Genomic DNA, 136,376 nt, shown 5'->3' on the forward strand with positions numbered 1-136,376 from the left:
AAACGCAGTGCTGGCAGCACATGTAAGCCTTTCACTGAACCACTGTGTGTCATTCTCAGGTCACACATTTATTTTGGCTGAGACCAAACTTGGTCACTTCCTCCCTCACACTGGAGGAAGAACCTAACAGCATGTAATTAAGTACCTAACAGTATTTACTGAAGATTCTTGTGTTTTTGCCTATGAACAGCAAACATTTGGATCTGTTGAGTTATGCTGAGAATAAAATAGTGTGTGTCTTTTGTTGTGTACTCTGTGAGCCACACTAGCACAGGTACAGTTCGGGCGTGCGCATTCCTTTCTGCATGTGTGAAATGCCAATAACTATGTTAACTTACTGAGACTTTGTTCATATCTTCACACTTCTGAGCTGTTGCTAGAAAGGTGTAAAAAAAGAAAGTTGTCTAATTTTTCCTGGGCCACTAGGCCACAAAAGTATACTAAAACTCTGTCAAAACTTCCTTTTTTTTTTTTTTTTTTTTTTGCAATTCATGACCTCCAAGCAACAGGAAATACACCCAAAAATTTCACATCAGTGCTACAGTGCTACATTTTGTACCAAGTACCGCAAAGCATTAGCGCCTCTTCTGGGATCCTCTCACAGTGAGTGTTTATTTTAAGCTTTTAAATTGTAAAATACAGCCAGTTTGACTTTAGAACTTCATGGTATGTGGCTACCATGCTGTAAAACTGAGTTATCTCCAAGATTGTGTCAGTTAACCTCAGAATGTCTTTCCTGGATCAGATGAAGCTTCTGGGTCTGATTCCTCTTTGTCTCACACTGATCCTGGCCTCTCCTGGTGGGTGACATCCTATGTTTAAGTTTTTGTTTTGAATTTTGTCTCAGAAAGTATTCACTTTTATAAATATATTAAAATCATTCTGATAATAATATAATGGTTTGGTTTGGTTTTAACACAGGTCAGCTGTGGAAGATTAATGTCCCTCGCCACATTAATGCAACATTGGGCTCCAACGTGACCATATTATGCAACTTTTCCTATCCAGAAATGTACCACACTGATAAGCTTCAAGTTTACTGGAAAAGGCGTGTGAAAAGTAGCTTCAACACTTATGACAATGACCAATATCAATATGTTTTTCACACTAATGACACATATGTGTTCGAGTGGTACAGAGGAAAGACCATGCTCATCGGAAATAAAGCGGAGGGTAACTGCTCCCTCAGGATCCTAAACATCACGCATAGCGATATGGGACTCTATGTGAGACTTATTGAAAAGGAACAAAAGTTCAGTTTCTATGACAAGTCTGTCTGCATTGATGTGTCTGGTACATCTGGTAAGAATTTCAGCAAAACATTTTAAATATGATCAAAATTATATTCATCTGCTTGAGTAAAGAGAAAATTAATTCAACACCTCATGTTCCTCATCTGGTGTACCACCGGTAAACTTAAAGGTATAACCTTTAAGTTTCTATCATCTCATTTACACTTCTCAAATGTGTATTCCTCAGTTTGCTAACAGGCTAAGTAATATTTCAGTTCAAACAGTTATGACAAAATAGTACCACGGGGTAAAATATAATCCTAATGAAAATTGTTACAAATTATTTAGATATTGTGAATATCACGAGTGGGCCAATTCTCAACCCTACAGACGCAAGCGGTAGGTTTTTACATTTATTTTACATTTATCTGTTTGTTTTTGGTTAAATCACAGTCTGATATTCGATTTCCTTTACTGAAAAGATAATTTTTCACAGAATTTGTAATTTTCCTCACAGTGGAGAGGACCCAGGACACTCAAATATATGTGTCCATCTGTGTTCCACTTTCTGCACTTCTGATCATTTTTCTTATCATTGGAATTTCCTGTGGCATTAAGCACAAAAGGTAACTTTACTTTCAGAACGTGTGAATTGAACGTGAGAATTTATGTTTCATGGCCATGATCCTGGTGTTATCCTTACGTAAACCATGTGCAGTCCCTCTTTACTCTTAAACGTTAGATTGTTACTTCACTTGTTACTGTACAGAATGATGTACATGCAGAATATGGCAGTAGAAGACATATTCATCTGCAAGAGGAAAAGTGTGTGTTATTATTATTCAAAGCAGGGTCTTTTCATACGTCATAAAATAATAACATATACTATAGAAATGTAAAATAGGCAGGCTCTCTTTTTTCAAAATTTAGCATGTTATTCACACTTACGTCCAGTGACTTGCCATGAAAATTCTTTTTTTTGTTTTACAGGAAACAGTCTTTCAGAAACGAGGAATCTGGATATTATGCAAACTTTAGCAGCGCATCATCAAATCAGACCCAAAGGTTTGTTATATGATACAATTTTTAAATCACATTAGAAGTGAAATGTTATTTTCTCTCACTGTGTATATGCATGTAAGCAATACAAGAACCAGAGCTTAGTCGTAGACACATTAAGGCTGTACTTGTAGATACTTTTGACTGCAGATTCGGAGCCTACATGTGAACTGACACATTGTTAATGACACATTTCTGATCCCCTGTTTCTCAAATTAGAATCCAAGCAAGTGCATGTGGCAAAAATCATGAAAATAAGAAACTTCCTGAGCTGAAGGTTATTGACGAACCTGTCTACATCAACACTGAGGTACAATACCCCATCTCATTTTGGTTTTAGTATCCAGAGAAAATGGTAGCTAAGACAAAAAAAAAACTGACAAGTCAGGGTACTCTAAACTACTTTATAACTAACCTTACTGTAACACTTCTGTTTTTGCAGGCCATTACAGATCAGATGGGTCAAAGTATGGATCGCATGGACAATGTATATGCAAATGTGGATTTTTCAAAATAGTACAAAAGCTGCATCTCACAAATACATTTGGACTTAAACTTTGTCTTAAATGCAATATTTGAATTTTGGATTGTTTTGTTGACATATCCATGTCCATGTGACAACATGTGGCATGGTGAGTAGGACGGATGACCACGTCACGTCTGTTTGTCCAGGGGCTGTTGCAAGCTATTTATTTATATTAATTCATATAAAGTGGTTTGGAATTCATTCATTACACTGAGTAAACATTGGAACTATTAATAATGTAGAGCTTATTATTGCTTTCACTTCAGTTTTGCAAGCTGTTTGTTACATTGCATGACTGTTCGTTTTTTTTTATGTGAGATTTATTCATAAAATCTTCTATACTAAAGTACTGCAGAGAGTGGGTTTGTGTAGTACTGAATAGCTGTGTAGCTTCACTTGACATTTTGTGTTCTGCAAATTACTAAGGTGTGTCTTTTCTAGTCTTTCTCAAGATGTTTTTTCTACTTAACTTCCTGTGTCATCTGTGCTGGGACTGAAACTTCTGTTTTTTCTTTTAATTCAGTCATCGATCCAGAGATCAAATTATTACTTGTACTATGATGTTTCATTTAAGGACATTATCAAAAATAAAGGGTTAAAAGTGGTTGTCTTGTGTTGCTGCCTGTCCTGTGATCTAAGGAGTCCAGTACTCTTCCACTGCACTGCAACTGGTGTATCAAACTGAACTAAACGAATGTTGCTACTCTGTAAATAAAGCCTGAATGCCTGTGGTAAATAAAGCGTAAGTGTGAACCCTGTTACTGTGGCCACTGTTGCTTTCATTTTGCTCAGCAGTAGCTGCAGAGTCCTTGAACTTTGATTCACTCCCTCTGCTAAACTGTGACAGATACTTTGACTGTTACATAAAGTACTGGACAGTGTCACTTTGTGTTAATATAACTGAATGTCCTGTTAATGGCTTTGTTAAACAATCTAATGGTTGTACGCATTTTACTTCCCATGCACATGCCCAACTAAATGTGACAGTGTATGTTGTCATATTGAAAGGACCTTTTTTTCTTTGTGAGGTTTTTTGATCTAATTTCATTGACCATGACATGGCAAAATTTAGGAATGAATACTTCCCCTATGTTGGTTTCCTCAAAAGGAAATGTGGTTAACTGCGGTATTTCCCTCAACAACCAAAACAGCTTAAACTTAAAATATCTGAAATGTCCATGCAGTATTTTTTTTTTTTTATTGACAAAGAATTAATTACCTTGTCTTTCACCTCATCTACACTCTGCCCACAAGTTGTATCGTAGACAATCCAATTCCCTCAATGGTAGATGGCCTTTAAAGGCCCTGTTTTTTTTCATCAGTATTGAGGCAAACTGTAGCTTCTGTGCATGACTGGACCTCTGTGTTCTTTGGCCTTGCTTTTTCTGTTCATGTGTTTGTGATCAAAGTATCAAAACAGAAACATGTTACATGGTGGACAAATAGGAGAAAGTCATCACTTACAGTATTGCAAAAGCTTCTGTTTCCAAGGCCTCTGTTGTAGCTGTATAAACACCAAATACTGCCTCTATGAGCTCAATGCATTTGGCAACACTTGCAATTTTAAAGGGTGAAGCCTGACTATAAATATAACACCCAAAGACAGGGAATAAATCTCACAAGCACTGAAAGTGCAGGCATATCCACTGAGCTGTTAAGAGGATTTAGAGGTGAGTGACATGTGCAGAAATACAATAGAAATGAAAGTGTCTTCACTGACTTTATGCTGTTTCACACTTTTTTTTTTCATCAGTGATGTCGCTGAAGGTGCTGCTGTCCTTTCTGCTGTTACAAGGTGAGTCTCAAATTAAAACGCTGCTGCATTAAATACATCATCTTATACTCAAAGATAAATCAATGTTCTTTCTTGTTCCTAGTGACCCATGGTATCCAGTCCCATACTGGCCAATGGACCGCAAATGTACCAGCAAATATTCCTGCCCTGCTGGGCTCCTGTGTGGTTATTCCCTGCACCTACACTTACCCCAAGCCCACCTCAAAAATGAACCTGAACAGGCGGACTGGATTCTGGAAGAAAGAGAATACGATTGTCTCGACCAATCTCCCCAAATGGAAACTGAGTAACGAGTACGCAAAACGAACCCAGTTTTTGGGAGATCTGCGGTCACACAACTGCACCATGCTGCTGGATGGTGTGAGGAAGACTGATGTTGGCCCTTTCTACTTCAGGATAGAAATGCCACAATACAAAAGCTTCTCCTACACAAAAAATGCAGTGTCCATCGATGTCATTAGTGAGTATTGTATAGATTGTTTGAGGGATTTTTGAGACGGCACACTTGATAATGATTGATTCATTCATTGTGTTAAGAGCCATGTTGATATGATGTTTAATCTCCACAGGTGATCCACAGCCTCCCTCTCTGTCTGTGAGGGTGTACGATAAAGTAACTGCCTCCTGCTCTGTGTCTCACTCCTGCCCATCCATCCCCCCTCAGTTCACCTGGAGTCGCTCTGGAATCGTCAAGCACCAATCAAAGATGCTGAATAAATGGAACTGGGAAACGGTGTCGAAGCTGACCTTCAAACCTCTGCCCGCTGATTTCAGCAAGCCTTTAAACTGCACAGTGCAATACAGAGGAGGCCAGCAGGCAATGAGCTCCACAAGAATATGACGTGAGCCCAGTTCATGACCCAAATTTCTCCTTTCATTCTGCATGTTAAATGAATTCATATCACATATTGTTCATCTTACAGTTGTTGCATTCGCTCGCTGTTCACGCAGATGTTGACTGTTGAGCTGATTCTGTCCACTGCGAAAGAGAGGTTTTACTCTGCTATCTGGTGTGATAACAGATATACTGTTGGACCAGAATTTGATCATTAACACTGTGAATTAAGAACACAATCTATCAATTAAGACATACGCAACATTTCCTATTGGGCAGAAAATACTGCCTGGTCTCTGCGATCAGCAACACTTTAATCGTTATTTGCCACCTCTTATCTGCTGTGCTATTGTATTGTTTGGAAGAGTTTCAATCCAGTGTTTACTGTGTCTGATTGACATTAAATGCTTTTTAAATGCAACTTTATTCATGTGTTTACTGTGTTTGACATGTACAATTGTGATAGGAAAAGATGTTCCTTATTAAAATTGGTGTGATAAATATAGAATGGGCATCTTACCCCACTAGGTATTTCCAGGTTGTATGATTTACAAAAACAACATAAGTGCATGTGTTTTTTTTAGTTGTTTATGATGTATACTAAAGTAAAATAGTTTTAAAAGACCAGTTAATCTAAATATGAGAACACTTCAATGAGGTCTAATTTTCAAAGGCTAAAACAAAACAACTTGTCAGACAATATTTGAAAAAAAGTCTATGAATAATAATTGTGGGTAATTCTTCCCTAACCTTTTCTGTTAATATGAACAGTCAATAAGCAGTCAGCAAATTGATTTTTTTTTTTTCAGATTTAATGCTGTTTGTGTCATTTAATGTATGTAGTTTTTACACAGCCACATAAATTAGACCACATAAAAAATACAGATGTGGGTGGAAGATTTCTCTGAGGCATTTTGTTCCAGGTGGCGGGGGTCTCTCTCTTTCACTCAACAAAAACAGAAATGTGTAGGTGTTGTCAAAACAAACAGATCTATTGGTTGAGTTACTTCAAAATCTGCTGTTGTGCATAATGTCAAAATAGATGAAAGCCCTCATGTGTGTAAGCAACACAAAGACATAACCGACCTTCCTTTGGCTGTCACAAGCTTTGTTCTTTGTGTTCCTGTCTCTGTCAGCCAGAGTGTCACTTTGTGCTGTTTATGTGGTGGACTCACTTGGGCGGGCATCTTCCCCTCATTTTACCTTACATGTAAAATCAATAGTGAGAAGGTGTTTTTGCGTTTGCCATCACTTCAGTATTTTTAGTCAAGACGGTTACCTGCTTCCTCTTTTCCTTCCTGTCATTTTACAGTAAAACTCTTTCTCTACATGAAGAGGTGCTGCCACACAAGCAGATATGTTTGTAAAACAGACATTCTTAGAATCAAATAGTTAATATGGCCTCTGGATTTTTATGTCAAGGTACTACACCTCTTTTTTGAAAATGCTGTGTTGCTGTGATGGAAAAAAGCCCAGTGAGGCTTTTGCTTTTGCAGCAGTGCACAAAAAGGGTGACACGAGCCGCATAGCAGCAGGAAACAGGCCTTTCAAAACTTAAGCAGAACTTTAGCAGCTATGTTCTTATCTAACACTATGATAAAGAAAAGAGGAAGTTCAAAAGGCACACTTGTAGTGTAACCCGTATGTGTTCTTATTGGACGGCTGATACTGTATAACAAAAAAAGTTCTCAAACATGTTTACGAGCAAACGATTACAGGAATTTAATGATAATTAATCACAACACATGATATATTATTGTTATAAAAAGTCAGGAAAAGTTCAAAAGCATAACTGCAAACACAAGTGCATTTAAAGTCATTTTAAGACATGAGCAACTTTCTTTGGAAAAAGTAGTATGTGAACTGCAGCATGCACAAAAATAACACTTGTGTCATAACAGAATACAGGAAATAGCAGGTACAGCCGTATTTATTTATTTATTTTTTCACCACTGTCTTGACCCACATCATCTGGACAACATGAAGATCTGCAGCTGCACCAGTGGATTCAACGATGTTACATATTGGCATATATAGCATCATCCAAGTCAGTCTGTGTAGGAAATAAAATTAACTCAGTCTCTTCTTTCACACATGGAAATAATGAATGACTGCAGAAAACTTCACATACCTCCATGTTGCCGTATATGTGATCAGTGGTATGATACTGATACTTTTCATCATCGCAGTCCATCTGTTTTCTGAGAAATCAATGCAGAAAGCAAACATTTTACACCCAGCATACGGCAGCATATACACAGACAATGCAAGATTAGCTTCCTCATTTCATTTTAAATCATGAGGAAATATTCACCTAAGTTTGGAATATTATTATTATTATTTGGAATATTATTCCAAACTCGGGTGAACAACAGTAACCTTTTCATCGTAGCACACTGGGAGCGCTCTTCAGCTTTGGTTGCCTCCATAGCACTCATGTGAGGTGTTGCCGTGTTTCCAGGTGTCCGCCTACTGGAAAAATAACTGTTTTGAATTTATGAGCCTGAAAACAAAACACTTCTTACACCACCACTGAAGCTAGAGATGCAGAGTGCAAGTAAACCCACTGCTCCAACCGTGGTCCAAGTGGTGTGGATAAGACAGATTTCCACTCTATATTAACATGCACATAAAACATAATACAAACAGGGCTGGCAGTGCACAAAGTTAGAGGGCCAGCATTCAGATTACAGAACAGTTTACAGTACTGATTACAGTTATGATAGGAAACAGAGCACAGAAGCAAAAAGCTGTCATGACTGGTAATTATTTACATTACAGTTGGCAGAGAATATTAATCCAAAATATATCTGAAGCAGAGTGGAACATTACACATAGTAATGTGTTAGAAAGAGATAATTGTAGACAATAAATAATTTTTAAAAACTACTGGAAGAAAACACAGTAACTTTACTTTTTCTTGCTTTCAGTGAGAGGAAACATTTTCCATACCAACTTACCATTTTATAACAAATCCCACTGTTATTAAAAGTATCACCAAACCCACACCTGCTCCGACGGCGATGTACAGATTCTGCATCTTACCTGTCCAAACAGAAACCATGTGTAGTCATATTTCTCTACAATTCATGCTAACATATTAGACGTTATGTGTTTGACACATAAACGCTCATTTACCATTGACAGGTAAAGAGAGTGAGATGCTGGCATTGCCCACTGTGTTGTTTGCCAGACAGCGGACAAACTCAGAAGATCCAAAGTCCACCTGGACTGTCCCAATGGTAACCGTGCCGTGTCCCTTTATCGTGGTGACAGGCAGGACTTTGTCAGAAAGCACAAAATAGACCATGCTGGGAGGCCAGGACGTCACAAAGCACATACACTTTACCACATCCCCATGTAAGGAGCAGGAGGAGACATCCTGAATCTCAGGGGCATCTGTAAGGACAAGTAATGCAGTTCTGAGTTAGCCATACTCCTATTTCATGTGTTTAAATTGAAAATGATAGTTGCTGTTAGGAGGGTGAGCATTGCTGGAGCAATTGAGCTGCACAGCTTCTTTACATCAGACTTGTACTCAAACTTCACATTCACTGGGACGCCTGCATGTAAACATACAAGTGTTCATGATGTGATTACTGAGGCCAACACACATACAAAAATGAGATGATAAGAATCTACAGCCATGCCAGCAAACAAATTAATAAATAAATAAAAACAAACCCTGAATCCAGCATTTAATGTATCATCACCCTAAAACTGGTGAAGTTCAAGTCAGGATGTCTGAAGCATCGGCTTTTACTGTCACCACTGTTGTATATACTTACAATTTACTTTGAGGACTTTGGATATTTCCTGCTGCCCTCCCTTGTATCTCACAGTGCATAGTAAAGGCTTGTTGTGATCAGGTCTGGTAGGGTGAAAGGTCAGAGTAGCTGTTGACACCCACTGACCATCTCCAAGCTGCTGTGAATGTGAATGCTGCTTTCCAGAGTGACTCCAGCTGAAGACAGGGGGAGAGGTGGGACAGATGGGAGACACAGAGCAGGACGCCTGAACAGTTTGACCCTCCACTACTTCCTCTTGCATAGAAATATCGATTTCTAGTTTACCTGTAACAACAAGAAAGGTTATGATAAGCAATAGCAAACATCCTAAGTCCACTGTTATGTATATAAGGTAGAGCACTTAATGTACCAGGCTGTTTGAAGCAATGCTGCGTGTTTTGAAGTTTTGTTTTCTGGCATCACTTGTTTCAATTAAAAAAAAAATAGAAGCATTTTATTTGATGATCACAAATCATAAGCCTTCTCAAATTAAATAAGATAATTAAAACAAACTGGAACTGAGTGCTAAAACATGTTACAGAGGAATGTGGGGTAAAGGTATAGAAAGAACAATGCTTCCTGTTTTTGAGTGGAGGCCCCCCAGATGAGAACTCAGTTCTGGTTTAAAAAAAAAAAAACACTGCACTAGAATGGAAACTTCATTTTGGTATTTACTTTATGTTTCCACAAAATTAGCTCTCACTATTCACACTCTAAACATCCAGGTCACAACAGTCCAAAGGTTTTCAAAGTCTGATTTCAAGCTTTAGGACAGATAAATATGTTGATAGAACTGCTGTGAGCACGACGCTTAACATGTAGGAAATCTTAACACGGTACTGCATCTGTCTGTAGAAATGAAACTTAAGTTGTTTGAATAAGAATGCTTTTGATGTCAAGACAATGAAATGAACCATAGACATAAACACAGTTGAAAGAATCATTCAATAACGTAAGGAAAGTAAACAAATTATTTCAAAATGTTCCGTCTGTGCTCTGTTCCCACTGATCAGTGTAACGACTGGTGACTAGGGCTGATTAACTACAAAAAAAAATGCTCAGATATGCAAAAGGAAAACATTACGAGAACACCAAAGTTAGACTCATGGTAAAATTAAGGCATTAACTGTAATGTTAATTCCTTAATTAACTACGATATAAAGACGTTCTTTGAAAGTTGTTTATATTACTTACTAATCATTGTAATGGTGACTGTCTTTTCTTTGTAAGAAAACTTGTCATAGTTTTCCAAATCAATCCTGAAAAAAAAAGGCCCTTGGTCACTTTGTTTGAGGGGATCGATCTTCAGTGAACAGTTCTTCTGTGTGACGTCTCCCAGCAGCTCTGTCCGACTCCGATAGTCCTGCAGAATTTCTGACTCAACTGGGTGATAGATGGCATGACTTGTTTGCTCCATCCAAATCCCAGTGTATTTAGTGATATTCCTCTCGAGGTCTGGGTAGTTAAATGAGCAGGGAATCACCACACAGTATCCGGGGAGACCTTTTACTGAGGAAGGCAGGTTGATGGTCCAAGACGAGCCTTCAGTCTGATGAACAACTGCAGAGTAAAATGTGATGAAATGAAAACAAAAGAGTGAAAGAGAGCCCACATAAAAACAAATTCACCTGAAAATTCATTTCTTTGACTGAACAAAGGAGATAATAACACACCAAAAAAAGACAAAAAACAACTGTACTTCTAGTGAACGCAGAATGGTTACTGGTGGATATACAGTATAGAGAAATATAATATACCTTTAACGCAGAACCACAGAAAGAACAGAGGCCATTTCAAAGCATCCATCTTGTCTTCTCAGGGTCTGACCTGCAAATAAAGTGACAAATATTTCCACTGTCACCTCCTTCTGATGGGAGATGACTTGTCTAGTTTCCATTCCACTTTTATTATACCACGCATCCACTGTGTTACACACAAATCTAACTTTTGTCTCATCAGACACATATTAGGGAAGCTTATTGTACACTGTTGCCCATAAAGTTAGAATAATTTTGTTTTCAGACACATTCCTCTTTTTACTCCTATTTATACACATCAGTAATCACATTAGAAGAGATTGATCAATAAAATTTTGCGAAGATATACACTTCCCCTATTTTATTTTTTGTGAGACACATGAACCACTTCATGAACTCTAGACTCCTTAAGCCCTATTACCACCGATCAAGAACACCACTTGCACATGGAGTTAACCAAAAACCTATAAACCTCTAAAAATGTGGCCTCTTTAATTATTCATTTGATACATATTTCATATAAAGCCTTATATCCTCCAATGACTTACTGTACGTACTTTAAATATATTAATCTGTGAGTAGGACCCTTTCTGCAGAAGCTCAAGCATTAATGATTGAAACACAGAGGGTGTGAGACCATTTAATTTTTTTAACAGTGTCACTTAAAAAAAGTTATTGTCAGTTGTTAAGTTAAAAGTTGTCAGTGTTGCTGTCATTTGCTGTATAACAATTTGTTATTTGCACAGGCCATGTGTGAATTTGATTGTTCTTTTAGACAACAAAGAAAACAGTGACCAAACTATAGACGACACCACAAACAAGTGAGTACGAAGACCTGTTTTTGAGCAAAACATTTAATCAAGAGGCCAAAACAGTATCATTAGTAGTTGTCCAACAAGCTTGATTACACCTGAGGTACAAGCGCGACTCGACTGCACTGTTAAGATCTAATGCAGTGATACAAGATCCATGTTGTACAAAGATGAAACACTTTCCTGTACAGCACATACTGATTGAAAGCAGTAACATGCAAACTCATAAAAAGTCAGTAGAAGTTCAGCTAGTGAGAATAAAATATAAACAACTATTACTGTACCTCACTCTGTCTGTATCAAAGATGTAGAGTTGCACAGACAGGATTTCCTTGTCTCAGGTGATTTTTTTTAAGTCAATGCCACAGGATATGTGCTGTCATGTGTGAGCTCAACTTTTTTGTTACCAATATTGAAACATCTCTTTGCCTTTGACTGGAAATTATAATAAATGTTTTAACACGTCTTTGACAAAAAAAGAAAAAGAAAAGGAAGCTTTTTTACTTTGTTATATTTAATGTAAAAACAAGAACAAAAGCAAAGGTTCCTGTCACATGGTCACACTCTCTGTTCAGTTCACACCTTCAGTGTTGTGGTGTGAGAGTCCTCTGTGACAGACCTCCACTGTTGCAGCAGCACCACAAGGGCTGTTTGCAGTAAACCCCCTTCAAATACCCCACCTCTGGCACAATGGCTAGAGCCGGCTCTGATGAAGCCGGTGGATGCTGAGTTACTCTTGACAGAAAATGTGATGATCTAAAAGTTTGGGATGTGCAAAGAGCAAATCTGTGGATTCAAAACAAAAAACGAAACACAGAATTAATAGCAATTACACAATACCTGAAAAATACAACTGTACTTAACTAAAAAAAAATTCTTTACCTGTTTACCAAAAGAAACCTCCGTGATGTCCCTCCGTGCTGCTGGTTTGTCTGTTGAAGTTCCAGCACTGATTTAGAAGTGTCAGGCTCCTCCATTTTAAAGACCCTGTCCCTGCAGGACAGACCGAGGGCCTGACCTTGTCTCGCATCAAAGGAACCATCCACGTTTGAGTGTGTGTTTAGGCAAAGATTAGCCTGCCTGCTGCCTCCGACGCTGCCACAGCCTTTGTCAACTATGTGGTTTAATCATGTGTGGACCGTCCTGTCTTGTGTTCATCATGCATCAGTAGCTCTGCTCCGCTTACATCTGCCTCGACGGGAATACATCCACCGTGGCTCCCGTCGGAACTTTCCCTACAACAAATACAACTCCATCAAGTCATTCTGGTCCACTACTCCACGGCCACCGATGAACACCGGTCGCCCAGCTGATCACAGTGTGTTAGCCCGCCTAGCTAGGTACGGCTAACACGGCTGACAAACTCAGCACCACTACTGCCAGCTTTGGTCTTTTCAACATCCGCTCACTCACGCGTAAGGGACATTTTTTTTTTTTTTTTTGCGGGATCTCCTCGTTGACCGTAAGCTTGACTTTCTGTGTCTAACTGAAACATGGCTGCAGCCTCACTCGATGCTACTCCTCAGGGGTTTGTTTACATTTCTCAACCTCTTGACTCCGGCCGAGGAGGAGGTCTCGCGAAAATTTACCGCGAGAAGTGGAGGATAGCACCTGTGAATGACCTATTCCCGCTATTGTTTCCACTCTGTATCGCCCACCAAAGCCTAACGTGGAAGTTATCACTGACGTTGCTGCGTTCCTGACACCTCTCCACACTCTCACCAAACTTAATACTTATGGGGGATTTAATCTACTGCTCAGGTGTTACACCTGTTGACTGCAAAGCAGATTTCCTCCCTCTTTACAGACTATTGTATTTCTGAAGCCAAATCCATGTGCTATTCTGGTTTAATCAGTTCTAATGAAGGAAACTCTAAGGCCCTCTTCTCCCTCCTTACAAACATTGCAAAAAAAACCCTGGAATCACTTCCTCCTCACCTGTACTCCTCTGATTTCTGTAATTCTATGGTGTCATTTTTCTCTTCCAAAATCAAACATATTCACCAGCATCTTATACCCACCTCTGCTCCAAATTCACCAGTCCCAGTTCCATTTGCCCCCACCCATTCAACTGAACTTTGAACTGTGGGTCAAATTCAGACTTCAGAGGTCATAGCCTGAAAATATTTATAGTATAACCAAGCAACATGCTCTTCAGAATATTATTTTATGTGTTTGTTGACTGCAGTCTTCACTAAACCTGTACTATGTATCTGTACTATGTTTTTATATTGGTCACTATGCAAATTATGGTTGCCATTGTTTTATTTGTTAATAATAAAATGGTCTGTTCTTTGTTTTTTCAATGGGCGTTTGGCTGGATGGTTTTGAAGTTAGGAACTGTGACTATGGAAAACATGTTGTAACCAAATGATGCATCCTGTCCATTCTTCATTTTTGAACCAAAAACTGTCACTGTCATTTTCCATAACACATTTATCCCCACTTAACTACTACATTGCTGTAGTTCTGCTTTCCCCTGGAATGCAAAGGAACATCTACAAGAACATTCAGTCACTAACAAAGATCCACATCTGTTCTGTTTCTCAAAACGAACACACTGATCACATTAGTGCCTAGTATATTTTTAATGAAGAGAATGAAACCTCATCTCCCAAACTTCCCAGCTGGTCAGACAAAAAGTCAGAAAAAGTTCAAAAGCATAACTGCAAACACAGGTGCAGTGATCACAAAGTCATTTTAAGACACAAGCAACTTTCTTTGGAAAAAGTAGCATGTGAACTGCAGCATACACAAAAATAACACTTGTGTCATAACAGAATACAGGAAATAGCAGATACAGCAGTATTTATTTATTTATTTATCCATCATTGTCTTGACCCACATCATCTGGACAACATGAAGACCTGCAGCTGCACCAGTGGATTCAACGATGTTACATATTGGCATATATAGCATCATCCAAGTCAGTCTGTGTAGGAAATAAAATTAACTCAGTCTCTTCTTTCACGCATGGAAATAATGAATGACTGCAGAAAACTTCACATACCTCCATGTTGCCGTATATGTGATCAGTGGTATGATACTGATACTTTTCATCATCGCAGTCCATCTGTTTTCTGAGAAATCAATGCAGAAAGCAAACATTTTACACCCAGCACACAGCAGCATATACACAGACAATGCAAGATTAGCTTCCTCATTTCATTTTAAATCATGAGGAAATATTCACCTAAGTTTGGAATATTATTATTATTATTTGGAATATTATTCCAAACTCGGGTGAACAACAGTAACCTTTTCATCGTAGCACACTGGGAGCGCTCTTCAGTTTTGGTTGCCTCCATAGCACTCATGTGAGGTGTTGCCGTGTTTCCAGGTGTCCGCCTACTGGAAAAATTACTGTTTTGAATTTACAAGCCTGAAAACAAAACACTTCTTACACCACCACTGAAGCTAGAGATGCAAACTGCAAGTAAACCCACTGCTCCAACTGTGGTCCAAGTGGTGTGGATAAGATAGATTTCCACTCTGTATTAACACGCACCTCTATGTGCATGACTCAAGTATTTAACTTTCTCTCTGATGTCTGTTTACAGCTGAATTTCTTATGTTTAACACACACATCATGAAAATAGCATTCAGATTAAAATGCTTCAGCTAAAATAATTTCCATACCAACTTACCATTTTATAACAAATCCCACTGTTATTAAAAGTATCACCAAACCCACACCTGCTCCGATGGCGATGTACAGATTCTGCATCTTACCTGTCCAAACAGAAACCACGTGCAGTCATATTTCTCTACAATTCATGCTAACATATTAGACGTTATGTGTTTGACACATTCTAAAGACTCATTTACCTTTGACAGGTAAAGAGAGTGAGATGCTGGCATTGCCCACGGTGTTGTTTGCCAGACAGCGGACAAACTCAGAAGATCCAAAGTCCATCTGCACTGTCCCAGTGGTAATAGCTCCATGTCTCTTTATCGTGGTGACAGGCAGGACTCTGTCAGAAAGCACAAAACTGACCATGCTGGGAGGCCAGGACGTCACAAAGCACATACACTTTACCACATCCCCATGTAAGGAGCAGGAGGAGACATCCTCAATCTCAGGGGCATCTGTAAGGACAAGTAATGCAGTTTACTCCTATTACATATGTTTAAATTGAAAATTCTGAACGTTCTCATTACATTTTGTGGATTGCTTACTTACATAACACTCTGAGCTGCACAAGGCTTGACTTGCCTTGTCCTCGTTTGTTGGTGGCAGTACAGTACAATGCACCTGTGTGCCTGGACACATTTCGCAACGTGTAGAGGTTTCCCCGATGAAGCTGAGTACCAGTTTCATTGTACCACTCATAGCTGCTGGCAGGAGGGTGAGCATTGCTGGAGCAATTGAGCTGCACAGCTTCTCCCTCCTTTACATCAGACTTGTACGTAACCTTCACATTCACTGGGGCGTCTGCATGTAAACATACAAGTGTTCTTGATGTGATTACTGGGGCCAACACACATACAAAAATGAGATGATAAGAATCTACAGCCATGCCAGCAAACAAATTAATAAATAAATAAATACAAAAAACAAACCCTGAATCCAGCATTTAATGTATCATCACCCTAAAACTGGTGAAGTTCAAGTCAGGGTGTCTGAAGCATCGGCTTTTACTGTCACCACTGTTGTATATACTTACAATTTACTTTGAGGACTTTGGATATTTCCTGCTGCCCTCCCTTGTATCTCACAGTGCATAGTAAAGGCTTGTTGTGATCAGGTCTGGTAGGGTGAAAGGTCAGAGTAGCTGTTGACACCCACTGACCATCTCCAAGCTGCTGTGAATGTGAATGCTGCTTTCCAGAGTGACTCCAGCTGAAGACAGGGGGAGAGGTGGGACAGATGGGAGACACAGAGCAGGACGCCTGAACAGTTTGACCCTCCACTACTTCCTCTTGCATAGAAATATTGATGTCAAGTCCACCTGTAACAACAAGAAAGGTTATGATAAGCAATAGCAAACATCCTAAGTCCACTGTTATGCATATAAGGCAGAGCACTTAATGTACCAGGCTGTTTGAAGCAATGCTGCGTGTTTTGAAGCTTTGTTTTCTGGCATCACTTGTTTCAATTAAAAAAAAAAAATGGAAGCATTTTATTTGATGATCACAAATCACAAGCCTTCTCAAATTAAATAAGATAATTAAAACACAAACTGGAACTGATTGCTAAAACATGTTACAGAGGAATGTGGGGTAAAGGTATAGAAAGAACAATGCTTCCTGTTTTTGAGTGGAGGCCCCCCAGATGAGAACTCAGTTCTGGTTAAAAAAAAGACACTGCACTAGAATGGAAACTTCATTTTGGTATTTACTTTATGTTTCCACAAAATTAGCTCTCACTATTCACACTCTAAACATCCAGGTCATAAAAGTCCAAAGGTTTTCAAAGTCCGATTTCAAGCTTTAGGACAGATAAATATGTTGATAGAACTGCTGTGAGCACGATACTTAACATGTAGGAAATCTTAACACGGTACTGCATCTGTCTGTAGAAATGAAACTTAAGTTCAGCTGTTTTACCATCAGTTACTAAAAACGAGAAGAGGGCAACTAGTAATAAATAAGGAACTGAGAGTCCCTTTGTTGTTTGAATACAAATGCTTTTGATGCTTTACTTTAGTTAAAACTTGAACTTTCCAATTCAAGACAACTGAAATGAATCATAGTTACCTATAATTCTCATGCAGAGCACTTTCTCTTGTTTTCTACAAATGTAATATCACATCTGAAGCTGAAAGAATCATCCAATGACGTAAGGAAAGTAACCAAATTATTGTAAAATGTTCTGATTGTGCTCTGCTCTCACTGATCAGTGCAAATGACTATTAATTAACTGCTAAAAAAAAAAGCTCAAAAATAAAAAATGTCAAAAGGAAAAAGGTTGTGAGAACACCAGAATTAAAGAGAGAATCATGGTAAAATTAAGGCAACTGTAATGTTAAAAGACGTTCTTTGAAAGTTGTTTATATTACTTACTAATCATTGTAATGGTGACTGTCTTTTCTTTGTAAGAAAACTTGTCATAGTTTTCCAAATCAATCCTGAAAAAAAAAGGCCCTTGGTCACTTTGTTTGAGGGAATCGATCTTCAGTGAACAGTTCTTCTGTGTGACGTCTCCCAGCAGCTCTGTCCGACTCCGATACTCCTGCAGAATTTCTGACTCAACTGGGTGATAGATGGCATGACCTGCTTGCTCCATCCAAATCCCAGTGTATTTATTGATCCTCCTCTCGGGGTCTGGGTAGTTAAATGAGCAGGGAATCACCACACAGTATCCGGGGAGACCTTTTACTGAGGAAGGCAGGTTGATGGTCCAAGACGAGCCTTCAGTCTGATGAACAACTGCAGAGTAAAATGTGATGAAATGAAAACAAAAGAGTGAAAGAGAGCCCACATAAAAACAAATTCACCTGAAAATTCTTTTCTTTGACTGAACAAAGGAGATAATGACACACCAAAAAAAAAACAACTGTACTTCTAGTGAGCGCAGAAAGGTTATTGGTGGATATACAGTATAGAGAAATATACTATACCTTTAACGCAGAACCACAGAAAGAACAGAGGCCATTTCAAAGCATCCATCTCGTCTTCTCAGGGTCTGACCTGCAAATAAAGTGTCAAATGTTTCCGTCTCATCTCCCATCAGTCTCCTTCTGATGGGAGATGAGTTGTCTAGTTTCCATTCCACTTTTATTATACCACGCACCCACTGTGTTACACACAAATCTAACTTTTGTCTCATCAGACACATATTAGGGAAGCTTATTGTATTAATCATCATTTGAGAATTCCTTTTTTTTTCTTACCATGTCTTGTGGCATCAGCAATTCTCACCTAAGCTGTATGTTGCTGTGTGTCAAAGGGTCTAAATAAACAAAACATTATCGTAGTCATGCATTTGCGATCACACTAACTTTATATCACAACTGTGCCATCCAGCTGCTCTCACTTCCTTCTTTGGACACAGAGGAATTTGATTTATTTTAGTTATCATGACTTCCCCTATTTTATTTTTTGTGAGACACATGAACCACTTCATGAACTCTAGACTCCTTAAGCCCTATTACCACCAATCAAGAACACCACTTGCACATGGAGTTAACGAAAAACCTATAAACCTCTAAAAATGTGGCCTTTCATTATTCATTTGAAATTCAGATCATATAAAGCCTTATATCCTCCAATGGCTTACTGTACGTACTTTATTTGAATCTGTGAGTAGGACCCTTTCTGCAGAAGCTCAAGCATTAATGATTGAAACACAGAGGGTGTGAGACCATTTAATTTTTTTAACAGTGTCACTTTAAAAAAAATGTCAGTGTTGCTGTCATTTGCTGTATAACAGTTTATTATTTGCACAGGCCATGTGTGAATTTGATTGTTCTGTTAGACAACAAAGAAAACAGTGACCAAACTGTAGACGACACCACAAACCTGAGTACGATGACCTGTTTTTGAGCAAAAAATTTAATCAAGAGGCCTAAAGAGTATCAACTGTCATGACTGGGTAGCCAGGAACACGAGGGAAGTGAGGGCCCAAATGTAGAAACCCCAAGACAGGTGATGAGAAAACTAAAAATCTTTTAATTAAACTCAAAATCACTGGAAGTCCAGGGCCAGAGAACAAAACTTAGACAACTAAAGACAAAAAATGCAAGGCACGGGTACACAAACAAACACGAGGAAACAATACAGGTAAAGACAAAGGCAGACTCAGGTACGGACAAAGACAAACTGACAAGGACACAGGGAAACAACAAGGTAATGGGCAACAGGCGACACCAATTAGGACCGGGCAGACAAATGGAGGGAAACTAGACAAAGACAGTAAGTAGAACAAGACCAGATGCTGGTCCAGACGCTAGGGACAAGACTTCACAATAAAACAGGAAACTACTAACAAAACTCAAGAAACTAAAGAGATGACAGTCAAACAGTCAATGAGTTCAAATAACAAACCAAAGGTGTTCAGAAAAACCGCCCTCTTAGGGGCTGATCATGACATCATCAGTATTGGTCCAACAAGCTTGATTACACCTGAAGCACAAACGTCATTTGCTTCAGTGAAAGGACTCGACCGCATTAAGATCTAATGCAGTAACACAAGATCCATGTTGTACAAAGATGAAACACTTGTACAGCACATACTGACTGAAAGCAGTAACATGCAAACTCATAAAAAGTCAATAGAAGTTCAGCTAGTGAGAATAAAATATACTTTTTTGATATCAAACTTATATCAACAAGAAAAATGACTATTACTGTACCTCACTCTGTCTGTATCAAAGATGTAGAGTTGCAAAGACAGGATTTCCTTGTCTCAGGTGATTCTTAAAGTTAATGACACAGAATATGTGCTGTCATGTGCGATCTTAACTTTTGACACGTCTGAGAAAAAAAGAAAAAGAAAAGGAAGCGTTTTTACTTTCCTAGATTTAATATAAAAACACGAACAAAAGCAAAGGTTCCTGTCACATGGTCACCTCCTCCTCCTCCTCTGTTCAGTTCACACCTTCAGTGTTGTGGGGAGAGAGTCCTCTGTGACAGACCTCCACTGTTGCAGCAGCACCGCAAGGGCTGTTTGCAGTAAACCCCCTTCGAACACCACAGCTGAGAGGATCCTCTGGCTGAGTTGCTGAGTAGATTTAATTGTCCAATGTGAATTCAGTCAGTCATGGACACTGATCTCCAACAAAAGCAGGATTCAGCATTGCACCCCTGTTTGGATAAAAACTGTCACACTCTTGGACAGCTAGGTCAACGTAACCGATGCTGCGAGTGAGCTGGACCTTTTTCACAGACAGACTTTGCTTTCTTTCAACTCTCCAGAGATCCTCTTCACATTGTGTCAAGAAGTCCTCCAGCTTGACTGTGTCTTCTTTCTGGCGCCCCCGGGACAGTTTCCTGGGAGTGGGAGTGATGAAGCCGGTGGATGCTGAGTTACCCATGAAAGAAAACGTGCTTGATCTAAAAGTTTGGGATGTGCAAGGAGCAAATATGTGGATAAAAAAAACAACAACATAGAATTAATGCATTAGTAATTACACAGTACCTGAAAAATGCAACAGTGCTAAACTAAAAAAAATTTTTTTTGTTACCTCTTTACCAAAAGAAACCTCTGCGATGTCCCTCTGTGCTGTTGGTTTGTCTGCTGAAGTTCCAGCACTGATTGAGAAGTGTCAGGCTCCTCCATTTTAAAGACCCTGTCCCTGCAGGACAGACCGAGGGCCCGACCTTGTCTCGCCTCAAAGGAACAATTAATCAAATCTCTCCAGATGAGATTAAGCGCAGCAGTAACAATACAGTTTAAACACTGCTGATTAATGGATCTCATAGTCAGTCGTTTATATTAATCAACGTGCCAATCAGTCAATAAAGCCATCAATCACTGGGGAATTCCTTTAATCAAAAACACACAATCAAACATCCATTTTCATTATATTAAAAAAAATGTAATTGTATATATTGTAAACTGTGTCATCATGGTTTTAGTTTGATTTCTTTAGTTTCAGGTATCATCTCTGTACTGTCAGTGTAATGAAAACAAACACAGCTAATTTATAATCACAGCTTTTAGGCTTTTTGACATGTAAGTTCTGTGTCCATGAAACACCCACAGGAATGAGTTAAACAGTGAAACTTCTGTTTCAGAATTACGGTCATTGCTCTGAAGGTGTTTGAAACCATGATGAAAGTAACCAATAGAAAGTTTTTTTTTTTGGTTTTTCTTCTTTTTTTTCTTTTTTTCTTTCTTTTTTTTTTTTTTTTACCTCAAAGCCTTTTAGTCAATGAACCCTCCCCTCTCCCTTCCTCCTCAGTGACTTATGACTGATTTCGACACTGAGAACTGTGGGTCAAATTTAGACTTCAGAGGTCATAGCCTGAAAATATTTATGGTATAACCAAGCAAAATGCTCTGCAGAATATTATTCCATATGTTGTTGACTGCAGTCTTCATTCAACCTGTACTATGTATCTGTACTATGTTTTTATATTGGTCACTATGTAAATTGTGGTTGCCATTGTTTTATTTGTTAAAATAGTAGCAGTAATAAAATGTTCTGTACTTTGTTTTTTCAAACTTATTTTAAAATGTATCTTTCATAAATAAAATTATTTTTCTACTTGCAAGCATTTGTGAATTAAGATGTAATGTCACGGTTGACTGAAAGACAAATTCTTGCGCAGAAATCCTTTATGTGGCACAGTTACAACTTGGAATTCACTTTAGTTATTTGAAATTTGCATCACAAAACCAAGCTGGCTGCATCAGATGATACCATAGGTGACATTTAATGATGATTTTATCTCAGAGTCGTACACTTTAAGATGCAAAACCATAGTTTAGCTCAGTTTGTTTGCACTCCTTGTTTCACTGTCACCCTTTGAGTACTTCTGCACTTAAACAGTTACAAAGCACCACCATCTGGCCGAAATGAGTGAATGAGCACTGAGAGTGGTGCCAGTCTGTGAAACACATCTGTGCCAGTGAATAACCTACTGTCCACAAAAAAGGTCTCTCTGACTTGTCTGGGTTAGGAGTTCCAGACTTTGCACCAGTAAAATGTAGCTGAATGAAAAAAAAAACCCAACTAGGTGCCAAATATCTCAGACTGTTACTTTCACATGAAACTGAAGCGTAGCCCTCGCCCAGAGAATAAAGAATGAGGAAGGCTTGTACATACAGTGCTCTCCCCTGTGGATGGCAAGGGCATTACAGCAGTAATGAAACACTACACATTGCATACAAACCAAGATTTAATGTATAAAAAAAAAATGTTTACATTACTGATACATGTGTTCAGAGAACAGGGAAGGGTGTGTGTTAGTAAATGTAAATGAGTAACTGATTGAATTGTTAACATTATTGGCAGAAATAAAACATAAAACAGCATATCATATATTTATCAACTGAAAAAAACAAACACTGTGTGGCACATACCAGGACGACGGTTAAGAGCACAAAAGAAGCAAAACTTTGCTTTTCAGGAAACTAGGCTGCTAAAAATTCAAGCTGTTTACAGAAATTTTATACCTTGTTTTATGTGTTGTTGTTTTTTTTGTTACTATTAAAGTAATGTAATTTTTCTGATGCCAGTATGTGAATAAGATGAAAGCAAGCGTCAACTCTCCAGCAAATGATTTGCCTCTTGACTTCCTTTCTGTAAATTAACAAAAAAGAAATAAACATTAAAAAAAATTGTATCATTTTAGTCAAACTTCAAACATACACAATTCATTCCTTGATTTTGTGAAAGATAATACACGTTTGATAGATTTGACAGTATTCGCCTAACTTAGCCCCTTTTACATCAAGAAAGTTATAGACTTTAGAAACAAAAGACAATAATATCTTTATCAACAGTAAATGAAGAATTACACCTCATTTACACTTGAGACGAGAGACTAGTTAGGATCCGATCACAACTACTTAACCATTAATACTACGTGTAAATGCAAAAGTTTGTCAACACTGCTCCATATTTTCCCTCTTTTGTGACAAAAAATCAGCATTAATGCAGCTTTAAATAGGGTTTAAATTCATTTTCACTTCTCACCTTCAGCTTCTGTTCCTGATCAGGTCCCAGAAAAACAGAAAATAAAAAGGAGAACAGAAAATAAATTAACATCATGTATAAATACAAGCATGTCTTGTCAAAAACAGCATCAAAACTAAACATGTCACTTCTGCTGCAGAGATATGTGAAATTATTGTAAATGGGAAACTTTGAAACAGCTTCCATAAACTATAATATCCAAGAACTGAACACCCCCTAAAATGACTCTCACCAACAGTAAATCCTGCTGTTTATTTATTTTTATGAATTGAATCTCTGAAAACTTTCTACTCTCAGAGAGTCCAGACATTACAGGGGACAAAATGTACATCTGTTTTATCTCAATCTCCCCAATAACAAACAAATTCACCTATTTTCCTCACCTGCGAGACATTCTGGAAAGCCGGTGCCACATGCTAAACATGACCAAAAATTAAATAAACGCATGAATAACATTCACATAAAACTGAAAGAATCAAAGAATCAATGTGTCGCGACAAACTGGATCTAAAATGTTTTTGTACTCACCTGCCTTCCTGATTTTGGAGCTCTATAATACGTTTCCTTACGCAGACAGAAAAAAAGGAGTTAGGAATGTGGAACATAAAACAGGGTGAGAAACTGAAAGTTTTGTGCTCAAAGTAAAGTAATGTAATGAACACACTTGTATTTTTTCACCATGAAAATGCAGAGGACTCCAAAGATCACAGCGGTACCAATTCCCACCGCAACAGGAATGATGATGTGGTTATAGTTTTCTGCGCCTGCAAATAGGATTTATATCAGAATCATTTGTCGTTCGTCCTTTATATTGTACAAATGGAAAGAGGACAAAATCCAGTATATGAACATCTACTAGTTTGGATCTGAGAGGCAGACGCCCTCTTCATATTTAAGAGTAGGCAAAAACTTTTCCTTTATGACAAAGTTTATAGATGCACCTGGATCAGGCCTGCTCTAAACGAAAAGTGCCTGATATATGTGAGAAAACTTCTGTTATGATTTGGCACTATATTAATAAATATGACTTGACTTCAAAATAAAAGACATTCACAAAAGTCAACAATTAAGTGAAAAGATCTTACGTTTTAAAAAGAGTTTCAGTGTTGCAGAGGTTGTCTTCTGTCCATTAAACACAGCTGTGCAGGTGAGCTCACTGTGATCATCCATCGCCTGAGGAATGAACGTCAGGATGGACTGTGCCTCCCAAAGGCCATTATGAATTAATCTGTGGACCTCAGTGGGTCTATCTGTGTTGCTCCTACTCCATGTGAATTTAGGTACATGGGAGGGACAGGTGTGGGTGACTGTACATGTCACAACATAGGGACGTCCTTCAGTGGCTGTCGGTGAGTGAACCAGTGAAGGCTTTGCAGGTTCAGCTATTTAAGAAAAAAGGCAGAGGTAAAATGAGAGGCAAATCATTGTAACACAGAAAACTGCTGTAGATTTATGAAATCTTGGAAAGTTGGTGACATACAGAGCATATCCAACTCCACACAATCCTCAACAAAGGAGAACTTGTCTTTAGTGGCTTTATCAGTCTCTGTTCGGGCTAGTTCAATCCGGAAACAGAAAGCACCATTGTCATGATTTTTAACATCAGTGATTTCTAAGGTGCAGTTGTCTTGACCCAAATTTCCTAACATTTGTGTGCGGTCCTTAAAGCTGTCTAAGACCGTCGTGTCATCACTGGCATAGATTAATTGATTCCATTGAGATTTCCGATGCCAGATCCCTCTAAGTCTGGAGGCGGGCAGTTTTTCTTTAGGATGGCTGAATGAACAAGGCACCACAACACAGGATGTAACCAAGGCATCAAGTCTTTTCACAACAGTGGCCTTCCAGTCCTCACTAACCACAGGGCTGCAAATAGCTGAAAGAGAAAAATGGAAGTGAAATAGAAAGAAGTTAAGTTCAAGAGGTCTGTTTGTTTGAGTTTTTTTTTCAAAGAGTTGAATAATTGAGTTACCTGATAAAAGCAGACACAATATCACTGTCTTTCTGTCTTTGTCCATACTTCTCTGAGGTTTTGTTTCTGCAGTGTTTAAATGCAAGGAAAGAAAATAAAAAACAATCAAGAGAATGTGAAAGACTGCATGCAAACGACAATACAACTGCAAAAGTGAAACTACTATAAAGTGTATCCACCTGTAAATGACAAATAATGACATTATTCAGGTCCTCATAAGATTTTTTTATTTTAACAAATGGCAAGGATAGAAAGACAAAATTAAACTAATGGAATTAGGTGGACAAACAATTATAACAGTACTTGTACATCAGCAGTACATCAAACCACTAATACAAAAGTCACCGTCTACACATGGATTTTCTGATTTTATTTAAATGTGATTTGGTGTGATCAGAGTCTTAAAATCTCCCCTCAGTTTTGTGCTGTCTGGCATAACCACTTAGTGGTCACACTTTATATCTGTGACCTATGATGTGTGCTGCTAAACATGGCTTGTTACTCAGTTCATTTCTTACACATACGTCCTGTGTTTTTAAGAATTTCTCTGTGAAATAGCCATCAACCAAAAAAAAAAAAAAAAGAAAAAAGAAAGAAAAAAAGGGGGAAAGGCTTTAAACCATTTTGCCATAAGAGTGGCTTGGATGTTTGTTCTTTTTCTAAGAATATTTATATGACAAATATTTGCAATATTCATGTCCTCATATGCAATTTATACATCTTAACAAATTATAATAGAAAAACAAAATTAAGCTATCGGAATTACAGTACAGACAATTACAGTGCAGCAAACAAGGGAAAAAAACCCAGTGGTAGGGCTATTAACAAACCAAAATATCAGAAACTACCAATATAAAAAACATCAGTCTACATATTTTGTATGTTTTGATCTATTTTATTTAAGTAAGATTTAGTGTAAGAAGAATCTTAAAATCTCACCTGAGTTTACTGCTGTCTGGGTAATCTCAACTGATTGTAACTGCAAGCGTGGAGTTCAGAATATAAAGACATGAACTGGAGGGGCAATGGGAGATGATACTCTGAGCAACTACCAAAAAAAAAAAACCAACAACTTTTTTTTGTGGTGTGAGGGGTAGAGCAGCACTAGATGAGTCAGTGACAGTAAAGTGCGTGATGCAGAAAGCAGGGTGTGGGTGGGCCTGTTTTACATGTGTATATTAAGTAACACTGTTAAACCTCAGTAGAGCTCAGAGTTTGGACCAGTGAAACTAGTGTTGGTCTCACGCTTTACAGACAGAATGTGGTGTGATTCAAAAGAAATCTGAAGTTCGAGAATTCATCTTAAAACAAAGCAGAAAAAGGAAACATTTAAAGCAAATATTCCTGCAGTTCTGCTTTCCCAGAATGCGAAAGAAGATCTACAAGAACATGCAGTCACTAACAAACATCGTCTGTTCTGTTTCTCAAAACTAACACACTGACCACATCAGTACATCAGTACAAATTCTTGCGCAGAAATCCTTTATGTAGCACAGTTACAACTTGGAATTCACTTTAGTTATTTGAAATTTGCATCACAAAACCAAGCTGGCTGCATCAGATGATACCATAGGTGACATTTAATGATGATTTTATCTCAGAGTCGTACACTTGAAGATGCAAAACCATAGTTTAGCTCAGTTTGTTTGCACTCCTTGTTTCACTGTCACCCTTTGATGACTTCTGCACTTAAACAGTTACAAAGCACCACCATCTGGCTGAAATGAGTGAATGAGCACTGAGAGTGGTGCCAGTCTGTGAAACACATCTGTGCCAGTGAGTCTTAAATAACCTACTGTCCAAAAAAAAAAGGTCTCTCTAACTTGTCTGGGTTAGGAGTTCCAGACTTTGCACCAGTAAAATGTAGCTGAATAAAAAAAAAAGAAAAGAAAAAAACTAGGTGCCAAATATCTCAGACTGTTACTTTCACATGAAACTGAAGCGTAGTTCTCGCCCAGAGAATAAAGAATGAGGAAGGCTTGTACATACAGTGCTCTCCCCTGTGGATGTCAAGGGCATTACAGCAGTAATAAAACACTACACATTGCATACAAACCAAGATTTAATGTATAAAGAAAAATGTTTACATTACTGATACATGTGTTCAGAGAACAGGGAAGGGTGTGTGTTAGTAAATGTAAATGAGTAACTGATTGAATTGTTAACATTATTGGCAGAAATAAAACATAAAACAGCATATCATATATTTATCAACTGAAAAAAGCAAACACTGTGTGGCACATACCAGGACGACGGTAGTTTAACAGCTAAAAAGTGCATTTCCTCCTCATAATCTGAATTTATGTGATGACAAAACAAACCAGATTAAACACTAAGGAAGGATAATATACCTTGTTTTATGTGTTGTTGTTTTTTTTTGTTACTATTAAAGTAATGTCATTTTTCTGATGCCAGTATGTGAATAAGATGAAAGCAAGCGTCAACTCTCCAGCAAATGATTTGCCTCTTGACTTCCTTTCTGTAAATGAACAATAAAAGCAAAACAAAAAAGAAATAAACATAAACAAATTGTAGCATTATAGTCAAACTTCAAACATACACAATTCATTCTTTGGTTTTATGAAAGAACAAGAAAATAAACGTTTGATCATTAATCACTGAAATATCATTCAAATCAAATGATGAGATGCCATGTGAAAGCAGTTAACTGTAGCACCAAACCCACAGTATTCGCCTAACTTAGCCCGTTTTAGAGCAAGAAAGTTAAAGACTTTAGAAACAAAAGAAAATAATATCTTTATCAACAGTAAATAAAGAATTACACCTGATGTAAACTTTAGACGAGAGACAAGTTAAGATTCGATCACAACTACTTAACCATTAATACCACGTGTAAATGCAAAAATTTGTTGATCACATTTTCAAAAAAAAAATAAACAAAAAAAGAAAAAAAAAGAAAAAAACAATCAAAACAATAAAGTTTACAATAAAGTTAGTCTGTGTCTGCTAGACACTGCTCCATATTTTTCCCCTTTAGTGACAAAAAACCGGCATTAATGCAGCTTTAAATAGGGTTTAAGTACATTTTCACTTCTCACCTTCAGCTTCTGTTCCTGATCAGGCCCAGAAAAAAATAAAATAAAAAAGAGAACAGAAAATAAGATAACATCATGTATAAATACAAGCATGTCTTGTCAAAAGCAGCATCAAAACTAAACATGTCACTTCTGCTGCAGAGATATGTGAAATTATTGTGAATGGGAAAGTTTGAAACAGCTTCCATAAACTATAATATCCAAGAACTGAACACCCCCTAAAATGACTCTCACCTACAGTAAATCCTGATATTAATTTTTTTGTTATGAATCAAGAAGAAAGAAGTGAAAAAGAAAGAAGTTCAAGAGGTCTGAGTTTTATTTTTTCAAAGAATTGAATAATTGAGTTACCTGATAAAAGCAGACACAATATCATCGTCTTTCTGTCTTTGTCCATACTTCTCTGAGCTTTTTTTCCTGCAGTGTTTAAATGCAAAGAAAGAAACAAAAAAACAATCAACAAAATGTGAAAGACCGCATACAAACTACAATTGTATTTTGGATGTTCTTATCTATTTTATTTAAGTAAGATTTAGTGTAATGAGAATCTTAAAATCTCACCTGAGTTTGCTTTACAGAACGTTAGTGTAAAAGATCATGTTGTGATTCAAGCAGTATGTGGGTGGGTCTGTTTTACATGTGTATATTAAATAACCTCAGTAGAGCTCAGAGTTTGGACCAGTGAAACTAGTGTTGGTCTCATGCTTTACAGACAGAACGTGGTGTGATTCAAAAAAAAAATCTGAAATTAGAGAATTCATCTTAAAACAAAGCAGAAAAAGGAAACATTTAAAGCAAACATTGGTGTTGTTCTGCTTTCTCTTAGGATGCAAAAGAAGATCTACAAGAACATTCAGTCACTAACAAACATCAATGTCTGTTGTTTCTCAAAACTAATAGATCACATCAGTGAATCAATACCTAGTTTATTTTGATGAAGGGAATCAAATCTCATCTCTGAAACTTAAGCTATAAAACTTATGTTTAGAATTTAATATCCAACATACAAAAAAAAGTCAGACAATGTCACATTGGTAGTTTGGCCCAAGGACATAGTTCAAATTTCAAGTACCAACTGCAAGGCACTCAGGTCTGTTATACTACGAAGCAGGAAACATGCTTCCAGGGTAAAATAAAATAATATACTTTATTAAACAAATCTCTTTAAAACATCATAAAACACCATACATACAGGGACATGAAGGAAAAGGAAACCTTATCAGGGCTGAGGCTTACTGGTGGAGAACCGGGTCAAGGAGGGGTGTGAGGGATCCCAAAATAAATATATAACAATACGGTCACCGCTGCCACACTTGACAGTCACACAAACGCACACTTAGTGAGGAGAAACCAAGACCAGGGAATGCACAGCACAAAAGAAGGAAGGGGAAACCACCACTCCACGACATCAGATCAGTGGCTGACAGGAGGGACGCAGCTGAGACCAAATAAACAATTTCCAACAACAAAAAAAAAAAAGAAAAAAATATTAATCAAAGGACTAAACAAAGAAAAAAAAATTCCCTTTTAACAGGAAGAAACCTTGAGCAGAACCGGGCTCATCTGGGAAGACCCTCCTGCTGATGGCCAGGCTGGGTGAAAGGAGGAAAAGGAGGACAATAGTACATGCAGCATATAAAACATGATACAGGGCTGGCAGTGGACAAAGATAGAGGGCCAGCATTCAGATTACAGCACAGTTAGTGGATACTGTGTGCTCAGCAAATTACAGTTATGATAGGAAACAGAGCACAGAAGCAAAAAGCTGTCATGGTAATTATGTGATTGGTAATTATTTACATTACAGTCGGCAGAGAATATTAATCCAAAATGTATCTTAAACAGAGTGGAAAATGAAGCACAGTAATGTCTTGGAGATTTACAGCTGTAGACAATAAGCAGTGGGCAGGTCGGTGGAGCCGGGACCACAGACAGAGAACATGCAGCTCCGGAGCCAGAGATACCTGCAGAAAGGTACAGAGAAAGAGAGAAAAGAGAGAAACAAGACTACAGGAGAGAGAAAGAGAGAGAGAGAGGACACAGAGTTAATGACATGTCACAATGGCTAATAAATGTGAGAGAGGGTCTGAGGAGAGAAAGAGAGGAGAGGTGTGCAGAGGATCATGGGAGGTCCCCACGCAGCCTAGGCCTATAGCAGCATAACTTCCAGAGGGTTCAGTTGCCTGAGCCAGCCCTACGATGGGCTTTATCTGTAACTGTAACACGGTCTATGGTTATTAAATGACTAACTATAGGTTTAGTCGTGATAACTAAAACTATAAGTATAACTAATTATGCGTTTTGTTAAACAAAAACGTTTTAAGCCTAATTCTGAGATGGCAGAGTGTGTCTGCTCCCCGAACCGAAACTGTCAGTTGATTCCAAAGGACAGTGGCCTGATAGCTAAAGCCTGAGCCTCCCATCCTACTTTCAGAGACTCTGGGAACTGAGTCACCACGGAGCCCGACGGCGGCAACGCCGAAGACGCTCCCAAGCAAGCAATCCCTTGTGTCAAACAACAGGAACCTAAATTAATTACAAAAAAAAACTTTATTAACAGCGACCTAAATAGATAAATCGCCCTGTGGCGTATATACTCACCAGGCCGCGTCCGACCGCCTGAGGAAGAGGAGGAGGGCTCGTGCTCGCTCGGCAGCCAACTGATTGGAGACACCGTGGAATGAACCCACGCACCGTGCGCCACAGCGGAGGGTCCCCAGGTCAGGCGTCTGCACTGGCGACGACAGGAAGGAAGGAAGGAGGCCGGAGCAACTAGGACGTGGGGGGATCTCGGAACCAGGAGCAAGAGGTCGTCGAGATGGTCACCGCATTCTTTTATAGAGCGCCCTCATGTGGCGATAGGCTGATAAGAACTGAGATTAATTACGAGACTGCGCTCTCCCGCATTGAAAGCGGGGATAAGGCGCGTCCTTCTGCTGCGCACAGAAGTATCAGGGGCGGGGAAGCAACCAGGTACAAACACGGGGATGTCCACAGGTACTGATGCTCAGGCATAATCAACATGAATGAAGTGAGGAAAGAGCAGGGATGAACTTAGGCAGAACAATGGCAATGACTAGGGCGCGACAGAGTAGATTCCAGGACACAGACAAACTGACAAAGGGCCAGGGGCAGCAACACGGCTTATATACACAGACAACAGGTGAATCACATTCAACAAAAGTTCAAACAGTCCAGACAGGTGTTGCCCTGCAAGGGTGGAAGTCTAGTCACAAAGTTTAGGGCGATGTGCAATCAGGAGCAAACAGGAGAACTAGCGTAACAAAAATAGTTGATCTATGCCTCATGATTCATGACTTACTGAGTAAAAAACAGTATATTTCATAACTGGGAACATGTTGGCGCTGTTAACACCGCATTTCAGTGTGTTGAACACACTCTCTGGGGGAGGTGTGCTCTTTATGCCATGCACATGCCTATGGAGAGTGTTCCAAGTTTCATTTTATTAAAGTAGAAATATCACGTTACACTTACCCAAAGTTGGATGCACTCCAATTGTGTGTGTGAAACGCGAAATGCATCAGGCCAAGCCTTCAAAATCTTGATAATCAATTACAGACAAACTGTGACTGAAATAAAAAACAAACGTATATATATTTAGTTTGGGGTCATCTAAATATGGTATGTTAACCAAAAGATACAAAATGCACAAAATATTTTTAGAGGCTGAAATAGCTGTTGCCTATATCAGTCTAATCAGCTTCCTCCAAGGAACCCACTGTTCAAAAATAATAATTCTACTTCATGAGTTATTATTATGACCAAAATGTAACTTTCTTAATAACCGTGCTATCAAATACATGCATTCCTATGTTGAGCATATCTCCGTGAGGCACTTGTGTACCAGGCCTGATGACTTCAGCATGTATGGTATTTGACACAGAGATCTTCTGAACCTCCTCGTCAGTTTAGTGGGCCTACAAGAAGGTTACACATTTGGGAGAGGTGTGATGCTAAAAAATATGTGATATATATATATATGTCCACAAAACAAATGGAAGAAGAAAAAGTATAAAATAAATGAAAGAGCGAAGATTGCTAAAAAAAAAAAAAAAACTTTCATCACGTAGTGTAACACAAATGACAACAGCAAAAATTTAGGGGGACCTTAGCCATTTTATTTTTTTATTTCATATTATTTAAGGTTAATGTTTTATTTTTGGAAGTAGGAAAGTGACCTAAAACCAGCCAGTAGTTCTGCATCTTATGACCCAGGATTCGCACATTTGTGGTAGGAACTCTGAAAATATGGAAGCTGTCTGAGGAAGTCAAGTCAGCAGAATCACAGACCTCATTTAAATCTCTTCTCAGAACATACTTTCATCCAAGAGCTTTTTTAAAATCTCTACATATATTCTTGGAAGCAAGACAGTTCCACTTCCTTTCCATCTCTCAATCTCTTTCAGGAACTTTTTTCTATCTTACCTCATAATAAGCATCACCCATTTGTCCTTCTGACTCCAGGCAGAGGAACTTGCACCTTGTAGCGACAGAAATGACTGGGGTGAGGAAAGTGATTGGGGAGTTGGAAAAGCGGGTGGGTATTGCAGTTTTAAATTGCTGAAAGAAGTGCAGCCACTGAGTGCAGGGTGGGTCTCCAATTTTTTTTGTAACCCCTGTCTTTATATTTAATTTCAGCCTTATATTAAAAGACCTGTGGAAATGGCTGATCTAAAATAGTTTTCAAGATGTTGGGCCCACCTATCTCCAGGGCATTTTTATTTAACATCATATGCTCAGGTTAACATGGTGCGATTTACTCTGATGCTTCTGGATCCTCAAGCTAAGAACTAAATACTTGACAAAAATAATGTTCAGTATTGATCAAGGGTGAAGACTATAATTTGTTTGGGCCAAAGTCTGATGTGTCCTCTTCCTTTTCAGGTCTATTTGTAGTATATTTACAGTATACATCAAACATTTTTGGTGGCTTCACAATAAATCCCTCAAGTTTAAAGGCATTTTGGTGGACCACTTTCTTTTTATCTGGATTATCTCTGTGCTGATATCAGGCTGTTGTGTATATCACCAACTTGTGCTAATATGAATTTGCTCTTGACTGCTAACTGTGCAAAGAGACACTGACACACAAACATGGTTTGAGGCTAAAGGAAACTGCACTTCATTAATGTTGAATCACTTAACTCACATTATGGAAACACATTAAAATGATATGAAAACTTGTCCATTTACTTTCTGTTTCTTATTCCTTATTCATTTGGTCTGGACTTAAAGCTTAAAGTCAGTATTTTAACCCTCATAGCTATACCAATGCAACAAAATGTGTCACTGGGCTCACACTTTGTGACTGAACGGTGAGATTACTGATACTTTCAACAATGTGATTGCATGCTCATAATAATTCCTCCATGCAAACATGGAAGAAGTCTGTAACTCTGATATACTCTGATATCATACACGTATTTAAGACACAAATTCATGCTTTCTGTGCTATTAACTCTACTACTAGTGCAATATACTGCAGGTAGTTAGTTGCAGTAGTCCAAATTAGTTTTCTAATTTGGCCTGCAGTTTTTTCTTCTGCCTCTAGAGTTCATATCCTTTTAAACTTAACTACATAATAGCACACCACGCCTCATCATTCTCAAAGAGGTGTTTATAGAAGACACAGACATCTCTGATCAGCCAGACGGCTTCTTTTCAGGTAAGATTCTGGTAGTGCTACATTACACTTAAATAATAAGCTGACAGCAGCATACAATGCAACAAATGTTGGTTGATGACATTTCCTTTAGTTTCTGAAATACTGCTGGGCTCAGAACTGATGCAGCTTAGAAAGCTACATTTCTTTGGTTGATTTCGTTCTTTTTTTCTCTGTTGCTTATTATTATTGTTGACTGATTAGATTTATGTATTATGTATGTATTTATGTGAGGCTGTTCAGCTTGTGGAAACAGTCATGTACAGAAATAGGAACAGAAAGAGCGCGCAGTCAAATCGCATATTCAATGTATTAAACATTTTTTGCTTTTGGGGAAAAGATTATGGTTAATTTTGTATGTGTTATTTCAGATGTGTACATCCTTATTAGGACGTTAAAACAGCAGCTTTGTATAAATAAATGGCTTAGCGTAGTCTTATTTGAAGAAGTTCCACTTTCACTGCTGTGTTGTACTTTTGCATGTAGCAGTAGTAGGTACAGCATCTAAACTGGTTTTTATTTTTTTTGCTTTCATTTAATTTAAAAGTCCTACATTGCACCACCAAAACCCCAGAGAAGTATGGACAAAGAGAGGAATATGGGGATATTCTGTCTGCTTCTGGCAGGTAACATAACTTGTTACCAGTTTCATTCTTACAGACCCTGGTTAATGAAAAAAAAAGGCTTAACTTCTTTCTTTTTCACTTCCATTTTTCTCTTTCAGCTATTTGCAGCCCTGTGTTAAGTGAGGAGTGGAGGGCCACTGTTGTGAAAAGACTTGACGCCTTGGTTACATCCTGTGTTGTCGTGCCTTGTTCATTCAGCCATCCTAAAGAAAAACTGCCCACCTCCAGACTTAGAGGGCTCTGGCATCGGAAATCTAAATGGAATGAATTAATCTTTGCCAGTGATCAGACGACGGTCTTAGACAGCTTTAAGGGCCGCACAAAAATGTTGGGAGATTTGGGTCAAGACAACTGCACCTTAGAAATCACTGATGTTAAAAATCATGACAATGGTGCTTTCTGTTTCCGGATTGAACTAGCCCGAACAGAGACTGATAAAGCCACTAAAGACAAGTTCTCCTTTGTTGAGGATTGTGTGGAGTTGGATATGCTCTGTATGTCACCAACTTTCCAAGATTTCATAAATCTATACCAGTTTTCTGTGTTACAATGATTTGCCTCTCATTTTACCTCTGCCTTTTTTCTTAAATAGCTGAACCTGCAAAGCCTTCGCTGGTTCACTCACCGACAGCCACTGCAGGACGTCCCTATGTTGTGACATGTACAGTCACCCACACCTGTCCCTCCCATGTACCTAAATTCACATGGAGTAGGAGCAACACAGATAGACCCACTGAGGTCCACAGATTAATTCATAATGGCCTTTGGGAGGCACAGTCCATCCTGACGTTCATTCTTCAGGAGAAGGATGATCACAGTGAGCTCACCTGCACAGCTGTGTTTAATGGACAGAAGACAACCTCTGCAACACTGAAACTCTTTTTAAAACGTAAGATCTTTTTACTTAAGTGTTGACTTTTGTGAATGTCCTTTATTTTGAAGTTTATATAATGGATTTTGCCTTCTTCTCATTTGTATATATATATATATATATATATATATATATATATATTCTGTCCATTTGCAGGTACAGAAAACTATAACCACATCATCATTCCCACTGTAGTGGCACTTTGTACTGCTGTGATCTTTGGAGTCCTCTGCATTTTCATGGTGAAAAAATACAAGTGAGTAGTGTTGTACACTTACATTAACAGAGAACATCAGATAAGAGCAAAAAAAAAAAAAATCATATTTTCTTGCACATTTCCCTGTTTTTAACTTGTTCTCTCTGCTCAAGGAGACGCATCGCAGAGCTCCAAAGTCAGGACGGCAGGTAAAAATGGTGGAAAGCAGATTTAGATCATCGTGTTACTCTGATACCACATGATTTCAGTTATTTTCCATCTTTATCATAATGTATTTTTTCCATAATGTTTAGCATGTGGAACCGTCTGTCCAGGCTGTCTCGCAGGTAAGAAGTAACAGCAGTTTGTGAAGAACATTGTAATCTTAGTAACTTTTCATTTTAAAAATGTCTAATTGGATCTGTGAAATTTTCAGAATTCGTCCTCCTTCTGGCCCAGGACCATCTCGTTCAGATCAAAGGCAAGAGGCATTTTTAGGGTCTTTATTATATATTATGCTGTATGTAGTTTTAGTGATTAGTTATGTAATTATATATTTATAAATTTTATATATATTTGTAAGTATATTATATAATAGTCCTGTACTGCGTGGACTACAGCTGTGTATAGATCACAGAATGATTCACTGTAATTTGCATGCGTAGTGTGTTGCATTTTTATAAAGTTGCTTTTTTTGATGAGATCTGTGATTTTATTTATATGCCTCACAACATTTGAATAGTTTCTGTTCCTCTTTGTTTTGTGCAGAAGATCTATTTGGAGCAGATTTTCTAGGTAAGATGTGAAAAACATTGATGATAGCGTGCCACCCTCTGCTGATTAATTTCACAAGTCTTTTTTTTTTGTAATCACATGGTTGTTCTCAAAATACAAACACAATTTGGTTTTCGCAGTTAAACCTACCTTAATGTTTGAGAAGTAACTTTTGTTTTGAGTACATCTCTGTGTTTCGTTTACTGCATTAAAATGTTAATAATTTACATCACATTATGAGCTTCTTTTCCTTTTACAGGAGGCCTAAGGGGGGCATGGCGGATTTTGGTCATAAGTTAGTGTGTTAAACATACATAAGACAAGTCAAATAGCTAAATGTTGTTTTCCCAACTGTGTAGTGACATAACTTCTAATTCACAGTTCCAATAATGTAAATTCACGATCCTGCCCCGACCAGAAAATCTCCAAGCCTCGTTTCCCGTCTCCCAAAAGGTACCTGGCTTACTCCTCTCGAACACGACCAGTTGTTAAAATAAAGATACCACACACAGTATTGTAGTAAAACAATGTCTTACATCATTCTTTTTCTCTGTCTTCTCATTATTGCTGTTGTTTTTCAGCCAACCAAAATCCTGCAATTACAAAGAGGTACTATTAATTTGCCAATGATTTATTTACAAAAATTGCACCAGCTCTACCAATACCTGGAACAATAATGACCTCAATCTCTTACAGGACCTTGATGACTGTGATGATTACATTAACACTGCAGACCTCAACATCTATGGCAACGTCTGAAAAAAGAAAATCCATTTCCAGGCACAGTTTGTTATAAATGCAAGCAACAAATCTTGATAACAATCATTTGTATTACGCGCATCTGATGATTCCAGTTTTGCTATGCATGACCGCTGGATTTAATCTCTTCTGTCAAGCAAGACACATTTAAATAATCAGATCACATTCTTTAGGGAAAATAAAATGCACATTTTATATTATTCATAAACTATATGTTTGAATGTCATTATAATTAATTCTGCATAGCTGTAGGTATTCACCATTGTTCTGTCAGTGGGTATTTGTTTAGGCACAGTGTCTACATTGCTGAGCCTGAAACATGCTTTAGAGAGATCAGTGGATACCAAAGGCAGTGAATAAAGAAAACAAGGAGGGGTGGGAAGTCAAAAGGGACACCACTCTGGTATTTGTCTGTTAAACATAAGACCACAGCCAGAAACTTAGCTTAGCTTAGCATAAAACCTGGAAACAGAGGCAACAGCTAACTCTCTGCTACCTCTGTTGCCATATTTACCTTATATCTTTATCTTTATATCTCTCTCCAGCATATATTCCATATATCCCATATATAACCCATATATAGCATATATCCCAAAATGTCAAATGTTTTCTTTTTGGAATTTAAATACATACGCACATATCTAGACATATCTAGCTCTCATATGTGGTGCTGGTTAGATTTTTCACCTCCAGTAGCAAAAATACAGATCTGGGATTCACATTTTGCTCATACAGAGAGAAACTATATGGTTCATGGGAAAAGCTGTATGGATGAAAAACCAAAGTGTATACATGATTCACTGCTAATGACATCTACATACTCATCAGGGAAAATTATTTTTCAGCATCTCAATTTGAGGAGGTCAGGAGGAGGTTTCTTAAAATAAGTTTAGGGATTTATGTTAAAGGTGGTAAAACTTTTTGTTAACATTCACCTCTGTGGGTAAGTCATCCTGATCTTTAAGAAAAAGTTTACAACAAAATCTTTTCATTTTCTAACATTTGTTTATCAAAAAAGATTTTGTCTATTGTGATGTGGCTTTTTAAATCGTAATTGAATTGAATTGAATCTGAAACAGTTTAGACATTATTAAAGCACAGATAACAGCAGAAGAGTTTTCTTCAAAACAAGTAGAATTATCTCCATTGACAAAGTTGCTTTCTACCAGGGATGTGTTTCATTTTCATGTATGGTATTTCTGTGATGTATTATGTATATGTAATCTTCATGTATTCTATGTATTATTTGTTTCCAACTCTCAGTACATTGGACATTAGATTTCTCTGTTTACTTAAAAAAAATAAAATACGTAAAAGACTAAATGTGACATTTTTTCAGTGCATGTACACGATGCTACAAACATACACTACGTTATTATTTTATATTATTTTTCAGGCAACATATACATTAATCATGTGATAATTGGACTTCAATGACTTTCATTATTCCCAAACAACAGTTCTGGTTGAATAGTCTAAACTTGGCAGAAAATATGTGTGAGGCCTTAAAGATAATACTCCCAAACACCCAAACAGTTGTTCAACTGCCAGCTGGATGTGGTTTTATACTTTCAAAACAGGAAATCCTACCAAAGGTGGACACCCCCGAGTTTGAATGCACCCAACTCACATCAAAGTAACATAGTGATCTGAGCGCCACATTCTTTTAGCAGTGTGAACGCTAATGTGTTCTGGGCCACACTGAAGGACCTACTCGACTGTGTGAGCAAGCGTGAGTGGGTAAGTGTGACAGGGAACGACAAATGCATTTTGTTAATCTGCCCAATATGAGTACTCAAACTTCATGGATTTGTGGATTGTACTAAATTGATTGAGTACTCCCTTAACATCAGGAGAAATCTTTCTTTTTTTTTTTTTAACTTTTTTTTTAACAAGTTTATAGAGGAGGTGCCTTTGTTAACTATGAAAAGTGAGCAACAGAGATGTATTCTGTTAAATCTTTTTTACATTTCTGGGAGTACATTTCAGTGGATCAAACTAGGATGTTTGTTTCATATATATTTTAGTTGTATGGAAAGATTTTACCTTGAGCTATATGATAGGTACTATAATTTTGTACTATTTAGTTTTAAAAAATTTTTTAAAATTAAATTTTAATTTTCCTTTTGCACTATGGTCCCCTTGCAGGATACATTTTCTGCAGTTCCAGGGCTTAGTATGTAAAGATGCCACGCAATTTTAAAGGATTGATGGGTTCCTGCATTATCATCCCTTGCAGTTTTGACTATTATCAGTGCCTCACAAACCAGATCATGTGGTTTGGTACCAGAAAGTGAGGTATGGATGTCCTTTGGTTTATGCAAGTAACATCACTGACATATGGAAAGGAAGACATGTGGTTTAATGATCAACCCAGTGAACTTTCTGACCACAGACAGAAGATTTACCCCTGGGTTGATTTAGAGAATGTCAGAGGAAGCACCTACCAATTCTTTGATACAGCTTATAAAAAGTTTATTGTTAAGTGGATGTATATTTATTCTCATCAATTATTCCCCACATTTTCTTGTCTAAAAACATTGCAGAGAATTATGATAGCTGAAGACATATGTGCCAGTGGAATACATTGTTTATTGCACTTGTCCCACTGAGCAACTCACTCTGAGGTTCAACATCCCAACACAAAGCACCTGCCTTACTCACAGCTTCACATCTGATAGCATATCCAGAACCACTGTGACGACCACCAAACTGTGAAGTGCTCCATCTGGCACCCTGGCAGTGTAAGTGCAAGCACCTCTAAAACCTTAAATGCAGAATGTATGTGATGGACTCTACAAAATATTTATTTCTTGCAGGACGTGCAAGCAAAGTAATCCGCACTGCTTCATGCACATGCCTTGAGCATAAACCAACTGTCATACAGTTGCCAGCCTCAACTGACTCTAGTAACAACGTAAATGCTCAGTGGAGGAAATGTCTCCACGCTCACATTCACCGCATCCGCCAACGACCATGGAAGATCTCTGATATGCTATGAAATATTCAGTGGCTTATTTCTTCTCACTCTTTACCAGTTGGGTAAAGAGTAAGAAGAAATAATCTTCTTTTAACAACAAAACCATATTAACCTTATAGCCTTTGTAACATTTATGTGCCAAAACTGTCTGGTATTACTAACAAACAGAGGTGTGGACTCGAGTCACATGACTTGGACTCGAGTCAGACTCGAGTCATGAATTTGATGACTTTAGACTCGACTTGACAAAATGTAAAGAGACTTGCAACTCGACTTGGACTTTAACATCAATGACTTGTGACTTCACTTGGACTTGAGCCTTTTGACTCGACAAGACTTGCTACTTTCCTCAAAAACCCAAAGATTAAAAAGGATGTTATTAAGGAACGCTCTGTATCTTTCTTTGTATGTGTGCGTCTGTGTATGTGCTGTCGGCACAACATCCAATCAAATTAGATCAACGTTGTTTTGATCCGACAGCATCCATCCAATCAAATTGCAGGACAACCAATGAAGACGGACTGTCAAACAGCGCGCTAGCTGGAAAAAATGATACCAAAGATAGTTTCGTTCGGGTATAAAAACTACGAGGTGGTCAATAAAAAACGAATTGCAGTATGCAAAACATGTGGCTCGAAGATTACAGATGGAGACGCAACAACTTCGAACTTCGTTCGACATCTGAAGTTGCACAAAGAAAGGTAAGTTCTGAATGAAAGCTTGCATTTATTGGCTAAGTAGCTAATTTTTCTTTGCTGTGTAGCTAAATCATTGCAAACACGGTAATTTGTTGCGTCTACTGCGAGTTCACTCCCTTATTCATACCTTTGTTAAGTATTTTTTTAACAGGGCTATGGTTGAGGTACATAACATTAGTCAAGGTATCACACAGTAGACGGCGGTTAGCAGCAACGCATATTTTAGCCACCTACAAAGAGGCAAACCTAATAAAATCAAGGTCACTTTAAATGTGCGCTATATTAAGAATATGTGTACCGTTTTAGCTTGCTGTCAGACGGATTTTTCCGACAGGAAAACAAAGTTATACTGCTCGTTGTTCTTACTCTCCAGCAGTCCATTGACGAAAAAACAAGTTAGCTTGCACACGTGAGTTGCTGGTCTACGTGCTGCAACGTAACACACTAAAATACAAAATATATTATCACACAATGTTAAGATTGATATTAATAATATGAGTAATTAAGAGTAGTTTCAATACAGTTCATGTGTGGCTATAAGGGATGTTCTGACATCTGTTTAATATGCTTTCCTCTTACATAATATATTATTGCTGTGTGGTTAAAAGGACTCGAAAGGACTTGCAACTCAAAGTGTAGGACTTTGGACTTGACTTGAGACTTGTCAATCTTGACTTTGGACTTGACTCGGGACTTGCCTGTCTTGACTTGGGACTTGACTCGGGACTTGAGGGCCAAGACTTGAGACTTACTTGGGACTTGCAAAACAATGACTTGGTCCCACCTCTGCTAACAAATAATGCAATATAACTGAGATGTAGTTTGACAAAATGTAATCTAAAATGTAATCTACCCATGATATTTTGCAGGCTTTGTCATTTCGGTTTTTTTCCCTCTCCCTCCACATCAGCTGACAACGTGTTGACAGTGATATGTTTACCTTTTGTTTCTGCTGGCCCCAAGTGGCCAAAATCAGTTATTGCAAATTTAAAGAAAAAAAAAAAAAGAATGGAAACTTTACTTCAGATGTTGACCAAACACAGTGTTAGTAGTGGGTTTAAGGGGATAACCAGCTTAGTTAGTTCTGTGAGGGAGAGGAATTACAGTTGTAAGATCAAGTCGCTGGAGATCTCATGCAACCAGGATAGATTTTACCCAAAAGTAAATATAATAACCCCATTACCTCCGTGGGTCATGTGTTTTATGATAAAACCACTCAACCTTTTATTTCTAGTAAGTATTTGGAAGAAAAACCCTGATAACCCCAGCATGGGAGAGCAGAGCACAATGTTCCACAGTGTGTGCCATACATGTTTCTCTAATTCCCTCATCCTGACCCAAAATGGTAAACCCGGAACCAACCTCCCCACAGACACTCTGGTATCTGTTGGGGCTTGGGAAAGGACAGTCGAGCTAACTTGGACTGTGCAAGAGGGGAATTAGAATTAAAATGCTCCAGTATCAGATTTGTGTGCCACTTGATCTGTTTCCTACAAGCACAAGAAAAATTGTCTGGAACTTTAAAGACACGCAGAGTTAATCACTGATCAAACTGATGCTGAGAAATACCTATAACACAGTGTCAAATCTAACCTTTATTGGCTGCCTGAGCGATGACAATAAATCTTTGACCTGCACTCTTGAGGTTTTGACTAGGGAGAGCTCAGACTCTGCAACCCTTCATGTAAAAAGAGAGCTCCTGCCTGACATGCTTGTTACTAACTTCTTAGTATGACATTTTAGGAAATATGCTCAAGAAGAATGACACTACACTTATATCTGTCTGTAAAAGCGGCAGGAACACAGTGCATGAGGAAAACTGCTCACTGGAGACTGATGACATCAAGCCTTTTGACAATGGACCTTTCCACGCAGAGAAAGGTAATGAGACATATAGACCGAGCAGCTGTGTATTTACTGTTGTGAATGGTCAGAACTAACTCTTTAGCTTGCTAAAATCTTCATCTGTTTGTTTTCTAATCTCCACTTTGTGTTTTATTTGCTCAGCTTCCCTGGAAAAACCAGTGATGACCCCAGGTCCTGCAGAAGTCAACACTGGTTGGACCATAAATGTCTCGTGCTCTGCGACGCACACGCGTCCCTCACATCCCCCAGCGTTCTCATGGAGTGTCCCTAACCTCACCTGTGAAATCAAGAACACCTGGACCACACAAGGCATCTGGCAGACAACCAGCCCACCCTGATCACTTCCATGGCTGTTATAATAAATTATAATATTGTTTTTCACATGCTTTTAGAAGTGAACGATGGGAGCCGCTTTGTTTTAGTTCTTCTTCTTCTTTTTTTTCTGTTCAAGCCACACGTGATTGGTCAACTACATGATGTGTGATGTATCCGCACTGAGTAGGAAGGGGAGGGGAGGGGGTTAGAGAGGCAGCACCATAGACTGCATAAGACAGCACGCACCACAGAGAGAGGGAGAGAAACCGGAGGGAAGGAGACGCAAGAGAAAGAGAGGGAGAGAGAGAGAGAGAGAGAGAGAGAGAGAGAGAGAGAGAGAGAGAGAGAGAGAGAGAGAGAGAGCAGCCCCTACAGAGACAACAGGCTGGAAAGGTGAGAAAATAAGTGACCGCAGGAAACGCCGTAAAATTTGGATGCATTTCAATTACATTGATAATACAAAGGCAGAGTGTGCAAGATTGTGCTAGGTTAAAATCTCATATCGAGCAGGCTCTACAAATAACCTGCACAGCATGTACAATAAGCCATATAAATAATAAATATTTGATATAATGTATGTTTTGTACATTAGTAATTCATTTTACACAATTTTACCTTATTTTGGTAACAAATTAATTTAAGCAACAAAAAAATCTCAGGAGCTGCTTGGGAGCCGAAAGAGCCGTCTCTTTTTAGTGAGCTGAGCCAGAAGAACCGGCTCGCTTAAAAGAGCTGGAATTCCCATCACTAGTGAGAACTGTTCTAAAAACTCTGTCCACTAGATGGAGGTACACTGTTTATAGTTGTTTCCCCACAAAATTTCACACTGCTCTCTTCACATTTCCTGCCCCATTATGCATGACTAACAAAGACAGTTGAACAGTTGAGGGAGATCGAGACTCTGGGAACAGACTTCAGCTGCTAATAACAATCAGTGAGGAGTTGTTGGCTTTAGAAAAAAAAAAAAACTATATTACAGCAAACATTCCCTAAGAGACCAAATCCCTGCACTAAGAACATATAGAAATACATCTCCTCTGAGTCATCCAGTTTTATATATCTTATAACTTTGATGTCAGTGTAATTTTTCCCCATACCACAAACAAACCCTAAACAAAACAAAAAATTGTCAGTGTTTGATTTTATCTGTTCAGTCTCAGTGTCTGTTGCGTTCACACTGGATGATATTTAGAGCCCATCATCACATCTTGTCCTTGTTTTTACAGATTAAAAAAAATGGGTAAATACAGGTTCCTAGGTTAAGATAAATAAATCATCTCGCTACCATTTCTGAAGGCTAAATATCAAAACAGGGAATAAACATTAAACCAAATGACTAGTGGCATTTAGTTGGTATCACAGCGTTTACTTGTGTAGTTCTGGCCCCTTGTGCATGCATAGTTTAAAAGTGATTATTGGCTCAGTAACTCAACGGTCACTTAATTTCTGATTTCTGAGTTTGGTAAAAAGGTGTGTTTAGGCTTACATAGTATTCCAAACATACCTCAATATGAGTCTTGCTGTTGAGTCCAAGCACCTTTGCAGAACAATAACTCAAGTGAGTTCAGTGTCACCTCGTCTTGTACGTCTCTAGCCGCCACGTGCACCTCAAAACCCCTGGAGGGCAGCTGTAGGTTGCAAGCTTGCAAGCAGGAATACACTTGCAAGGTAACAAGATAGAAGCTCAAGTTTCTTTTGTTTTTTTTTCAGAAAATAGTGAAGGATTCATGTTTTCATGCTGCTTGTGATGTGGTGGTTTATGTAAACTGCCATTTGTGGCCAACTAGTTTATGGCAGAATCACACTTTTTGGTGGCCCTCTCAGTATTTATTATATTGATATGTGTTGGGACCCTGATCTGAAGTGCTTACACATAAAAAAAAAACTGTAACACTCCTCAGGGATGCCTTGAGCCTTAAATGAGTCTGGAATCAGCAAATACAGACTGTAGGCCTGAATCAGACCCGTACCTCTGTGGCCACGGTGTAGTGATGAAGCAACATGTCATATTGTTTCATCATAGTTCATCAAATGAGAATTTATGCTAATAGAATTTTGGGGGCAGGAGTTTACCTATCATCAATCTTATGAATCTTACTTACTGGGAACTGCATGTACCAGTTTTATATCTGATCTCTTAGTGATGATATGACACAAATGTCAAAGGTAAATTTGCATTTTAAACTTTGAAATGAGACGGAGAAAACAAACACTCTTCCAACACACAGCAAAAATGTGTTTATTCAGATTTTTTATTAATAGCGTAAAATGTTTTATATATGTCTAATTAAAATTGGTTGACATAGCTTTCAGGCTAAGAATAACAGTCGGAATAATAACTCATAGTCATTACTTTATCAAATGAAAGGATAAGCAAAGGGGGTGTGAACGCAATGAAGCTAAGATGCAAAGATGAGAAGAAAAACTGAGAAGTGATACTGTTGTATTCATCAGTTAAAAGAACATGACCAAAGAGATCAGCGGTGCCACCAGGAGCAGAAGGCCAGCAGTTGTGCTGCTGGCGCTGTTGCAGTAGTTGCCCTGACAGCAGTTAATTTCTGCTCCAATGGATCCAAGGGAGGGTACCTGTGCAATTTGGTCCTTTGAGCACACCTGCTTGGAAGCACAGCCCTTCATGGTCGTCTTTTGACCTTCTACAGTCACTGAGAGAATGAAAATAGTGTTAGTGTGTGAGCTTCAAGTCATACAGCTACTAGAATTATTTTAAAAAATCCTGTGAGCAGAGCACATATGTTAGACAGAGTTAGATCCTGTGGGTCTCTTACCTGTTGTTGAGATGCAGTGGTCCTCATTTCCCTCACAGTTCAGAGTAGTAGTGCACTTTTGTCCATCACAGCGGAAACACTTTCTACCATTGGGAATGGATTTGCTGGGGCCTGTAGCATATAATGCACATTGGTCTTGCTTTGTTTTACAGTATTTGGAAATGAAAAGTCGAGACAAATTGCTATGTGCAGCTCCACTGTGCAGCTGGGGTTATTGTGCCCTTGGGCTCCTCTACGGCAGATGTTGACAGAGAAGTAATTTTCCTCATACTGGCTTGTCTTGGAGTTTGAGACTAACATATAATCTCTAATCTAATTATAATATCTATTCATCTAATCTCATACATAACGTCTGATACTGATTTCAAAAATATTGTGTAAGTCTAATACTTGTACTGGCGTCATCAATCTGAAACACCTGCATTCACAGAACTTAATGATATACACAGTATGTTAAAAAATATCTTGAACAGCTTGGTGTTTTGTTTGTTTTTGTTTTTTTACTGTGAGAAGTTGTCGGAGGAAAGTAGTTTTTACATTTTTTCACAGTTCTTACATCTGCAACAAAATGCCAACAAAAGCAGCTCTTAGTCCAACAAAGCATCTAAACACCAGTAGATCATAAAAGAAAGTTACCAGGGGCTGGTTGATTGTTGCAGAGCTCGGAGGTGCAGCACTTGCTGGTAATCACCGTTCTGGCGACTCCAAAGTTGACTGAACCCTCAACACAGTATTCAGGCAAAATACAAGATTTCACGTTGCTGTGGGTGATTTCTGAGCCCCCTGCAACAACACAGCAACCTTCATGAAGTGGGCAAGTGCAAAGCAGTTTTACAAAAAGAACAATTCACCACAAAATGCCACACCTGCATATGCAGTGACTCTTAGGGCACCACAGTGATAACCCTGTGATGGGCACTCCTTTGGCGTGTCTGTGCACTGTCCGGAGATTCCCGGTACACACTCATAACATCTCAGAGTGTATACTGAAACACAAAATTCAGATCAGTTTAAAATTCAGTTTCAAGTTTAGAGTCAAAATTATAAGCACTTCTACTGAAAGCAAGTGTCAGAAGGAATTATGGCATTTTTTTTAAGGATAGAGAACAGAATAGAAAAGAAGCTTGTTGAATTTGCATGTAACCTTTAATGACCAAAGTCTTTAGCAGCATTTGTCCAGGCAAATTTGTTAACTAAAAGTAACAGATAACAGAACAAAAACTTGCCTTTAGGGAGAAGCACAATCCCAAAGATCAGGAGGAGATGCATTTTGTGATGCTTGGATATGACTGACTACTATTTTGATCAGTTATGATTACAAGTTGCCCTCCTGAGGAGGAGTGGTCTTCACCGTCAAACCACTCCTTAAAAAAACTGTTCTAAATTCCAGCTTTGGCTGGTGTTGAGAAACTGCATTGGCTCTTGAACTGCCACAGTATAACTATGAAGGTGTTTTTTTGAAAACAAAACCTGTCTAACTACTCTACTTACACTAAAAGTAGAGGTTTTTTTTTTTTTAAACAAAGCATTTTCCTGTTAGTGTGATCAGTTTTTAAATCGATGCCTTGTCCAATCCCCAAGTAATTTAAATACAACTTCTGTACAACAAAGCTCCAACTAACACTTGTCAAGCTCGGTCACCAGATTCAAAACCAACATAAAGTTAGTTAGTACTCTGCACTCAGTGTAGCTCACCATCTGTTTTTCCACTGCCATCATCTAACATCATCAACATCAACATCATCTGTTCTGTCAGAGCTGTAGTTTTAAATCGGTCTTAACGCTGCGTTTGTGTCATGCATCCATGGGTGGACACACAAGCACATGAATAAGGAAGCAATGCCATACACACACCAGCTGCTGGTTTCACACAAATCTGCTGATCTACAGATGACAGTAACCTGCATAGACGTGTAGCAATGTGCCAGCAGGCAAAACGGTGAGCTAGTAAACATGGATGTCAAAAAAAAAATCCTAACCCTTTGCTTTACCAAAATACAAAAACAATTTTAAAAAAATCAATCAGACAGCTAATTCAGAGCACTGTTGTTCGAGTCTTTTACACTGGCTGCTGTTGGTTAATAACTGATTAATAATGCACTGAATGGTTTAAGGCCAAAACACATTTCTGATCTGCTGCTACGTTAAATGTCATCTGAGACAAGTTTCTGTCACCAGAGTCAAAACTAACATAAAGTTAGTTAGTACTCTGCGCTCAGTGTAGCTCTCCATCTATTAGCTGTTGTGGTTTGCTCAAGTGTTTTTCCACTGCCAACATCTAACTTTCATTTCTGAGTCTGTGCTGTCATGAAATCGAAACTCAGGCCAAGCATGTTTAAACACAGAGTGAGAGTACTTGCCAGAAAAATGTGGCTGATGTATAATGCTCAATAATTGCTTAAATATTAAAATGTTGATATATCATAATGTAATGCTACACCCTGTGTTGTAAAAGGGTTTAACGGCAACAAAAACTGAAACCTCCCTTGTCCGGTAAGAGAAGACTGCAACAAATGTGTGCAATGAAAAGCAATCTTTTCACTGGAGTCTCCTTTTTATTTATGAGTAATTTGACAATTACTCCTTTCAATGATGTTATAAAGAAAATACAAAATAACTTACAGAAGGCTAAGTCTTCATCTCAAAGAGCGTGCGCACCAAACATTGGTACACCATCAGTACACTGAAACTGCAGTTGTTGTCTGCACATGATTTGTGCAGACAAACCCCTTTTCATTGTTCATCACCACTGCTGAACAGAGTGCAGCTGTGTCTCTTGAACATTTTCCGAGGGCAGGGAAAGGCAACTTTCTAACTTTCTCTTCATGAAGAGTTAGCAGGTTTTGTTTCTCTCCAAAGTCTACAGACGTTGGTGTCATCCAGTGTTATCTCCGACTCTTCAACACTGACCGAGCTTCCAGTCTCACTTGTCCTTCCTGTAGGGTGTGAATAACGGTCTCCACTGTCAGGGCCATAATTCTCTTTATGTGACCTGATAACTGGACATTAGAGGTTGGACAGCTGTTGTATGCAACTGCAGTTCAACCAAGCTCTTAGCAGAGCAGACGGCTGTATTCTGACAGGGCTGAGGACTTTTTCACCCCATCCCAGATACGAGCGGCATAGTGAAACCTGCAAAAGCAGAACAAACTTTGTTGGATTTTTGAACACCTGCAGAGGAAGCGGGTTTATTTTTCTGGGTCTGAATAGTGTCTGCAAGTTTTCTTTTCATTATAAAAAAAATAGCAAACTACCACCGAAACCAAATAAATACATTCTAATTACATGTAGCCACTGAGGTGAAAACCACAATAAAAAAATTAAGTCTGCAAAGCACACGCTGTGGGTCAGATCTTCCCTCCACTGAAATATGGGGGCTGCGCAACAAGTGAACAATACTTAAAGAGGTTTTAGTGAGAAAATCCACTTGAAACTATTTGTGAGGGGTATAGAAAAAGTATTTTGAAATGTTTTGGGTGATGTGTCCCTCCACCCCCAGAGGAAATGATGCCTATGCTGTTACAACATTTTGCTGTTCTTTAAAGTGCTATGCTATCGATTAGTGGCACCTGAATGAAGTTAATATCACAAATGGAAAGTGTGCAAAGTAGAACGTGATGTTTACCAGTTCTTCTCAGTGAGGATAGTGTGCGACAGCTGACAGCGGGGCATGGTCAGTATTTGGCTGCGAAGTTTCGAAACCATGGTGGAGAAGGAAGGGTGTCCTCTGTACCCCGGGAGCAGGGAGAAGAGCGGGTATGTTCCCGACCCTAAACATGGTACCGTGATTAATTCACACCTGACACAACATACAGGAGGATAACAGAGTTTTGCCTTACGTGAAGATAAATTCTCTGTCACCTGCTTTGGTCAGACTATCCTCCCCATCATTCTCCTGCACAGGAAGCAGGAACATGTTGACTTCAGGTGACAGATAGTCCTGTCCCAGGCCAGGGAAGATATTGCAGTCTAGCATGGACAATGTACCTAAAACAAACCACATATTATGCAATGAGTGCAGGTGTGGCATGTTTATTGAAGCAATTTGGCAAAGTATTGGAAAATGAATATATCAAAGTGAGGAGATTATTCTTATAGTTTTGCACCTTTGTATTTGAGATGAGAGTGGGCCATTAATTTGTCCACCACCATGTGCATGTTCTTCAGATTCCTTGGGCAGAAATCATCCTGTCTGGCCTTATTCTGGAGGAACACTGGGTGAAATGTGAAGAGAGACTTTCATGTTAATGTCATTAAATCTAGTTGGTGTGTGAGATTGTGTTTGTGTTTCCTCATGACAAAGTCACCTATATGAGGATAGTACTCTGCTCCATCATCACCGCCTGAAGAGCCAGCGCTGTCATGGCTTGCAGAGGGGGTGGAAGGTTTCAGCATCTCGGCAGTCTGAAGAAACCTATCCACAAAGAAGACATTTAACTTCCTGTGTGGTGCAAGCACATGAAAAGCAGAAGCAATAGCTGCAAGGCCTGTGTAACTGCTCCTGTTACATTACTCCAACATAAAATTTCTGCGGTATGCATTTAATTCAAAGACCAACACAGCGCCCTGTTGGATAAAGCCATGTTGCAGCAAAGGTTGAACCAAGATCAAGTTTTTTGTTGGACAACCCTGAGTTATTTTGTCCAAACCCTGAGTATTGATACATCCACTGTGTCAATGGACTGGCTCAAAACAAATAGATGACAGAGCTGTATTTTTAAATCGGTCTTAACGCTGCCTTTGTGTCGTGCATCCATGGGTGGACACACAAGCACATGAAGAAGGAAGCAATGCCATACACGCACGGTGAGCTAGTAAACATGGATGTCAAAAAATGCAGTATTCACAAAAATCAGCTTTGGAAATGTTTATGATAATGATTAAGGACATGCATCCAACCCTTAAGTATACACACAATTTATTTTCCTGTGTTTACTGAACATTTTTTTGCTTTACCAAAAAAAAAAAAACTTTTTTTGGGAGATGAAAATATGTATGTTTTATGGAGGGATAGGAAGTGAAACTGGGGCTATGGCAAAAAGAGAAAGCCCACACTAGAAAGAGTGTGTGTAAAACATACGAGAGAATGCAGCTTGGTTTACTGTATTGATTGTAATACACACTACATCAGACTCTTCATGTGAGTTTCTTGAAAAGATATTGGGGTATAAACCAGAAGAGTGAGTGTCAGCACACAGGCAGTCATTTTCAACAGGTTTGGGTATTGTCTGCTTTTGTTGTTTACAAGACCAACTGAAAGAGTAACATTGCTGAGCTCATGAAAAAGCAGAAAACAAATATCCTCTCAAGATACAATATGAAATACTCGACATTCCTGAGGGAAGAGGGGACAGGTAAGTTACTGTCGGAGCCTTTCTGAGAGCTACCCTCTCCATCTATACTGTGAAGGGCGGTAGTGAGCTTTACAAAGATGCACGAAAGTTCTTACCTGTAGAGATTCAAATCAGTGAACCAGTCTTGAACCACAATGATTGCATGGCACACAGTAAACAGGAAGGCTGCAATCTGAAGAGACTGTGGACAGATTACAGAGAGAGTACTAATGTGGTTACATGTCACTGTGTGTGCACACGGAAGTACAACTGTCATTAGGCAGTGAATTATAGGACTGAGCACATAACGGTCCTTAGATATTATGCATCAGAGCTCATATATACAACTAGAGTTTTCACACACTGCCCTCTGCAGGCCAGCCACTGACCTGCATCTCAACATATGTGTGAGGAAGGTTGTACTCCGGAGGTAACTTGCGGTCATTGTTGATGAGGTGGTCCAGAATAGATGGACTGAGCATCGGCTGAAGAAACAAACAAGGCATTTACACACAACTTGTAACTTCAGTGCTTATCAGTCCCCAACCAAATGATTTTTACAGCCTAACCGTGACTTCTTTCTATTCCAAGGTAACATTTGATGGTACACAGTTCATCACTTTCTGACAGCAAATTGAAGATATGACAGAAAAACAGAGTGAAACCGACTTGGAATCCACAACATTTCATTCTTACCTGGGTATCCAAGAAGATGACTCTCTCCTGTGTGATGAAGAAATCAATCCCTGTGGTCTGGTTTCCTCCTCGTTCCTTGATTTCTTGAGTCTGGGCTCTGAACACATAACCCCTGTACAAACATATACGTATGCTTATTCCAAACAAAGGACATAGCATGTCCTCCATCACTAATTTGTCTGTCTCTCACTGAGAGCGCAGGTCGCAGAACCTAAAATATGGGAATATGAATGTTTCACAACAAAGGTCACATTGATTAATTGGTGTATATGTGGTGTCACACAAACTGAGTTGGGTTTAAATGTTTAGCTGAAACACACCACAAGACTATACATAAGCAGCTGGGTTTACTATATTGCCCCTGTGTGTTCAGAGAGAGTACTGCCACTTTCTATGTAGACATATAAAATAAACTGAATGGAAGATAACACATAAATAGTCATTTAAAGATTTGTGTTATCTGTTGTTGTTATTTTCATTTTGAACAGGTGAGCTCCTCCTATTACAACTGAGAATTACGAAAACAAGAACAGAAACTGGGACTGACAGTTCACTCTTAACATATCTTAAGCAGACATTTGCATTAAACCCTGCAAATATATTTCTTTCTATAATAACCTATAATAACAGGTGAGGTGTTGGGTGCTATGTAGCACTGACAAAAATGCAATATAATTAGATTCATCTGTTATTCTGCTTTTTAGAGGACTATTCTAGTCCTGATCAAGGCATTTAACTACTTGAGATTAGATTTATTTTTTTTTCTACTGATGTTATCACTAACATAATGATGTTTTAATGTTGGTCAGATCAGCACTGTAAGTCTGACAGTAACTTAAACTGGCAAATTTCTACAAGACTTAAATTTCAGTCCTTCTGTGTTTAGTCTTAACTAACCTCTTCACATACTAAATTGGCACCAGGAACACATTATTTTATTCCTTCATATTCCCTTTACATAGTTGAGGTCATCTGCTGTCATTATGGAAAAGCCTCATCCTCATTGGTGTCTTTTAACTGGGGACATCATCTTTTAGCCACTATCCTGTTTTCCACTGTTTTCCTCTGAACAGTATTTTTTTCTTGAAACTCTTTTAACAAGTAGAAAATTACATTTTCTTATCACTTTATTATCTATTGAAATCTATACATCATTCACACATAACTGAGCAAGTTACAAGCTTGAGCTTATTGCTCATGTTTCAAGTAAACTTACCTTTGATCTTCCTCAGGGGTGTTGGCAGATAACAGTGACATGATCGTAGATTTCCCAGATCCCTGAAGGCCAATGACTCCCACTACCAACATGTCTGTCTGGTCCCTGAGATACTGCAAAGCATCACAACAAAAAGCAGCTTACTTTGAGGAAAAACAGTTCAGTATATAGAAAACATTATTCAGTTATTTAATACAGTGGCTCCACAATCAACTCACCTCCATGGCACTGTCACACCAGTTCATCTGATCATCCACAAGCTTGATGCTGTGCTTCATCTTCTCTGGAGGGAGGAGTTTGGACTGGCCAACCATGGCTGGAAGTCATATGAAAAAATACATAATTTATTTTTCTTTTCACTTCACACGTAATTTGGACTTAATGTGTGCATCCAAGAAGAGTGTTCGTAAACATCATAGTAACATTTGTCATTTACACTGCAATTTAAAGATTTCTTTTTTGAAATCCACAATAACTCACGGTCCACAGCGCTGCTTGATGAAGAAGCACCCATTCCTCGGTTCTGGATCTGGTATACAGGCTGGGTAGGTCGCTGCCCTTCCCTCTCTATCTTAGAGGGCCCGGGGCCGGAGGGCTGAGCTGCCGCCTCTGGAGGGGTCCCCGGCTTCCCTCCATCATCCCTGGCTTTCATTAGCATGATGGGCTTCTCCAGGACCGGAGCTCCACTGACAGGTGCATTCTGTGATGATTTGGCCTTGAAAAAGATCCATTTAATAGCACAAGTCAATAGATGACATGAGCAGAAGGAGAAGAGTTTAACAGAAATAAACCATATGTTCTGTAATGGCCACTTGTCAACTGTATGGTATTTTGTTATGGCATTGGGAATGTAGCCCTAAATTCTTTAATTAATTGTGCAAACGTAGAAGTATCTTATATCGCCTTGGATATAAGCGTCTAAAAGCACTACCTAAACAAATCTACAAATCTAAATGTCCAAATGTCAAGCTATACGTTACTGTCTGTGTCCAAAGAAGAAGAAGAGAGAGGGAGAATTACAAACAGAGTTTATATTACGACTCAAGCCAACGTACCCTTTCTCCAGGGGGTTTTGCAAGAATGATGGGGGTCTTCTGAATGAGTGGGCCTGGTGGATCTTCGCTCCCATCCTGAACAGACACATGAATGCAAGTCACCATTCAGTTACACCAGCAGTCAAAACAACCCAGACTTCAGTGGTGTGAGCCTGTGTTTGTATTACCCTTCGTTCTCTCGGTTGGTATTCCCGATCCCGACTGGGACCGGACAGGTTTTGCCCCGGAGGTCCGGCATCTCTGTCACCCCGGCGTCGCCTCCTCCTACGTCCCTGCCCGTACAACCCGGGCTGACTGTGGCCGGACTCTGACATGTCGTTATACGCCTGGTGCAGTCGCTAGCAAGAGCACTGATGAGCTAGCAAACGATGCCACCCTAGTTCAAACAGAAGCTAGCGAAAGGGAATTTTACATTCAGTGAAGTATCCCCAAAACGAGAAATCTGCTCTCAGCTAACAGTCGTGTGGCCGTTACTCTCCTCTATGTTAAACGATTTTTAGTGGCGACATCGTTATAGTTCAACCCCAAACACTTCTCTATGGACAGAAACAACGTTAGCTAAAGATTTCCGCTAGTGCGCTTGTTTCGGAACTCGACCTTAACCGTCACTGTAAGACGTTGGAGCGGTTCTCAAATATCAACGCGCTGGAAGAAACCTCACCCGCCTGAAATTCAGGTTGTTAAGAATCAAACGCACCCCGTTCGACTAGTAGATGAAGTCGTGACAAAACAACGTACTCTGTGGATAGTTCCGACACTCCTGGGACCAATTTACACTGTTTATTTTATTGTATGAAGAAATATAGGAAAATGTATAACAGGCTGTTCTTCTTCTTAAAGGCGGTATACGCGTTGTTTAACGTTGTTTGACGTGAATAATCCTGGTTCCCTTTTAAATTTAAAATAAATAAAACAAGGTATATTGATTATTCAAGACAGACCGTGATAATTTTTTTAGCCTGAAATGAATTTCAGTTAAATTCATCAAAAAATTCTTATTTGATTAAATTATTCTACTGTGTAGAATTACAGACATTTGCAGGAAGATCAATATCCAGAGTTTGGAGAAAAGTCCATCTGCCCAGCTGTCTCTGTTTGCCGTTAGCCGTGGAAGTTAAGTGAAACAAGCCGATTGCACGCTGGGGGATGTAGGCGTCCCTTTTCCGGTTTTAACCGGAGATGGAGGAGCTAGGTGTGTGGACGCCATCAAAAACAAGACGGTGTCATCAAATGTGAAAACTGAAAGGTTTCTGTTACTGTAACCTGTCGAAGCGTGCAGGTATTATCGGTACATGCGCGGCTGGATGCGCTTCAGACACACATCTTTTAAACCCTTTTACATTCAAAGTCATCCCGAACGCTAGCTGTTTGTGTTTATTTTAATAACGTACAGTAAATGAGTTGGACGAACCGTCACCTTCTAGTTTTGGGGGATCAGATCATTTCACTGTTGTTGTGTGCTGCAGGCAGCGGTGTACTGGTGCACTACCTGTGGACAGAGGTAAGTGCAGGTGAAAGTGTATAGTTCAGTTACATAGCTCAGACACAGCTGTCCTCTTACACAAAACAAACGATAGGCTGTAGTGTTAAACAGCCAGAAGCGGGGAAACAGTGATTAATAAAAAGTGTTAATGGGTTTGTGCTCTCAAACGAGGGACCACTTACGGTCATGTGAACACACGAAAAATCAATCTCCCTACAGCTACCACTAATGGTTATGTTGATATATATATATATTTGTCCAAAAGCTTACTTTGCGCTCTGAGCTATTGAACGTAAATGATATTACAGTGGTGGACAAAAACAACGACTGTGAGAGTCTACAGCCATGCTAGCAATCATGTGGGACTGTATCCAGGCACTCAGCGGCTTTTACACTGTTGTTAAGCAGGTACAGTTGGGTTAGCGTGTTAGCATGCTAACATTTGCTAATTATCATCGAACACAGTACAGATGAGGCAGATGGGCATGTGACTTTGCATTTATTTAGACAAAAAACTAAATTACAGTAGTTTGACTAAATCTTTGTCTTAAAATGAAATAGTTGTCTGATGTAATGCATCTGCTCTGATGCTTGTATGAAACCTGTAACAGGCATTTATTCCCAAACATTTATAAAGTGATTCTGTCCATTCTGCTTTAAATTACCAGACCACCCAGAGGTCGCCTTGACCAGCTCCTTATGTCTGAAGACTCGAGCAGCGATGAGGAATGGTGTACATCTACAAAAAGCCAGGCAGTTGCATACACCGAGGCAAAATGTTGGGAATGTGGCAAAAAGTTCAGCAGCATAACAAACCTGATGTCGCACTACAAAAGCCACGATATCAACGCCACCTGCCACATCTGCAAGGTTATTTTCCGACGCCTGACGTCACTCTCTACACACCTGGATAATGCACACTCTCCGCCCCTCTGCAAAAAGTGCCAGCAGTCTTTTAGTAATGTGTGGGAACTGAACAAGCATGCTGAGATACATTGCATTGGCTCAGCGCCATTTAAAGAAGCTCCCTCTTTGATTTCTGCAGTCGTCTATCAGAGTCAGAACACTGACATCTTTTCTAATGAGGTGACTGTACAGCAAAACACAAACTCAGTACCACGCAACTCAGAGTCAGAGTTGAGGCTCCAACAAAGAATTGAGATGAAGCCTGAGAGACCAGAGACACCTGAAAACAGTGTAGAGTATATAGTGGGTCAAGATGATAATGATATTGACATGGAAAGTGACTGTGAGAGGGTAGAAGATTCAACAAACTCTGAATCTGAGGACGAAAATGAGGCACTCTCTAAACCCACCAACTTGTGTGCAGATGATCCAGAATCAGATGGCGGCTCGAACTCAAGTTCAACTGATTATTCCAGTGACTCTCCCAGTAATCTGCACTCTAAAAACGCCCCTACAACCCTTCCCAGTGTTAATAGTTCAATATGTACTGCATGTGGTAGAGGGCCCTTTAGGTCAATGAAGCTGCATTTGCTGCACTGTAGTGGTATAAGGGTAAAATATCAGTGTCCACTGTGCAAGAAGCTCTTTCTAACTGAGACTGCTCTTAATGAACACTATCTGCCTTTGTATTCCTGTGACATCTGTGGCCAGGTTTTCTCCCACGAGAGCTTGTACCATCACCACCAGTGTCCCAAGGAAAGCAAATCACCTTTGGTCTTCTTTTGCTCCGAGACAATGCCAAAATCATGCAACATATGCAAATCCTTTTTCACTTCTGAGAAAACCTTGTTAAACCATGTCACCAGAGTTCACACGTCAGTGGTCAAAACCAAAGTATGCATTATTACCAGTCCATCAGCACTGACAGATAAAAAGGTTTCACCGTGTGTCTTTGGCACAGCAGTCCAGTCAGCCATCAGTAGTCCAAATGTAGTCAGCCAGGTCAGTAATGGAAAGCTCTGTACTGGCCAAACTTATGCAGGGTCGCTGTCCACCCTTGCGAAATCTAGCCCTTCCTCTCTCTTGACCTCCTACTCCCACACAGCCAGACCTCCTGCCCCAGTATGCATGGCGTCCTTTGCTGCACCTGTCAGATCAGGGAAAGACGGTGCTGTAGGTCAACCAGCCATCCATCCTCCAAGCCTTCTTTCTGCACCTTTATCTGTTCCTCCTGGAGCCCCTGACAACAACACTGCAGCCTCTGAACCTGCCTCCCCACCAGCGCCCACTATTATGGCCATGTTTGAGAATGACAGCCACGATGTGGCTTTGATGAAACGAATGAACACAGGCTGGCGCTCCAAGGTCCCTTACCCCTGCAGGCAATGTGGTGCCATCTTGCGGCAGCCCTCCTTAATGATCAGCCACCGCTACCTCCACCGAGGCCGCCGGTCACACCAGTGCCAGTGTGGCCGAGCTTTTAAGCACCGGCTGCACCTCCTGCGACATTGTGTTCAGCATGCAGAGGCCGTAAGCTACATCTGCGTCAGCTGTGGGGAGACTTTCATAGGAGCAAGGCTCTTAGCCGAGCACATGAAGGGTAAATCACAGAAAAAGTCCCGTCCTTCTGGGCGTACATGGAGCTGTAAAGTTGAGTGCAAAATGCCCTTTACATGTGACTGTGGACAATTATTTTTTAGACCTTCTGCTTACATATGGCACCAACTTCAAAACTGGACAAGAACTAAACAGTCGAGGAAACGCCTAAAATGATAAACCATCAACATTTGTCTGGATTATCCATAGTACTCTTCTCAAACTTTGTGCACCACGCTTTAAAATAAAGTGTTAAATCAAAAGGGATCTTTCACACGTCATCTCATTGTCACCATTTTATTTAATTTGTGTGTTGCCAAGTGACATAATCAAAGTAAGATCACATACACATTCATTCTTAATGGCTTTTAATTACAAGCATGTCCCGGATGTTTGTTAACATGTTTTCACCATGTGCAAATGATACATAGTAAACTGTTAGAATAAGTTCCTCATACGTTCTTTTGACAACATACTGGAGTCCAAACTAACCCAGGAACTTTTTTTTTTTTTTTCAGTATTTGGATTAAGTTAAAACAATGAAAACTCCAGTTTATCCTCCAGAGAAAGAGATAGTCCAGTTTTGGTGGTTTTTCTCACAAAGTGCATTTTTAACAGTGAGGTTTGTTTTGGGGGGATTTCTGAGTCCTCTCATGTTTTATTTATCAGATTTGTTTTCACTACAGCCTTCACTACTACAAATGTCATGCTCCTGTGAGACATTGACATTCAGGTTGAAAATTGCTTTTATCACCTTTTTTATGGTTGTTATATAAACTTTCTGACTTATGTTAACTGTCCTCAATATTAGTTTACTTAATTCATGTCCACTAGATGGAGCTGTCGGGTTGCTAAAAATTGAGCTTACAAGGCAACTTACACTCAAGTTTTATTGTTCTGAGAACAGGTGTAAACTGTTAGATGCTTTTCCTGCATCAGATGATTACGACCTTAAATGTAGACATTAATCTGCGAGTTCCAGCTGACATCTGTTCCAAGATCCCACGGACTTAGAGTTGGAAATAAACGTTATACTTGAACTGAAATTTAGTTGCCTCTGTTGGTGGAGCATCAAAACTTATCATTTCATTCACAATGAACTCGGCGGGTTGGAGGAAAGCAGAACAAAGAGGAAAACTGCTAGAGTCAGAGTTTTATATACAATAAGATTTTGCAAAAAAACAAACAATCAGCTCGGTAACCATTAAACTGCCTGCTAATGAAAAAGAGAATTTGCAAGAGGCTTGTATAAAACTGATTAGACAAACATGGTTAAAACATTGCAGATTTAAAATAAAATTAGTATGTAAAAAACATATATCTTATTCCACAGGAATAAGGAAGTGATGGAGTCCATCAATGAAACCTTACATTTAGCAGTTACGAGAGCAATCCTGGAGCCTTTGACAGTTTGGATTACAAGCATCTCCACAGACCTTTTTTGAGATTAGATTAGATTAGATCAGTTCTTTCATTGTCACAAACCCAACTTCTGAAATCACAACAGATTTCTTGAAATGCACAGTGATTCTTCTTCCACAGTGAATAGAAGTCTTATTTTATCTGTATAATTTTACAGCTATGAGTCACTGTGCAGTGCACTCAGCACAGGGCCAGAAGATGAGATCTTTAGTAGGCATGCCAGTCCTCCAAGTGGTTCAGCATGTTAAGAGTCTGGAGCAGCTCTGGGCGGGGAGGATTTACCGTCTCATTTTCATGGATGTTGTACATGAAAACACTGAAGGCAGTTAACTGTCTCCATTCTTAACACATGCATAGAGCCATGTCACCTGTAAAAAAAAAAAAAAAAAACTCAACTGCTTGTTATTTTCAGTATAGCAGACATTTCCCGATTCAGTGTAGATACCACATCCTGCAGTATACCGAACGTTAGCGAATTTGTGCAGCTTCACCTGCAGCTCTAACTGTTGTTTACCTGATCTCTGGGTTGCGGTGACGTAGGACCTGAGACAGCAGCTCAGAGGTTTGTTGGAAGCAGCGACTCAGTTCGTCTAGCTTTTGCTCCATGGTGAGGATACGCTGCTCCAGCTCCCGATAGGAGTTGTTCCAGTTGGCGCTCAGGTCGCACATGATCATCTGCATCTGTGGTAATAAGTCACACAATTCAAATGCAAAGATTTTTGTATGTAGGAGGGAAAAACACTGTGGGTGACACTAAAGCCATAAACCTGTCTCACATTTCTGAATTCTGTGCAGACACATTTTAAATGCATGTTGTCAGATTTATAGCGAAGCTTTAGAGAGGTGATGTCTCTTACTTGACTGACTGGCACACTATTATGTTGTGCACATGAGACAGCTTCAAGCCAACTCACTGAGCCAGGCTCAACACCACTCAAATATTGTCGACTTAGAAACTGTGTCATTACGTTTGGCAATTTGATTTCAAAGGAGAAGCCAAGAGCAACAATTTTGGTTACTTTTTTAGTCCTCTATGCTCAATGTGCCTGTGGCTCAACTGCATTTAGTCAGTAAGAGAAAGCAGCATGGCTAGCTTACAGCACTGACTGTACAGACTGTCAGACTGTAACTAAATGATTGCAAAGTGACCCTGGCATATTTTACCATCTTACCAAGGGGGCTACACTTGGAGACTGGTTTGTTTGGAAACCAGGTTTGTTTTCCATATAAATCAATCAAGAAAATGCATTTTAAAATGCACAAATTACACACCAGTGCCTCTCGCTGGGTAATGTCTTTATATCTTGGGTTTATTCCACATGGAAAACTTTTTTGGGCCTCTGAATTCCTGACACAAATGAATCCTGAGACGTTTTATGGAGATTTTTTAACAAGCATTTAATGTGTCTGAACACCTAGTGATAAACAGCAGACTGTAAAATACTGCATAATAGTCTATGTAAGTAGTGAGTGTTTTTCGGGAGATCTTTGTAATCTTATTTGGCACTAGAATTTCCCAATGAAATGTGCAAAATATTCCAGTGACAGCTGTCGCTCACCTTTGGGAGGTCCACCATCTCACTTACGTAATCTCTCAGCTGTCTTTGTTTGAGGCGTAAATGCCGAAATCTGTGCAGAAAAAAAAAAAGGTTTGATAGATCTCAGTCATGTGGAAGTATTTCAAACATGAGCACATTTTAATTGCATTATTCCAAATGTTAAACTGAGACAAAGGAAGGGGAAACTGTTCAAAGTAATTTCATGTACAAGTGAAGGACAAAGATCATTTCTTTGTCCTGTTTCTGGGCTAATAGAAAGACTCCTTGAACAACATGGAACATGGAATTGTTTATGGAGGGATATACTACTTAACATGCAGGAGTGTTGCTGTGTTTGTTAAAACGTTACAAAACCCAGATAGAAGGTTTATGACATATAAAGGTGAAAAAGGTCTAAATTTAGTATCTTAGATGGATGAAATCAGAAGTAGCACCAAAAATGAAATATTGCAATCAAGCATCCAGGTATTCCGTTCTTAATCCCATGGTGTGGAGGTGCCTCCCAGTAGTACTTTCCACAGTGTATTTATTTATAGTGGTTCTGTCCAGTGTAAAGCAGGAAGTACAATCTCTCCACCCAGGCTAACACACACTCACACACATGATCCTGTTGTCAGGGTAGTGACTATACACTTTTGGACTTCGTGTCTCGTGCATTTCACTTGTTCACGAAGGAGGACTTTGGGCTCAACAACAAGAAGAAAGCACTAAAATGGGAAAAAAATGTACAAAAATATGATAAAATAAAATAAAGATGGCTCCTCATTGTAACGGTATCCATGTTCTTTTCCTCGATGAGTGTCTCAGAAAATGTACATCATATTTTGTTTCACAAACTATACAGTAAATAGTAAAATAAGTAAGTAAATAAATTTTGCTTACATGTCTAAGAGCTTTGCCTTGAATTCTGTGTAATAAAAGGGTGGGCCCTTGTTCACACATGCCCTGCCCACATAAAAGAGGCCAACAAATCTAATTACTAATCTAAATCAGCCATTAAAAACTGTGACTCCGCAAGCATGTTGACATAAAGTTAATGACCCGTAAAATACACATGTAGGGCACACAAACCACCAACTGCTTACATCCCTCGCCCAGACACAAACACACAGACATCCTTGCCTGAAGCTATCATTTTGCGATACAGTAACTCACACTCTGATGGCTTCCAGAAGGCATCTCTGGTGTCTTCTGTGCTCACCGCGGTTGCCCTTTGTCACGTTTGTGCGATGCAGAAGCCAGCATTCCCTCAGCACATTAGCAGCAGCGTGGCGGATCTGGTAAACAGAAACATCCGAATCGACAGATCAAACAAGGAAGTTCCAGGAGCAGAAACGTGATGATAAGAGTATCAAGATAAAGTCAATAAAACTTGCAGGCCTGACTGACAAAAACACACAGAGCTTATCATATTTTTTTTTAGACAGAATCTAGAATCTTTCAATCATTTAAGTGCAGGAAATAAAATCATGAGTCATCGAAGCAAGTTGATTAAATCCAGATAGTTTTTCCTGTCCGGCCTTTTTTGCTCTATGATGCTTATTTCAGATAAAACAGACTCACGAATGTCTTATTTTCACAGTGAGGCTCACATACAAGAATTTGAAAAAACAGGCCATACAGACTAGAAGAGAGGTTTAGGCATTGCTTGATTTCTCCTTATATCACTTTTTTCTCACTTTTCTCTTTGATTCTATTCGTGTCTGTTTGTCTTCCTGCCCAAATCATTGTAAGTGCCCCGTGATGATGTCACTCTGGCCCTGTTGTGGGGGTTATTAATAGAGGCTGTCAGTGTCTACATCCAGATGTCTTCCCTTGTTCCCATCAGTGTAAATCTGGACTGTGCCAGATAGCTGAGAAGGACGCACGCACATGCACAAATACACACACACACAGACCAAAACAACCATAAGCAAGGCATAAAGATGCACCTAGTGACAGGATGCAGCCACCGGGAGAAAGGAAATGGTTGTATCCTCCAAAGCAGCGTACCTACCACAGTCAGGCACTGCTTTACTATTGGGTGAGAAGCTGTAGCACTGCATACAAAGCACACACTGAAACTAAGACAGTAGGAACTCTATAGATCATTACACAAATATGTATATACATTATAAAACACTTTTCTGACTTTTATGACAATGTTTTCTGGTATGCTTTTATTTATCAGACAACACCTCCTTCCCATCAAAAAGCAAACACTTGAATCCTGTCCAAGGCTACAAACAGAGTAACTCTTATGCAAGCCACTTCCACACACGCTCACACACGTAAGCTCAACCAGTTTCCTGCCTACTGCTGCACCGTCCTGAACTGACACAAGTTTCTTTCCTGACAGAGATAAGATTATTTCCTCTGTTTGACGCCTTGAAAAGGCTATAAAGAGGTTGGCAAACCTCATCTCCCCCCTCTTTTCCCACACTTCCCACGTCCTCTGGTGTCTCTTATTTAAAGAAAAAAATGATAATTATAAAAAGAGTCAAAAACCAAAACATGCAGGCGACATGGAAAGTAGTGACGCTTCCATCCTGACAACTACATCCGCTTCATCATCTGTCTTGCTACTCTGTAGAAACCTCTGAGGGGAGGGGGGATGGTTGACTGTACTAAACATTTATATTGGGAAGCTCTTTTGATTACAAGATTAATATTATCACAAAAATACTGAAAAAAAATAACATATGTCGTAACTTTTTTTTTTAAAGTTTATATTTGTCTTTTTCAAAGTTGGTACAAGAGAGTCAGTGATGCAGTTAGGGTTTATTCAGTCACAAGACGCCATATCTAAGAGGGTTTTCTAAGATTTAATTGTATGTAAAGACTCTATTTTCATTAAAAACTTTACTTACTACTAAATTAGCAGAATTTTACGTTTTGTCCCATTCAATACAATCATTATTATTTCATATAAAATACATTAAAACGTTAAAAACATTATTATTATTATTATTATTGATACAATAAACATAATGATAATAATAATAATATATTAAAATGTTTAATATTTACCGGCTTTCACCGCTGCCTCCATCCACTATCCACTTACAGTTACAGCAGCACACAAACAACAGCAGCCGACGGAGCTGCTCTGTCCATGCAGTGTCTGACTTTTTTCAACAGAAAAATGAGTGCACCGCAGCCCCTGTCAACCGCTGGAGGTAGCCGGAGGCCTCTGGATGTAGCCACCTAGCCCAGTCGATGCTTTAGCAAAGAGCTAACTGCCAGTGCCTGTCTATGGGGCTGTCACTCAATGTAGCCACGCCCTAATTTATGTAAGAATTTTAAGCCTAAATAACACTAAAATGGTGGACTATCAATAGAGACCAAAAACAAAAAATGTACCAGGCTGAAAATATTTTTTTAGGCTGTAAAGTTGGCTATTTTAACATGAGGGTCAGTGGAGAATTGCTCACTTCTGGAGCCAGCCCCCAGCAGCAGCCGAGGAACTTCAACTTTTTGAAAGCGAAAGTGATCCTCACTGCTGAAACCTACAACTCCCCCCTTGATTCAAAAACACATTACAGCATACTTGGAAATTGATACAGCAGTAGGCCTAATGTGAATCATATGTATATTTTGTAGTACCTGGGCCAAAACATGCAAAAAGTATGAGTGATGCAAATGATTCCAAATTGCAAAGTGGTGTAAAAATGGTGATGCACATCCAAATGTCAAACACCGGAAGAAAAAGAAAAACTGCGAAACACAGAGAATAATGCCCAATTTGGTGAGCAGGTACATATTTCAGTGTTCCATTTTGACTATATAAACATAAAAAAAATTCTTTGCTCTTACCCTTTTAGAGATCTGGATGTCCAGCATGAAGAAGTGCACATGTTTCTCTCCCTTGTTCAATGCCAGCTTCTTGGTAACAACTGCCACCAGCATGGCAGTGCAGGCTACACCCTAAAACCCAACACACACAAACACACACACACACATACACAGCTGTTGGCACGGTTACTGATATAGTTACCATCTGCCTCAACAAATTCTCAATGATCGTGCAAGACTGATCCAGAGTACTGGAGTGACATCAACAAAGCAGTGCTTGAAAGAGACTGCTGTTAATGTTTACAGGCTGATTTTAGGACCTGATTTTGTCTGAATCCTCAACAGTGACTATTGCGTCTTTTGCCTCACTATTCCCCTCAAGGGAAAGCACTTATTCAGAAAACTGAATGTTGATCTTCATACCTCATATGGGTTCATCCAATAAATCAAAGCTATATATACACAGAGAGTTCAATGGTTGAACACAGGCCTCTGTGGCACTGCTATAATAGTGCGGGTTTCCTTTGAGAATAGCGTTGTGCTATTGCTGGACAGGGAACTACAAAATGATGGTGAATATTCGGATGGGCCGCAGAGCGAGTCACTTCCGCATAGTCATACAAATACACACGTCATAGGACAAACAGACAAAACACTTAGCTGAACTCGTGTCCACCGTGGATAATGATTAAAGCTAGTATTTACCTGTTTTCCTTTTTCCAGCTCGCATTAGAGAGAGACAAAGAAGGAGAGAGCAAGATCAAGCCTGAGCATAAGACAGCACAAACCAGAGTTTTAAAAGATATATTTATCTTTCACTCCAACAGCCACAAAATATCCATCATTACACCGTCTGTGAAACCAGGGAGGTACAAAATCTTTCCTTGGATCCATCCACACATGGTGATAGGATGCAAACAGTGTTGTCAACCCCTGAACACAGCTGCAAATTGAGTTATGGCTGGAGGCAAGCAGAAGTGCTGACCATAGAGGCTTTCAGCCATATTACAGGTGTGAGCATCAACCCAGTCACTGGCTTCCAGAACTGCCCTGATGGGAGTAGGAAATTTATTTTTTTCCAAATCATGGGCACAGGTTGGCACACCCTCCTGTTGTAGTGGTGCCAAAGACAATAAACCACCTAAAAATGGATATGGTGGAAAGTTTTCCCTTATAAGGGGGGAAGCTTATAAAAACAAGTGAGATGGAGAAAGACGGAGGGAAAAGATTGTTTTCCACTTTGTCACAGAGGTGTCTAAACTGGACCCGTGCCCACATCCAGAACCACGGCGGCAACTCTTATCTGCTTCTACCAGAATTTAAAGCAGCACCGGTGAGGCAGCTGGCAGCAAACCACAGTCTACTGCCTACTCAAATACACAGCCACTCCTAGCTCTTGGTGACTTATTGTGTATTTTACTTTATGGTAACTCTGTGTTTTATCTCAAATATGATTTTCCCCTCCCTTTGACCTTTCATCTCTATCTCTGACCTTCCCTTCCACCTCCAGTCTTAACCTTGCCATTCCGTTGCATCATAAACAAAAACTGCAATATTACCATGCTGTGACAGAAAAACACAACGCATTTTGCTCTCACTTACTCCTGTGCACAAAATAAAAATATCTGAAGTGACTGTGATGCTTTCTCTACTTTCTCTTTGAGTTTTTATTATTTCTTTTGTTCTGTGATAACACAAAGAACTAATCTAAAATGAACTTCTAATGTGACATATCTCCACAAGATATGATGAGGAGGAAAGTCAGCGGGCGCAGCATAACCATGTCATCACTCAGCAGAAACATCACGTTCCATACAGATGTTTTGTGTGGATTGCACAGTGCCCACAGCACGCTGGCAGTTCCCCTCCTTCAGTCTTTTCGTGTGAGTGCCTGGTACCGCCAAGGTCCTGCACAGGCACCATCCATTAGTTTACAGCTGTGGTCTAAATCACACAGACAAGGGAATGAAAGCATTCAGGTCTGTCAGCACCGCTAGGGTGTGCAGCCGGGCAATAACAGTGTAACATGTCCAAGTGGAATAGAGCGGAACAGAGCAGAATAGGCCTGGATAGAACACAAAAGACGCAGGAGAGTAGTGAAACAAACTCGGCTGACCTGATATGAAGTGGGAAAAATTAAATAGGAAAATTGGGGAAGAGTTGTTGCAATGGAACAGAGCAGAAACGGGAGGGTATGAAACAAACCAGAGAGAAGGATTTGGAAGAGTGTGGAACAGAATAGAGCAGAACAATATGGAACAGAACAGAAGGCATCAAAATAAAGCAAATCAGAACAGAATATATTGGGGAGGAAGTGAATGGAACAAAATAGACTGATATAGAACAGAAAACAAGGAACAAAATGGAATGAAATGAGACAAATCAGAGCATTAGATGTGAGTGAAGCACATTGAAATAGAACAGGATAGAATAGAAGACGGAACAGAACAGAGAAGAAATTGAGAAAATGTGAAAGCAAGAGAAGGTTTGACCTGAACAAAGAGAACACAGCATAGCAAAATGAAAGGAACAGCTACAGAACATCCTGTTTTTGTGGATTATCCACCTGATGATGACGCTGAGAGATGTCAAGTGGTTTCGGTTAAAAACAAATACAGAATTGACACAAAGACACCACTCTTCGTGCTTACCATTCATTTCTGTTAAAACTGCTGTGCTGGCTAAATAATTCTCTGTTAAGAGGCTAAAATAACCACTTGTAATGAAATAACAGGTATTGTGTGTTTTGTTACTTCAATATGTGCTCAGTTGAATGCAATTTCTTTAGCATTTGCACAAAATTGCTTTTAAAAACCTCTGCATTTCTTGACGAATCTCAAAAGAGCAGAAAAATCTTCACTGTCTTTAACAGGACATTTTCTCAGCAACCAGCCCAACCTAGTTACCATGACTCCAGTGAAGAGACAGACCGCCTTGCCACAGCTGGTGGTGGGCGCCACATCCCCATAGCCCACCGTGAGGAAGGTGATGGCTATGAGCCACAGAGCTGTGTCCATCTGGCCTGTTGATGCTTGGGTCTGCCTGCAAGGAGGAGAAATCCAGACTGAGACTATGTCACTACAAAATGCATTCTTATTTGATGCAAATTGATGCAAAAATGCTGTAGGAATTCAGTTTTTTATCATGAAACAGCCAATGACCTAACGTAACTAATATAATTACAATATTAAAGTGGCAACTATCACAAATTGTACGGCAAAAAGGAAATAAATTCATGGTCTGTTTCATGTTGACTTGTATGCTTGCCTACAGACAATTTCACATTTGTGCATATTCAGTTGTAGGCTTAAAGATTTTTAGGGTCACACTAGCAATCGCTTGGAATAAAGTGTACAAACATTCATTTCCATTGACAATAATCCATTTTCCCTGTAATTAGTACCAAATTACATAGTCTTTTCACAGAACCTTCTTATGATCGCACTTTTACATCTATCAGTTCCTTTCTTTGAAATTTTAGGAAACTATAGGACTTATAGGACTGTCATACCCTGATGCCAAAACTCAGCCCATTAGTCTATGAATCTGTCTATAACTCTATGGTTTTTTAATGCTTCAGTAAATGAAACACCCGTTTCCTTGATTCATGTGAACAATGAGTCTTCTGAGTTTGATAAAGGTGTGGTCTGGTGTTCTACAGTATTTGGTGAGGTTAGGAAGTAGGTGTCAGTGTAAACTTGTAAAATATTGTAAAGCATGAGTCCAATGTATACTCGGCAGAAACCACACAAAGAGGTAATTCAGCGCGTGAGCGTTCGTCTGTCTCCTGGATGTGGCAATCAGCTAGTATAGAAAATGGCTGGTGTAACAGTGCAGTGCTAAAAGATCTGGTGGTTTTATCAGCTATCAATCAAAGGCTCTTTTATTACTTCTGACAAGTCAAAACATACAAGACTGAGACATGTGAAAGTGAAGGAAAAACCTCCCATTAAGGTTCAGATGAACAGATGACCTCACACTGTTCAACAACAGCCAAACAGACGGCAGAGCATCAGGCTGAAGTTTAGTTGGCTCACATCAAAGCAGATCAGAATACGATTATGAAATTAATTATTGGAAATACATTTTTAATTGGAAAGTCAAATTGACCATCAAAGTTTCTGCGTGTTTGTGAGTGCTATGACGAAACACCATTCAGTATTTTTGTCTGTTCTTTCAGATGTCAACTTTCAACAAAATAGTGAATAGAGCCTGATAGCTGTATAGCGTTTCCTCATTTTATTTTGTTTCTATTTGGATCTTATGGAAAAATGTGATTTGGTTAGTCACGTATTTGCTAAATCAATTGTTAAAGGCGACTTTTATAAAAAACATAGTCAACAATGTTAAATCTAATGGCGCAAGAGATTGCTGTGGAAAGCAAACAACTGGCATTCTTTCAGAGTTAACATTTTCTAGTTGTTGAGTCCAGTCAATATTTGTTGAGCAGGAACGGCTCTCACATAAAACTAGAAACAGCCAAGCAAAGATGGCTGTATGTCAAATGTAAGTCAAATATCTTTTACACTCAAATTCACTGTATTTTATAATTCTGCCAACAGTTCTAAGTGAAACGCACACCTAATTTCTTTATGTTTAAGATAGGAACATCGATGCCATGCTCATATTGGTATCTTATTGATTAAGCTACAGTCAGCAGATGGTTAGCTTAGCACACACACTGGAGGCAGAAACAGGTTGCTCCTGCCAAAGATGGAAAGCTACTTTTCTTTACTTTCGTATAATTTTGAGCTACTTGCACTTGCATTTGTCCATTGTCCAATTCCATTTTAGGCTAGAAGATTGTCACAATGGATAATGTCACAAGCTTTTAAAATACAACACATTGTTAAAGATTAAACCAGCGGTTGCAAAACGCTTTGGCTTCTTACAAAAAGCAGCGAGTAGTCTGGGTCACATTTCAGATGCCTGAGTTGTTAACAGCTCTACCACATAGTGATTTTTTTCCCCTCTAAATGTTTCACATGGTTCTATTTCAATAGCTGTTCAAATGATCCAATATCACAGCAAAAATCAAAGATTAGAGAAAAAGTCCAAAAACTGAAAACAGATTTGTGTATCAGAAGTTTGTTTTTTCTTCTTTCCTCTCCCATTAATCATCTCACCCTCTCAGATTTATCTGGCGTCCCTGTTTATAAAACTGTACCTCTAGCAGCTACAACAGTAACATGATGCTTACACATTGATACTTCAGTATTAATCATCTAACAATGTCATGTATAATAATATATAAGTCAAAAGGATCAAACAGGCACTTTTACTCTAATACTTTCACAACATTTTGCTGCTAATACTTATGTACTTTTACATAGGCAGGATTTTTCATGCAGTAATTTTACTTGCAATGGAGTATTTTTACATGTATTGGTACTTTTTCCTCAAGTAAAGGATCTGAATACTTCTTCCACCTCTGAGTCCAGCACATAACCACCCACAAAACCGCAATGCGCCATTCTTACCTTTACCTGCGGACAGAGTCTGGCTAGTTCTGTTTATGCTTGTTTCCAGTCTTTATGCTGTGCTACGATAGCTGTCTGTGGGCCATAGTTTCATATGCGCCTTACAGAAATGAGAGCAGTTTCAATCTTCTCATCTAACTCTCAGCAAGAAGGAGAGTAAAGCGTATTTTCCCAAAATAAATACATTTCTTAAGTGAATTTGTGGACAACATGTTTTTGAGGCTGTTCAAAAGAAAGTTTTTTTTGTAACTTCTCAACATAATTTCAGCAGATTAATGAATTCTTCAGGGCAGACTGTTAATTGAAGTCTTTCCCATTTAAAACGATTACTATTCTTGATGGATGTCCCTCATAATATGAACACTCAGTCTCCAAGCTGGGTAATTATTATAATGTTTAGTATGCACTGTATACAGTTTTGTTGCAAGCAGTCTGACTTATAACTTTTAACTCCACAACCTCACTCCAGCTGTATTGATTACTTACATGAAGTTCTGTTTCCCTACCTCTCACACAGAGTAAGCATCCAGGACGCAGTGAGCCAGAAGAAGACAATGAAGACCAGCAGCGTGCGTGCCGGGTGTTTGTTCATCAGTACCTTGAGAACAAAGCGGAAGGTGAAGTTGATGTTGTTAAGTGAGCCGATGCTCCTGTAGGAGGCACTCAGCAGCACTTTGCTGTGCAGCAGGATGGCTCTGTGCACCAAGTACAAACGGAGGAACATCAGCACTGACAACAGCAGCTCTATGTCCAGCAGGGCCTGGTTGTGATGGTTGGAAACACAGAGTGGAGCTGTGGAAGACGAGTTGGTGTGGAGGCCCACTTTCCAGTATGTGCCAACAGGATGGATAGAACAGACCAACAGCTCCAGAGTGATCACAAGGACCCTGTGGCTGGTCATGGCAATACGCCAGTCCACCTGGTTGTGGTCATTGACAAACAGCTGAAAGATAGAGGAGGACAGTGAGGACAGAGCGTGAGAAAAGATGACAACCGTGATAAAAGTTGGAGATGGAATTGATATGCTATTTTTATTAGATGACTGTTTGATTAAACCATTAGTGATTCTGTCTGGCCAACGGTTCAGCTGAATCAAGTTAAACAATACACATATTTGTGCATCTGTGTATCACAAGCACAAAAAAAGCAGTAGAAGAAGAGGTTTAACAAAAATGCAAATACATAGTTCTCCAGAGTACACCATATTTGTAAAGGGCTGTGATAAGAAAAATGTTTTTTAAGCCCCAAAAGATAAGAATGCTGCAAAACCACAAATATCCAACAGTTATCTGACTGGAAACTTGTATACTAGTTTGCATTAGTTCACTTGAGAACTACTAAGAGAATGTGTTCATCCCCTCAATCTTGCAGCTTTAACGCACTTCAGTTTGTTCAAGAAAGTAAAAGAAATTAAGAAGGTCAAAACTCAGCGAGATCAAACCCCAGTTTCATTCGTAACAACTTTTCCTTGCTCCACTGATTGAGACACCTTGATGTTCTTGCATGATTTAGTTTGTCACCTCTGACACCCACAAATTAGAGCCACGCCAGGCATTGCTGAACACTGCATGTGTGCTGGTCTCCACCCTGAACCTGCCCTTCCTTATCTTGTAAACGCACTTGGCATGGACCCCTCTTGTATCAGACACACATGACTTGCAACCAGACAGAAAACACTGTAGGTCAGAGTACAAACCCTGCAGCCAAACCAGAATGATAAAAAAAAAAAAAGACATGACTCCTGCAATGTAATTCAGCATTTGAAAGCATTGTCCATTTACACAGTTCTTTTTGCACTTGTTGTTGCACTTTATCGAATACAGATGCTGTGAGTGTGTTTGCTCTGTTTAATTTCAACTAAATCCCTTTATATAGATTGAATTCACACACAATGGCAGCAAGCCATACAGATTGGAAAAATATTACAGCCGCAAAGTTGTGCATGTCTGTGTGGGCTAGGATTTTCGTCCAAGGTTTTTTACGCATACAGCAAATAAAACACAGATAATCAGTGTTGAGGCTACCATCACTGGACCGAGAGCTCCTTCTAAAACATTTGGCCTCAAGTATCTTAACAAAGTATCATTCCAGCCAAGTTAATTTGGAACAAATTTTACTTATTACTGGTATAAAAAGTGATGAACAAAACACGGCAAATCGAGCCTCGAAGGCCAACAATACACCTATACATGCACACACACTTACGCCCTGTACACAGGGTGCCCAGGCTGATGGAAACAAGGGGAAAAGGCAAACTCACCCTGATGTCCTTATAATGGAAAGCTATAATGAGGATGAGGAGACACCCAGTGGACAGGCTGATGGAACAGTTGATGATTAAGGCGATGTTTGAGCCCTGGAAAGGAAATGGAGAGAAGAGCGATAAGGCATAAAAGGAAGGCTTTCTACAACAGCTGATTAATTAGTGAATTCATAAATTAGTTGTGTAGACTTTCTTTCTTATGTTTTTTTCTCCCATAATTGGAACGGCCATTTTCCCCCCAGACAGTGTGTGCAGACAGCTACTGCAAGAAGGACAGATCCCTCAGCAGCTTCCCACCCACGAACAACTGTGCTGCCAATTGTACCAAGCATTAAGCGCGAGTCTCTTCAGTGGTGGACAAGTGCTTTTTCATCTGCACCATGCAGGCGCCCCAGGCTCTGTGCGACCTTAACTGACTTTCATATGTACCCTTAATTCACGCAGAATTTTGGTAAAATATCAAAACCGCTTTGTAGTGCTGAAACAGTTGATTCATTCAAATCAATCAACAGAAAATTAATTCCCAATTCATGGTTTATAACTTTTTTTGTCTTTGAGTGTGATATCAGTACAGCCAATGCTCTCTGATCTGTGATACTCTCAAAAGTGTGTTCATCATCTTTTCTTTATAATAAAGCTTGTGTCAGAGATTTCCTTTTCAGAAAAGATTATTTGGAACTACTTTAAATGGAGTATCTTGCCATTTGTGTTACAACAGCATAACTGAAGGCTGCTCCAATTCTTGCCTTTCCAAAAGGAGCTTCATTAGAATTTTACAGAACTTAGGCCTAATGAAAGTGGAATTACTGATTCTGTAATGTACTCCAAAAAAGAACATACAAAGCCACTCAATTACAGTAACAAGAGCGCTTGTAATTAAATACTTTCCATTCCAGTGACCTGAATGCAGGAGACACAGATACACACACTGTGATGGTTTGTTCCTAATTGGCTAATATGTTTTCACAAACTGAATGAAGAAATAAGCATAGGCCTCGGCCATGTATCACCTTGGTCTCAGCAGGTTAAAGAGCTGTACCCTTTATTCATGCATCTCAGCGCAACTGATGCAACGTCAATGGAAGTTTTTAACGGGAAGTGCAGTTTAATGTGGTTTACAGTTAAAAAGATAATTACAAACTTTCAAACTTGAGGAAACTTGAGCGTGTAGGTGGTATGGTGTGACGTCCATTGGCAAGGTACGTTGTTTTCCAGTTTCTCCCATAGCATCCACATCATGTCTGTATTTCATCCAGGGCTAATTAGAAGACCCCACAAAAGCTCAACATTTCACCACATTCCATAACAGAGAGTTCAACAACATCTTTCTTGCCGAGTTTCTAAAAATGTTTTTGTAACGTTTTTCCTGTTGGAAACAGTCATTTCAAGCCCGGTGAATCTAATTTGGGTTAACCTTAACACGGATTGTTTCTCATAGTCTTGGACGGACAACGAGCCACCGTAACCAGGACAGGCCACCCAAGGCAAAGCAAAAGAAAAAAAAAATAATTAAAAATAAAATACCAAATCCAGTCGTCTGGTTTGTATGTTCCATAATAAATAAATACTTTCCAAAGCAATAATAGATGCATCTGACTTTAGTTTTCTAATGCGGTTTGTTAGTCAGTGTGGTTTCATTAACTTTCACCTTGGTTTTTGTGCCATAGGTCACTTATGAAACTAAAGCTATCCTGTAATGAACTTACAAATAACCTTAGAAATAATATCCAACAAGATTATGATACTGATGTAGTAGGACAGTCACAGGAAAGGAGACATCACAGAGGGTAACAAAAGCTATAAGGTGCCTGCACAGTGAAGTACCTAGAGGATACATACAGAGATTCTGAATGTGTCCTGATGAGTGAATTTGAGACTGATGTTTGACAAGCTGCACCTGGCATCATGTAGACGGTGTACAGGACAGGTGTGGCTGATTTTCTGTCAGAGAGGAACAAAAACCTGCACATCACTATCCCTCTAAGACCACAGGAATGTAGGATACCATTTTACTTCATCCTGTACCACAACCGTTTTAGTGTTATTTAGGCTTAAAATTCTTACATAAATTAGAGCATGGTTACGTTGAGTGACACCTCCATAGACAGGCACTGGCAGTTAGCTCTTTGCTAAAGCATTGGCTGGGCTAGGCAGCTTCATCCAGAGGCCTCCGGCTACCATCAGCGGTCGACAGGGGCTGCAGTGTCCGTGTTTGTTTGTCAATGTTCGGGTAGGTTTTTGTGACAATATGGCTTGTTGTAGTGTAGACTGTACTAACCGACTGTCGAAGGAGTCTGTGTTGCAGTTTTTTCGGTAAGTAAATTTCTCACTATTTTACCTGGATGTTTGCAGTAATTAGCATGTATTAGCATATTTTACCGCTGGCTTATGACTTAATTGTCGATTTATGGTCGCTGCTGATACAGATAGAGGACCGTTGTTAGGAACGCTGTTGCGGTGTGTTCCGTGCTCTCAGAGTCCGTTTATTGCGGGAATACGAGGCTACAATTTTATTTCGTCCCATTTTTCTGTTTAAAAAGTCCGACATTGCATGGACAGAGCAGCTCCGTCAGTAAGCGGCTGCTGTTGTTTGTGTGCTGCTGTAACGTAAGTGGATAGGGGGTGGAGGCAGCGGTGAAAGCCGGTAAATATTAAATATTAAACATTTTAATATATTATTATTATCGTTATTTTTTATTGTTATCATTAATAATAATGACAACAACAACAACAATAATAAAGTTTTTAACGTCTTAATATATTTTATTAATATGAAATAATAATGATTGTTTCACAGTTAAATTATAGGCTAGAAATAAATTTCCCCCCACAACTACACCAAACCCTGCAGCTCCACCTAAAACCTCTCTATCTGAAACAGTCATGTTTAAAACATGACTTAAAACACGTCTTTTGTATGCTGTGTGTCGCGGTTACACGGGGTCGAGCTATTCCGGTCGGACTCGGGGACTGTCGTGTGGTGGATGTAGCTGTGTGTAGCTGCCGCTTAGCTTGTTAGCCTAGCTGATTAGCTGATTAGCCTTAGGCTAGCTCGGTTGCTCCAGCTAAGTGGCCGCGTTCTCGGCCCCGGCTGACCCGTAGAGTAACCGCTTCTTCGCCAAATATGGAAAATACACTCCCACTAAAATCCAAGATGGCGCAGCTCAAATGCCCATGGTTTGGTCACAAAACCGACTCATCGAAACCAATGGGTGACGTCACGGGTGCTACTTCCATGTCTTATACAGTCTGTGAGTACTGCTGGTTTTCCCTCGTGCTAACTATTTATATGGTTAACTGCTGTGTCTCATCAGCCCTCCAGATATTGTATTAGGACTGAGAACCACTGCCCTACAGAATTATTATAGGAAGCTTTAGGAGAAGGATGGTGATTCATGACCACTAATTGTCATAGCAAATCTTACTGCTTATGGGCAAAAATGTAGTTAATACACAGAATGCTGCGTCTGGGGTGAGCAGTGACATGTTGCACACGTGGGAAGCTACTGTAGACACCATACTAGTTTGTGATCTTTTCAAAATTTTCATGTGGGTCATATCCTGTATGTAAACCAGATTTCTATATGTGAGTGAAATGTAACCACATTGCTGTAATCTGTCTAAACTTATAACAACTCTAACACAGAATGAGGCCAGCAACACTTAACATAGCTTCATATTAATATTTAGAACTATTTTTAACAGAGGAAAATGACTATATTGCTATATGCCTAGTTGCTATTGCTTGTGTGATCCAAAGCTAAATCTCCGTATTTATACGTATTTGCCCCTGCGGGCAGTCTTTTTCCATCAAGCCTGGGAGCTTGAGGGTCCTACGCAGTGTCATAGTTTGTTCCTAGGACTGCACTTCTGGACAGAGATCTCAGATGATGTTCTAACATCTGCTGGAGCCACTCTCCCAGTTTGTGGGTCACAGCCCCAAGTGCTCCGATTACCGCGGGGACCACTGTAGTAAAATTAATTAGTCATAGCTAACACATTGCTCTTTCATCCACCTATGGCCCTGGTCTGATGTTACTTCAAAATAAAAATAAATAAATAAATAATGTAAAGTCACACCAGGAGAAAACAGCCACGAGGTACCTGAACAGAGGATATAAAGCTCAAAAGGCAAGAAATGTGCAGAGTAAGAAATGAGCAATGTAGACCATCCAATACAAAAGCTTGTTAATCTGCCAGTCAGTGCAAACAGTTAAACACATGATATGTATCTCTCATTAAATTAAAGAAGACACAGGTAAAACCATCATGACAGGAAGGTTAAGAGGACACACTCTGAAAAATACAGACCGAAACTAACAGCTAGCGCAAGCACCCAGTGAGTAGGTGTAGTGGCTGCTCTGGCTGGTTGGATGCTTTTAAGGTTATGTGCAAAGGAGACAGAACAGTTGCGCTATCGCACATTTACTGGAAGGATGTTTCGAACCTGTAAAGACTGTCTAACCAAAATAAGTTTTTCTCCTTGGGACACCAATGTTGCCTCTTGTGCTTGATCGGACAAACCTGTCCTGCAGTCCTATAATCACATGTTTGAGAACCACAGTCAGTAGAGCTCATCAAAATTATCCACTTTAGCCGCTGTTCAAGTATCAATGGCCATTCTTTGAAATACTGGACATCGTCTTCAATTTGCCAGTCTCAATATGTGGATATTGCTCTTGATTATAAAGTCATTCCAGGAAAGTCGTCAAACAGTTGCAGCAAAGAGGACATGAGGTTGCATCCAGGTCAAAGTGCACAGTTCTGGCTCTAGCCCAGCCAAACTCAAGACATAGAGACTTTCAGACTGGCCATGCAAACACTCTAATTATACACTAAATGATGTGGAAAGATAGCCTGAAGTACTGTGAGCAATCTCGCTGTAGGGGAAGAGGTGAAATGTGGAAAAACGTTCCATAAATAGCCCTGTTTTCGTGCATAACCATGAAAAGGTATGCTTAAAATATAACTTTGTAGACTGCTGTTAACTTTGATAGGGCAGCTCCAAAATTTCTTGCAGCATACTTAAAAAATGGCTTTAAAAATAAAAAGCAATAATATCGTTTATGCGCTACCGGCCACTGCAAAGATGCTGCGTTTTGTTAAGACAGCTCCCCTCTATGAAAGTCACATGTCAGTCTACAGGGGAGGAGGACCTCACACTCATGACTTGGACATCACACAGAGTTTAAAGATGAATGCTGACAATAGTTATATAAGCTAGGGTTAAATCACTAAAGCAGCCTCTCCAAAATAATATGCTTTAACTGCGGCAGAGAACACTTTTCCAGTGCATCAGCATTTCCGTGGTACCGAAGCTGATGCCTGTTGTTAGGAATGGACAGACAACACCTGTTCTTGGTTCGTATTTGTAAACTGGAATAGCAATGTCATACTTGTGCCAGCACTGTTAATTTCACGACCGTGTCTCTCCAGTTCCAACTATCTGAACGCATCAGGCACAGTTTTGAAAGGGTCAGGCCAAATTTTCATAGGTTTCTCAAAAGATTGCGAGTTAGAAACGTGGGGCTGTTTGACACTGTAATCAATCACTGACTTCACAGCATGGAGGTGGTCTGATGTTTTGCAGCACGCATGAGAACTTTTTTCCACATGTGGAACTGGCGTGTGCTGTAGGAAGTCAGGGGGAGTTAATAATTTGTTGATTGTGTGGCCTGGCATTGTTATCCACTGAGATCTGCATGTTAATGTCATGAGGCTGTGCTACCAAATAGTGTGTCTGGAAATGGACTAACTAATCAGTAGGTCAGGGAGGTTCAAAGCCCAGGTGCAGATTCTGCTGTTGTGCTGCATGGGTCCCGCGCTGTCTGCTAATCAAGGAAGTTGTTATGACAACAAATAGAGCCAGTTGTGTTTTCTTTTCTGTACCAATTATAGTCAATTTAGTTACTGAAATATGTCAGGGAGAAAAGACAACATGGTTTAATATCAGTCTGTTGATTTCTATGTATTAGTTCCATCATAGTCTCAGTGAAAATCTTTATTTTGGGCACTTGTAACTGCTACACAGGGAGATGAAGAAGAGTGGAGAGGCTGCCTCACAGCAGCAGACCGGTCGTTAACAGGATTTGGTTTCACAGCATGATGCTGAAAGCAAGACGGCGGTGATTTTGTGGATTATTTTATCATTTAATGATGAGTTCAAGGGCCAGCGGTAAAATACAGTATCTCAACCAGCTGACAAGAGCAATGTGAATGTAATGTTGGTGTAAAAGAATAAAAGAATCATCCGCTTTACAGAGCCTGCACTGCTGTTTAAATGGTCTGACTTTGCAGATGTAAATGCAGATGTGCGCTGACTTAAACCCTTTAAAACACGTGCAAAAGGGCAATTCGTCACTATAACTCAAGTTCTCACTTGATTTGTGAAATTGACATTTATTAGCAGAAGGCATCATTATGAGAGCTACAGTGGAAACGGGGAGCCGGGAGGCTATCAAATGTCAACAAAACTAAAGTGTCTCATTTCAGACATTTCCTATTTATTTCTAAGTAGCAGCCCTATTTGATCACCCATACGCAGGCCAAGACTTCAGTGTGGTTAATGTCTCACACCTACCGGTTTATAAACGAAGGGACATATCTCGGCGTGGATTATCATAAGCAGGATCCCGAGGAGAGCGGTGCCCAAAGCCAATGCGCAAAGGCGCCTTTTATCCTCTAATAAAACTTTTCTGTCTCGCAGTCTGTGGAGGTTGTCTCCCTCCATAAGAGTTGTCCGCTTCCCGGGAAGTGACAGCGGTACGGATACTTCTGCCGAGTCCCCGCTGTTTCGATTGATCAAGCCATCGCAGTTCACGCAGTCCACTTTGGAGTCGCCGTGCAAGCTGCGGTTTGTCATCTCCATCTCCAGAGCGCACACGAGACGGCCGCCTGTCCCTCTCTCCCTGTCGTCGCTCCTCGATGCTCCGTCCTCTGTTTGTCCGGTCTCCCCTTTGCTTCCCTCCCAAATTGGGGAAGGCATAGTCCGATGGGCGCACTGTGTACCAGGCCCTTCTCTCGTTTGCTGCTCATCGAAGTAGCGAAGTAGGTTTACCAAAACACTTGGTCTCTAACACACCCTCACCTTAACACTCCTTCCAACCGGCGCGGCGTGATTACGCGCACTGATGCCTTCTGGACATCGCAGTGGGCCGTGTGCTCTTATTTGCATGGGTTATTATTTTAGGAGTGTGCGTCAGTCTGCCGCAGATGAATTCTCTGCGTGCTGTGTGTGTGTGTTTGTGTGTGTATATATGTGTGTGTTTGTGCGTGCTTGTCTATGCGAAATGCGCTCCGAAGGAACTACGACGCATTAAAGTTCAGGAATATTACTAGTAAATCGTTTTAAAAGAAGAAACGAGATTTTTCTTCGTTTAATTTGGATCGGCCTGATCAGATAAAATGCAATGTGGTGGAAAACGCGTTTAGACAAGATGTTACAAGAAACATCTGTTTTGTTTTGTTTTTTTCAGTATTTAAGGGTCATGCCTTCGTTTTCTTTCTCTGAAGTAAAAAATGACTCAAACTATTAAAAATAAATAAATAAAAAAAGATAAAGTGCCCACAATGAACCTCACGGTTTTTATTTTAGTTTTGGTAACGCACTCCAACAGTGGCGACCTCAAGCCACAGTAGCTACAGAGTGACATCTCGTGGTTGAGTAGGTTCATCCTCTTGACCTATTCGAAACATTCGTCAAGGTTCACCAAGACTGGTAACGATTCATGACTGTCATTGCTTCTACTGTTCAGTAATCCATTTTAAATATGAAGACTTTTTAAATATAAAGATTTTATACGTGTCTTCTCTACCTCTGTTTTTTAACATCCCTGTAAATGTGCATCTTTTATTATTCATTATTCAATGGTGTCTGTGTATTTTGTCTGTCGGAGTTGCCAGAATTCATTTTCTTTCCCTGAAAATGAATTCAAAAAGATAATTTCACCATAGTCCAAACAAAAACTGAGACGCAAACTCTTCCCTCTTCACTAGACCTGTTTAAAGGAGGACCAGCGTCATGATCTCGGGCTAAATGACGCACCCAGCCCACAGGAGTCCTTCCGCTGCAGCATCCTGCTCCTCCTTCTGACGGTAATCACTGTCCTGCTCTGAGTGACAGCATGAGTTCAAGTAGTTTCGAAAGTACTGATGATACAGTAAGCAAGAGAACACCAGTTCTAGGAATAAGTTGCTTTAATCCGCTGCAGTAAAAAAAAAAAAAAACAAAAAAGTAAATGGCTGATGCAGAATACAAAAACAAAACGATGCTTAGGCCGGCAGATGAGCTGCAAAGTTGCATGGGTAGTAAATAAATATGCTTAATAAAAATACTTAAATAATCTCAGTACATAAGAATCAGTGAGGGAAATGTGTTTGTGCTCATGATCTGTAGCAAAAGCGGATTTTCACCAACGAGGTTTTTTTTCCCAATAAAAACAAAAAAACCAACACAGCTTTAAGCAGGCCATAAAAGAGATACAGCTGATTAAGGAGCATATCGGTACATTGTGTTGACAGCAAAAAGTGTTTAAGCAGTGTGAAACCATTTTTGTATTCTGTGAATCGATATTGAGCAGCCACTGTTAATAAAAAAATATACAATTTCATGTGTTAGCTGTGAGTTGAGTGCCATCTACTGGTGGCTAAATAAATTACAACAAAACTACAGTAATATTAGAAAGTGTGCATCAATCTGTCTAAATTATTTACAATCAGTTTAGTAAAAATATTATTCTTAATATACAGATATTGTTACTCTAGCTACGAAAAGACCCTGAATCACATTTTACACTGATTAACTGTGAAGGACACACAGTGGATCACATAGAAATAACAGAACAGAAATAACAAATGAAAAGATAATTATTTGGCATTGAGCATATTGCTGAGAGTCCCTGAGCTAGTCCAAGCACCCCGTGACTGAAGTCATTTTTAACATCTACAGTACGTTTAAAAAAAAAAAATCAGCAGTGCAGATCTGACAGTTTAAGAAATAGCTAAAAGCAAAACAGTTTTCATCAAGTTCAGTGGAGCACAAGCGATCAGTTACAAGTCACCAGATTTTAAAAGGGAAGATAAATTATTACAGGCTGTGCAAGGAATAACTGTGAGCTATACAGTGAAAATGTTCTTTTTGGCCCAAGTTTAGCTGAACTCAGAGACCTGACAGGACACGGCTCAGTTGAAGGAGCTTATAATGCTCTATCCGCCTTCACCCCACAGTTCCTGGATGGTTTAACCCTTCACAGCTCCCCAGGGCTGCAGAGCGGCCTGAGGCAGAATGAACTGCGGAGACGGCTGCGGCAAGATGTAGTAGCCAAATACCTGCTGTGGCGGAGGCGGCGCAGCCGGAGGTGCACACACTGTGGTGAGAAACACTGGAGCGCCCTTTTTGTACTGAGGCCAAACTGGTGCAGGGTGGTAGAAGTACTGGAGGCTAGCAGGGAGCTGAACGGAGAGAAAGGTTGGAAGGAGTACAAGAGATTAGCAGGGATGGTGGACACTTTCCAGCATGGGTGTCAAACACATTTTTGTCTGGTTCCTTTCTGGAACATACAATACTGAAACTTTATCACATGGGAAAGACTGAAGAGCAGCAGCGGCTCATAGCCAAAACAAGTAGCTTACGTCTGATATATGAAACACACATGAATTCTGTACTTTTCAGGGGTGTAACGTAATGTTGTGGGTGTGTATCAAACAATTCACCATCCATTTTTTCAACACAGTAGTTAAGACAGAGTCAACACAGCAGCTCTGTGGCTGAGATTGTATCTTCTGTTTGTCACATTTTGTTGTTTTTGTTATATAATAAAGCACTGCTAATGTTTTTAGGTTACACACACTGAGAAATCCCTGTAAGTATGTATGAAATATATATATATTTTTTTTCATACTGTCAACAAATACCATAAGAAGGCCAAAACCAGCAATGCCTCAACTTGTTTCTCCCTCTTGTCTGTGGCACTTAGCCACAAGCACTGAGGACAAAACTCTTTGAAAGCTGATCATTTTTTTTATTTCTTTCCCCCAAAGTCTCAGTAATTTCCTAAAACAACCTTTTCTTTTTTTAGTTGGCAAATGTTACTGAAATAAAAGCAATTGGCGCATTTGTTGGGGACTATTTTCAGATGCGGATTAATCAGCCTTATCTTTTAAGGCATTTAATTGTGAGATACAAACAGATGGTCCCCTCCCCCCAAAAAACGTACCAAATTTCTGACGTATTTGACCTTATTTGGTCCCTCTCCATGTCGCTTCCGAATCCTGGGCACCATCACTATCGTGTAGGTGTCGCCTTCTGCTGCTTCCTTCTTGACAACCTCCTTCTCTTCTTTTTCTGGTTCTCCCTCCATCTCGCCATCCTTTGCCTCCTCCTCTGTGTCACTCGATGCAGTGGAACCACAGTCTGAAGAGGTAGCAGAGTGGTAATCTGACGTGTCCAGGTTTATTGAGTCCACCGAGGAGTCGTCCTGTTCTCCCTTCACGCCTTTCTCATCTTCTTCTTCCTCTGTGAAACAGGCTATTGTGAAGGGCCTGCTGTTCTCTCCAGATCTGTAAAGAGGGAGTGGGTTATTTTAAACCACACACACTAGTCATTTTACATTTAACTGTCATCCATATTCCTACTTTTTTACCTCCCACATATTTTTGTTCATTTTACGGCATCATGACCAAGCTTACTCAAAATTCTTGTAAAGACTGAGAAATGCTGAAGTGTGTCTGTCTGTGTGTCATCCTTTGCCTCTGCCTCAGCAGGCCACTCAGTGACTCACCTTGCACACACCTCCAGTGGGTCGATCCACAGAGTGATTTCAGACGGTAATGCCAGCTCACTGGGTGTGAGCTCACTCTCCTCACATGCCTTCAGGACCTCTTTGTCACAAAGTGCTCCATTATTTATCCGTATGCATCTGTGAAGGATTAAAGATTAAAGATTCTGTATTTACTTATGTGGGTCTCATAAAACTCCAATGTTTCCAATGTTGTTTCTGAGAAAAACATTACATTCAGTGGAAAATGTGTGGGGTTTAGTTTTGGGTAATTACCTGTATGCTTGGCCTTTGCTGGGACAGTCAGGGTACCAGTGGTCAGCATATTTGTCACATAAAAGTTTCTGGAGCTTCTCAGCAAACAATTCTGCTTTGGCTTCATCAACCTTGCCACGTGCCACAACCAGGCGTTTGAGAAAGTTGACTCCAGTCTTCACCTCTCTTTTCATGATGTCTGCAGAAAGAGAAGAAAAAAAAGAAAAGAAAAAAAAATTAGTTGAGGTTGCCAACAAATTCATCTGGCTGTTTGTGTGTGTCTGTATGAGTATGTGGCATCACGCTCTCTTTTTTTTTTCCCTCAAACCAAAGCGCAAAGACACAGAGTGATCTGACTTTTAGGTCAAAGACTGTGACTTCCCTTCGATAAGATGTGGGGGAGCAGGAACTTCGGCTGCAGCAAAAACTTCCCTGTGCAGTTGCACCTGAACCTTGTATTTTTATTACGCACCAGGTGAGCTCTGTGTCAAGCATATGCAAAAGATGACTGGGGATTTAACAGCTACGGACGCAGCTCTGTCAACACGGAGCCGTGTCGGTAAAGGCTAAAGTTTGTATACTGGCAAACAAGATGCAAACTAGCACTGCCGTGTTGACATGCAAATCTAATGAGCTCACTGTGCTGTTTATCTACTGATAACATGTCTGGTTGAGGCGAGCGCCAGTGTCAGGCTGACCAGAAGAGAAGAGTGTGCTCAATAAAGGCCAAGGCAGTCCAAACTCTGCAGCGCACTAACACCTTGCTGATGTCCCTGGTGAGAAACGCGTGCCTTGAACTCTGAGGTGCAGACAGTCATTTGTTGTTGTGGCTTGAAACAGACCACTATTGCTTCAGCTTGTGTAATATGTTGTGAGAGAAAATTACTATTATGACCTGAAAGATGCAGCCACAGCCTTCCCCCAAGAGCAGCAATGAACCTGTGACATAGGTAAAAGTAGTAGCAACTTTAAAGCCCTAACAGATATGCTCTGCCATTACATGAACTTTGAGAGCATCAATGTGATATCAGCCTTATGTTTAGATGTTCAAGAAACAGCTCTGTCAGTTCGGTCAGTCATTAGTCTGCAAGGTAAACAGGGTCAAATTGCATGTATTCCTTGTGTTGTTGTTGTTGCATCCTCGGTTACATAACTGTTTTGCTTTCCATTCTGCAGCAGCTAAATATTTTCACTGCCAGCCTCCACCAGCAAAAGGTTATAAATCTCGCAACACGCTGACCTGCAGGATGTCATTTTGTCTGACACATATACATGAACACAGGTTTTTCTGGTAGGTCTTTCACTTTGGGTGAAGACTGAACTGTGAAGAATGTTAAAGTGGCCTTGTACTTGAATTCCTCCTAACACTGTGTTAAAGAAGCCACAGGAATTCAAAACAGATAAGGTGCTTTAGTTGACAGAGCCATAAGTGGATGTTTCAAAGCATTTTGGGACTGAAAAACACTGAAACCATAAAGAGTTTTTGTCCCTCTTATTCTTTAACATTCAGAGTTTTTCATTTAGAATTGTTATTTATGAAATACTCTACTAATAAAACTAATAAATTAAAAAAACTAAGCGTTTTAGTTTATATATCAGTGTGATAAAATTATCTAATTACTGATTCATCTGATCCTTATGTCCTTGATGAATCTCTTTGTTTGGTTCATACAGTGTTAGAAAATAGTGAAAAGTGGCCATCGCAGTTTCACAAAGAGCAAGTTGTCATATTCAAACATCTTGTTTGGTCCATCAAACCAACAGTAAAAAACAAAAAAAGCTACAGAAATTCAGTTTAGTAACACATAGGATGAACAAAACTAGTACATAGTCACCAATGAGAAGCTGTATCCAGATTTTCTTTTTTTTTTTTGTATTTACGCTTTAAAATTACGTAAGGAATTAACTGATTATCAAAACTGTTTCTGATTAAATTTCTTTAAGCCGGGTAATCAGTTAATGTACTAATCCTTTCAGCTCTAAACTGAAGGATCGACTGTTCTTTTATGGGTTGAGAAAGTTCTCCTACTTTTTCAACTAAATAAATAATTTAAAAACCTGTTGGATTATTGGAAAATTACACAGTCACAAAGCTGAAACAGACTGCTTTTCTCCCCCAAGGAAGCTGATGTTTTGGAGCTAGATGGTTTTCACAGGACAACACGTAACACTGCTAAAATAATATCTTCTGATTATCATGCCATGCCGTTTTTGTCCTTGAGAGCCAGGTGTTCAGTTACAGCAATATCCCACATATCACTACTGATTCAGTACAATGTGAGTCATGTTTTCAACTGGATTGCATCACACCACATTAATGATGAACGTTTGTAGATACTAGAGGAAAAACCTTCACATCAATGAAGGTGTTTGTTTTCTCTGATTACTGATTAGTGTCATGTCTCTGATCTAATCAGAGGCTCAGCTGTGCCCTGAAAAAAAAAAATTGTCCAGCCATGATGAGCAGAGCTGTCTCCTCAGTCTGCACACCATGTTTACTGTCTGTCTGTTTACTGTACAATGACCTACTCCCATTATCACAGAGTCTGCTGATACCGTTTTGATTTTACGTAGGGACACAACAACTTGACCCACTGGCAGACTGAGATGAGCCCCCAGGGCTGCTTATACTGCAGTTTCAGGGTTTTACTCCAACTTAGACAACTGAATAACCTGTTGCTGGCATCAGTGTGTTTAGCAAACCATAACCTCAATATATGTTCCCAAAATTAAGCCAAATAAGACATGTCACAACACAATCAGTGTAATCGGGTCTGAGCAGTGGTTTGCAAATGCAACTGACAGACAGTTACGGGTAGGAGCTCTTTTATCTGCTTTCCTCCGTATTTACCATGGCTGACAGCGAAACTTCTTTTCGCGTTTGTCTGAAACAAAGGAGACACCAACAACTGTGCGACCCAAGGAGGGGACACACGTGTGTGTGTGTGTGTGTGTGTGTCTGTGTATGGACATATATTACATAAAGACAAAAAGATCAAAGACTAAAGCGGATTCATTCATCACCCTCTATTTTTCTGCCTGCTGTGATAAGGGAAACTTCACGCTATACACGCTGGAAATAACCCATTTGGGTTTTCTGACAGTGCGGAAACCCCCGCAGTGGAAATTCAGAAAGATAGTAGAAACAAACCTGCGGGTGTATTTTCGGTAGAAAAGATTCACTGTTGAGTTACCACAGCGAAACAAGGCAGTATAATAGTTTAATAGTGTAGGAATAAAAATTAAAAACAAAAAAAGCCCAGTTAGATGGAGTTAGAAGTGAGTTAGTACACATACAAATAAGTAGGAGAGAAACACCAATGTCATAAAGACAGAAAGAAAGAAAAAAAAAACCTTAAAATTAATCGACGGAGGCATAAAAGCCAGCGACTTTAAATGTTGACCGACAACTACACCGGGACGAACGCGACGGCGACAAATTATAGCCAGCGAGCGCACATTAAAACAACACACACGATCAACAGAACACGTTTAAAGACAAAACAAGTCAGTCCAAAGTTTAAAAAAAGAACAAAACAAAATGGTACTCACGCTTTTTAAATAAATAAATAAATGTTTAAATAGTCTGTAGATACGCAGAGTGGTCCGCGTGTCCTCGGCTCCCCGTCGTATCGTGGCTGCGTGTCCCTCAGCGCTGCTGTGTTGGAGTTATTATGGTTCAGCACGTTGCTTCCTTGTTCTCTGTTCAGTTCTCGTTGCTGCTGCAACAGAGACGTAACGTTACCGTAAGCATGACTCACTTCCTTCACTCGAGGCCGTGAGCAAGTGCTGACTGGCTCCCAGGCAGAGCGACACCACGCCCGGCCCAAATATGGACAGTCAAGGTAAACAGCTGAGTGCAGGGGAGGGGGTTCACTGTTACAACTACGGTACGTTTGTTCGTCCACAACAGTAATTTCACAGTCGTGTTATGACACTTGAAGTAATATTCCCTTTTGTCCCTTATTGTAACTCTCTAATAAGCTATTGTTGTCGGGGGGGCTGCCTGTGTGTGGCAGTCCACAACAAGTGGGATTGTGGTGGCCTTGTTGTGCTTCATACCCACTTTGGTTTCACTTCCCATCAAAGATTTATGTGTTGTCTCGAATAATTCAATAAATGGTTAACACCTTATCTACAAATAAGTCCTGAATTAAAAACTTTAGTAAGTAAAATGGCCTTTGAAGCCTTAAAAGTTAGCTTCAAAGCTACAGAATCCTTTCCTTAAGTAAAAGCAGTGATACTACAATGTAGATCAGAATACACGCTGTCAGTTTTAAAATACTTAATATTATATTAATGGACTGTTATTATTAGCAATGCATTAACATGTAAACAGCATTTGAAGTTTTGTGGTGGGTTAATGTGAGGCTGCTGTTACCTAGGGTTTGGGAGTTTGACCTATAACAATGGATCATTTGTAAAATCCTCATTTTCATAGTGTTGTAGACATCAAATGTAGTGAAGTAAAAAGTACAATATTTCCCACTGAAACTGTAGTGGAGAAGCATAAAATAGAAATACTCAAGTACACATACTACACAACTGCACTTAGGCACGATACTTTTAATCCTTAAAGTTAAAGTATCAATACCACAATATAAAAGTTCCCCACAAGTAAAAGACCTGACTTTTACTAAAATTGTAGTCATGAATGTGTGAACCGTGTAGCTGCACTGGAATGTAAAAGTGGTTTAACAGTTTCCCTTCTGTCTTAAATGTGTTTTTGGATCCATGCAGTTCTTTTGCTTTTGTGTGTGTGTGGGGGGGGTACTCCCTAGTCCAGGTGGAGCTGCTGAGTACAGCCTTGAGTCAGCCCCTCCCAACTCCTCCTAATCAGGGTCAGCTTATATGAAACACCTGCGTTCTTTTGTCTGTCTCTCTGCCTCCTGCTGTGGCTGTCCATGTGCTGTGTTTCTTGTGAAGGCTTTTGGTGCAAGTTTTTAACATTCTGTGGTGAGTTGGCCTACGACTGTTGTTTTTAATACATTTTAAATATGCAGTGGGAGCTTTGTTAATGGTGTTTCCCCCCCTTCTTTTTAGGTTTTTTGTTCACCTGCATGCTTAGTTTGCCCATGTTTGACCCTAGTTTAACCTTTGTTCACTTGTCTAACTTTATACTTTGCATTTAGTTTTGGTTTGTAGCCTTGAGTTTAGGTTTCTTCTTAGGTTTCTGTTTCTTTAGTCATCTTCCTTTAATCTCTTTTGGTTGAATTTGTTTCTAACCAACTGGGTTATGTTGTGTATTTGCTTTGTTGATTATTGTTCATTGGGTTACATTATATTTTTTGCTTCATTATCATTGTTTATTTAATTGTGATTTGATTTTGTTTCAGGATTCTTTTCTTTCCTAGGCAAAGTGCTAATGTGGAAAAGGCTAGGCACCTGTGGTGAGAGCTCTTCACTTAACTGCATGTGAGTTAACACACAGGGACACTATAGACTGCACCGTTTGCTGTGAGTTTGGTTTTCCTGCACCAAAGGTGAGTAGTGGTAGCACCCCTGGCACTCCTTTGTGTAGTCTGCCTCTCTGCATTGGGCCTCTGCCTCGTGTTTTAACTTGAATTTTTAAACCTTAAATATGTTGTCCTTTTTTTTCTTTTTTTCTTTTTTTTTTTTTTTAAATGAATGTCGAGGTGTTTCGTGGGGTGCAAGTCCCCAGGTGGCGGCTGACATTGATAATTTCAATCCTACCCTAATTGTCCCTCGCTGCACTTTGTAAGAAACTGATACCATTTAGGCTAAATTATGATTTTGCTTTTTTGAGCATATTTCAAAGAAGTGTTCCATATGCTGCAGTTCCACGTTACACACCCAGCACTCCTTTGACCACAGAGCTCCAGCCATAACAAGCTCTGAGTCAGTATGTTAAAGATCAATAAAGCCTCCATAAATACCAGCAGTTCACAGAAATGCAGACACAAAGACTGCAGATCTAAATCACACAGTACAGACTCATCAGATTAACAAGATACTGTAGTTCTGCACGAGCGTGATGAAAGAGGTATTTAGATCCTTTACATAAACAGTGTTTAAATTTCTTTGGCAGTTAAAACCTTATTTGTTAGGGTGGTTTGATCAGCAAAACAGCCGAGTAACAATCCATCGCATTTTATAAGCTAGTCTTATGTTTTGTCTGTAAAATCTGAATTTGCAGATAAATGTTAGAGTAAAAAGTACAATGTTTTCCTTAAATAAAGTGCCATAGAATGGAAAATATTCAAGAACAAGACAAATTATTGAAAACTGAACTTAAGGACAGTGTTTGAAATGTTATTGATCAATGTGTTGCATTTCACACCAAAGCAGTGTTTGTTTCTCTGTCTCTTTGTGACCACTAGAGAGCAGCCTGGTTTCTTTTCTCAGATATCATCCAGTTGAAAGTCTCAAACACAAAGTCAGCCTCATTAGAAGCTTCACTGCTTTTCTTTCTGTATCTTCATCGCTCCATAATCATTTATTAATTCTCATCAGCCTTCATCCTGGAATTTGTCTGGTGTCATGAACCCTTTGTGCCTTAATAGTCAATCATCCCTGCATTTACACCTTTTTTTCCTTTTAGTCAAATACCCTTATCAGGCTTAAATTTAGTTTGAGACGGTGTTGTTGCAGGACTTTTGTTGCCACTGATGCAAGCTAATATAGTTGTCACATAAAGAGAAATAAAGATAGTATTTAATGATTAACGAACAAGTCATTATCTTATTTCAGTGTTATTTCTAAGACATAAATGAACACACTTTTCTCATTTCTCCTTCTGTATGTTCTCCCTCTCTGCTATGCACATCTGGATGCCGTTTTCCCCTCTTTTACACTCATTTACTCATTAATCACTTGCTTTCTTTGTCCATTTAGACTTATTTTCTCCTCTTTCTGTCTCCTGTCAGGCAGTACTTTGTGTCACTGCAGGTGGACTGAGGACAGTGTGTCAGATCTGTGTGGATTTTTCTTCACTCCTGCTTCTACTGGATCACACACCCTGCCCCAGATGCCAACTCAAGAGTGAATTATTGCGGTGAGTGTGTAAGAGAGCGATAGAAATAGATAGAGAGACAGAGACATGAGGGGGATGCGATAAGAGAAGTACAAAGTGTTGAAGAGTGGGTGTCTTTTGTATTGATTACCATTGTTTTGACAGCTGATGGAAATTAAATTGCCTTCTCTGTCTTTGTTTCCCCTCTGTCTCTCTGTCTCACTCTTTTGCTCTGGTTGACCTCCTTCCCACTCCATCTCTCTGAGCTGAAACTCTGTAGGCAATTCCTGTTGTTTGCTATAAGACGGATTGCATTACAGTGTCTTTTAAACAAGCAATTAATTTTCTTGGAGTCACACGTCGTTCTTCCTTTCTTTCTAATCCTGATTTTGCCTGTCAGACCCCACAGTTTCTGCACAACTTTCTCCATCTGAAAACTATTGATTTTTCTCGTCAGTGTGTCATTTGTGCTCCTCGAACACTGGTGAGTATTCTGCTGCGATAATGGGAACTCAAACTGGGACACTTCATACAAACACACACACACACACACACACATATTTCCTCACAAGTGTCGTGATTTTGTAGATTAGTATTGAAAATGAAACCACTTGACCTCGAAATGTGATCATTCTTTTTCAGGAACAGGCTCTCTCTGAATGCGCCTGGCGGTATCAATGAAGCCCACACGCATACACCACAAGTAGCCTGCTACGCCTTTAAAAACATATTGATTTTTCTCTTTCGCAGGGAGCTTAATGTGATCGATCGGCCAGGCCCTTTCAAGATCAGCGCCAGTATAAGCATCTCTTCCCCTAACACACATGCTGTCTCTTTCCCCTCAGGTAATGATTGTCCTTGGGCTCAGGGAATAGTTTGTCTGCATTAAGAGAGAGAAGCGTTTCTCATGGCATCCAGTCCCTCTCCTTCCTCTTTGGTCCCCAATAATGTGCTTAAGCATGGAACGTGCATTTTACTCTTTAACAAAAGGTATGAACGAATGCAGCACACACCTCCTTTGACCTTTATCGTCCACCCTACCCCCCTCCCACTTGTCCTTCCTCCTCCTCCTCCTCCTCCTCTTCCTCTCCACCTCTCAGTGGGTCGATACCTATTTGTATTTGCAATGCATTAGACCAGTGCCCTCTTTTTAGATTGAAAAAGTTGGCTTTGCTCAGTTTGGTGCCTCACATCAACAAGAGACTTTTCATGAACGTTTGGTTCCTTTTTTGATTGGAGATCTTTTTGAGTTACATTAAAATCAGTGTAACTACATTCAAACAAATGAGGAGGAAAAACATCTCACCTTAAAGTTATACTGCTAAAATGAAAATTTGAGCATCTACAAATCCACGACAAATCGAGTTGTAAACATTGATGCTTTGGTTGCCCCTTTTTATCTTGTGCAGCTGGAAAGTTTAACTTTGTCAACTAACAAAGTAATCTGAGAAGGAAACATCAGTTCTTGGTTGAACTCCACAATGATTGGGAACTAGTGGACTATAGTGTGAGGGACAAACCCTTCACAGATACTGCATTAATTAACACAGCTGATATTTCTAATAAGCAAATTCTAAATAAACTCCACTTTAACTAACTAAAGATTTTTCCACAAGTTCTGAAACAAGAGTAATTCCAATCCCAGTCTTGCAGACGGCCCTTGACTGTAAGGGTTCAAGTTCTGTATGTGCATGTGATGTTGACATAATCCCTCCCTTCATGTTTTCTCTGTAGATAAGACAGCCTTACATCAACCCTTATATCTTGTTGATCTAAGCCTTAGACAGCAAGAAAAGCCATTTCTCAACAGATTTAATTTGGTTGGTGACTTTTTAATTGCCTATATTTCAGCTTCTCTTCTTGGTTCACATGATCGCAGTCTAAACACAGCATACATTACAGCATTAACCGTCTTCTAAGTGCACTGGGAATAAACAATGCAAAACAGAAAGAGATAAAGCATAGCAAAAGTAGTCAATATATCAGTAAATGTAGAATAAATATTAATTTAAAAAACTTGGGTGCACAACCTTTTGAGTGATTTCCTACTCGTGCCAAACTTTTGCCCCCTATTCAAAAAGCTAGCAAATTGCACTTCCTGGTATTTGAAAATAATTTTAAAGATACACTCCCTCAACTCCCCCAATTTTCTTTCCAGCTCATGTCTGATGTTTTGAAACTTAAATGTGAAGGTGAAAGCCCCAGCCTGCTGAGTGAGTGAGTACTGAGGTGATACACTCTGGGATTTACAAGCTTGTTTTCCCTTTGTACAACTTGGTAACTTGATAACAAACTGTGTTTTCCTGGTCTGAAATTTACCAGTAATTTCCTAGAAATGACAATTTTTGGGAAAACTGGAATTTCCTTCCAAAAATAAAGCTCCATTTAAACCTGAGTAAATATTAATTCCCTACACGTTTATGTGAAACTTTATTGTCCTTTTTTAAATGTATACTCATCAGTTCAAAGAGTATCTAGATTATGCTATGCTAACTAAATGGAATAAACTGGACACTGTCTCTATTTTCCTTAGGATTAGTCCTGAATTACATAGTTCTTTTCATAATACTTATTGGATGTTATATAAAAAATGAACCCATTTCCTGTTAAAGTGATACCCATAACTTTATGAAGGCAGAGCTATGAATGTTTGAAGGCCTGTTGAGTTATTTTCTACTGTTTTGTTAAATGTTATGAAATGGCCTCTAATTACATGAGAATTTGGTTTTAGGAGTTTGATGTTTGACATTTTTCTGAACCCATAGTCCACTATGCAAACTCTGGCACTGCATAAATGTTCAGGGACTACTTGCATAACGTCGAAGGATTAAACATATGCAAGTCTGTGCTGTGAGAGGCGTCTGGTGGTTCAGTTTACCGTGTGCCCCCGCTGGCCAGAGATCGAATCCTGCCAGAGCTCCTAACTCCCCTTTGTCTCCCCCTCTGCTGTCTCAACAATTAAATCAGTCAAGGTGAGTGTACCTCCCACTCTCTTTTCTTTCTTTTTCTTTTTTCTTTTTTTTCTTTTTTTTTTTTTTTTTAAAAGGACAAATAGATAAAAGCATATGCTGGTATAATAGTCCATTTTATGACCCACAACACAAACAACTTGTCTTATTATGAAACATTTCACCTGTATGTCAGCAGTTGCCATGGAGATTTTGTGCAGATATGTGAGGCTCTGTTTAATGGTCTGACCTTAACCTTGCACTTTCTCGATTGTGTGCTTTCATGATGTTACAAACACATGGGCATACTTAATACTGTAAATCAATATTTCAACAGCAGTTTATTCTTACCCATTCTTCAGACACATTAAACATTCCTTAATTATTGATTCAGCCCTTGACAATGATAAGAAAACTTGTGTTCCTCGTTAAAATATTATTTTATGTGTATACATCTTTATGTATTTCTTGAACTGATTTCCAAGTCTTCAGAGGCTTAAACCACCATTTACAAACCTTTCCCCTCCCCCATCTGCATTTCTCTCTCTGCCCCTTTTTGCCCCTCTGTCCTGCTCTCTCGCTCCCTCGCTCGCTCTCTCTCCTGCAAGCTGTGTCTCTTTCCTGTGTGCTGGGGGGCCAACGGAGGGGAAGTACACCGAGAAAGAAAAGCTCCTCTCTCAGTTCAAGTGCACAGGCTTAAAGACACAGCTGGCTTCAACAAAGGGGGAATATGACAAGGGGAAAACAGTCATGGAAAGGCAGAATAAGGACCTACTGACAAGGCGGTAGTGTACGTAGAGACAGTGCAGGGATCATTTCAGAAAAAAGGGGGGAAATAAAAAAAAATTGTGAACAGGAAAACAGAGGAAAAATGTCTCCTCCCCTTTTCCTTTCTCCACGTATACTCCTCCTATTCCCTCCCACCTTCCTTTCTTTCAATCTCTGTCCCTCCCTCTCTGCTCCCCTTCATTCCTACCCTGCACGTATGCACACTCATACACACACACTCATACACACACACACAAACGCACACACGCGCACATAGATACACACACGATGACTGATGCCTTCTCTTGCATTCTCCGTTTTCTCAGCTCTCTCTGCACCACTGAGACTTCTGTGTGTTTTTTGCTCTTGGTATAGCGTACGGTGGAATCGGTTCCATGCAGCTCCAGCACATGCTATCCCAGCCACAAACTGAGCAGCAGCAGCAGCAGCAACAGCAGCTCCTCCTGCCTCTCACTTTACTGCTTGTGACTTTATCTGCTTGCCTTTCCCTCTGGTGCTTTTCCTCACGGCGTTGATTCCTTTGTCCATAAGGCATGTTCCCTTTTAAAGTCCTGAGCACGGAGGGGTGAAGAAAAGAGAAATCGTGTCTGAGGAAGGGGAGATGAGGCAACAGCGCATAAAATCTGTCGAGGCTGGAGTGAAATAGAGATGCAAGGCTGCAAGTCAAGAGGGAAAGCACTAACTCGAGAGTGAGGAAGAGGGAACAGAGAGAAGGAATCAAGTTGGATCCGGGAAAGAAACGCAGGAAAAGGTAAAAAAAAAAAAAAAAAAAAGGCAGACTCATGCAATATAAGCTGGAATTCTTTTGTATTTTGTTATTTCCCTCTTGAACTGTTCTTTCAAAAGAAAAGTAATCATGTACAAATGTTATTTCTGTCTTTTATTGTTTTTGCTGTCTATCTCGTCTTGATTTCTGTTCCCAGCTCTGGTTTGGTTTCTGTTGGCTTGTGTACCTAAAGTCATTTTCCTTCCTCCCACTCCCGCTGGAACATTTCCCCTGTCTCCACGCTTCTCCCATAATCCAGCCATGCCTTTTATCTCCTGTATTTGCTTGACAGAATATGTATGCTTGCTGAAAGAGCTCTTGCCTGAAATCAAGCTCAGTGTCAGTAAAAGGCTCAGGCTGCTTTTGGGGCCCAGTTGTGAGGACGAAGGGGAAGGAAGAACAGGGTTGGGGCACTCACTTTTGTGCCATTATTCTGCCTCGATCACTGTCTTTGTAAATCTTTTCATGCACAGTGTTAGAGTATGTGCTTACTACATGAATGTTTTTGGCCTAGTTTTGGTCCTGAGTTTCAGCTGAGATGAAACTGTTAAAAAAAAAAAAAAAAAAAAAAAAAATGACACAAAGTATTTGAATTATTTGGCCATCATCCTCCCTGCTCTGGAATTGACATGTCCCACCCTCTACTTCCCCTAACTGTTTGTTTGTGGTCTCAGTATGTGTCCCCGTTATGCTGCACATGACCAAGCCTCATCTGTATGTCTCTCAGTGTCCACTAACATCTAACTTCCTTCTCTGAAAACCTTTTATGCTTTGTGTCCATGCCGTCCTTAGCTCATCCTTGCTGTCCTGTGTGTTCTCAGCCTTGCCCCCATTGTTTAAAATCGACAACTTAGTGTGCGCTCGAGGACCTGTGATATATCCTCATTCTATCCATGCCCTTAGCAAGCCTGCCCATCTCCATGGAGACCCGATACGAGTTCTCAGTCCCTGTACCCCTGACTGAAGGCAAATAAACTCAAAACTACCCCACTTGTCTCCATGCCAGGGTGCGCCATTTGGCAGTGGGCAGAAATAATGTTTTCCTGATCATTGGATCAGTGGGTGACTGCGGAAACAATGGTAGTCTTGATAGCATTGATAGAAGCAGAATGAATTCTGAATTCGGGTTTAACTTGAGAGTTAATAGTGGAACCAAAGTCCCAGTCAACCGACCTTGATGATTGGTGGCTGGTGTGCGCCCATAGGCAGGGTGTAGCAGATGCGGGCTCATAGAGAAGCATGGTTGAACATAGATATTTGCTTTTTGTTGGAGGATTAGTTAAGATGTTAAAACTGAACACAAAATAAAAATAAAGTAGGTTGTTAAATTTGACTCCAGATGTTTATGATAGCGTCCATGGTAAAATAGAGAGCATGCTCAGATGACCACTGCGCCGCATTAATTTGCACAAATGTGATCTTAACTTGTGTATGGAGAGCATGGAGTCTTGAAACTGAAATATGTAATTGGGCAATGACGTCACCTGGACAAGTTAAATTGAAGTAAACTACATAAATTCATTTATTTTGGCTATGCACTCCTCTGCATACTCGGGGAGTTTTCAATCCATTTCATCAGCTGTGGGAAGTTGCATTTAAAACACAAAATAATCCAATCATATTTTCAAGACAGTTTTAGGCAAACAACACTAATAGAACAGGTGACATTGCACCAATACTGCAGGTAATTTTCCAATGGTGCATGGACTGTTTTCATCATCAGTTAATCTGCCAGTTATTCTTGTGATTAATCAGTTAAAATGTCTGAACGTAGTGAAAACTGCCTTTATCACACTTGCAGAAAATACCATGTTGAGTCCTCAAATTCCAAAACCCAAATATATTCAGTTTACTGTTGTATAAAACAAAGTCAGCAAATATTCACATTTGACGAGTCAAGACCAGTGAATTTTTGGCACTTTTGCTCCAAGAGATGACTGAAACGATTAAATTGATTAGCAAAGCAGTTGCCAATAAATCATCTGTTGATTGACATAATTGATCTAAACAAGTTGTTTCAGCTCTATGCAACAAACAACAAACATATAACAAATCACTGAAATAATTTGAATAACTACACTGTATACTGGCCTTGATGTGTGGAGTTGGTGTGTTGTTACCCAGCACTGGGAGCTCGATATGGCACTTCATCCTGCACAGCTGAAAGTGGTACCACTACAGTTATCTGTTCACCATACTCCAATACAGCTGTTTGAGAGCTTTCTGTCTCTATTCATTGGCAGTTTTTTGTTGTTTTTTTTTTCATTTTAGATCAAATGTGATTCACCAATATTTTCCTTTTATTACAAATCTATCTGTGGTTTAAATACATTTAGTGAATCAATGGTTTCACAATTTATTTTTTACAAACGAATGAAAAACCAAGAATAAGAAAACTTCGGCGAATTAAGCCTATTGATTGCTGTTGTGACATTAAGGCAGCCTCTAATATCATAACACTTGAAGCATATGAGCATCTGAGGCATTCAGCACAACTCCACAGCACTGCTTCTGTATAACAATACAGAATACTTTGGCAGAAATAATGGATTACCTCGGCTTATTGTACTGACTGTGAATGTATCAGTTATTTAAAACCTCTTCAACTTGAGGCCACCACTTACTGATCCCAGCACATCTAAACTTTAGAGTGCAGAGGAAGCCGTTAATGTGTTGCACTTTATAAAACACAACTCAGCCTTCACTATCAATTATGTAGTTCTGGTGTGAAAGAGACGGGAAAAGGGCCACACACAACGGACGGAGGGGTCCGGTGTGGAGAGAAAGCGCTGCACCATGTGACTGCTGTGGATGTACTAACGCTCTCTCACGGTCTGAGTGAGAGCTATTCCCCCCGGACTCAGTGTTCCAGTTGCATCAGTGCTTGTCTGCCTTCTCTAGGACATGGGGCTGGAACTGAGAGAGCTCCATCTGGATACCCATAGGGCTTTCCTACTGTATAAGCACAGTGCTGGTAACATTTCTCTGTACTGCACAGCGCACAAAGTTTCACCATTTCAAATCTCTAGCTGGGGTCTTGTTCCAGTTGCAGGAGGTGCATGTCTTGATATTATTTTCAGTTCCCGGGCAATGCTGTTAATACAATGTGAGATAGTTCACTGGTGTTTTTCCCTGTTGAGGTACAGAATTTAATCAGTTTTGAAATGTTGTACTTTTTACTCCACCACATTTACCTGAAAGCCATAGTGACTACTTATATTCAAAGCATATGATTATCTGGTAAAATAAGGGGCACTGTCATAGATCAAACTACCCCATGATGACTAAATGCTTAAAATTAACCCCAACTTGACCAACTACACAAAGCACCCTTTACATCATGTTGCATAAATATCATTAGATATATAATAATATAGCACTCAGAAAAAGCCCATTCTGCATAACAACTTATTTTACTTTCAGTACTTCAGGGATATTTTGTTGTTAATTCTTCCATACTAGCAAAAGTTTAAATGGCCTTCTAAACTAATTCTAACAGAGTTTACAGTAGGGTGTTGAATGACTTAAGTAGAAGATCTGAATACCTCTTTGTACTTTTTGTTGTTGTTATTTATCACACATGGGCTTGATCACATCTCTTTATAGTATATACTTATATTCAGTATATGCTATATACAGTCCTTGGACAACAGATTAAAGAAGAGATGATGTTAGGTAGAGCTAATATTAGCGTATCACAGATATATTGGTATCAGAGTGTATGTATGTCAGTTTGTAACAAGAAGTTGCAACACAGAAATGCCGAGACATATTTGAAGTAGCTTTGAAACTGTTTCTATCAGAGAAAACTGACAAGTTTATTTTTCAGCTGCGTGTGAATAGTGAATAGTAAAAATGTATTTATTCATAATTTGTGTTTGTGTAAAAAGATGATAGTTATAAATGTTTTTTTTTTTTTAATCAGTTTTGACCTTAAAAATATTGTATCAAGGCATACAGTGATAAATTAATTCTAAAAAAATTGGGTTGTGACTTCAACAATGAAAAAAAAAATAAACAGGATTTTTAATGAACTTTGAATGATGTTTAAAGTAATCTTGCACACCTTTTTAAACTGAAGTAAATATTAATGTTGTTAGATTTCTCTCAGATCACATACTTTTAAATTATTTCATGTAGCTTACAGCTACAGTTGGTGAGGATTTTATGTAAATATCTGCAGCTGATGAGCCTAAATCCCAAAGTGGGGCTGCAAAAGAGAACAAACATACACCCTCCCACCCAAACCCATGAATTCTCACTATTTGCCTTCATAAAATTTTGATCCATGTGGGTGTGAGCCTCTCTCTGCAGTCTCCAGATGATGAACAAGATTTATGAGTAAATCTCAACCATTTTTTCTGCAACAGCAAGAGATCACGTCATTCAAAGAAAGCTGTGTTCATATTGTTTTGGATATTTTGCTGTTCTTTATTCTCTGGTATCCTAAAGCATTAAGAAATCTCATTCTGGCCAGTTTGTCGTGAGTGTGCGGGTTTGTATTGGAATACAAAGCACCACTTCTTATCATTTGGTTATGCCCTAAGTAAGTGCACCATGCTGGCTCCAGTGATGTTTCTTTGTGTGTTTCCTCTCTCCTGCGACAGTGTTAGAATCTTTTACAGTAACTGAGTTGATATCAATGAATAGTTTCCTCATGTAGGGGCCAGGTGGCTGCCTTGTGCGTTCAGACGGAGGCAGAGGTGGTGAGGTGGGGGTTAATATTTGCAGGCTGTAGGAATGTGTTTGGAGTCAGCAGTGAGAATTCCTCAGTTCTGCATTAGTAGGTCACAGTGTTGCCTCTTACCTCGCCAAACTATCTCAGTCCCCTCTTTTCCCCTCTTCCCCCATGTCTGTCTCTTCCGTCTCCCTCCGCCACTCCATCTCGCGTTTGATCTCCGTCTTTATCACCACGTTCCTACGCCTGTCTCATTCTTGATGCATGTCTTTTTCTTCTGTGTTCTGTCTCAAGTTTTGATCCTCACCATCTCCTCTCTCCTCTCAGGCTCTTTAGATGTCTCACAGACATCTTAAGAGCCTCAGGAGTTGGGGGTTGGGTAAAAAAGCGAGCGATAAGGAAAATGCATGTGAGTGTGATAATTCTAGCACAGCGCTCTCTCCTGCTGGCCTCATGTCCTCTTCAGTACGTCAGTCATGTATGATTTATGGAGCAAGTTCCTGAGGAATGGGCTTTGTTGATGTCATGAGGCAGCGTCTATTCATATCTTCTCATGAGTTAGTTCAACTGCGGACCAGAAAATAGTCACCACCTGCCTAATCTGTCACTGTCTTCAGGATCATGTCACATATTGAGATTGTCACTTAACTTTGTTGCACGACAGAAACCCCATCTTCTTGAAGTCATCTTCATCAAGAATTACATTTGAAGTTTTTGTCATTGTTAAGTTTAAGAAAAATGAAGGCCTGAATTTAAGCTGAAGGAGCTTGTCTAACATTTTGAGAAACACTCTAATTTCCTTTCTTTCTGAGTTAGCTAGATGAGAGGACTGATACCACTCTCTTATGTGTCTGTTAAATTTAGGGTTACAGCAGGTGGTTAGCTTAGCTTTGCACAAAGATGAGAACCAGTGGAAAGCAAGCCTGGCTCTGTCTAAAGGCAACAAGATCCATCTAAAGCTCACTATTTAACATGTTACATCTCTTTTGTTGTTTCCACTTGAAAAATAAAGTATTAATGTGTTAATTAGTGACCTTTGTGTGTGCCAAGCTAACTGGCTGCTAGCAGTGGTTTCATATTTACTGTACAGAAATGAAAGTGATTTTCTTATCTAAGTGAATATCTGACTACTGCAATTAGTCAGCAGCAATTTTTGTAATCAATTAATTGTTTACTTTTTTTAATCAAGGAAATGCCAAATATTAGCTGGTTGTGCAGGTTCTCAAATTGAGACTTTCTCTTTTTCTCTTTTATATTATTTAAAATTGAATATGTTTAGGTTTTATTTTTCAGACATAAGTAATTTGACAATGTTCTCTGTGAACTAATAATGGACAGTTCACATTTTTCGACACTTTATAGCTTGAACACTTATTGGTGATTTGAAAAAAAAAAGCTGGATTATTTCAATAAAAAAATATAAGTCATCATTAGTTCTAGCCCTAAGGGTATATACGTTTATAGATCAAGGGGTTTGAAGTGTCACTACGTCTCGTCTGGCAACATATTGATAGCATTCACAAGGCTCTCCATTATGCTTCGCGGTGATACACATGCTCTGCAGTGGCGTCGGAGGTGTCAGCTGTGAGCGTCACACAGCGACACCCTCGAGTGTCCCAGCTCTCTGGTGCCAGACAGAGAGGAGGAGATGTGGGTACGGTGTGAAGAACGAGGGGAAAAGAAAGATGAAGGCGTAAAGAAACAGCCCGTCTGAGAGGTAGACAAGTGGGTGAAAACAGCTAGAGAAAGAGAGTGTCTGAGGGAGGAAGAAAAGGGTTTGATACTGAAGCAGGGAGGGTTAAGAAGAAAGGAAGGTGAAGGGTAGGAGGAGGTGGAACCATGTCTATTGATTGTCTGTCTGCTCAGTGAATCATTAGACAATGAACCTCAACTGCTGCTAAGCAATAAAAAATTACACATCAGTATATTAAACATCAAACTTTTACAAGTCAAAGATTCAGAAGTCGGTAGTGGACGTTAAACTTGACGTTGGCGGCATTACTTTGGTCAGCATGGGTTGTCAGGGTCACATCTGGAAGATGAAAGGGGAGGCTGCGGTTGGTTGCTTCCACAGAGGGATGGAAAGGTCAGGAAGTGGCCCCAGCACAAACACCAGACTCATTGTTCAAGTTCAAGGTAACAGTGAATGGGGTTTTCATTCAGTTAGCTCAGCCCTCAGTCTTCTGACAAGTCCTCTGACAAGTCCTCTGATAAGTCATCTGATAAGTTGCTGTTTTTAGAAAGGTCATAATTAGAGGAAAACAGTGCCTTTTGCAATGTCTGAAGTTGATGTCATGTTGTTATAACTATAACTAATTATCCCAATGTTTAATTTAATTTAATTATGGGTTTTTGTGCATTCTAGGCTGTTTGGTTTAGAAGAACCAGCTGCAAAGTGTCTTTCAAAATAACATGTATGTGCTCACCCGTGGCATGTGCTCAGGTGTGTCCACCCTCTGCCCTTTCAGACAATGAGCAAGGTCACAGCCAGAGGGTCAGATGTCAGGGCAGAGTTTCCCCTCCTCCACCTCTAGCAGTCTCCCTCCCTCTTTCCCTCCCTCTCTGTTGTGTCTGTTCGGTCGTCAGCTCCTCATTAACTCCTCACAGGGGATTTCCTGTTCGCCTCCTTCGCTTCCCTGTTCCTGTTCAAAATGGAACGGCATATTAGCTCTTTTTACAAAACATGAATAATTAAATCCTTCACGGTTATTGTGCTGAATATGCAAACTAACTGCCTGAAAGTTGTAACTACAAGCTTGCAATGAAAAAGGTAGTCAGAGCACGACTGAACCAGCTACAGTGCCAAACCTTTGGGAAGTCTGGGTCTGTAATTGATGACTTTGTGGTCTCATTGAATACAGTACAACACACACATACACATATACACACAAGCACAGGGACATAATTCAGAGTCTGACTCACCCCCTTTAACAGAAAGTCAATAACAATACAGGAATGATTAATCAGTCCCTCCCATGCCCCTCCCTCTCTACTCACCACCTTCCACTCTTTCCTCTCAACCCCACTCACCCTCTCTCAGCTTAGTATTGATCTGAATGCATTTGCTTCCCATTTATCCGCTGGCCCCCCTCCCCCATCACGTATACACTGCCACTGCATCGAGCTTTCACAAAGAACCTTTTACACAGGAATGTCTCCCGTGCACACAAACAACACACTCGCAAGTGTGTGCACATGTAGCAGCAGCAAACACACAGCACTGCAGCATGCGTGCCATCTGATACTCTGATAGCTACTACACTTAACTGCATTGCACTGAGGGGCTCGGCTTGATTATTCTGGAGTGCAAATTAGAAACGCCCTTTTCATAGTGCAGGTGCATCATGTGTATGTATTCTTGTTTGTAAGTTGTGCACACATTAGCCTAAACACAAGGCAGCATTCTTGGAAGTTTAACTGACAGCTCATTTGACCCCTCCTGCTTCCCCCCTTACTATTCTGGTTGGTGGCACACAGGTTGCCATGACACCAGACTGTTTTGTCTGCCCTTTGACCTCTTTAAGGGGTGCTGTGGTCAATCAGGCATTACATGTGAGGGGCAAATAGAAGGGAGGAGAGGGAGGGGGGATGCATTTCCTCTGTAAAAACGAGGTCCAAAAGGTTCCTCTATACATCCGCTTTGTACAGAGCAGAAGGTGGGGAGCCTCCGAGAGGCTCGCAGTGAAACAAAGACACATGTGCACATACAGACATGGCAGCGCTCTGCAAGGGTAAATGAACTAGGCTGGAGCTCCCAGGGGGTGGGGAGTTATTATGCTCATTGTGCAGTCGGCCAGCTAAAGCTGTTTTGCTGCTTCTTTTGAAGTTATATTTATCAAACCGGAGCAGGAGGCTTAGCACTCCAAGCTGGTGCATCGCTTTGTCCACACTACAGAACGCATGTGTGCATTGAGATGGCTTTCAGATATCAAGATTTAAACACCCTCAAATGTTTATCTAAACAATCTCAGTCAGAAAATTAAGCATGAAACTGAATTTATGTCACTCTATTGCCACCAGTAATGTCCTTCCCCAAAACCTTCAAGCAGTGAAAACACTGAAATGATAGTTATTATCAGTAATTTCCTCGTACAAAAAGCAAGTGTTCACAATCGCCTCGCTGCTGACCTTGTTGGTAAATATCCAAACATTTATTAATGGCAGAACTCGAGAAGCAAAGTAAAATATTTGAGTGCTGAGTGCAGCTTTTTAAATGAGGCTAATTATAAAGTAATTTACTCTGTAGTGTGAATAGCTTTTTGCAGTTAGTGCTGTTAGTCCCTCTGTTCTGGTTGTCAGAGTTATTACAAAAGTTAGACAGTGATTCATCGCTCCTGTTATTTTATGTAATGATAACTGATTGTCTAATAGTATCATTTGGACTGCAGTTGTTTGATTCTTCAAGTTTACAGACTTAACGATGATCCCGGTTTGGCCTCTGGCGGATACTTCACTTTTATATTTTACCTTCCTTATAACTAAATACTGACATCAAAGCACTTACATTCAGTAGAGTGTCCACTGCGTGTGTTGCATTGTAGAGCTGATGCTTTTCTCCAGAGCAGCTCACGAGTAAGTCAGTGTCTTTTCTCGTCCAGTGACATTTCAGCTGGTACAGAGACTGAACTTGTGACCTCTTGGTTAAACAGTCTTTCTATTCACGAGGCCAGCTTGTCTCCCTCTAACCTGTGTGTGTGTGTGTGTGTTTCAGTCGGCCTGCACTTCATGTCTGAGGAACACCTGCACACTTTGACAAGGAAGGAATCTAAAGGTACGACTATTTCTATTTTATACATTTCACTTATCCACCTATCTACCAATTTACATATTCATTTGCATTTATCTATCCAACAGACCCTCCATCAATCTATCCTTTTTTCCTCTTGAAAACACACTTCTCTGCGGTTGCTACGTTTTAAGTTTTCAACATTATTTTATTATTATTTATCCAGTCATTTTCAGGGCTTATCAATTAGTTATTCAGGCAATTAATCCCTCTGAGATGGACATTCCTCATGAATGCCCTGTTACGTTACTGTAAAACAAAACCTGCACTGACACAATCCTAATGTATTAATGCTTCAGGGGTTCAAGTTCAAGTGCAGATGCAAACATCATAATGCCCCAACCCCCCAAAAAACTCCATTCATACACTCCCAATTATATTTTTTATTTGCAGCCTGCATCAATGTCCAACACACTTGAAGAACACGCCTCAGTCATGTGTATTGTGTCATTGTAAACTGTGAGGTTTCAGCCTTCTCCACTATGACACAGATTTAAATCTACATAGCTCCTTGTTATCTCCTAATACCATCAGCCATGGTGCTGAGATAAGATACTGAACTTGTTCTCTGGTGTCCACATACAAATTACAATTCCAAACTTTCAATTTCTTTTAAGACATTAAATTAATAAATTAAATAAAAGCTTAAGTTTTTAGAATCGAAACATATACACAGGCACGCTTGTTGACTAATTCCAGCCCATGAGCATAACGGACTGTGATAAGGAGCTTTTATCTAAAATAGATCATTTGCCCTTGAATTATTTTGCAAGAAATTATCTCAAAACGTAATTAAAAGTTATCAAATCATGTTGATCCAAAAATTCAATAATGTTAGCACACGGTCAGCTAGACAGAAAACAATTATCAAGTCACTGTGATGCACTGTGTGCAAAATAATGGGCCAACCCTTTTTTATTCTTACCACACACTCCCACCACCCTCACAAACACACCTCCATGCCTTTAAAGTATTTAATTTCTAAACTAAGACATTCTTCCATCATGCATCTGATTGGAAACTTTGAGGAGGAGGAGCCAAGCAAGACCAGACACATGCATGCACCAATCCCAGCATTCAGAGATTGACATTCGTGCTATAGCAACAGTTTGGCTAGTTGCCAGGCTGTTGGGGTTGCCAGGCAAAAAGGTTGCCATGGCAACATTCGTTTTGCCATCTTGGTACATGAGGCTGGTGTCAACCAAAGCAGACTAAGAGTAGGATAGAGAATTGCTCTCACCTGGGAGAAAACACATGCATATTTCAGCAGATCAGAGCATTACGCTCATACTACTACTACCCAACTCTGTTACGAACGTTGCAACATTACTGTGATACTCACCCTCAGTCAGAGATGCTGCATGCATTGTTGCAAAGGAAACAGAGAGTAGCATAGGTGCTATAGTCATATTTAATATTAAAACTAACACCACAGCTTTGGTGCATGAAAATCTGGTATTAACGTGATTATTTGCCATCCCTTGGTTTTCCCAGAGTTACATCATGTTCATTTCATCACCTACTATCACTGCTTTGAAAGTGAACTTGTGCTGTTGGGTAAATCTATGAACTTCTATCATGCTTTTAAGGACAGTATTAAGTGATATCCCAGCGTGTGTCACTGTATGTGGATGATGATCACGTATGAAAAGAATTTTGAACTTGAAGTGAGACCACCCCATTTATGAATCATCCCAGACATTTTTCATCGTGGAGTAGTCTTTGACTGCTAAGACACTCAGACAGGCCTGCTCAAGGGTGGAGTGAGCAAGAGCGAGAGAGAAGGATAGCTGACACTGGCACAATTACACTGCATTTCTGCGTGATTTGACTGTGAAAATATTGCAGATGCTGGATATAAAGTAGAGGAGGTTTTGGGTATAAAAGAAGGCATGTGTGGATAGAGAGGGCAGGAGGGGGGTATGAAGACAGAGGGTGGCTAAAAGGGTAAGAAGCGGGAAATGGGGACCCATGAGGGCTGAAGCAGAGAAAAGGCTGAGTGAGTGAGGAGAGGGAGGGGAGGTGGGGGTGCACTTTGGGACGGGAGAGAAAAAGGGAGCAGCAAAAAGAAGAGGATTAGGACTCCCAACACATACCAAAAAAAAAAAACAAAAAGAGGAGGAGAAGATAGGACGCCAATTCACCTGGCAACATTTTTACAGTCACACCAGCATGTTTCCCGATTGGTTAAAGGTTTTTAAGATGGGATCGAGTTTCTTCTTCTCTGTGTGCTAAGATAGGTGCGGTCACTGATCTTTTCTGTATTGTAATGCTTCTTTGCTGGAAAATGGATTTCTCAAATCCCACATGCCAGGCGACGTTTTTGCGCAGAGAATGTGGAGCTCCTACACACTGCTTTCTTTTGTCAGTGTTGCAGACTTAGTAGATGGTTTTAAGTTCACATTTTTTAAATATTTGCAATCCTGAAATCATCCCGCTTTGTTAATATATTTCTGTTTTGATAAGGTGCTGCTGAAACTCTCTAAATGGCATTTACACAGCATATCATCTTGCCCCAGTTACGTCTGAATCTGTGCTCAGAGTAACGTAACACTCCTGGCTTGTAGCTGTTGGAATGTAGCATTGTGCCAGCAAACGTGGTACTGTAGCACGCAACGATTCTACAGAGACGATCCACAGATCTGAGAGAAGGGTTTTTAGTTTTAGAGTTATTTTTCTCACTCCGTGTTTGACGTGAAGGAAATTCCATTTTGACGTTGGAGCAGAAGTCACCCAGATTTAGATATCACAGCTGACAGCAGACTTGATGGTGATGACAGTGTTATGGCAGATGGCATTTAACTCCCATGAAAAGCCGTCAGCTATTAAGTAGAATCAGACAGCTGATTGGGATGAAATGCTGCAGTGTGTAAATGTTTGAAACAGCAAAGCCAAACATTATGGTTTAATAATAAGTTGGACACCAAAAAAATGTTTAAGAGGGAAGATATGAATTTTAGTCAATGCTTTCCTGAGTGAGGATGTAATAGGGTAAGAGATTGTTTACTTGTTACATCCTGTATGCATCAATGCAAGAACAGCAAAGCCCTGATTGTTCATGAATAGCGTTTTGCAGCTGTTAATGCTGCCCTATTGCAGGCTTCTGGCATTGAAAGGCACAGCTGAGAAGGACACAGACGAGAAGTAGAATAGAGAAGTCAGAGGTAGTTTGCACAGCCACCAGTAGAGGGCAATAACTCCTAAGAAATGGATGGAAATGCCATGAATGAACTAAGTCTCAGTAGTACTCACACCTGCACGAGCAGCTTAGATGAGTGTGAGTGAAAATTTTCATAGCTCTGTTTCAGCATTGTCAAACGTCAGATCAACATCTTTTGTCTCACATTTTGTTCCATCCAGTCTCGATCAAGCGTTCATACAGTACATTTGATCCTGTCAGCCTCGTCTTTCTCCTCCACCAGTGTTTCTAAGTAATTTATCCAACTGATACTCTGGCAGCTTGTGCAGAATATGCGCCTGCTCTGTGTAACTTACCTCCTTTCACCTGAGCTCCTCCACTACTGCAGCTACTGGGCACTTTCATTTCTGTGGCATCATAGCCATTGAAGCCCTCAGTGTATTTCCTGTAGATCAACCCTCCCAATTCAGTCACGATTGCAGATTCATATTTCTTCAAACCCCCTTATTCAGACCTCTTCTTTACCTGCTACTGATCAAACAAACCGTTACCACATAGACAACACCCCCAGCTGATCTCAGAGAGAAAATGCGGTACTTCATGTCAGAGAATCAAAATTTCTTTGCCCAAATCCAAGACCAAAGGGGAAAAAACCAGAATGAAATCATTCTTTAGGACAACAAAGCATGTACCACAGAAAATTTCCTTGTTTCTTCCAGTAGGGGTGGACACCCCAGCTTTCTGGTAATATGCTTCCCCCTTACTTATTTGGAGACTGAATTCGACAGTTGACCAGTTCTTAAACCTTGCCCCTTTTACTTTTTGCTAGCAGCTACCTTGAAGTGAGGCATGAAGTAATTTGCTGACAGACAGACAGGAGCCAGACAGGTGTATAGAGTACATACATGGACACCTACGTCCTGCTGGTGAAGATCTTGCTTGAAGAGCAGCTCCACAGCCTGTGCTCTGCAGTGTGAGGTAGTTGGTTGTATGGTTTCGCATAATAAACAGCACGGAGATAACTGTACAACCTTCTAGCTTTCCCTGCGGAGTCACTTCTTGCCACGTCTAACGTACCCCCAACAGAGAGGTAAGTATGTTGTTACCCCGCCAGAGGATCTCCTAGTGGTTAATGACATGACTTGTCCTTTTTCAACTGCAACTCCTTTTATCCTCTCAAGGTCTGATCGGATACGTTCCCCTAGGGCAAAGTCTTCATGAAGCCTTTCTAACTTCCCCATGAGCTTGTGTGTCATTTTGTGTGTGTGTGCAACATTCGTAGAAACTGGACATGTTTTTCAGGAGGACCACCTACAGCTTGACAGGTTGTTGCTTGTATACTAGCGATCAGTGGCTCCCACAGCAGCAGAAAAGAACCTTTAAGTGATGACGCCAAACCTCCATTTTTATCCAGCAACCTACTTTGAGGTCAGATGAGGGACTGTTTGCAACATAACATTAAATATATAATAGCTTGGGGATGGGGGCTGAATTTTATTTTTCATTTTGTTAATATATCCTTTGGACTCTCTTTTTTGATTGGGAAAATACTGACAATACCCTCCCCCACTATCTCAAGACAGTATGGTAAATATAAGAAAACAGCACAAGAAAAATCCTGCCACTCCCTACTTTTGAGACACGGGGTGTTACTACATCAACAACACTGAGACAAGATTGTTTTCCTCTGCGTAGAGCCAAACAGACAACTTATTTTAAGACTGCCCTCCCTTCAACAAAAAGAAAAAATAGATAACGCTGTCCTTTTTCTGCACCACTTGCCCTCCTAATAATTTTCATATGGTCCCCAATGAAACACAACACACAATGTACAATACATACAAATTACATGAGCTACATACATTATACACAGCCTCACTATGGACATTGTGGACACCCTGCTTGTAGTTTATCACTGTAATTTATCCATGTATTACTGTACGCTACAACAGGTAGAGGAGCCTTGTCTACCGGACACTGTACTTTCATATACGTGGTACTACTACTTCCATATTACCACTTTGTGTAGTTCCTTCCATCCACCAACACACACTAATTTATCCCTTTTCACTACCCCCCAACCTCGCCCTCCTCCCATCCCCTCAGTATGTCAGGCTGGTGGTTGAGACAGCAGCCATCTGCAGTGCGTTATAGCCAGCTCTCCTCCTCTCCTAAGGGGGGCTTCGGGGGGGGGGGGGGGGGCATATATCAGAATTGTGCTGATTCTGCACTGTCAGTCGTACTGTTCTTTATCATCCACCGCACAACGCTGCTCTCCTGCCAGAACAGACAGCTGAATGTCTGACAGTTGCAAGGTGTGCAGGGCAAGGATAATGTACATGGGAGGAAGGGCTATCTACCCTACCTCATTCTCTCTGCTTATACACCAAAGATTGTTTATACCAGTGACCTGTTATAGTTGGCTCATTTTCCAGCCTGGCAGACGTGGCGCTCTCTGCATATGTGGGAGCAGATTCTTATACGAACATTCATCCCCATGCAAGTATGCTGCTCTAGAAAATGTCTTTCAGGGTTGGAACCGTGAGTAAAACACCACAACCTCTCCCATCGTAAAGCGTCACGGGTTCCTTGAAACAAGGTTTACCCCTTTTCTGCCGTTGCGTACATACGCATACAAGTTCTAAAAACGTGTGATGAGTAGGAATGTGTCGCCAAAAACGATACTGTCTCCACTCTCTCGGGATGTTACGGCGAACTAGAGCATCCCGATCCCGAGACAGACAAGGCAGACATCATCCCAGACTGATGATGTCATCCCTGTGGAGCACTCCCAGTGCTTTGTCTCTCAGTGGCACTGCAGAGTGCAGCCGCAGGCACACACACATACAGTACATACACACCCAGACACACACACACACGCTGACACACACACACACACACACACCTGTCTGTGACATTCTGCATTTGTCACTCAGGTTCGGACACTGCTCACGCCAGAGAGAGCTGCTTTTTCTTCGTTTTTAAGCCAAAATGGCGTCCAGCTAGCCCCTGTCTGGGAAAGCTGTGCTCTAACGTAGTCTACTACTGGCAAGGGGGGCAGACAGAGGAGAGAAGGCAGACTCCTGCACTATATAATCTATTCACAATCACAGTCTATGTGCAGTAAATGTACAGCAATTTGTCTTAGTGACATTAACGCAGGATCAGACAGAATATGCAGTACGTGCTGCACAAGCACATATTGCACCGAGACTCACATTCAGTGCAAAGGAAAAGTGCAGAACATGCAGTACACACATCACAGTAGATAGTGTAAACACATTCAGCATGTTGTTTCTATGCAAATTTAGATGGCATGGCATTATAGTACGATTGCGGCTACGGAGGAGGATGTGAAGAGTCCTGTAGTGCATTGGTGCTGTGAATAAGACAGTTATACAGAACAGGATCAAAGCGGGAAATAAATTCAGCTGTACCGAGTATGTGTCTGGAATACCTGCTGCTAAAGTGACACAGAGTAGTATATAGGCAATATGGGTATATCATGAATATTCATGAGGTATTATGAATGTATAGTGTGGTGTTTTTATTGTAACCTACATTTCTGAGAGGTTGGATCTTCGTATTGCATATTTATGAAACAGAAGCCTCATCTGGAAGCCCTTTGAAAGAAGGCAGAGTTGAGTTTGTCTTAATCTATTATGTTCTGTTTGGCAGTTCTTGCTTTTCAGAGAGAGGTACATTCTCGCCAAATGTTACAAGAGATCGATGTACTTACTTGTCCCTGTATTTTACTCAATTTCATAGCCTTTTTTGTTTTATTTTGTTAGCCAGTGTTAACTAGTCATCCATCAGGGAAGGTGTTATTACAGGCCTCAGTCACTGTTCGCTCCTTTAGGCCAAGGATGGTGTATTTTCTTTGTCAGTTTACCCTCATTTGCTCCGAATATGTGACACATCTGTGATATTGTCTGTTGTACAACATGGTCAGAACACTTTAGGGCCATTAATGATGCTTACACATCAAGTGTAGTGTTTATGCTCTATCTCGCTGAACAGACAGCCAATCAGTGGCTCTAAATTAGATTTACTTTCATTTCTGAATTTCCCTCAGGGCCGTATGATTCTGTTATCCAACAAACACAACTGCAACTCCCTGTCCTCTCGGAGAGTAGCACAAATATTGGAATCAGACTGCCTTTGGACATGTGAACTGACTAAGCAACCCAACAGAAATATTACATGTACGAAAATATCAGAGGATTTAAACATATTGCACATTAAATATGCAAAACTGTTGCACTTTCTTTGTTTATGCAGGCATTTCTCAGTATATCAGTGTGTTTCAGCAGCCTCCATTTCAGCACCACTTGCATTAGCTGGGTTGTACCGAGCGGCTAACTGCGCTTTGTCCACCTCTGATGTTAAGCTGGATAATCAAGATGCATTCTTGTAATTGGTGAAGCTTTCCACGATGGGTTTATTTAGTGTGTTTGATGTCACTCCAGCTGCAATTTAGAGTTGTGTTAGAGCCAATGCCATAAATACTGTAATCAATTTGATGATGGTATGATTGCTGTACACATAGGAGGAGGCAGTAATGTCAGGCTCTTAGGTTCATGAGACTCCTGGGCTTCATATTTTCTCTCTATTCTCATCCTATTAGAGATTCTGACCCTCCCCCTCCATCCCCCAGTTTCTGCTAGCCTCTCTGCCACCACCCCCCTCCCCCCCTCTCTCTCTCTCTCACACACACACACGCACACACACACACACTCACACACACACACACACACACACACACACATAGTTCCTCTCTTTCGTAGACACACATATAAACACACACATACACGCATGCACTCGCTGCACTCTCTCTTTCCATCTCTCACACGTTTACACGCATCCACGTAGCTCCCAGCCTGGAGTGTGTGTGAGTGTGTGTGTATGGGGTTGTGGGGAGGGTGGGGGTGGGGGTGGGGGGGTTTACTGGGCTAGTAGAGACGTGAGGCTTGAAAAACGTGAGAGGAAAAAGAGGGAGATGGAAGGATGATGACTAAAGAGTGTAAAAGAGGGAGAGAAAAGGGAAGAGGAGAGACTTCGAGGTACAATGAAAGCAAAGAGAGTCGACTGGGGACCATGAATGCTGCATGTAGGGTAAATGAGTTTGTGTGTATGTGTGTGTGTGTGTGTGTCGTCTGTCATCTGTGGTGTATAAGCGGGAAATGGGAACGCACAAGTAAGCAAGCTCTTTCTCTCTTCTTCATTTTTCTCTCATTTGCAGCTCTGTATGTGTGTGATGGCAGCCCTGCGGAGACAAAAGGTGAGGAGCTGTATAGATGTCGGTGTTAGGTAGGTAGGTAGAGAGCAGAATAATGGAATCAATACTATTGTCTGTAACCTACCTGCCGCTGGGCTCTCTGTCTGGCCCCGGCATAGACCATCAGAGAGAGGGAGAGAGGGAGAGAGAGAGAGAGAGCTGAGAGGAAACACAGATTCACTCTGACCGGGAAAGAAAAGAAAAGAAGAGGCTGACTTTAAGGTGACTGTCTTTTCTTTACACTTTTGGTTTTTTTTTTAATATATTTTCACTGACAAGGTGAACTGAATATTGAGGATTGTATGTTTAGTTTTTATTCAGAGGTGATGTGCATTTTTATCTGAAACTTTTTCATCAATAATTCTTCGCATCTTTTGTGCATGCATGAGTGCCCTCTGCTTGCTGTATATATTTGCAGAACAAATGTGACATTCAGTCTGTGTTTGCACACGCTGAACAGCCTTTCAATTAGAGTCTAGGCTGTGTGTTGTCGACAGGTCATGTCTACGTCTCATGTTTGATTTGCACCTTGGTTTAATTCGCACTTTCCTTTCACACCTTATTTGTGAAGCTCAGGTGAAATTTTGCCTCAGTACAATTACAATACCTTTTCTTACATCGGGAGACTAAATTAGAAAAATTAGCGGCTGTCAAGGAAAGGCAGTGTTGTGCTCCTGCTGCAATTATCATGAATGTGTTCAACACAGAAATTTGCGTTTCTGTTGAGCTATGTGATTGGACATGATTAATTCATTCAACAGTTTTGTTTTACTGATGCTGAGATGAATGGAAGTATTTCAAAGTAAAGCAACCTCCACTGCAGACAAATCCATAATTCATTTCTAGGTGAAGTTGTGACAAATATCTGCTGGTCCCTCTGGTCCGATCCAGCTGCCACTTCTGTCACATGCGACATTAACTAAGACGATCTCAAAAATCACACCTCTGATTTCCAAAATCTTGAGGCCTGTAGCCCATGAAGTCAACCTGTAGGTAAGACTTAATAAGCATTAACGCAGTTCAATTTGATGCAGGATGTGACGCAGGCATATTGTACCTTTATTCACATTAACGCTGAGGTGTTTTTACGTGGTGGAAACATGTTTCCCTTGAAAGATGAGTCATAAAATGTGCTAATTTCCCTTTTCCAACCCTAACCTTAACATATGAACGTATTCAGTCTTCCCCAGTTGGTGTGTGTCATTCTGTCTGTCTACCAGTGGGTGGCATCGGCTTCTAATATTTCTGCGCAATGAATTTTCTTTCTTTCATTACCAAAATATACAGGAAGTTTTACCCTCATCTTATTACAGTTTGATCTTGAGTCTTATTTTATTTCATTTCCAGGTGGATTGGTGTTTTACATGTCCTCCTTGTCCTGCTCTTCGCCTCCTCCCTAATTTCATATTAACTGGTAAGTCAGAATGCAGATTCTACCTTGGTTTTAATCTTAGTCTGATAATATAGACTATGACATAAAGTAATAATATACAGTTACTGCATGAAGATACTGTCAAACCTGTAAAATTTGTGCAAATTAATTTGTCTTTGACTGGAAACTTGTGAACTATAAATCCCTGTAAATTCATCTAAACTGTAACTCCATGTACGTTTTCTTTTCCAGGGAGTTGTGGAGTATCAAACCGTCATACCTCAGAAATTATCAAGAGCGAATGATAATGTCTCTCCTTATGATGTATATGTGATGTTTTAGACAAAGATTTTGCTTTTCATATGTCATACATTCATTTAAAGGGTTAAGATTCGGGAACTTATCATAACTAAAGACAAATGCCCCTTTTTTGCCATGTACATTATGTTATAGGCTATTACTGCTACTACTATGTTTCCTACACAGGTATGATTTTGATTTTTAAATCCCTTTTGGCTCACTGAGCTCTGAAAAGCTATTAGACTCACTTTTTGTCAGCTCAATAAATCATGTTCAAAATGCCCATGACATTTAACAACAGCCTAAAATGAATTGTTTCTCCTAAATTAATTGCGTTTCCTCCTGAATGTGCTCAGCTGCTGCACTGCTGAGATTATTTGTGCCTGCTGTGAAAAATGTTGCTTTGCCTCTGACTGTTGCTCTGCAAAACAAAAGACTAGTTGGGGTAAAATGTAGACAAATGTGTCACTATTATGTTTTAATTGAACTGATCAGTTTTGCTTCTGATCCGCAGCAAACCAGGAGACCGGTCGGTGCCGCAGAATCCAAATGTCAGATGAGGTCATGTCTTTGTCTCGGTGCAGCGACTCTGCGGTTCCTATTTTTTAATACGTTTCATCTTGGCGTTGTTTCTTTTTGTCTGATTTTTTTTTTAACACATTAACTTAATTTCAAAGTATGCCCCTCTGTCCCTGAGACCCTTAACCTGTGAGGTCAAAGCAGGTCACAGGTGAGGTCCTCGGGAACAGGGCTGCATTCAGTTTCAACGTCCTGTAAAAAGGAAGAATTTTCTAAAATATTTTTACATGATAAACGTCTGTTTTAATGTTTGAATGTTTGACATTTCCGTCTGTTTTCTCACCGTTGTTTTAAACCACTTTAAACCCAGCTGTGTGTCTCCTTGGACTGTTGCTGTATATTTACTGATGTTGACAGTATGTCATGTCATGATCAAGACTTGTCAGGTTGGACAACAAGACCATGAACCCTGCTCCGGCAGCACAAACACTCTCAGGGGGCCAACCCTATTGGCTGGCTTTGTGTTACAGCCCTCAATGGGGGCCAATAGGAAGACAGCTGAGGGTTGCGACCCCGTCATAAACCGTCAAATTGAAAAAAATCTGTGGAGTCATTGGTACATCATGTGTATGTTTCCATATATTGTCCTAGAAAAGTTGTTCTGTTTTGTACATCTGTATCTTAATAAAATATGGAAAAAAAAAAACAAGCTGTAATGTGTGAATTAATGAAAAAACATGTCTCTCTGTCTGGTACCCAAAATAACACCACAGGTGTTAAATGTGCAGTCTCCGAGTTTTCCTGGTAAATTTGCATGAAGCACCAGCTCTTTAATATAAAGTATATAAATATATATATAAATATAAAGTGTGATAAAATCTTGTGAAGATTATTCCAGTTTCTTTTCCTAAATGAAAAAGAATCTGTCATCTTTCACAGAAATAAAAAGTTTCTTTTTTAAAACAACTAGACATTTTACAAAGCTGTGAATGGGCAGATTTTGTATATAAATTATCTGAACATTCATGAAAAGGTATGATCAAAGTGTCCTTGTTGCCACACACAATGTCTACACAAATAGACACTATGAAATAGACTCACACACACATTCAAACATGTTTGGGATTTTCCATGTCCGACCGTCTGACAAGCTATCTGACTTTGGCAGTCCTGGAGCAGACTCTTGCCTAATATTGATTGGCTTGTCTGTGTGGAGACAGATGAATGCATTAGTACCCAGCTCACCCTGCCACTGGAAATATATTAAGTTCATGTATTAGGCACCCTGTCTGGTTGCCATGGAGATGCACCGGGAGTGAGGGACCAGGGGGGAGGGGGAGATGGGTGGGGAGGATGGGAGAGGAGTGGGGGATACAGGATGTGATGAGGCAGTCGACTTGATTTGTAGTCCCGCTCCCTCTTCCTCTTTCCCTGCCACTGTCACTCGTGTGTCCTCTCTTACCTCTTGCATCTTTTTTCTCCTCACTTCATTTTCTTTTTTCCCTGACATTCTTTCACCGCTACTTTTAAAATTTTCTAAACTCCACCGGCGAGAATGTGCACTTTCTCTGTCTCGCTGCTCACTATTCTATTGATTTTGTCGTCCCTTTTGTTCCTTTCTTTCTCTGTCTGGCTTTCATTCTCCACCTTCACCAGTTAGACTTTTATTTCTCTTGGGTTTTCTTGCCGACACATTTCCCACTTTATCCCTCCACATACATAAGCATTTAACTCCCTCTTCATCTGTTTCTCACCCTCCCCAACCCCCCAGCCCCCCACCCCACCACCCCACCGCCGCCGCTGCCGCCTCCCTCCTTGGCTCGCTCCATCTCTGTGCTCTGCAGTAAAACTGGTGCATTGAGGCAGCAGGAAATGGGGACTAGAGACAATAGAACGGAGGGAAGTATAGAGGGGAGTCTGTGATGCTCTCCTCTCAAACCCAGGCATGGTGAAAAAACACGACCAGAATACTTTTATAGTCTTACTTTTAATTTCATGCGACATGTGCACATAAAATTCATAGTCAATGCTTTATTTTTCAAGCTTCTCCTGGAAGAGAAAACCTTGGAACTTCCTAATTTGTCGTTACCATGAGACCAGGATTCGAACGAAAACATTTCACACGCAAACCTTTGTAGTTTGATGTTCATATTGGAAAATGTGCACATCTGCTTTGTGGCTCCTGTGTGTTAGCTTGCTGTTCAGCACCTCTCTGAGCTGCTATCAGTGCTTTGTTGATGTGGAAGACAGTCTTCGCCTGTGCTGGGGTCACATTCTGACTGAACACAATATTAGAAATGTTGATGCCTGCTTCAGGAAGCTGGACCGCATATTCAACAACAATGAGAAAGTGATTGAAGCTGGCAGAGTGGGTGCGGAAAATTAAGTTTATTTAATAAAATGAGTTAAACCAGCTCTAAACGGCCATTTAAAAACACCTAGTGATAGCATGTGCAGTTGTATATGGTGAAGAAGTTGACTTATACTTGTGTGATGTGTGTCCCTTTTCCAGGTAAAGGGTACGACAAACAGCTGAAGGAACTTTTGGACGCAGAGATCCTTCCCATGGTAGAAGAATTCGACAAAAGGCTGAATGACGGTAGCTACACATCTGCTCTGAGAGACACATAACTGCACAAGTAAATGAGTCTTTAGAGCGTCAGACTTGTTAAGTAAGGTCAGAAATGGAGAGGAGTTAGAAATGAGAGATTTCAAAATGATGCCCTAAAGCACACAATTCACCAGGATGTGTTGAGCCAAATATTTCTGCCTTCCTCCTCCTCCTCCTCCTCGTCCTTTCCATCTATCAGACACAGTGTATGAGGAAAGGTTGCAGACAGCGGCAGACAATTTCATCGCAGCTGCCTCCAAACTGCCTAGAGGTGAGACACGGTCTCTTCTCCTTTCCTTCATCTTTTCATCTATAGTAAGGCCTATATTAGGTCATTACAGCTCCATCTGATCTCTGTACTCTCTATCTAATAAGCTAGTTGCAGCCTTTCGAAAACTGTAGAGAATAAAAGGAAACAGCCAGGTTGAGCTGACTCACAGATGTTGGCATTACATCAAGTCGTCTGATCGAAATAAAATTTGGTAATCTGAGTTAACTGTCTTTCATTCTTTTCACAGTCTCTGGATGTCTCCCTCCATGTGGTTAGTTGCTTTTATTCTTTTTTTGTCTCTTAAACATCACAATTTCTGTTATTAGAAAAATGATATCTTAATCCAAATATCAGCATATTAGTTTGATGCCTCTTACAGGTTTTCAGAGTGCAGGTGCAGAATACAACTGCATTACCTGCCAGTACGACTCCTGTGAATTTCCTCTCGACTGTCCAGGTGAGTAATAATAATGAGCTATCCAATATATTGGATTACTGACACTGTTACATCACAGTTTTCAAGAAGGAAAAAAGGTGTACTAATCCAGACTTGACACATCCTTACATAACTATATTTTGACCTTCATAAGCATCCACTCTTGATCCTTGAAATGCTCCTCTTTTGATCCTTGAAATGCTCTTAGCAGAAAGTCAGGATTTGAAAAAGAGACGAGGCAAGGTTTTATTTCCACACATTATATCTTTTGCACAGAGCCCCCAAGGTACTCTTTAAGTCCTTGGCTTCTTTATGCAAGGTGACAGTTGACTCCCACACACGATGGTATTCGTATCAACCCTGTACAGCACAGCCACTGTTTAGCATATCATCACTTTTACTCCATTCCTCAGAGACTGGGCTTAAGTATTATCATTAAGGAGGGCTCAGACAGCAAGAGCTGCCCCCCTGTGAATGTTATCTGTGTGTGTGTGTGTTTCTGCCTGTGTGGGTGGCTATATGTTTATTTCAGTTAAAGAAATTAAAGTAATGGAGAACAGCAGGCGCCAAATGTGGTGCAATGTGCCATTTCACCTACCAGACGACATCGAGGTAATCTGGAGGTTTGCAGAAGAGGTATGCTCGGCATATGGTGAACCATTCAGGCTCACTGCAGTACCTTTAAAGGAATAGTTCAGCATTTTGAAAAATTGGCACATTGACTTTCTTGTGGAGAGTTAGCAGAGAAGATCAATAGCACACTTATATTTGTCTGGTAAATAAATAAGCATGAGATGATTATCTTAGCTTAGCATGAGGAGCTGAATCTGGTGTAAGTAGTTAACCTGGCTCTGTTTTAAGGTGGAAAGAAAAAAAAACTCTGCCTATTAGTAACAGGGATTTTAAGTATGTGAGTCCACTTGCCACATGTTCTCCAGAGTAGGTTTACTGACTCACACGTGCCCTCTCTCAGCAGATAAATGGTGCTATGTAACTTCGCCAGTTCATAAGAAACAATAGGTTGCTGAGTTCAGCACTTTGCACAAACGTAGCAAACTTATTTCAAACTGTCCTCTGTCTGAGCATGCTGATGTTGTGACTTACTGAGATGCAACTACAAAGTGTAACAAGTGGATGCAAAGCATTTTATGGGGCTTAATTTGTCATATATATCGTGAAATAGCACACATGAAATAGCACAAGCTAAATGCACTGAAATAATTTAATCTTTTGCCGAAGTGCTGTGTCTGAGCCAGTTGAGGTGAGCCGACCATAACATTACCAGTCCACAGAATCTATTACTATCCAGACAATAAATGGTGGCACAGAAATAGAAACAGGCCTCCCATCCATCACTCCAACACCACACTGAGTCGAGGGGTGCCTTGGTGATCAAGTTACACCAGCTCCTCTAAATCTCACTAATTAAAACTTTATATCCTTTTTTTCAATGCAAGATATATCGGGGCAGTTAGTAAACTTTAGAGTTGCTAGTAGGTGGACTTTGGTTACCTTTGGACAGAGCCAGGCTATCTGTTTCCCCCTGTTTCCAGTCTTCATGCTAAGCTAAGCTAACCATCTGCCTGCTGTGTCATATTTACCAAAGGTAAATATAATGGTATCAGTTCTCTCATGCAACTCTCAGCAAATTCCAAAATGCAAAACTATTCCTCTAACACTGCATATTTTTTTTAGTTATTGCCATCAGTCGTTGCATCTGTGTGGGTTAGAAAAAATGATCCCAGCAGTCTGTACATGTAAGCTGAAAGTATTAATTCTACAGGTAAAAACCCAGGAGGTGGATCAGTTTAAAGAAGTGACTGCAGGGGTGGACAGGCTCTATTCTATCCCTTCAGCCAGACTGCAGCATCATGGCACCTACCTGTGTGAGATCTACTCTGGCCAACGGTCCATTGTGAGACTGTACTACTATCTCACAGGTAACAAGATACACTGCTTTTGGGGAAAAGAATTGAAAATTGTGATTGATATTGATCAGTGGGATTACATTTGCACTGGGACATAACACAAATCCTTCACACTTAAGGAGAAAATATGCTTTGAAGGTTCAGGTGCAGCCTTTTAGTGTCTGAAGTAAATATATTGAATATGGTTTGTCTTCATCATTTGTGTTTAAAGTAACGTTGAAAAATTAATGCAAATGTCATCCATATATTATAATTATGTTTGATGTTAATATCATTTTGAGCTGGTGAAATAAAATAAAAAAAATCTGTACAATGTGAGTGTAGATTTGATTAAATTTATCTCATTAGGTGTAATGTTTCCTGAGACAACATAAAAATTGGTGAATGTTTACTTTTTGAATATTGAAGAATAACTTCTTCAAAAGTAATTATAAGAAACTGGAGGCAAACAGGAAGCCTAGGCACAGACAAATGGAAACAACAAATTAAAAACATGGAGAAAAATGCTTATAAAATCTATAACATACTGATCGTATTGAAACAAAATGGACTAAAAGACAGTGCTACGTAAAGTAAACCCATAGAGGCCATCAATGAAATTTTTTTCTTTTACATTTATTTTCATGGGAAGCTACTACAAACCATACATATTTTTTGCAGTAAACACTGTTTTTATTGTCATACTCACCCAGGTCCTTCACCATCATCTTTTACTTTATGTGAGTTCCCGCCCTCCCCTGTATTCCTTCTCTTCATCTCTCTCTAAGTGACCCCCCAGGTTGTGGTAGGCCACACAGAGCTGCAGGAGATATTCGACCTGTCTCTGCTCCCAGGAGGGCGTTTACTCCCTGCGCCGGGTGGTCCTACCCTCTTCCCCCTCCTCCCTTCGCCACTGCTTCTCACAGCCTGTTTAACTGCTCTGCTGCTGCTGCTATTCCTCTCCCTAGGGTATAACAAAACTATTATTTGCACAATATAAGACATAAACAGCACTGAAATGTATAAATGTAAGATGCTCTTAGCCAGGGTTTACATACAGTGGGGTCAAAAAGTCTAATACTAACTGTGGCATATCTCCCCCTTTTTCTTTGGCTGTTTCAGGGTTCTGTACTGGTCATTAGTACCAGAAGAAACAAGTCTTTCTAAACAAGCAGATGGAAATGAAGATTTAGGACTCTGAGGGCTAGAAAGCTACATTTGGCACAATAAAGGCATTTCAACAAGCCTCTGGTCTTCGAGAGAGTGTTGCGTCACACCTTACAGAAAGCCTGTGTGTGACTCTTTCCACCACGAGAGGGCAGGATATACATCTTTATCAGTGGTGCTCAGTCTACACTGTGACATATGTACAGTATTATAATAACCACATTTATTGCCATTTGTGTGAGACACTGGTGGAAAGTGCTGAAACCTCTACATTCCTCAATTACTGTACTTTCTGTAAGTGAAACTGGAAGATCTTTTCAGGCTGCTTGACACAAATGTTAAACTAAACTACAAAATTTCAAAGGCAAATTTTGTACTCTTTTACTGCACTAGATTTATCTGACAGCAGTAATAAGTAGTATATTTGCATATTTATATTTTATATACACAATCACATGACAAGCATGTAATAAGTAGTTGAAACTAGCTCCACTACAACAAAGCTGTAAAGTCATAAGGATCAATAAACCACTAATATGATACAAAAATGAACTTGAGTCTCTAAAATTGACTGCAGGACTTAAACTGTGTCAAAAACCACTTTAGAAAAACAAGATTCAGGCCAACACTGTGATTAGTTTTGTGATGAGTTTTGCCATGGTAAATGGAAATACGGTTGAATCCAGTTACCATTCAAATCTAAGATTCCCTTCAAAACAAAAGTACCTTTAATTTTAACAGCATATCATAAGCACATCATTGTACTGATGATGCAGTTATATTGGATGCTATGGGGCTCTTGTATGAGTAACAGGTAAGGAAAATGTAAAGAGAGCAGCCAAGATTGCTTTGTATTCAGACAGGGTGGATACCGAAGTGCATTTTGTCAGGAAGAGGTGTGGAGGCGTCATCATGGAAGGACTCTCTAACTGGTATTAAGTATTGTAAATATACAATATTGTGGGTAAGGTTGCACAGTTAATAGTTGGGAAAGACCTGGATGAAGAGTGCTGGACAATTAAGTTAAGAAAAAATACACATTTTATTAGTAAAGAAAGTGAGCACCAGGAGACCACATGGAGGCAGCAACACATACATACACACTGCACCTTATGACAGATATCACAAGAAGAAGATGTCATCCCGGACATATTACAATATATTCAGCTTGAATATGCATTGACCTTTGTTATCAGATTTACACTGTGTCATATGGCCGTGGTTCAGAGAATATTTGGTTGCCAAAACGAAAAAGACAACATCCCCAAAACCAAATCTGAATCACATACGAGGAACGGGAAGTGCTTCAATTGCAAAATGGATTTTTACTGCAAACGTGGCTCTGTAGTCATGTTGTATGTTTGCCAGCACATTCATTGCTAGAGTGAACCCTCAACCCCTCAATGCCTCACCCAGAGCCCTCCGATGTCAGTCTGCCTTTGTGGACCCGGTCAAGAGTGAATAGCAGGAGTCAAAGCATTATGCAACAGATTGTACTTATGGTACTTAAGGCCTGTATAACTTGAAAACACCACCCAGTGTGGAAAAATTGCAGAAAGCACTGGTGTACCTTTGACCTCTGATGAAGCTCACAAAAACAAAAAGAACATGTTTCAGTGAGTAAGAACACTTTGCTCCCTTCTCCCTCAAAACAGGAGGGGTTAGGAGTTAATGTGACTTTTACTCAAACACTCCAGTCTTTCTGTCAAATGTAAATGCACAAACACAAAAAGTACAAATGCCCAAGTGTACAGTCACAGGCAAGTCCTCTCTCACACCCTCCTATGGAGTCCTGTGTAGTGACAAACCACAGTGAAAGATTGCTTCATCAGAGTAAGGAGAATAAATGATTACATAAATAAATATTTCCACCTGCTGCAGGTCTTCTTTTACAAGTAACTGATGTAATGATTCCTTTAGCCCGTGCTCATAATTGACATTAAACACGAGCACCTTGAGCTCTCACCTTGAGATTGACATACTGTATCAAGTTAAAAAATATGGACTCGAATGAGGCTCAGTTAGAGTTTGAGTTTGTAAAGTGATGTTCATACATAATTCCAAAATTTGTTGTTGTAAAGCAACCATTGTGAGCCTGTAAAATAAATCTGCATGAGAAATTCAAGTTTGTACATGTGTAGAAAAGATTTATTTTAGTAAAAAAAAAAAACAAAAAAAAACAGACACAAAGCAGAAACCTGTGTCAACACTCAGGGAAACTCAGGGAAAAGACACATGACTCAAACACATGTAGTATATACATCTGATCTTACATTCAAGATGCTGCATCAGCTCAAATCCAGAGATGAGCTGCTACTGCTTCACCGAAAATTACATGCATGTCTGCTGGAGACCTTTTGATTTACTGTAAAGCTTGTGCACCTTAATCCTCATGTTACTGACAAGTGTTCTGCTGCTGTTTTTCCTTAATAGATACATAGCTGCTGAGAACCTCCTGTTTTGTTCTGATACCTGCAGAGCAACGGGCTGTAACTGTGGTTAGTGGTTCCAGGTACAAGAGGGAGATGTCAAACAACTCAGGCACAGGCTGCTCTCATGGGCATTACCTCACACCAATACCTGCATTTTTTCTGGGAAATCACAACACCCATTCTTAGTGAGAATGGGACTCAAACACTTCTTTATCTATTTTTATGGTATTCTCCTCTCCCATAGACCAAATTAGGGTATCTGGGATCATCAGGGTCCTTAGAGTCCTTAGGGTCAACAGCAGGATATTCGGATGCTATTAATTTTCTACTTTCACTGAAAAAAAAGAGTGCAGGACTTCCACTACAAGTGAAAGGAAGTGTATTTCTGTAAGAGATCTGAATCCTTTTTCCACTACTTTATGTTTCTGACCCCAGCTTTCCATATTTTACTCTATGATTTGATTACACATCTGTCACAGTTCATTCATGCATTCATTCATTCGTTCTCTGCCTGCCTTTTCCATATGACATAACACTCCTGTCATTTCAGACTCTGCCAGGCCCGCCTGCCCTGCAGTAACCCTGGCTTTCCTGCCACTCATCCACCCGACTCTTCCCTGCCCACCCACTCACCTGTTCCCAATTTCCCTAATCGGCTCTTTCTCTCTTTTTACACCACCACGTCTTCACTCATTTGCTGCCAGCTTGTCTGTTGTGCTTGCTATGTGCTAGATTTCTAGCCTCTCTCACCTGTTCTGCCTTTTGCCTGTTTCTTTTGTCTGGATTAACTCCCTGTAAACTTTGCCTTTGTCCTGTAAAAAAAAAAAAAAAACAAGACATTTTGTCACTCCATGCTTTTGGAGGCACAGTCCCCTGCTGGAGAAGTGGTAAAGACATTTAGACTTTTTCCCTTAAAGATTGTGTAGGTAACACTGTGCACTGATGTTGCTAATATCAATAGCTTAGAATGAACAGATAGAACCAAGCTGTCTCCTTGCAGCGTAGTTCAGAAATGAAATGCTGTGATGCTAAAGCTGATAGTGATGATGCACAATGACAATGATTAGTCAGTGTCAATCTCAATTCACTGCTCACTACTGAGTGAACTATTGTCGTGTTTATCATGCAGGAGTAGTGAAGGAGTGAACATGCAGGTGATTTCAGACTCAGGACTCAAGTCTCCTGGCCTACTATGCAAAGTAAAGACGAACAGCTGAACAGTTGGTGTTGATTTCATTCTACAATCTGGAGGTCAGTAGGATTTCTGTGAATTTAAATCTTAAATTTATCATCTTTCTGGACCTGAGGAGCTCTTCAGAGTTTCTGAGATGCTTTTGAGTTTAGTTTTCCCCTCAGATATCAAGTAATACGCTGATTGCCAACGAGACAAAGTCTTTCTACGAAAGCATAGAAGCATCTTTGATTGGCTCATTAGAACACAGTGGACTCTTAAAAGCCTGTGGATTCAGGTCGCCTTTGTTCTTTTGTTGGAGAACAGAGCAGAGCTACTTTTGGGAAACCCTGCACTGCTGAGAAGTTGAGGATAAAACGTGAGGTCGTGTATCTCTTTCACGGCCACTGTAGGATCAGTGACAGGGAATCATCAGATGACTCTCTGTCTGTAAAGCTCCATCAGAGTTTGGAAATTGCACTAGTTTGAACACAAAAAGAGAGAGATGAGGATGTGAGATTAAAAAATTCACCTATTGATAAACACAAAAACTAACAGAGAAAACAAGAGAGCGGCAATCGCACTAACACCACAGGATGTTATTACAGCAGTGGGAGGCAGGCTTTCATAACAAAGAGTTGGCACTCTAATAGAAACACAATCAATCAGGACTGAGAGTAAGAACTCACTGTGATGATTTGACTGTTTATACTAACACACTGAACATGGTAAAGGCTGGGATGGTTCTGTGTTATTTTACCACAGGTTCTGCAGGACTTCACAACATGTTGTGTACTTTACCACATGTTCTGTGCTACAGTACCATGCAACATGTGGTGAGGCAAATTCTTTTTTTCCTGTGGTATTCCAGATTAGTGTATGTGATGTCAAAAATAATGTATGAATGTTTGATTAAATGAATTATTCAAAACTACAGTGAAGTCAAGTAAATTAATCTTTATGATCAATTTTATGATTATATCTCAAATTATGGCTTCAGATGTTGTAAATTCATTTCAATGAACACTGTTTGAATTTGACTCCTGAGATGTTTTGTATATCTGCTGCTGTCTCTCTCCTCTTCTCTTCATGGCTCTTCTTCTTAGAATATTATTGAATCACTAATGATGTTCATGCAATAGCCTATTTTCTTGGTGTGGCATGTTAACTGTATAATTAATGATAAAAAAACTATACTGTTTCTTTTAATTGTTTCATTTTGGGGGTTGGTACGTTTATATTTTGTTCACCAACCATTTAAAGTGTTGTCAATCTTTTGTTTGCATTTTTCTCCTTAAAAGACCTGATAGCAAAACTTTTTATAGATGATTTTAACATAATATTCAAAACAATTTAATTTTCCTTTACTGACAGTCCTATTAGAGGTGCGTTATGGATTATGACCTTATAAGAACTTGTTTACCCATATATTGGTATGAATCCCCCTTAGCTCTGGTGATCATTGAGAAATTTGCTGCTTCTTCTCATGTAAATGATATCTCACTGGTGGAGAAAACACACTGTGAGGAGAGACTGGTATCTGCGAGCTTTATAAAGCAGTTGTGGAGTATCTAAATATAGTCAGACATGACTCAACACTCAGCTTGTCATTTAACGGGCAGATTGCTTGTATTTTTTTCCACTGGGTTGTCCAGTTACCAAGACAACCAGGGAAGCACTGTAACAAGATTTCTGAGGGGAAAGTGAACTGAAGTGAAGATGTAAAATAGTATCTGAATTATTTTTGTAGATTACCACAGATTATAGAAACCCTTCTGGACCCTATACTGTGTGGTGCTTCTGCACTGAGTCTTTCACACTTTAGGACTCCAGCTCACTCTGCCTGACTAAATAGGTAATAGGAAACAGAGAGGAGTGCCCATGAGGTTAAAAGCATCATTTATACGTCAAGAAAACTCCTTCAGGAAATCTCACTGTTGACAGACCCGTAAATCTTTCTTTTCTCTCAGAATTATGTGTGTAATTCTTTTGTTCAGCCAGTAACTTTGAACTGTCTCAGGCTTTCATCTGTGTTTGACAATATACACCCATCACAATACCAAGAAACAATCATGGCCTACTTATTTGCTTGTTTAGTTGCAATTTATCATAGTCTGAACACAATTTTGAAAACTTTTCATAAACTTTTCTATTGTAGAAAATACCATTATGATTCCACTGGCCTTATCAAAGTTTGTTTTTACTACAGGTGACCTTTGGCAAACATGTGTGACAACTTAATCACTATGCTGTGGTGATTCCCTGCCAGGGGTGTATTTGTCACACACACTGTGTCGGGCAGAAATCATATGATTTTGATGAACTGCTCCATTCTGATACTTTCGAAATTGCACAGATCGGCGCAAAAAGTTCACATCAACTTTACTTTGCTTGTTCTATTTTGCTAGAAGTTGAGGAAATAATGTATTTCATCAGTCCAGTGAATTCACAAATTTAGGGACTGAGGCTCATTGTTGTGAAGTTCTGATATTAAAAAAAAAAAAAAGAAAGAAAAGAAAAAAGCAGCAAGGCCACAGGAGAAAGTATAATTTCAGCTTGAAAACCCAGCGACATGTTTGTCATACAGTGACTTCAAAAAGTTTGGGAAAAGTTGTGGGCTCTGATTGCTGTTCCCTGGTATGCAGCATCAAACTATGTGTGTTCCAGTAAATGATGGCAGCTCCACCATGAGTGTGCATGCTGCAGCTGACTGTGAGGTCGTCAGATGAAAGCTGTCTCTGCAGACTGGGTGAACACCCTTAACTTAATCTGTCCAAACAATATGTGCCAAAAATAACTGAATGATCCAATGGAATTCTCAGTTCTTGTTCTATGTAATGGTTCGTTTTCTATTCTCTAATCCACATGGATGGCAAACACAAGCCACACCAACAAAAAAGTGAAAAGAGATTTGTAGAATGTTGTTTTGTTGTGCGGTTATGTGGATTAAAAATATGTAATTATTTATAATGGTATATCGTAAGCATCATAATAGTCCCTATAGTACAGATTTTCCCTTTGCTCCCACAGTGTTGGCAATCTTTTTATTTCTCTACACATCACCTTGTATTAATTATGACGTCAATGCAGCCGTCACAATGGGAGAAACTGTAACCACGGTGGTGGTTTTCACATGTTCTGGGGTGGAGGGCTGCTGCAGTTTGCAGCATAAGTTCACCCTATCCTCCCCCGTGAATCACGGCTTCTACAAGACAAAATGAACTGCTCATATGGATCGATACCAAAAAGAGTTTAGTTCTAAAGGTGACACAACACTATGTGGCCCATACTTATACTTCCCATTGCAGAGCAAACGTGCATCCCAACATGTGCGTGTGTGAAACAGTTCCTAGGGAGGGAGGCCCCAGACAGGGTGGGGGAGGACTAGCTAATTGAAAACAGACATGAGGGGAAGTGATGTTTGGCTTCGTCAGACTTTTGGTTTGCTTCTAAAGCAGTGATTTATTTTGTTTTGTTTTGTTTTTTCTCTTTCCCTCCTTTCACTGACTCACTGAGAGATTCATATCGAGTAGTTTACAGTTTGGGCAGAATACCCATGGCAGAGATGGAGTTAAAAGGCTGCACTGGTTATTAGACTACACTGGTTATCAATTTGAAATCTGATGAGTAATGTTGATTTCACTTGAGGAAATCCAGACACTTTTACTCATGTGAGAAAATATTCCTGGTAGCCAGACTACAGTTGTTTTAGACACCACCAGAGGTCTTGACTCACTGACTATCTGGCAGATAGTCAGACAGATGGTGTCTGCTGTGTAGTGTTTCCTGATGTTGCCAGTGGTCTTGTGGTCATGTAGTCAACGTCTGCTGTTGGAAAATCCTTCCCAGGTTTTGAACAACAGCTGAGTGACAGTAGCAACATCCGACTGTCATTATTATAAGAAGCACAGATTATGGCTGCCCTATGAGCACAGTAGTCTTGACTCAAAGTTGAAGTCTGACTTCCATCAGCTGTACTACACAGAAACAGCTCTCAGTTGACGGCGTGATAAACAGTGATGCAGGAGAACGCTTTACAGTGGTAGAGGAAGCATTCCGATTTTTCACTTGTGCAAAAGAACCAATACAACACTGCTGAGATAGATTTTCATTCTTTCATTCACTGGTTTCCCGGCCTGTGGGTCAGGCTATTTCCAAAGGGTTACAAAATAAATCAGAGGGGTCATGAAATGTTAATGGGGTAGAAAATAAGAAAAGAAAAATCTCTGATGCAGATACTTGAATTCGCCTTAATGTTATTTTCTCTAATCCTTCTGGTCTTTGCTTCTCTGTCAAATATCAAATAATTTGACCTCTTTGTGCCTCAAACAAGAATTTACAAGAAACCATGTGAAAAGTTTAGAAGGTAAATGTCTGTTTGGTGGAACTGAAATGTAGATGGGTCACATGTAGATGTGACATTGTTTGTTCCGCCATCCCAATCAGATAAAGGCATAAATTGCCCTAAAAATAAACAGTTTATTATTCACTGTTTATGAACGAATCATTATTTTGAGCTGCTTTCCCATTCAGCTGTAAGTAATTACATGAAATTCCCATTGAGAGTCCTCATCATCCTCACCTAACATCAGAATGTGAAGATCCATCATCCTTAGCCCAGAAACATAACCATAACAGTCCAAGGTGTGCTGGGTGCAGATCTGTATAGTCAAGAACCACTTAAATGTTTGTGCAACCAGGAACACCTTCATTTATGATGTTATTTTTGTATTGAACATAAAGATATGTCTGTTTATTTAGCCCTGCATCCTGTCAATGGGACTGTTGAAGCACTGCTCCTTCTCTAACAACTAAAATGACAGTTTTACAGTTGTTTATTAGCATTACAAAATAAAAAGGGGAGTCACTCCCTCTGGACCTTTACTACTCTCTATGAAGCAATAACCAAATAACCAAGAACTCCTCCCTACATGTTATGTAACTAGATTAGGTTAAAAACCTAGTATATGGCTGGACAATGTATTGTAAATGTGTGAAATTGAGGACGTAGTTGAAACCTGGTGTGTAGCGGCTTCACACACCAACTTTTAATTCAAAGTAGCTAAAACCTTCTTGAATAGCCTCTAAATGTCAATATCGTGTACTGCATTACATCAACACCATAGGAACGGCATAGGTACAGCATAACCACATGCCCTGTGCAGTACTTACAGCATTGATTCAATGCAATTCAGTGTTTTAAGATTTTTAAGATTTCGTTTATATGAATTGGATGCATATTTAGGATGGTGGTGTGTAGCGTGAGACGTAATTTTAGGCCATGTTGCATTTTTTTTGTGCAATTAGTGTGTCAGCTGTATACTGTATTATGTAACTGTGTGTATTTCTTTGCCATAGAACTGATTTATAGTCATATTTTCTGTTGTTCTTTCTGTTGTAATAATGTGACTTTGATCCAAAGAAAACAGAACTTTGTACATTAGAAAAATATTTTATTTTTAATCTCTCCACATGTTCCCAAAACCGTCAATTTGTTCACATTTTCAATTTCCAGCCATTAGAACATGTGTGGTTTACAAAACATCTAGAAAACTTATTTAACTTAACATATTTCTCTCCATTTTCCTCTGTAATACAAAATTAAACAAAGTTCATTTTACAAAGTACGCTCATACTTCACATATCAAGAGAGTAGGTATAAATATTTAATGAAACATCTGTCCCCAGTTTCATAAGTGGCTCCATGCTTTGGTCCTCAGCCACAGTATCATTGTGAGGTATGGTATCTTTTTTTCTGCTTGTACATTTTTCCCACAGCACAATTCTATAAATACATTTGTCTGTATTTTCAAGTAAGTCTGCAAGGCTGCAGAAAGTGCCATCCAGGATCCAGTGCAATAACAACAGTAATTGTCACTAAACTGGCACAGCGAAGCATCCGTAAGTGACGTTTTTTGCGTTGTTCTGGTAATCTACATACACATGTGTGAACATATCGTCTGAATATTTTTTAAATACACAAACCCCAGATTCCTCATGCCTTTTAATACAAAAACATTAACTAAATAGCAGTTTCCCCATCTTTAGACACCATGAATAAATATCTGATGGAAGGCCACCTCTTCCATCATAATCTGACAAAGAGAAACCTGAGAAGTGCATGGGCCTAAAAAGCCCTCAGTACTGTTTCATTTCAATGTGCAACAACATCTCCATGTGACTCAAACATCAAACAATAGTACTAAAATGTGAGACAAAATAAATAAATGACATCAAATAAAAACAACCGAACTTCTTCCTCTTAGTTCTTCACTGGACACGTGGGACCTACACATTCACTGTGTACTTCTGGGAGCGTTTCCTACATAGTCTGCGGAACCACACCCAGTAGAGGAACATCATCAGCAACCAGTAGCATGTGTAGGCCACACAGCCAAAGACTAGAAACTTAGTTTCCATTATCTTGGCTGGAGTGAACCAGTCCAGTTGACTCTCCTTGTAGATTGTGTAACTGAGCCCACCTATTAAAATGGCTGCCCACACTGAGAGAGGGAGGAGGGGGATGTAGTTACCTACAATCTTACGTCTGCCTGATGTCCCCCAGCTGCTTTTGTTCATGGTGATAATGGCAAAATACTTAGCAGGCAGCAGGCTTGTCATGTACAGAGCCGAGTAGAGGGACATAAACACCATCACCAGGTCTCTGCGCAGGATGCAGGCGTAGGCTGCTTTCACCAGCCCAATCAGCTGGATGCAGCTCAGGACCCAGAGGATGTCCCACAGCGTGCCTGTCCAAAACAGCTGGATGATGGTGGCGGTGACAAAGAAGGGGAAAATACCTGAGACGATGGACTCGTAGGTCATCCAGAGGTGGTGCTTGTGCCACCACATTGCATTGTAGAGCCACTCACGGAAGTAAGATTTTGTCCAGCGAGTCTGCTGATTGAGCCAGCGCAGAAACTGAGCAGGCGTCTCCGTGTAGCATTTGGAGAGAGCTGTGTATCTATAGAAAATGGCAAAAAATGACATTGGAATATCAAATGAGGTTTATTATAACCTGTGTAAATTTCGTTACAAACAAAAAAAAAAGAGGTTTCTTACTTTGTGGCATAGCCCATGCTCAGCATTCGGTTGGTGAGATGTCTGTCGTCACCAAATGTACAGTGAGTTCCCAGAAACTTCTGATTGTACCAGGACTCCAGAAACTGCTGGAGGAGATCGTTCCTGTACAGACCTTCATAGAGCAATTCAAGAAACCACAAAAATAAATATTGTTTACAAGGGATAACAACACTGCATTAACGCAAAGACTACTGCTGATCCTTTGACGCACTTGATCACAGAGAAAGCTCGTCTTTCTTACCCAGGGGCCCACTTATGCAGGACACACAGTTGAAGAAGGACTGGCAGGACCTTTCGATGTTGAAAGCCATCCAGTACCTTAGACTGCTCATGAAGCTGATGTATGAGTCTTTCAGGTTGAGGATCATCACATCTCCTCCCACAGCACCATACTTGGAGTTACTCTCCAGCACTTTACAGAGCTCCACTGTGGCCAGAGGGTCCAGCTTAGTGTCTGAGTCGCACACCTGGTGAAAGATAAAGAGATTCATGTCATTAAAACTGTGCAATTCTCTTGCCATAAAATGATCTTAACTAAAGAAGTACTTTAGGAATATAAAGGAGAAAATAGAAATAGATACCTGTATATAGTCAACTGAGGATCCAAGTGCTTTAAACGCTGTGTACATCACTTCCCGCTTGCCGCCCCATTTCTGCATGATGCATACACACCTCTTGGTCTGGATCAAGTGCTCTACGTCTTTTCGCTGTGGATCTTCTCCTATAGCATAATCAGCATCCCCTCCTGGGCCCATTGCTGAGGCCATTTCCACATCCTGTTGGGCCTGAGTGGGGTCCCATGTATGGTAGTTGTTCTTCCACACACAACAGCCAGGATCCTGGTCCTGAAACACCTCTCTGAACATGTCCATCATATATCGGTCATCATCTGAGTTCCCGTCTACCACCATGATGATGCGCAGCAGCTCAGGGGGATACTTGAGAGCCCTGATGGAGTTGAGGCACTCTCTGAGATAGTCGGGGTCCTCCTGGTAAGCCGATATGGTGAAGCCAATGGTTTTGGTAAAGGTGCACTGGTCGGTGCGGGCTCTCATTCGTCGGTGTTCGATGAAGGCGAAGAAGCTCTGGACCAATACGTGGAGAGAAAGGAGCAGTCCATAAAAGCCAAAGGAGATGATTCCATACATGGAAGTCACAAGTTGGAAACCCTTAACATAGGCCCAAACCATCACACCCAGGACCAGCAGAGCAAAGAGGAAAGTGAGGATGGCGCGGATTACTGAGCCCAGCTTCTTTAATAAAGGTTTCAGCTCCATTGTGTTTCTTTACCTTAGAGACACACAAAGACACTACATCTCAGCATGGCTTGTACATGTGTAAAGAAGGATGGATTTATTATGGTTCTAGTCATACTAAAAATGTACACAGACACTCATGTTAGTGTGGTTTGGAAAAAGGGTGTATTAAATGGAAATAGCTGTTTTATGTGGACTGTTGTAAGACATGTTTACAAGCTATACAACTTGGAAAATAATACAGCTGTCAGTCTTACAAATGCTTTAATTGCTGTATTTTTTTTTCAGTACCAAGACTGCCAATCCAAGAATGTGTATCACAGACAACTATACCCTGTTGTGTAAAAACAAATGTAACTGTTCAGGTGCCATAATAACAGTAATAGCTGACATGGTGATACTAAAGGCTTTTACATACTTTTTAACTTAGCAAAGCCAGAAGAGCCATCTGTTTATCAAGTGACTAGATCAATAAACAACCAAATAACAAGCCAAATAATGAACAGACAAAATGAATAAATGTATATACAGAATCACAAAATCTTACCGCAAGCAGACATATGAAATCTGTTTATGCTTAAGTTCGTATTTCTTTAAATCATATGATCGTTACTGACATGCCATGATTCTACGGGAAGCATTTAGTTTTAATTTAAATCTCAAATTATTTGTATATATTAAATTTAATTAGTTGCACTGTTTTTATATGATTTTATATGATATATTCGAGATTCTTTTTTTTTTTTTTTTTTACATTTTATTAGTAATAAAGCAATTTAAAACAAATGCATAACAAAATGTTTTTGATCTTTAACCCTACCTGATATCAAGTTCCCCTGGCTTTAAATTTGCGAGACATCCACTTGGTGTTTCTCTTGTCTGGTAACTTGGCCTGAAGTTTGTTGGCTTTATAGGCTACTGGGATGAAGACGGGATGGAGCCACGTGCGCGCTTTTTATGTCTTGGGCACTTATGATTTGCGCGCGCCCCCTCTGACTCAGCCGTGCGTCAGGACCAAGGCGGTGGTCCCGGAAAGGAATCAGTGTGCGCTGTGCATTGTTTTTTTTTTTTTTCTTCTTTACCATGGAGATGATAGAAGTTTGTGACCTCCTGCACATCTGTTTCCCAAAGAAGGACGTTCCTAAACTTTTCGGGGCAGGAGTTTGAAATAGACACAGTGGAGAGCACCCGGTAAAAGGGATGTTTCGCGGGGTCACCGGTATATTTGTGTCCATTTCCTCATTATTCTTCTAAAAACATATATATATATATATATATATATATATATATATATATATATATATATATATATATATTTTTTTTTTTTTTTTTTTTTTTTTTTTTTTTAAACGTACGCTATTTTATTTTTTGTTCTGTTTTGCCAGAAATTGTGCAGCTATAGAGCAGAATGTCGAGGTATTCAATCACATTTACCTTGAGGCAGAAAAAGATGCAAGAAACCCCAGAGGCTGCCACCAAGCTTGTACACAAGCTGGATGTTGCCCTCTGGTGGCTCTTATCTGAAAATGCATAATCCCCCCCCCTAAAAAAAAAGAAAGAAAAAACCAAAGGGGTAGAAAGGAGAAGACGAAATGTGGGGGAATCAGGTCTTTGCAGTTGTGAAGTCTTAATAGGAAAGGAGTCAAAGCTGGTGTCACAGAGCCAAAGGAAAACATGTCTCTAGTCTGTGCCACTAATCTCTGACTTTAAAAGGCAAATGTTGTCCCATTTGGTTCTCTGAGTTGCTGCCACTGTCCTGACTTAACCGTGATCACATCCCGGCCTAGTTCCTTTACAGGGAAATCTGTTCACAAGGGTCCACGCCCTTAGCCACAGGAGCTGGCCTGAGCCGTCAACACGCTTCATGTCAGACCCAAATAGAAGCCACCAGGCAGCTGATGTCATGTACAGAGGCTGTGCCAGTATTTATGGGACGATGAACTGGTTTGACTTACTGGATGAGTTATTATATGTGTGGTTCTTCATGAGATCTGTATGTTTACTTGAATGTATTTTTCAACACTGCGTTGTAAAAGATCTTGTAGGTGTCTTATTATAGTATTATCTTACATCAGTATCTCATTATATACAGTAAGTATTACCTTGTTTATCAGTGAGTGCAGGATCCTGTTTACATGTTGCTTCACGAGAATCTGTCATGACTAGCCCCTAAGGGGGCTGTTTTCTCCTTTTGTTATGTTTAGAACTCTTTTGTGGACTTTTGGACCTTTTCAGACTCTTGTTTAGTTTGTTAAGTTTTGTTAATAGTTCCTGTTTTATTTTGAAACCATAGATCTTGTGTATCTTGTCTTGTTCTACTTCCTGTCTTTGTCTTGTTTCCCACCATTTGTGATTGTCTGCCCCGCCCTAATTGGTTTCACCTGTTGCCCATTGCCTTGTGTATTTAAGTCTCCTTGCTCCTCCATGTCCTTTCCAGTTAATCTGAGTCCATATACCTGAGTCTGCACCTTTGTCTTTGCCTGAGTCTGCCCATGTCTTCACCTGTGTTGGTGCCCCGTGTGTGCTTCTGCCTTGCCTCCTCTGCCTCGTCAAGTCCCCATGTTCGTCCGTGTTCCTGTGCCGTGCGTTTTCCCCCTCATGGACTTCCCTTGGTGTCCTTTGTGTCAAGTAAGGACTCTTGTATTTTTGTTTAGCTTTGTTCCTGAGTCTTTTTCTCCTTCGTGGATGATTTTTGGTTGTTTGGGTT

General features: G+C 39.9%; 12 protein-coding genes and 2 long non-coding RNA genes across 27 annotated transcripts; 5 read left to right on the forward strand and 9 right to left on the reverse strand.

The window, feature by feature from the left end:
• The first annotated feature begins 546 nt into the window (after positions 1-546).
• Positions 547-3,575, forward strand: LOC121185608 (sialic acid-binding Ig-like lectin 12). Its single transcript, XM_041043865.1, has 8 exons — positions 547-603; positions 746-800; positions 922-1,302; positions 1,581-1,631; positions 1,750-1,858; positions 2,223-2,297; positions 2,511-2,601; positions 2,734-3,575. Exons 2-8 carry the CDS (start codon positions 746-748, stop codon positions 2,806-2,808), a joined length of 837 nt encoding a protein of 278 aa, XP_040899799.1. The 5' UTR covers positions 547-603; the 3' UTR covers positions 2,809-3,575.
• Positions 3,576-7,126: 3,551 nt separating this feature from the next.
• Positions 7,127-13,342, reverse strand: LOC121185594 (myelin-associated glycoprotein-like). Of its 3 annotated transcripts, none has more exons than XM_041043841.1 (10): positions 12,687-13,342; positions 12,089-12,590; positions 10,993-11,062; positions 10,430-10,795; positions 9,236-9,520; positions 8,586-8,846; positions 8,408-8,492; positions 7,827-7,916; positions 7,579-7,648; positions 7,127-7,500 (listed from the first exon to the last, which is right to left on the reverse strand). In XM_041043841.1, exons 3-10 carry the CDS (start codon positions 11,039-11,041, stop codon positions 7,465-7,467), a joined length of 1,242 nt encoding a protein of 413 aa, XP_040899775.1. In that variant the 5' UTR covers positions 11,042-11,062; positions 12,089-12,590; positions 12,687-13,342; the 3' UTR covers positions 7,127-7,464. The 3 variants fall into 3 exon arrangements, with proteins under 3 accessions (XP_040899775.1, XP_040899773.1, XP_040899772.1); XM_041043839.1 differs by having other exon boundaries at positions 7,128-7,500; positions 7,827-7,919; positions 12,387-12,590; positions 12,687-13,341; XM_041043838.1 differs by having other exon boundaries at positions 7,128-7,500; positions 7,827-7,919; positions 12,687-13,341.
• A 1,031-nt stretch (positions 13,343-14,373) lies between these two features.
• Positions 14,374-20,226, reverse strand: LOC121185592 (Schwann cell myelin protein-like). Of its 4 annotated transcripts, none has more exons than XM_041043834.1 (10): positions 20,102-20,226; positions 18,368-18,437; positions 17,811-18,176; positions 16,472-16,756; positions 15,988-16,239; positions 15,633-15,893; positions 15,452-15,536; positions 15,063-15,155; positions 14,815-14,884; positions 14,374-14,736 (listed from the first exon to the last, which is right to left on the reverse strand). In XM_041043834.1, exons 2-10 carry the CDS (start codon positions 18,414-18,416, stop codon positions 14,701-14,703), a joined length of 1,497 nt encoding a protein of 498 aa, XP_040899768.1. In that variant the 5' UTR covers positions 18,417-18,437; positions 20,102-20,226; the 3' UTR covers positions 14,374-14,700. The 4 variants fall into 4 exon arrangements, with proteins under 4 accessions (XP_040899768.1, XP_040899769.1, XP_040899767.1 ...); XM_041043835.1 differs by lacking the exon at positions 20,102-20,226 and adding an exon at positions 18,641-18,873 and having other exon boundaries at positions 15,063-15,152; XM_041043833.1 differs by lacking the exon at positions 20,102-20,226 and adding an exon at positions 18,641-18,851.
• A 2,556-nt stretch (positions 20,227-22,782) lies between these two features.
• On the reverse strand, positions 22,783-31,249 carry LOC121185606 (myelin-associated glycoprotein-like). 5 transcript variants are annotated; one of them, XM_041043858.1, is made up of 9 exons: positions 31,022-31,249; positions 28,772-28,837; positions 24,873-25,268; positions 24,478-24,774; positions 24,057-24,156; positions 23,921-23,956; positions 23,776-23,808; positions 23,393-23,407; positions 22,783-22,996 (listed from the first exon to the last, which is right to left on the reverse strand). In XM_041043858.1, exons 2-8 carry the CDS (start codon positions 28,815-28,817, stop codon positions 23,395-23,397), a joined length of 921 nt encoding a protein of 306 aa, XP_040899792.1. In that variant the 5' UTR covers positions 28,818-28,837; positions 31,022-31,249; the 3' UTR covers positions 22,783-22,996; positions 23,393-23,394. The 5 variants fall into 5 exon arrangements, with proteins under 5 accessions (XP_040899792.1, XP_040899796.1, XP_040899794.1 ...); XM_041043862.1 differs by having other exon boundaries at positions 23,763-23,808; XM_041043860.1 differs by lacking the exons at positions 28,772-28,837; positions 31,022-31,249 and adding exons at positions 25,365-25,430; positions 26,304-26,409 and having other exon boundaries at positions 23,763-23,808.
• LOC121185618 lies at positions 27,414-28,557 on the reverse strand. The gene is made up of 2 exons (XR_005894376.1): positions 28,424-28,557; positions 27,414-27,843 (listed from the first exon to the last, which is right to left on the reverse strand). It is a non-coding gene; the product is annotated as an uncharacterized LOC121185618 (long non-coding RNA).
• A 2,774-nt stretch (positions 31,250-34,023) lies between the features above and the next one.
• LOC121185596 lies at positions 34,024-38,647 on the forward strand. Its single transcript, XM_041043845.1, has 13 exons — positions 34,024-34,106; positions 34,651-34,729; positions 34,828-35,223; positions 35,322-35,618; positions 35,757-35,856; positions 35,970-36,005; positions 36,111-36,143; positions 36,233-36,277; positions 36,565-36,591; positions 36,830-36,865; positions 36,952-37,023; positions 37,152-37,179; positions 37,267-38,647. Exons 2-13 carry the CDS (start codon positions 34,684-34,686, stop codon positions 37,327-37,329), a joined length of 1,179 nt encoding a protein of 392 aa, XP_040899779.1. The 5' UTR covers positions 34,024-34,106; positions 34,651-34,683; the 3' UTR covers positions 37,330-38,647.
• Positions 38,648-38,972: 325 nt separating this feature from the next.
• LOC121185619 lies at positions 38,973-43,729 on the forward strand. 2 transcript variants are annotated; one of them, XR_005894377.1, is made up of 4 exons: positions 38,973-39,069; positions 39,876-40,073; positions 42,800-42,888; positions 43,015-43,729. It is a non-coding gene; the product is annotated as an uncharacterized LOC121185619 (long non-coding RNA). The 2 variants fall into 2 exon arrangements; XR_005894378.1 differs by lacking the exon at positions 38,973-39,069 and adding an exon at positions 39,486-39,627.
• Positions 43,730-45,410: 1,681 nt separating this feature from the next.
• Positions 45,411-47,386, reverse strand: LOC121185615 (urokinase plasminogen activator surface receptor-like). 2 transcript variants are annotated; one of them, XM_041043877.1, is made up of 5 exons: positions 47,201-47,386; positions 46,841-46,960; positions 46,611-46,757; positions 45,981-46,085; positions 45,411-45,854 (listed from the first exon to the last, which is right to left on the reverse strand). In XM_041043877.1, exons 1-5 carry the CDS (start codon positions 47,241-47,243, stop codon positions 45,643-45,645), a joined length of 627 nt encoding a protein of 208 aa, XP_040899811.1. In that variant the 5' UTR covers positions 47,244-47,386; the 3' UTR covers positions 45,411-45,642. The 2 variants fall into 2 exon arrangements, with proteins under 2 accessions (XP_040899811.1, XP_040899810.1); XM_041043876.1 differs by having other exon boundaries at positions 45,411-45,851; positions 45,975-46,085.
• Positions 47,387-48,478: 1,092 nt separating this feature from the next.
• smg9 (SMG9 nonsense mediated mRNA decay factor) lies at positions 48,479-55,160 on the reverse strand. Its single transcript, XM_041043832.1, has 13 exons — positions 54,442-55,160; positions 54,275-54,349; positions 53,700-53,934; positions 53,438-53,535; positions 53,220-53,332; positions 52,004-52,115; positions 51,697-51,792; positions 51,424-51,509; positions 50,282-50,388; positions 50,081-50,188; positions 49,836-49,961; positions 49,600-49,744; positions 48,479-49,106 (listed from the first exon to the last, which is right to left on the reverse strand). The coding sequence occupies exons 1-13, from the start codon at positions 54,586-54,588 to the stop codon at positions 49,028-49,030; spliced, it is 1,527 nt and encodes a 508-aa protein (XP_040899766.1). The 5' UTR covers positions 54,589-55,160; the 3' UTR covers positions 48,479-49,027.
• A 294-nt stretch (positions 55,161-55,454) lies between these two features.
• si:dkey-79d12.4 (zinc finger protein 16) lies at positions 55,455-58,522 on the forward strand. 2 transcript variants are annotated; one of them, XM_041043818.1, is made up of 2 exons: positions 55,455-55,775; positions 56,426-58,522. In XM_041043818.1, exon 2 carries the CDS (start codon positions 56,457-56,459, stop codon positions 58,434-58,436), a length of 1,980 nt encoding a protein of 659 aa, XP_040899752.1. In that variant the 5' UTR covers positions 55,455-55,775; positions 56,426-56,456; the 3' UTR covers positions 58,437-58,522. The 2 variants fall into 2 exon arrangements, with proteins under 2 accessions (XP_040899752.1, XP_040899753.1); XM_041043819.1 differs by lacking the exon at positions 55,455-55,775 and adding an exon at positions 56,058-56,165.
• Positions 58,523-58,750: 228 nt separating this feature from the next.
• Positions 58,751-79,986, reverse strand: kcnn4 (potassium intermediate/small conductance calcium-activated channel, subfamily N, member 4). 2 transcript variants are annotated; one of them, XM_041043828.1, is made up of 9 exons: positions 79,338-79,986; positions 72,755-72,850; positions 71,001-71,437; positions 67,921-68,056; positions 65,036-65,146; positions 62,396-62,517; positions 61,241-61,310; positions 60,196-60,362; positions 58,751-60,049 (listed from the first exon to the last, which is right to left on the reverse strand). In XM_041043828.1, exons 1-9 carry the CDS (start codon positions 79,740-79,742, stop codon positions 60,046-60,048), a joined length of 1,548 nt encoding a protein of 515 aa, XP_040899762.1. In that variant the 5' UTR covers positions 79,743-79,986; the 3' UTR covers positions 58,751-60,045. The 2 variants fall into 2 exon arrangements, with proteins under 2 accessions (XP_040899762.1, XP_040899763.1); XM_041043829.1 differs by lacking the exon at positions 58,751-60,049 and having other exon boundaries at positions 60,192-60,362.
• A 952-nt stretch (positions 79,987-80,938) lies between these two features.
• On the reverse strand, positions 80,939-87,497 carry si:dkey-79d12.5 (maternal B9.15 protein). Its single transcript, XM_041043864.1, has 5 exons — positions 87,340-87,497; positions 83,809-83,986; positions 83,536-83,673; positions 82,972-83,314; positions 80,939-82,207 (listed from the first exon to the last, which is right to left on the reverse strand). Exons 2-5 carry the CDS (start codon positions 83,979-83,981, stop codon positions 81,995-81,997), a joined length of 867 nt encoding a protein of 288 aa, XP_040899798.1. The 5' UTR covers positions 83,982-83,986; positions 87,340-87,497; the 3' UTR covers positions 80,939-81,994.
• A 29,996-nt stretch (positions 87,498-117,493) lies between these two features.
• Positions 117,494-121,807, forward strand: LOC121185605 (sperm acrosome membrane-associated protein 6). The gene is made up of 9 exons (XM_041043857.1): positions 117,494-117,707; positions 117,848-117,934; positions 118,146-118,217; positions 118,465-118,488; positions 118,597-118,674; positions 119,186-119,289; positions 120,437-120,593; positions 121,349-121,529; positions 121,683-121,807. Exons 1-9 carry the CDS (start codon positions 117,494-117,496, stop codon positions 121,759-121,761), a joined length of 996 nt encoding a protein of 331 aa, XP_040899791.1. The 3' UTR covers positions 121,762-121,807.
• Positions 121,808-131,495: 9,688 nt separating this feature from the next.
• Positions 131,496-134,567, reverse strand: has1 (hyaluronan synthase 1). Its single transcript, XM_041043823.1, has 5 exons — positions 134,490-134,567; positions 132,995-133,703; positions 132,655-132,880; positions 132,393-132,525; positions 131,496-132,294 (listed from the first exon to the last, which is right to left on the reverse strand). The coding sequence occupies exons 2-5, from the start codon at positions 133,688-133,690 to the stop codon at positions 131,619-131,621; spliced, it is 1,731 nt and encodes a 576-aa protein (XP_040899757.1). The 5' UTR covers positions 133,691-133,703; positions 134,490-134,567; the 3' UTR covers positions 131,496-131,618.
• Between the last annotated feature and the right edge of the window lie 1,809 nt (positions 134,568-136,376).

The sequence above is a fragment of the Toxotes jaculatrix genome, chromosome 8, assembly GCF_017976425.1.
Source record: "Toxotes jaculatrix isolate fToxJac2 chromosome 8, fToxJac2.pri, whole genome shotgun sequence".
Taxonomy (NCBI): domain Eukaryota; kingdom Metazoa; phylum Chordata; class Actinopteri; family Toxotidae; genus Toxotes; species Toxotes jaculatrix.

What these genes read in the sequence shown, in the direction of transcription:
- LOC121185606 (XM_041043858.1), bottom strand. Translation starts at nt 28,817, where the DNA reads ATGGACAAAGACAGAAAGACGATGATATTGTGTCTGCTTTTATCAG. An exon ending in TGTGGAGTTGGATATGCTCT is followed by an intron (nt 24,775 to 24,872) that starts GTATGTCACCAA and finishes TTTCTTAAATAG; the next exon opens with CTGAACCTGCAAAGCCTTCA. An exon ending in TTCATGGTGAAAAAATACAA is followed by an intron (nt 23,957 to 24,056) that starts GTGTGTTCATTA and finishes TGTCTGCGTAAG; the next exon opens with GAAACGTATTATAGAGCTCC.
- si:dkey-79d12.4 (XM_041043818.1), top strand. Translation starts at nt 56,457, where the DNA reads ATGTCTGAAGACTCGAGCAGCGATGAGGAATGGTGTACATCTACAAAA.
- LOC121185592 (XM_041043834.1), bottom strand. Translation starts at nt 18,416, where the DNA reads ATGGATGCTTTGAAATGGCCTCTGTTCTTTCTGTGGTTCTGCGTTAAA. An exon ending in GTGGGATTTGTTATAAAATG is followed by an intron (nt 15,156 to 15,451) that starts GTAAGTTGGTAT and finishes TAATTTTTCCAG; the next exon opens with TAGGCGGACACCTGGAAACA. An exon ending in CAGTGTGCTACGATGAAAAG is followed by an intron (nt 14,885 to 15,062) that starts GTTACTGTTGTT and finishes TTGATTTCTCAG; the next exon opens with AAAACAGATGGACTGCGATG.
- LOC121185605 (XM_041043857.1), top strand. Translation starts at nt 117,494, where the DNA reads ATGTGCACATCTGCTTTGTGGCTCCTGTGTGTTAGCTTGCTGTTCAGC. An exon ending in GATTGAAGCTGGCAGAGTGG is followed by an intron (nt 117,708 to 117,847) that starts GTGCGGAAAATT and finishes TCCCTTTTCCAG; the next exon opens with GTAAAGGGTACGACAAACAG. An exon ending in CTGCTATTCCTCTCCCTAGG is followed by an intron (nt 121,530 to 121,682) that starts GTATAACAAAAC and finishes TGGCTGTTTCAG; the next exon opens with GGTTCTGTACTGGTCATTAG.
- LOC121185608 (XM_041043865.1), top strand. Translation starts at nt 746, where the DNA reads ATGAAGCTTCTGGGTCTGATTCCTCTTTGTCTCACACTGATCCTGGCC. An exon ending in CAACCCTACAGACGCAAGCG is followed by an intron (nt 1,632 to 1,749) that starts GTAGGTTTTTAC and finishes TTTTCCTCACAG; the next exon opens with TGGAGAGGACCCAGGACACT. An exon ending in CTGTCTACATCAACACTGAG is followed by an intron (nt 2,602 to 2,733) that starts GTACAATACCCC and finishes CTGTTTTTGCAG; the next exon opens with GCCATTACAGATCAGATGGG.
- si:dkey-79d12.5 (XM_041043864.1), bottom strand. Translation starts at nt 83,981, where the DNA reads ATGAAAAGAGAGGTGAAGACTGGAGTCAACTTTCTCAAACGCCTGGTT. An exon ending in AGCAAAGGCCAAGCATACAG is followed by an intron (nt 83,674 to 83,808) that starts GTAATTACCCAA and finishes AATCCTTCACAG; the next exon opens with ATGCATACGGATAAATAATG. An exon ending in TCAAATACGTCAGAAATTTG is followed by an intron (nt 82,208 to 82,971) that starts GTACGTTTTTTG and finishes CTCTCCGTTCAG; the next exon opens with CTCCCTGCTAGCCTCCAGTA.
- smg9 (XM_041043832.1), bottom strand. Translation starts at nt 54,588, where the DNA reads ATGTCAGAGTCCGGCCACAGTCAGCCCGGGTTGTACGGGCAGGGACGT. An exon ending in ACCAACCGAGAGAACGAAGG is followed by an intron (nt 54,350 to 54,441) that starts GTAATACAAACA and finishes GTGTCTGTTCAG; the next exon opens with GATGGGAGCGAAGATCCACC. An exon ending in ACTGATTTGAATCTCTACAG is followed by an intron (nt 50,389 to 51,423) that starts GTAAGAACTTTC and finishes CTTTGTGGATAG; the next exon opens with GTTTCTTCAGACTGCCGAGA.
- kcnn4 (XM_041043828.1), bottom strand. Translation starts at nt 79,742, where the DNA reads ATGCCTTCCCCAATTTGGGAGGGAAGCAAAGGGGAGACCGGACAAACA. An exon ending in GTCCCTTCGTTTATAAACCG is followed by an intron (nt 72,851 to 79,337) that starts GTAGGTGTGAGA and finishes TTTCCTTTCCAG; the next exon opens with GGCTCAAACATCGCCTTAAT. An exon ending in AGATGGTGGACCTCCCAAAG is followed by an intron (nt 60,363 to 61,240) that starts GTGAGCGACAGC and finishes TTATTACCACAG; the next exon opens with ATGCAGATGATCATGTGCGA.
- has1 (XM_041043823.1), bottom strand. Translation starts at nt 133,690, where the DNA reads ATGGAGCTGAAACCTTTATTAAAGAAGCTGGGCTCAGTAATCCGCGCC. An exon ending in CTGCATAAGTGGGCCCCTGG is followed by an intron (nt 132,526 to 132,654) that starts GTAAGAAAGACG and finishes TGCTCTATGAAG; the next exon opens with GTCTGTACAGGAACGATCTC. An exon ending in AGCATGGGCTATGCCACAAA is followed by an intron (nt 132,295 to 132,392) that starts GTAAGAAACCTC and finishes CATTTTCTATAG; the next exon opens with ATACACAGCTCTCTCCAAAT.
- LOC121185615 (XM_041043876.1), bottom strand. Translation starts at nt 47,243, where the DNA reads ATGCATCTCCTCCTGATCTTTGGGATTGTGCTTCTCCCTAAAG. An exon ending in GATTGTGCTTCTCCCTAAAG is followed by an intron (nt 46,961 to 47,200) that starts GCAAGTTTTTGT and finishes TTTGTGTTTCAG; the next exon opens with TATACACTCTGAGATGTTAT. An exon ending in CCACTGCATCTCAACAACAG is followed by an intron (nt 45,852 to 45,974) that starts GTAAGAGACCCA and finishes TCATTCTCTCAG; the next exon opens with TGACTGTAGAAGGTCAAAAG.
- LOC121185596 (XM_041043845.1), top strand. Translation starts at nt 34,684, where the DNA reads ATGGACAAAGAGAGGAATATGGGGATATTCTGTCTGCTTCTGGCAG. An exon ending in TTCATGGTGAAAAAATACAA is followed by an intron (nt 35,857 to 35,969) that starts GTGAGTAGTGTT and finishes TCTCTGCTCAAG; the next exon opens with GAGACGCATCGCAGAGCTCC. An exon ending in ATGGCGGATTTTGGTCATAA is followed by an intron (nt 36,866 to 36,951) that starts GTTAGTGTGTTA and finishes TCTAATTCACAG; the next exon opens with TTCCAATAATGTAAATTCAC.
- LOC121185594 (XM_041043839.1), bottom strand. Translation starts at nt 11,041, where the DNA reads ATGGATGCTTTGAAATGGCCTCTGTTCTTTCTGTGGTTCTGCGTTAAA. An exon ending in CAAAGTCCTCAAAGTAAATT is followed by an intron (nt 8,847 to 9,235) that starts GTAAGTATATAC and finishes TTGTCCTTACAG; the next exon opens with ATGCCCCTGAGATTCAGGAT. An exon ending in ACATATACGGCAACATGGAG is followed by an intron (nt 7,501 to 7,578) that starts GTATGTGAAGTT and finishes TTTCCTACACAG; the next exon opens with ACTGACTTGGATGATGCTAT.